This window comes from Zootermopsis nevadensis, unplaced genomic scaffold (assembly GCF_977971745.1).
Source record: "Zootermopsis nevadensis isolate Lab colony 2312 unplaced genomic scaffold, Znev_1.0 Znev_ptg000011l, whole genome shotgun sequence".
NCBI lineage: Eukaryota > Metazoa > Arthropoda > Insecta > Blattodea > Termopsidae > Zootermopsis > Zootermopsis nevadensis.
In genome coordinates, this window is record NW_028259143.1 from 12,847,813 (window position 1) to 12,953,551 (window position 105,739).

At 37.2% G+C, this 105,739-nt stretch overlaps 5 protein-coding genes and 1 pseudogene across 19 annotated transcripts; 1 reads left to right on the top strand and 5 right to left on the bottom strand.

The window, feature by feature from the left end:
- Nucleotides 1–16,489: 16,489 nt before the first annotated feature.
- On the bottom strand, nucleotides 16,490–30,426 carry LOC147874103 (ankyrin repeat and LEM domain-containing protein 2-like). Its single transcript, XM_087347362.1, has 8 exons — nucleotides 29,805–30,426; nucleotides 27,740–28,051; nucleotides 25,940–26,092; nucleotides 24,828–25,048; nucleotides 21,624–21,777; nucleotides 21,048–21,179; nucleotides 20,037–20,122; nucleotides 16,490–18,312 (listed from the first exon to the last, which is right to left on the bottom strand). Exons 1-5 carry the CDS (start codon nucleotides 30,195–30,197, stop codon nucleotides 21,774–21,776), a joined length of 1,083 nt encoding a protein of 360 aa, XP_087203488.1. The 5' UTR covers nucleotides 30,198–30,426; the 3' UTR covers nucleotides 16,490–18,312; nucleotides 20,037–20,122; nucleotides 21,048–21,179; nucleotides 21,624–21,773.
- Nucleotides 30,427–30,689: 263 nt separating this feature from the next.
- On the bottom strand, nucleotides 30,690–36,963 carry LOC147874104 (ankyrin repeat and LEM domain-containing protein 2-like). Its single transcript, XM_087347363.1, has 3 exons — nucleotides 36,528–36,963; nucleotides 35,953–36,084; nucleotides 30,690–35,027 (listed from the first exon to the last, which is right to left on the bottom strand). The coding sequence occupies exons 1-3, from the start codon at nucleotides 36,734–36,736 to the stop codon at nucleotides 34,838–34,840; spliced, it is 531 nt and encodes a 176-aa protein (XP_087203489.1). The 5' UTR covers nucleotides 36,737–36,963; the 3' UTR covers nucleotides 30,690–34,837.
- Nucleotides 36,964–39,409: 2,446 nt separating this feature from the next.
- Nucleotides 39,410–48,344, bottom strand: LOC147874105 (ankyrin repeat and LEM domain-containing protein 2 homolog). Its single transcript, XM_087347361.1, has 7 exons — nucleotides 48,079–48,344; nucleotides 47,047–47,384; nucleotides 44,955–45,266; nucleotides 43,900–44,052; nucleotides 42,773–42,993; nucleotides 40,896–41,992; nucleotides 39,410–39,923 (listed from the first exon to the last, which is right to left on the bottom strand). Exons 1-7 carry the CDS (start codon nucleotides 48,125–48,127, stop codon nucleotides 39,688–39,690), a joined length of 2,406 nt encoding a protein of 801 aa, XP_087203487.1. The 5' UTR covers nucleotides 48,128–48,344; the 3' UTR covers nucleotides 39,410–39,687.
- Nucleotides 48,345–52,960: 4,616 nt separating this feature from the next.
- On the bottom strand, nucleotides 52,961–60,721 carry LOC147874106 (eukaryotic translation initiation factor 4 gamma 1-like). 4 transcript variants are annotated; one of them, XM_087347365.1, is made up of 6 exons: nucleotides 56,932–57,090; nucleotides 56,193–56,330; nucleotides 55,494–55,709; nucleotides 54,831–54,907; nucleotides 54,064–54,217; nucleotides 52,961–53,221 (listed from the first exon to the last, which is right to left on the bottom strand). In XM_087347365.1, the coding sequence occupies exons 3-6, from the start codon at nucleotides 55,668–55,670 to the stop codon at nucleotides 53,087–53,089; spliced, it is 543 nt and encodes a 180-aa protein (XP_087203491.1). In that variant the 5' UTR covers nucleotides 55,671–55,709; nucleotides 56,193–56,330; nucleotides 56,932–57,090; the 3' UTR covers nucleotides 52,961–53,086. The 4 variants fall into 4 exon arrangements, 2 of the variants coding, with proteins under 2 accessions (XP_087203491.1, XP_087203490.1); XR_015534789.1 differs by lacking the exons at nucleotides 52,961–53,221; nucleotides 54,064–54,217; nucleotides 54,831–54,907; nucleotides 55,494–55,709 and adding exons at nucleotides 57,799–57,855; nucleotides 58,998–59,144; nucleotides 59,908–59,983; nucleotides 60,582–60,721 and having other exon boundaries at nucleotides 55,772–56,330; XR_015534788.1 differs by lacking the exons at nucleotides 52,961–53,221; nucleotides 54,064–54,217; nucleotides 54,831–54,907; nucleotides 55,494–55,709 and adding exons at nucleotides 57,799–57,855; nucleotides 58,998–59,144; nucleotides 59,908–59,983; nucleotides 60,582–60,721 and having other exon boundaries at nucleotides 55,772–56,330; nucleotides 56,932–57,093.
- Nucleotides 60,722–63,678: 2,957 nt separating this feature from the next.
- On the top strand, nucleotides 63,679–65,787 carry LOC147874107 (DNA/RNA-binding protein KIN17 pseudogene; annotated as a pseudogene).
- A 3,355-nt stretch (nucleotides 65,788–69,142) lies between these two features.
- LOC110833959 (cyclin-dependent kinase 10) lies at nucleotides 69,143–105,525 on the bottom strand. Of its 12 annotated transcripts, XM_087347378.1 has the most exons (21): nucleotides 105,395–105,524; nucleotides 102,880–102,974; nucleotides 102,229–102,366; nucleotides 101,670–101,807; nucleotides 96,050–96,255; nucleotides 93,965–94,073; nucleotides 92,369–92,477; nucleotides 90,906–91,006; nucleotides 90,295–90,434; nucleotides 88,951–89,022; nucleotides 88,717–88,793; nucleotides 87,445–87,545; nucleotides 84,265–84,441; nucleotides 82,934–83,179; nucleotides 77,759–77,961; nucleotides 76,729–76,806; nucleotides 75,545–75,825; nucleotides 75,254–75,419; nucleotides 74,240–74,376; nucleotides 73,279–73,515; nucleotides 69,143–69,834 (listed from the first exon to the last, which is right to left on the bottom strand). In XM_087347378.1, exons 14-20 carry the CDS (start codon nucleotides 82,996–82,998, stop codon nucleotides 73,315–73,317), a joined length of 1,131 nt encoding a protein of 376 aa, XP_087203504.1. In that variant the 5' UTR covers nucleotides 82,999–83,179; nucleotides 84,265–84,441; nucleotides 87,445–87,545; nucleotides 88,717–88,793; nucleotides 88,951–89,022; nucleotides 90,295–90,434; nucleotides 90,906–91,006; nucleotides 92,369–92,477; nucleotides 93,965–94,073; nucleotides 96,050–96,255; nucleotides 101,670–101,807; nucleotides 102,229–102,366; nucleotides 102,880–102,974; nucleotides 105,395–105,524; the 3' UTR covers nucleotides 69,143–69,834; nucleotides 73,279–73,314. The 12 variants fall into 12 exon arrangements, with proteins under 12 accessions (XP_087203504.1, XP_087203505.1, XP_087203499.1 ...); XM_087347379.1 differs by lacking the exon at nucleotides 82,934–83,179; XM_087347373.1 differs by lacking the exons at nucleotides 82,934–83,179; nucleotides 84,265–84,441 and having other exon boundaries at nucleotides 101,670–101,770; nucleotides 105,395–105,525.
- Nucleotides 105,526–105,739: the final 214 nt, after the last annotated feature.

A 105,739-nucleotide genomic window follows, 5' to 3' on the forward strand; every position in this document is an offset into this window, starting at 1 on the left:
AACGACGCATGTGTCTCGTGACGTCACAGAGGTGGTCAATAATGTTATTATTCAAAACAAGTACTGGATTAATAATAAAAGAAACGATAATACGGTCATGCACATGAATCACATACAGAAAACAGAAATTATCCAGCTTCAATCAGAGAGCTCTTCACATCGAGTTATAACCACGTGAAACACAAGACAGTAGCGTAGGTTTTGTTACTTAATGTTATCATTGGCATTTGTTATCCTGTTCACCAGCAACAAATTATATTAAAAAATATTTAAAAACTATATTACAGGTAAAAGCCACAGAAAATATGCATCAAAGCGAGACCCCAGAGCGTACGCCTGCCTCTTACTGTGTATGGAATATAATTTCGTAGGTAAAAGATAAAATAACAGGATATGGAGGGTCTTTAATGTGGAGCATTATTTTCCATCCGTGAAACTCAATGCGAATAAAGTTTACAGAGACCACTGTAAAATAAGGGGTCAATTCTCAATCGCACAACTAAATTTCTCAACAAATATTCAACCAACAGCATGTAATTTTAGTCTGAACAGTTACGAAAGTTCGTGACCTTTATTCCGAAACAATTTTGTGACCGACAAGTCGCGATACAATGCAACGGACACGCGACTCAAACGCGAATGACACGGCGTGTCATTCCGGAAACAGCCACACGCATCGAAATATTTCCGTGGAACACTGACGGTCGATTTCAAATTTGTTCCACCACATTTCCGTTCGTGAGGAAAAGTAGAAGTAAATGCCTTTGGCCCCAACGAAAATACTTTAATTTTTCTCATTTTCGGCGTTTCGACGAGAAGGTGGCAGACAATATTTAAGCCCCTGTACTAAGGGGCTGTCGGCTGGACTGTTAACTCCACGGTCAACGGTTAAGAATATGCTAGTACAACCCTAACACTGACGTAAGGCGCTGAAGGCTAATTCTCTTCCACAAACGTGCCAGCCGGCGTTATCGTACATCAGTATTTTAAAACATCACGAGATATTTAAATTGCACTTACTCAAAAGCAGCATTAACTAAAATTTAGGAATAGAATCACGGTCAAGAATGACAATACATACAAATTCTCTACTGCTGTGCACATTTCTTTCCTTAGTTCAGGTTCCAACCTGAACAACTCAAAGTAGAAAAAAAATACTGAATTATTAATATTTCGTCACCACACCAAATGACACATCCACTATCAATATTTAAAAATGATTTCTTTGTTATCGACAAAAGTAGTTATTCTTTTGTTTATCGTCTTCGTTGGTCCCATGTCTCCACCTATTTAGTAATCTTCAAGCGGACGGACGCTATTTTTTGCACACCGCGACGTACTTGAAGGGATTAGTGACTTAAAGATACTGTGACGCCTTTGGAAACACTTTGGAACTTTAACGTGTATTTCTAAGTATTTCACTAGCAGTTAAGAAACATGAGCTGGTGAGTGAACATCACATTGTATCCTGCTGCGCTGAAATATTAAATTCTTGACACAGTAATCAATATACAGCAGCACACGAAGACCCGAGAAGGTGTTTTACAAACTTCTGTTGATATCGCAATATAAAGTTATTTCTAGACGAAAGACGCGGAATCCTCACGTCAAATCTGAATGGAAAATATGGGAACACGCAGTAACATACCCACAGGTTATGCCTTAAATCTGAAACCACAGGTAATACAAGGGTTTTGGCACTGTTGTTAAAAATATGTTTAATACAGTGTGTATCCACTAAATTCTGAAGCTTGTCGCTGACTGCTATCAACGCACGGAAGAATTACTTACACATGAACATCTATACGCAGCGCCATCACTGAGAACAGTGACGAAGAGAACACGTGGGCTATAGGTGAAGAAGTATGGGGCGTCTGTGGCATTGAGGGTAAATACTGTTCATAATTACACTAATAAAAATTATATTTTGTTACAGTCGCTCGCAAAATACCGCACTGAAAACACAGATACTGCTTTCTTCAGGAGACGTATTTCCCATACAATTGCAGACGTTTTGGAGAGGAATCTATCTCGTAAATAGAGACAGAGTCAGGCCAATATATACAAAAAAAAACAAATTTAATGCGGGAGTAATTACGAGTAACTTATCAGCCATTTAAAACTTTATCATATAAGAATCATAAATCATGATATAAAGGTAAATATTTATCACAAACGAAAGAACTATTTGTATATATATATATATATATATATATATATACATATATATATTCAGATGAGGTAAAATTTTAAGAAATATATAATGTAAACTAGAATTTATGGGTCAACGGAGATCTACCAACCAATGGCTGGAACACACTGCCTCAGCAAAACGTTAATTATCAGCTTTGGAATAATGTTGCGTACAATAATAATATAATTATGAAATTTCATTTTCCTGTACTGAGCATGCAATATCCGAAGTATTACACGAAGATAAAGCAAAGGTTACATTTAACCAACGTGCTAGTATTTCATATTTGCATTCAATAAGATTATTTATAGATGTTTACCTGTCAAACTTAAAAAAACAAATGGCTGGACGGTGTTCTTCGTTTCCAAACCACGCTCACGTCAGAGCGTCGAATATTTTAGAAAAAAATGGTTTAAAATATCAGTCGTATAACATGAATATATTTTATATTTAAAGCAGATCCAACTGCCGTGGCTATTTGTTATTACCAACAAACTAAATGTGAGTTCCAAACTAACAACTGTACTCGATATTAAAGAAATACACGAATATTAAATATGGAAATATTGGAATATCTTCATTGTGTGATTGGTAACACTAACGAGGCCTCGTCATATTTTAGTTCAAAGCCAGACGGTGATTTCCTGCAAGTGTGGTTCAGTTGTAGTTCTCTCGTGCCAAGTGAGCGTACCGTAAATATGACTGCTCCTGTAGAGGTTTTAACCAAGGACAAGTGACATGTCGCGTCTTTCGTGCCCACAGGAAGTAAAGGGGCAGATACCAATTGGAAACTGCCTGCCGAGTATGGACACAATTGTTTACCTGCCACAATGAATCGAATCGTTGAAAAGCAGCTGAACTAATGTTGTAAGGACGCCCATCAAATATCACAGACATACAAAACATGGTGGGTGATCTAGGAATGGTTGTTGGAAACTGTGTGACCACTTTTGCGGGAAATTCTGAAAGATTTGGCATTAATGTTGCTATTCTCTGGAGCAAATATTACGCGTAGCAACAACAGAATTACACTAGCAGCATGTAATTCCCTGACATTAAATTACACTATGACCGGACCTTAGAAGTGTTGATAATCACACAACGCAAATATTTACTCTTTACATTGGTTAGAGAACTGCCCTCTATACGAGATGGAATATAAACAGGAACAGGGCTTAATCAATCGGGAACAGTTAATGGGATTCTCTCCGCAACAAATAAAACTTTTATGAAGCCATGATTATATCTAGAGCGCTGTGTGGCATAAAGATTTACCAAAATTCAGTTCACTCGTTTTGGGATGTATTAAATGTTGGTCATTCGAATACAGTATATAAAAAGGGAATTACAGCCATGAAGTAAAATAGCGTCACGATTTTGAAATATGTAAGTTCACAATATAAATTAATTTAATAAATATTGAAGTGTTGAATTTACATGATTTTAATCAGAAAATCTCAGAGTCAAGGAGCTTAATTTATTTCATTCGAGAAGTTTACCAGAATACAGACCGCAAACCTTCTTCCAGCAGACTTACCGGTCACTCCAGTTACCGACACGCGTTGCATTCCGAGCATGTTGAAAGGCAGTAATGTAAGAGGGTGCCCTGCCTGTGGACCCCTTCATCTTGCGTATGCGATGAACACTGACGATAGTTTAGTGTGACATTATTCGCTTACACACAAGGTGCATACGAACACAAATATGTGTATGTTGTGTTAAATATGGTTTTAAGTCATAATAAGTAAACGACTTTATTTACTGGAGCGAAATAGCATCATACATTATATGACTTCGAGCTTTGATAGAAATTATGGTGTGGAAGAGATGCAACTGTGGTCTATATTTGGAAATATACTACTAATACAGATGACTATCCTCATACACGGGTTTACGTTCCTGTGATTCAAAGTTTATTAACGTTTGAGAAATCCTTATGCTTCAGTCATTAAGACGACGGCTTCTGAAATGTTGGCAAACTTCTACCAGTCTACACGGCGCTATAAACCAGAAGGCAACCATCTTCATTTTCACCACAGTGATAATCTCAAATCAAACAGGGTACTGTATGTGTAGGAATAGTAGATGAAGAATCACCACTGTAATTCGAGTGAAATATTAATCACGCACAAGTATTTTACAGAAAATATTTTATACTACATAAGAGATTAAAAATATGTGATACCTATGTAAATAAACAAATGTGTATGCAGTCGGATAAGCGAGACACAATGAGAAATGTGAATAAATTAGTAAACTTGATACAGAATTAAATTTAATACGTTCAACACTGAAGCAGCATTCTGGTTCACCAGTTCTATTTCCCTGGAATGGCATTTGTGACAACATAGCTCTACACGAAGATTTCTGTCTTCTGGGTTCTTGCGCTGTGTAGTCTGGCCGATGTTTACCAACGCTTCAGAGATCATACTGCCTCCATCATCAGGGCGATGAGTATGAAGATTTCTGTCTTCTGGGTTCTTGCGCTGTGTAGTCTGGTCGATGTTAACCAACGCTTCGGAGGTCATACTACCTCCATCATCAGGGCGATGAGTATGAAGATTTCTGTCTTCTGGGTTGTTGCGCTGTGTAGTCTGGTCGATGTTTACCAACGTTTCAGAGGTCATACTGCCTCCATCATCAGGGAGGTTAGTATGAAGATTTCTGTCTTCTGGGTTCTTGCGCTGTGTAGTCTGGTCGATGTTAACCAACGCTTCAGAAGTCATACTGCCTCCATCATCAGGGCGATGAGTATGAACATTTCTGTCTTCTGGGTTCTTGCGCTGTGTAGTCTGGTTGATGTTTACCAACGTTTCAGAGGTCATACTGCCTCCATCATCAGGGCGATGAATGTGCCAATTGACAGAAATCTTCATACTCACCGCTGTAAAAACCTCAAATCTTACATAGCTGTGCACTTTTGTGCAATTCCAAATCATTCTTTCGCCACTGCACTAATATTCAGAGCGACAGAGAAGTGAAATGTAACAGCCGCAAACCGCATCTGTGCAGCTAACAACTGATCATTAAATTTTGCGAAATTAATCCAACACATCCAACACGCGTTCTATCATGGTTATCTTGTAGCACTTCGCTGAACAACATAAGAGAAACGAAGACGGATACTGCGTGTACACAAATTTCCTAAGTAATAAAGTACCTTATCTTATAAGAAGAATCTCATGCGCAAGTTGACCTAATAGTAACGATTTATAATTATTTTAGACAGATGCTCGGTTACAAACTACACAGAATGAAGTTTTTATGACGTTTTCCAGTCTGTTCATGTAAATTCCAAAAAAAGTGCCTTCACACAAACAGCTACCAGTGTTTTATCTATTCTAACTCACTAACTATTCAGAGCAACCTTTCCATCTGATTAGACGCTATGTCTGCTACGTTTGTAGTTCAAATGTTGCCACTAAATAACTCAAGATTTCAGCAATAGAATCAATCGCTGTTCCTCCTTTTTTCAATTCAATTCTTTATTATTAGTGTGCTGTATCAACAGCCTGATGGCCAATTACAGATACAGCACAAAGATGAGCTCATGAACACAATAAAAGCATAAAAGATAAAACAAGCAGTATATAATATACATTGTTACAGAGGACGTAAATACACAAGAAAATTGCAACTAAATATATTAGGATATTTGTAAAAGTAATTTAAATCAATTAAGTAAATTGTACTATTATAGAATGTGAAGAAGTGTGACAATTTTCGTCTCGAATATGTACAAATCCCTGCAGACAACATTAGCAGTTGATGCGCATCTAGCAGAAGGACTGTTTTTGATCAAAGGGCTAACACTGAACATAGAAAAATCTCTCAGATTCCGAGCAGGGACGCGGAGACCGACAGCTTCCAGAAGGGAAGGACAGCTGTTTTAACGCAAATACTTGAGCAATCGACAATATTTAGTGTTGTTTTCATGTCGCGTCTTCCTCCACACAGCAGACAAGATAACCCTTTAATTTTATGCAAACATAAATGTTATTATTATTTCTTTCTTCAGAAATTTTCTGTTAATATTCCTCTGGAACCAACGATGTAATCCACCAATCAGTCGTCAAGTGTCTGATTGTAGCGCTTTCCTTAAAATGTGTGATGTTCTTAGTACGGCTAATTACTATTGTTTTGCTGCTGTTCTTATCATCACCATCATAATCATCATCATCATCACAATTATTGGGTTTTATTTGGTGTATCACGCATTCCTTTACCACTCCGACAGCCTCTAGGTTTTCATAAAATCCTCGTTAAGAATTCAAAGGAAATTTACAATTTCGGGTTACACCAGATTCTTTAATGGTGTGTGTAATAATAAATATTAAGACATTTTAGTTAGATTAAATTTCTTAACGCTCCATTTAAGGACGAAGCATGTTAATGCTCTTTTTCTTATTAATTTCTATTTAAAAATAATTTTCTCTTTACTATATATCCTGAATTTTATTGTGTTTTTATTTCAGTGCTTGTCTGTAATCGGCATTCAAGCTGTCGTGAAGTACATTCATGAATGAACTGAATTTTCACACCATATAACAAGGTATCGATTCATGATTCCGAGTAAAATGTCTCTGCGGGTAATTTAATAGCAGACACTGCAAAAAAATATATTTGAAACGACTGACCGTTGAGATTATCATGTTTTGCGCTGTTCTCAAAATGGCTGTTTCGTGTACTGTTCCGCATGTATATCATCTAGGTGTTTTATTTTCAGATATTAACGACATCCTTTCAGCTGAACAATAATTATCCCATAATATTCGCCGTCACATTCCATGTGTACTGGATATCAATCCACACGTCACTGTATAAAATATGTCTTGTTAAAATGTTTTACAATACATGTGACACCACACTACTTCCTTCATTTCTTCTCTTGTCCAAGCCACTCTTGTTTTTCTTGATTGATTTTCTTGTGAGTCTTGGGCTTGATGGCTGTGCGTGTCCATGGTTGGCCTGCGTTGAGTTGCCTCGTTGCCGTAACCAACCTCAGCCCTTGGAGTACCTAGGCGACCAGTACTCCAGATCTTTGTCTTTGCATTCTTCGGTAGTAGCTGCACGGGATTATTTATCGAGGTTTACTCCTCTAGATCCGCCGTGGTCTGTTATATGCCAGGGTCACCTCTCGTCGGATGTGGCTCTTCACCACGCACGGACGGTCTTTAGCAAGGAGAGGCTCTTGGATGCCTAGCATCTTTATTGCGCTTCACTTACTCCTGGCTGGGTGAGGACCAGTGTCCAGCATAGTCAGACTATGATGGTGAAAGGTACTACCTCTCCCCATTACCTTAACCCCTTATTATTATTATTATTATTATTATTATGAATTGTTTAATTGGTCCACAAGCATCCAAAGACTTCAGGCGTGTTGCCGTCATGACTCGGATGCTTGCAGCCCAGATGAAACTGTAGTCACGGCTCGAACCACGAGATGGGCGGCTACAGTGTGTTGGGATCGTGCGCACGTAGTAGTCGGAGCGACCCAAGAAGCACGGCCTTTTGCGTCCGGCTGAGTAATGCTTCAGCGTTACGCTGGCATGCCGGAATGAGCTTGATGTTAGCCAGCAGTGACGACTTGACTCCTCCAAGAACTCCAATTATGAGGACGATTAATTTGACAGTAAATCCTGGATACAGCTGCCTTAGCTCAAACACAAGGTCTTGATACTTGGTCCGTTTTTCAGCCTCCTTCACAACTATGTTGGTTTCAGCCGGGGCCGAAAACTCGATGACATACATGGTGCATCCAGAGGTATCGATGAGAACGATGTCAGGCTTAGTAGCTGTTAACTGCCTGGTAGTGGGGAACGAATAGTTCCAATAAATTTTACATTTGTCGTTCTCAACGACGGACTCAATGTCCCCAGGAGCGTACGGCAAAACGGGTGTCTTATCTTTGCCGTAAAAGTGTCTCAGGTGGTAGTAGAGTATACGTAAAGCAGCATTATGTCGATGAATGTAGGCGCAGCTGGCGTAATGTTTACATGCCGACAAAAGATGCATCAACGTCTCTGGTTGCATTCGGCATGCCCTGCAGACAGTATCCGCTACCCCCACACCCATCACCATTCGGCGGTACACAAGTGTGTTTACAACACCATCTTGGCACGCTAAGATGAAACCCTCGGTTTCAGACTTTAGTCCGGCCGACCGTAGAAAGGCGAGCCCATTTTTTCTACGTTTTCGAAGAAGGCCCCATGCATGGGTTTATCTGCATGTTGTTTGAGCAACAAAGTTTGCTCAGCCTTCTTAACAGTGCCCTTGAATTGATCTGACGTCAGCATCGAGAGGGGCAACTGTCTTCGCCGTCTAACTGAACTGATGTCGAAGTCAAGTCCGAGGTCATTTGCTGCTCTCTTTGCCGCCTGGAATATAAACGCCCCTACACCCGCAGACTCATGCGAACATACGAATGTCAAGAGGGGATCAGAGCTATTAATGATGGAATGAGCTGTACCCAGAACTATCCTGTTGTGAAGATTCTTCAGACCCAAGAGACCTCTACCACCAAGATGACGCGGGAGGTATGTGCGTTGGACAGAAGATTTAGGGTGAAGACTTCGGTGCATGGTCATCATTCTTCTGGTGGCCCTGTCCAGGTTTTTCAACTCGTTAACTGTCCACTTCATTGCTCCAAAAGTATAGAGCAGGATCGGAACAGCAAGGATGTTGGTGGCAGTGACTTTGTTTCTACCAGAGATCTCGGAACTCCAAATCTGTCGTAGGGTGTGTCTATACTTGCTGCACAGAGCCTCTTTGACCTTGGAGACATCTTGGACGTAACTCTCACTCACACCAAGATATGTATAGGACTCTTCGGCTTCAAGATGGTGTATGATGCTTCGGTCCACGAGTTGCACGTCTTCGCCGAAATCCCTATTTCTTCCCCTTTTCAAATGCAGAACTGCACACTTGTCCAATCCAAATTCCATGCCGATATCCTGAGTGTATACTTGCACGGTGTTCAGTGCACTTTGAATGCCACTGTCGCTGGCAGCATAAAGCTTTAAGTCATCCATATAAAAAGGTGTGTGACTTTGTGCCTACGGATGGACGGTGCACCGCACATGTAGCCACGCTCACGTCTTAGCACAACGGAAAGAGGAAGTAGCGAGATGCAGAAAAGAAGAGGGCTCAAGCTGTCACCTTGAAACACTCCGCGGTGGTAGCATACCAACTCGGTTGACAATACACGCTTCCCAGATGTTAGAATAAAACGCGTTTTCCAGAGCGGTAGTAGATTTTCAATGTATCTCACTATGTCAGGTTGGACTTTCAGCACTTTGAGCGAGATGACAATCAGCTCATGAGAAGTTGTGTCAAAAGCTTTTTTGTAGTCCACCCAGGCCATTGACAGGTTGCGCTTATAATGGACCGCATCTTGACAGATGCATCTGTCAAGCAACAGATTGTCCTTGCAACCTGCAATGCCACGTTTCGAACCCCGTTGCTCATGTACCTCTTTCCAGATAGGGTCGATATGGTTCAAGATGGAGGTGAACGCCTTGTATACAATATTAAGACTGGTAATAGGTCGGTAGTTTTCCGGATTAGACAAATCTCCTTTCTTCGGAATAAGAACGGTGCGCCCTTCTGTTAACCAAGGTGGAATGGGCTCTGTACCACACAAAAAAGATGTAAAGATACGAGATAGATGTTTGTGTGTGCTCGTAAAAGTTTTCCACCAAAAATTATTGATGGCATCTATTCCAGGAGCAGAAAAATTCTTTTTGCCAGTAAAGGCACGTTTCACATCTTGTTCGGTGATCACTAGGGGCACATCATCATCCTCTAAATGGCGATCGCAGAACTGCCTAAAGAGGCCAATGGTCTGAGAATCTATGTTCAACGGAAATCTAGTTTCGTAGAGTTTCTTCCAGAATGACTCGACCTGCGTTGCTGTTGGTGGGGTATGAACGACTGGAGTGTTCTTGCTGAAGAGACGGGAAGGGCATACACGAAAGATGGTGTTCTCCTTTACGGCTCTATAACGTTTCACTAACTTCTTCCTGTCCGCGGTTAGTGCCCGTATTTTGTCCAGAGAGTGCTGCTTGATGGTCAGCAGCGTATTCTTGTTCAGTGTGTGATACTTGGCCTTGAGAGACCGGGCGATAAGCCTCAGCTTGGTGGTAAATCTCCGACCAGAGTTTACATACTCAATCACGCAGTGAATTCTGGATACCAGTTGCTAAAGGAGCTTATACAAAATTTGTGTCTGTCTTTGAAGAGCCACATTCTGATTCTGGAAAATCTCTTTATTTCTCTCGGATTTTCCAAGTTCGTTCACTCATCTCCCATGATCCTTAAACCATGTGTCTTAATCCTTCGAAGCACCAATTTAATCTTCAGATTTAATATTCAGTCCGTACCGCAAAGAAAACAGCACTTTACTGTTGCAAGAATCATCCACTTAAAGCTGCTTTGATAAATAATGGCTGTTTAGCTCATAAAATTATTCTGTGCGTAAAATACACAGTTACAGGCTGTTAAATGGGTTTTACTTGCAGATGCCACTGAATGTTTTGTATATGTGCATTTCTCATTTGTTCTGTGATTGTTGCTTACGACACCCACCTCGATCTCCTTCATTTGATTACACTTCATAATATTTAATGAGTACACGTTATGATCATCATTATGAAAATTTCTTCCGCATTAAATCTCTGCTAAGTTTTAGATTCAAATACTTCGCAGATCAAAAGAGAGAAAAATTAGTTATAAGACAATAGTAGCCGTCACCAAATGACATGCTTCAAGATCACGCAAAGAACTCCACCCCGCCCCTTTCTGCGAGGCTCAAAGCCACCAGCATAGCGTTGTCAGCTTTGCTACGCTGAGGGTTCTGAGCTGTCTTCGCTCGCCCGGTCTCCGCAGTCCGTGCTGCAAACGTTACACAATTTTTCTGTGACCTTGAAGCATGCAATTTGGAATACCCTGATCAGGGATCTTAATAATTCGTGAACAGTGGTTACGGTCGTGGAATGTTCCAGTGTATAACTCCACTAATTGACTGCAAACTCTAGGGACCTACAAGAATTCACTCAAACAGCAAATGCTGCCACACTACGCAGCTGTTCTCTTAACTCACACCACATTTTTAGACTAAACTCCCAACACCACAGGGTCAATTAGGTAATTGGATGTTGGCAGACGTCATCAAGGCCTCTGTGGCCCTTTCTAGGGCCGGTATAGAAAGAAATACATTTGTCCTTGTCGGGTAAAGAACTCGGTTCTTACAGCCCAAGGTTTAGTTTTTATACTAACGTAGCCATCGCTTATACGAGAATTTACACTCTTGTAACAAATCACTTACATACTAAGAGACCACGTCGTCTCTTCACTTGATCTCACGAATTAAGCAGCATTTAAGATTTCTACTCCGCCGTTGTGTTTCATAAATCATTATTGCAGATTAAAAAAGTTGTCAGTGGAACCACGGTTCCGAAGAATTTGACGTAAATACGTCTATACGGAAAGGAAGTTTATATATTGGCTTTATTCTAAATATTTCCTTTATACATGCTTTACATTTGCGTAAAGTTTGATTAAGACTTTGCTTATTTAACTTGAATTAGTTACGCTTAAGATGACTCTGTGGTAGCTGAATGTAATGTAAAGTAATGTAATATAAGGTAATGTAATGAAATGTAATGTAATGTTTTATAGGTAACAACAATGCCGAGTAAACAGATGACGTTCCCTAAGTACACTTGTTACACTTTTTCGTTCCACTTTCTTGCCGAATGACCCTTCCTCATAGACGTATTTACGTTAAAAAAATTGGGCGGCGAGATCAAGAAGAACTAAATACGTGGACTAGGCACGAATGAATAGGAAAACCTTAAATGAAAAGACCTAGGCACAGATGGAAGAAACATACAAATATGAAACTGAATCTATTATGGTGTGAGGGTACGAAGTGGATTCACCTGATCTAGGATATGAACCAGTGGTGTACTCTCACGAAAACGGTATTATTGGACCTTCGAGACGCATGAGAGAATGCTTGTGGATGATGCAGGAAGAAGTGGCAATAGTTGGTTTAAGGCACTGGAAATATCCCAGTATTTGCCTGTAGGGAGGTTCGAGCTACACAGAACCTGAGGCCGGACAGTGGGCCAAATACAAAGCAGAGTCACGCGACGGCGACGTTCGACAGGAAGACGCAAATCTCTGCTAACATTCTGCTGCATTGTATACAGAAACTTGGAGTAGGGACAGCCTACGTGGTGCAGTGAGTAGGCTACGAGCTGGACGGTCTGGACTCGATTCCTTGCAGGGATTTTTATCTTCCAGCCCAATTGTGGGGCCCACCCAACCTTCAGTCCCATGGGTACTTGGGGCTGGGGCGCGAAGCTGACCACTCTCTGAGATAAAGTCTTTTCCTCCAATTCCATCATCTTCACGGTGTGATGTTTAATTAAGCACAAAGACATATCGTCATGACTTGTTGGCTTGATGAAGAACAATGCCAATTTTATCAACAAAGACAGTGAAAGAATGTTCGTGCTATAGAATTGCCCTTAACGCGTAAATAACTGGGTTTAATTACGTCCCAAAAGCAATGTTAGTCGTCCAAGCTTAAACACATTTAAGGTATCATATTTACGTTCGTTAATAAGATAGGTTTATGAAGACAACTTCTGTAAAATTTGTACAATTTAAATCATTACATCCGCATTCTAATAGTAAGAAGTTAACAGAGTCAGTGACGAAAACCATCAACATCTCAAATTTATACAATTTTTATTTTGTCACCATTACTTAAAGAACGGAACTGTTTTCGAGGGGGCTTGACCGCGGGTCACTGGACTACAGCCCTACTGACCTCGCGCCCAAGTTCTCGTCCCGCATGTGAACATTATGCTTGTGAACATTATTCTCCCACTTACCGAGACGTGCTACGCAGGTTTCACCAGCCAGAATTAAACGCACCCAACATTATTGGTTTCAAGCCAGAGATTTCTCGGCGTACGCTTGCAATATGGAACGCAAGGCCACTGACATGGGCGAGCAGGAAATGTCTTTATTTGTAGCGTAGGTGTGCGACCCAGGCAAACATCTGAACACACTAAATTGCAAGTAGGACAAAATTATGTCACCGCAGATTCAGGTAGCTGATTTGAATCACGGCCAGATCATCGACTATCCTAATTACGTTTTACGTGATTCTTCTCAGGTCTTCCAGCAAATACCGGGATAGTACCTTGTGGTTAGTCAAGATCGCTTCTTTGCCAGTTCACAGACAATCTTCTCCTTTTATCTGATTCGGCTTTAAGCAGCACCTTTTAGTACAACGAATCTACAAATAAAGCAGAAAAAAGGCCACGCTAAGAAAGATTGTGACGGCAGCTACGTCACAGTTGTTCATTACGACGGTGTGGAAAGTGGGGTTAGGAGAGGGCAGTCACTGACTACATGACATGTAGCGGGACTAAACGCTACTGCACGCTACTTCATATAAAATATCATCCAGGAACTCAGAGCTCGGGCTTTCAGTAAACTACTGCAGAAGTCACTAAGATTTTGACAATTGATTGGAGATCTACTAGAATGACAAAATCGAGACAGGCGGAATTTGAAGCACGCACGATCAGACATCCGTGCAAAACTTTCGTTACATAACCTTAAGGAAAGATACCACTCGGAACGACTAGAGATATATGGGATAATATAAAAATGGATCTCAGAGAAATGGGATGTGAGGGTGTGGAGTGGGTTTGTCTGGCTTAGGACAGGGACTGGTGGCGGGCTCTCGTGAGATGGATACAGAAGCTTTGGTTCCCATAAAAAGACGGGGAATGTCTTGACTGTCAGTTGGTTGATAACTGTAAGTCTCTTGAATATATTTTAAGGAAGCTCAGAGTGTCCGTTGATTTGAACATGGTAAACCCTTTATAATTAGAGCACCTAACTTGAATCGTGGCTGGTCGCTTGAGAATATTCTAACGTTTTTTTACACTTCGGTGAGAACTTCAATTCGTGCGTGGAGACCAACTGTGGTCTTGGAATTTAACTTACATCAACTTAACCGTAACAGAAACAATTCCACTGGCTGCTAATGCTCAAACAAAAAGAAGAAACGGGTCCTGTTACTGAATACCGCTACGGAAGTGATGTACCAATACTCCCAAAGGTGAGAGTTCAACTACCAAAATATTCCCAGGTCCCTCCCGCCACGTAAATAGAGAGAAAAGAAGCACAGGAAAATTCAAAAGTCTCTGTTCTCCTACAGAACACCTGTGAGAACACACGGTTATAAGCCCTGGAATTGGCAGTGGTCAAGGTCACACAGCCAAGTGACACACACACCAAAAACTACATGCGCCATTGAGAGACTTTTGAACATTGATCAATACCAACATCAAGATCGGTAACTCACCTGTTATAAGTTGGCGACACTAGCGGAAAATGACGTCAGTAGATATTACGGTGTATCTATTTTCAGCGATATTGAAACTATTACATTATCTGGCGGTGACAGTTGATATTAATTCAAGGTAGCAGCCACTACCAAGACCTCAGTCGATAACAAAGTTAACCTTCATCTTACCAATCGCCGTGATAGAGGCAGCTAGGACCTCTGAAACGTTGGTAAGCTTCTACCAGACTCACGGAGCTACAGCACAGAAGATAGCCAACTTTAGATTCATCACCATGAAGACCTAAAATCCTACTTCATCAAGCTTGCTCAACCTCTCTTCCTCTGTGCCCCACACAGTAAACCTGATAATGTCTTCTAGGATGTTGCACCATGTAGTCTGGTAGAGATGGACTGCCATTTTAGGGTGATGCCCTGATAAGAGAGGCAGTAAGCACCCACTTCTACCAGACTACACAGTGAAATATCCCAGAAGACGGTCAACTTCATACTCACTACTATGAGAACCTTTGATAAAACCTTTACAAACCTGGTCCCCAGTACTACAGAGGAACTTGCTTTTAAAAATGAGAGTATGTAAACTTGAGAAAGTTCCTCAGCCATTCCTTTAAAAAGCACTATCATAATAATAATAATAATAGTAATAATAATAAGTTGTGAAGGAGGCTGAAAAACGGACCAAGTATCAAGACCTTGTGTTTGAGCTAAGACAGCTGTACCCAGGATTCACTGTCAAATTAATCGTCCTCATAATCAGAGTTCTTGGAGGAGTCAAGTCGTCACTGCTGGCTAACATCAAGCTCATTCCGGCATGCCAGCGTAACGCTGAAGCATTACTCAGCCGGATGCAAAAGGCCGTGCTTCTTGGGTCGCTCCGACTACTGTGTGCGCACGACCCCAACTCACTGTAGCCGCCCATCTCGTGGTTCGAGCCGTGACTACAGTTTCATCTGGGCTGCAAGCATCGGAGTTATGACGGCAACACGCCTGAAGTTTTTGGCTGCTTGTGGACCAATTAAACAATTCATAATAATAATAATAATAATAATAAGGGGTTAAGGTAATGTGGAGAGGTAGTATCTTTCACCATCATAGTCTGACTATGCTGGACACTGGTCCTCACCCAGCCAGGAGTAAGTGAAGCGCAATAAAGATGCTAGGCATCCAAGAGCCTCTCCTTGCTCAAGACCGTCCGTGCGTTGTGAACAGCCACATCCGACTAGAGGTGACCCTGTTATATAACAGAACACAGCAGATCTAGAGGAGTAAACCTCGATAAATAATCCTTTAGTTCAAAGTGTGGACAACCGTGCAGCTACTACCGAAGAATGAAAAGACAAAGATTTGGAGTACAGGTCGCCTAGGTACTCCAAGGGCTGAGGTTGGTTACGGCAACGAAGCAACTCAACGCAGGCCAACCATGGACACGCACAGCCATCAAGCCCAAGACTCACAAGAAAATCAATCAAGAAAAACAAGAGTGGCTTGGACAAGAGAAGAAATGAAGGAAGTAGTTTGGTGTCACATGTATTGTAAAACATTTCATAATACATGTGGCACTTGCTAAAAACAATATGGATCCCGGAAATAGCAGCTGCCCTATGTACCTTAGGGACAAGGTCTGTCTCGGGTACATGGAAGTAAAAACCCCATAAAGTTGTGAAGAGATGGGATAATAATAATAAGAAGAATAAGGGGTTAAGGTAATGGGGAGAGGTAATACCTTTCACCATCATAGTCTGACTATGCTGGACGCTGGGCCTCACCCTGCCCTCATTATTGACTGAATAATAATAACGAACCTTGTTCCGAGATGGTAACACTTCTGGATCTCTCCTCTGAACACATCTGAACTGATTGCTATTTCATATATGACTGGTATAAACATCAATAACACCACGTCAACAATAATGTTATATTAATAATATCTAGACACAACTTCCATAAAATATACTGAGAAAGATGATAAAATTATAAAATTGTAAAAACTATAAATAATTGTAATTTGAGTTTAAAAGTTTATAATTTACACCTGATGACGGTTTGATAAACCGAAACATGTTGTGAATGTTCAGATGTAAATCGAAATGCTCGATATGGAACATAAGATGATATTTTAATCATTTTAATTATCTTATCTTACTATTTTATTGTGATTTGATGGTAAACAAATATAATAATTATTTTAATTAATATCACAATATGACGCAGCTATACTATCTCATAAAATTTTTTGATTACTTTACTCCCTACATTGTTTTGTCCGGAAAAAATGTAAGGTGTTTTAGTTGGGTTTATAAATAAATTATTTATCTCAAAATACTGCTCTACCAAGTCTGTATTGAATAAGGTTACCTTTTGGAGTTCATTCATGTCCCGACCCATATTCAATATTAATGTGTCATCAGCATACATTAATGCTCTGCCTTGTGTTAGATGTGGGATATCATTTACATATAAAATAAAAAGTAATGGACCAAGGACAGAACCTTGAGGAACTCCATATCTAACTGGAAGGCTACTTGACAAGTATTCTTTCATCTGTTTACTCGGCATTATTGTTACCTAGGAAACGTCATCTGTTTACTTAGCATTGTTGTTATCTAGGAAACGTTACATTATATTTCATTACATTACATTAAAATACATTACTTTACACTACATTCATCTACCACAACATTCGTACTGGTTAGTGCAGCAAGTGTTCTCTTTAAAGTATTTATACAATTCTTTGTCTCATTTCTAGCAATGTCATTGGCACCTCCCACAATTACTACATGGTACTGAGAGCCTAATGATGAACAGTGTCTAAAACAGTTCTTCAATACACTTTTTATCTTAGCACTAGGCCTCACTTCACCATACATGGTTTGTTCTGAGCTAGTTGCCTGGCCTGGAGATTCCAGGATCACACTGATGTGTAAGGGTGAAACAGAGACATTGATTTCGCCTACCATTTACTTTCTAATTGTGTTCTCTGTATGTCTTCAATATTGGAGAACTTATCTGTAGCTAGTTTCTTATTTGACTTGTCTTTCAAATTAAAAACAGCTGTTCCAGCAATTTGCAGGACCTCTTTTGTCTCCTCAAGAGTGATGGTGTGTTTTGAAATGTTTCTGTGGTTGGTATTAATGATTGCGTCATAACTGAGAAACAGTACAATTCGAGTTTTATTAAGCTTCTGCTTTGATTTAATATCTTCCTTCCTTGACGCCTTTGAAGTTCTTCTTTTAAAAAGGGTTTTATGAAAGTTATATGTACAGTAGGTTCTTATATTTAAGCGCAACATTTTATATGTGAAGGACGAAGCAATTATGAAACAAACATTTTGTGATCCTGGTAATTCTGAAGAAATGTATTATGGTGTAAATATACCTAGTGACGCTGTCTTAGAATCTGATGCACTGAAAATTGTGAAGAAATACAAGGAAGCGAGGTTTAATTCGTTTAAGACAAGACAGGAGGCTGTGGAATTTGCAGTTCAACGACCTGAAATTGTAGTTCCCTTATCTGTGTTAACAGAAAATTTAGAAACCAGCAGTCCTGTAATAGGCGAAAAACCAAGTCCTTTCAGAGCACCTAAATCACAGGATTTGGTTTGGCTGAGGAAAGTGATAGAATGTGGCGACGCTCATACATTCAGAAATACCATCTGGGATAATCCTCGGTACCTAGTGAGTAGTGGAGATACTCCAGCCATTCTTCAGGTATGCAGGTTGCTTTCCTGTAAGTAGTTTTGAAATGTGTGTGTTAATATTCTATATAGAATTCTTAACTTGGTCATCTCTGATTTTAATGCTCTTTCATACACAAAAAATAAATCAGACTGCCCTACCAAAACATTCTGTGCAATGAAATGGTTTCACAACATTAAGAGTCAGCATCAGAAGCAGGGGATTTTGAAGTTAGGTGTTTCTTTTATTTTTATATGTGTAGTTGGGAGCCACCTATGAATGACTAAATGAAATCCAGGCTCTTGTATGGGTGATTATATACAGAAACCAAAGCTTGTTAAAAATTTTAAGTCCATGGGTTAAAATAGGGTTATGAAAACTGGCATGAGTAATGTTTTTTTTTCCCCTCTGTTATTTGTGTGTTCAAGATATGGGGTTGTTATTTTGTATTTAGATAATTATGTAAAAAACCAATTTAGCTTATGTATATATCACTGAGAACTTAAAACAAAAATTATCTGGTGTTGATATTTCTCCAAGGTTTCGTTAATACATTCAAAAGTATAGGTTAGAATTGCATAAGAAAATAAAGAGAAGAAAAACTTGATTATACTATTGCAAGATTAGAGCATTTGTCAAGAAATCACTGGTATATCTAGTCTAGCAATATGATGTTTCGGTCTTCTCAGCATGAACTGCTATAAAATTAATGAAACTTCACCTATTTCTGTAACAACCACGAGACCCAGCTATAATAATACATTTTTGCAACTGGTTTATCCAGACAGTGAATGAAGATTCGCTGACCCACAAGTATTGTTTTTTACTGACAAAGCCTGGTTTTACTTAATTGGACATATGAACACACAAAATAACTGATTCTGGTGATCAAAATACCCTGGAGTCATTCAAATAGTCAAAAAATTCCCTCATTTCATGGAATCTAATGGGCCATCACTTTTTCATATAATACTTTTGACCAACTTCCACCTATGCCTAATTATATAAAATTTCTAAACTTTAAAATGGAATCATATACTGTACAGTATTTATAATTTCATTATCACTGACATCTCTAAACACTTTATGCAAAGTGTAGAGAAAAAAAGGTTTATATGCACATAAATGAGTAAATAAATTATTTAAATTTGATCTTTTGTCATGTAAATGTGCAGTAATAGTGATTAAATATCACTTATGAATAATAACTGACAATTATGTACAATTCTCTGCTAGCGATATTCTATAATTGCAGGTCATTATTGATAATAATATAATTACAAGAAAAATTATACAGTAAACTGAGACAAAAAAGGTGAATGAATCACTGGGTCCTACGTCCAAGAAGCCTAAAGTTTAATTTGTGAACATATGGAATTATCTCTATTTGAGAAATTTTTTTAAGAAATACTCTTATTGCTGACTTCCTTTACTGATCAATTCTTCTTCTTATTCTTTTAAAAATCTTTTATTCCTTACCTGCATAAAATTTTAACATCTTGTGAAAATATCCCATATGTGCTTCCTACATAATAAACTATCCATTGCATTAAAATGTTCTAATATCTGATAATACAAATTTAACAATCCCATTCTTTATAAGTACAAACATCAGAATTTACTACATCTAGATATAGATAAACATATTTCTAATTATAAAATATAGGCTATTAGAATTTCATAAGTATTTTTCTTTCCAACCGCTCATGACTCAATGGTGAATATGATCCTGTAATTTTGTGCCATGCCTGTGGAGGAGTGGAAGACTGCATACCTTTTTGGTATTGTGAAGAATCTGCGACAGGTGTCTGAAGCATTCTAGTTCTTTCTTTAGGCCTCGAAGGAAGAGGACTGGACCATCTGAAAGTTACAAGACATATAATTAAAATGTTTTACCTTCTTAATGTCCATTGACAAATTCTGTCCACCATTTCCACTTCTTTGTAATTCAACTTTATTTTCCATAGACATTTAGTTTAAAATTTGAAAAACATGTCTTCTTGTTGATGAAAGACTCGGGTTACAAGCCGCGTCAGGTGGCTGAATGGTGAATAGACCATATCTTCTGCCAACGTTTCGAAAACAACCCCTGCTCTGATCCTCAAGGCTGCTGCGTAACAAATCTGAGAACTGAGGATGAGAACAGAGATTTCTCTCACAATGTTGGCAGAAAATATGGTTCATTCACCATTCAGCCATCTGACATGGCTTGTAACCTGAGAGTCTATCATGAAAGCTTCACTTTATACATGTCTTCTTCTTATTATCCATATGCACATATTAGAAACTCTACTCTGACAAAAAGGAGTTTTACAAAACTTTCTGTGTTTATTGAAATACATGAAAAATCTTAAATCAATTTAACAATCACAAACTTCAAAGTGGAACATAACAGAAATATTATTACAGCTAAAACCATTATCTTGTAACCATAATTACACAATTTAACAATCCATTTCCACATGAACATTCCAAACAAGATATTTACTATTTAGTTTGAAAGGGAAAACAGATGAAATACTATGGATGGCTAGGAACGTGTTCATAATTCTTTTTTAATTTAATTAATATTGTGTACAAAGATAATACAAATACAAACAATGGACAACAAATTGAACTTGTACACTTCATACAACATAGAGTACTATGGATTGTCCATGGAAAATGCAGTACATACAAAAATTGAATGTAAAAATTTTCTGGGAACCATAAAAGTTGGAATTATCGTAAATGTAATTTTAATTTATTACTGACTAATTTTATTTACATTAGACACATTACTTACATGGCTCTCACACTTTCAGAGTACAGCAAAACCAAATGTCGCCATCTATAAATGTTAGGATATTCTATAGGGTCTATATTTAAGCCATCCAATGCCTGCATTACAGTGGCATCCAACTTGGTAGGTGAGTCACTAGAAAAAAAAATTATATTTAAATAAGACTATTTTGTGCTCATATATTTAGTATTCTGGGTTGTGATTCTGGGCACTTTTAAGGTGGTTACAGATTTTTCATCATTAGATCTAAATGTTGCTAACCACATATAAGACTACATGGCAGCACAGGCGTTTGAAAATTACAAGATGAGGAAACAACAAAATACAGCTTCTAGCAATCATTACCACTTTAAGTGATTAAAATTTTACTGTCTATAAAAATTAGGTAACAATTAGTGTGTTTGGGTACTTCACTGTCAGATAAAGATTTCATGAATGACGAACTGCTGACCAGGCAAATATGAATTCTATGCAGCTGGCAAAAAAACTTTCCCCAACATTTTGGTTAAATAAATGTAGCAGCAGTAGTGGGTAGACAAATTATTCTACTCTTTGCTTTATGTGACATTCAGTATTTACCCTTGTATAAAAACATCTGGCCATTCGACTGGTGTTAACATTTCAGCGTCATCGCCATCATCATCATCATCATCATCGCAGTATGAATGTACTTCATTTCTGCTGAGTTTTTCAGGTGTTGATGGTGGTGTAAAATATTCATCATCATCATCATCTGGAATACAAAGAAAACTCACATGCATAAGACATGATCTGTTAGAGGCTACCATCTATACATTTCATAAAATTATATGGTCTATGGTCTATAATCATCTTCCAAATTCACACAAAGAACTAATATTAAAACAGAATTTATCAACACATAGCATTTGAAATTACACATGAATGAATATGTTGGTGTGCAAATAAGTTACTTCAAGAAGATTTCTGTCTTCTGGCTTGTTGCGCTGTGTAGTCTGGTCGATGTTAACCAACGTTTCAGAGGTCATACTGCCTCCGTCATCCCCTGATGATGGAGGCAGTATGACCTCTGAAATGTTGGTATCCATCGACCAGACTACACAACAGAACAACCCACACGGCAGAAAGATTCATACTCACAGCTGTGAAAACCTCAAATCTTACAAGTAACTTCAAATTAGCAAACTAGTAATAGAAATACATTCATCAGCCAATACTACATAATAAATAAATATTCTGACCAGTTAAAAGTGTAATATCTTCACTTCTGAGCCCAGTAAAGTCCTGGGTTAGAGGTAATTGCCAGAGTAAACCAAAGAACTCAGAGAAAAACATGTCTCACTGTAACTTTGCGACAATGCCCTGGAAATGAACCCAGGCCTCTGAAGTATGAGGCGCTATGAGCATGATATATCATGAAAAATGTAGGCTACCAAATACACAAGATCATGCACATCATCATAAATACATGGAAATACATTCAAGAGAAGTCTAAAGGTTTTTGATGAAGATGCATCATTAAACTGACACAACAGTGTACATTATCTTTCATCTATAAATTAGAAAAAAATTATAAAACTATACAACCTAACAATTGAATAAAAATTTCCTTGGATATTATCCATCGTCAAGAAGTTTTAGATTTGATATATACAACCTAACAGTTTCACCTAATGATGGAAGCAGAGCTAGCTTCTGAAACATGGGTGTTTTAAATTTACAGATGAAGGAAACTGTCGAATAACACACATCAGTTTAACATCTTCAAGGAACTTCCTTTGCGCTTCGAACTGTATCCAGTTACAGTATTTAATTATGTAGCACACTGCCTTCTTTATTCCTCCCCTGCCAAATCCACAGAGGAGGAGCCCTTTCTTGCTTCAGCACCATACCCCTTAATCTATTCTCTTAACTCTGGATGATCTACAACACGTTTTCCCAACCTGGTATCTGTGCCCTGCCCACATTTTTTAATAATGTACCATGATAAATTAATTTTTCCTGTGTGAAGATTCCTGTCTTCTGGGTTGTTGCTCCATGTAGTCTGGTAGAAGTTTACTAACATTTCAGAGGTGAGATTATGGAGGTAGCAAATACTTCTGAAACACCTGTAAACTTCTACCAGACTATACACAGTGCAACAACCCAGAAGACAGGCATCTTCATACTCACTGCCATATGAAAATAAAATCTCACTAATTTTAAGTGATTAATAAAACCAACATCAACAAATTTATAAATACAATTATTTAATATGTGGAACTGTTGGTGTTAGTATAATTTTCAATAAACTAACATGAAAGTTAAAACTGTTGTCAGTTACAATATGTAGCCCCTAAGTCAATAAGAAAGGATAAATGTAGTTCCAGGGTCTTCAAAGGTTGATAATCCATGCTTTACATCACATGGGCATAGATAGGGAGAAAAATAATGACACTTAGTTTCTCTGTACTATTATAAAATAAGGAAAACATATTTTCTGAGAATATTGACACCACATATATCTGAAATTGTATGGACAGTAACAGGTGTAAACTGAGTTTCATATTACATCAACAAACATGGCAAATTTTATGAAATTATTATATTAAATATTTGCAATATTTCTTGTTATCACTCAACAGCGCCAAATGAAAAATATTCTTTATTTTCAGGATACTGCACTACTATAATTCCAAGGGGGCTTCCATTGAACACCTCTGATGTACTGAAACAAAACTTGGGGAGTTTCTCTTTCCATTGGTACCTATTTTGTGCATCTGAATTTCATTGAACGTATTATTTCTTTCATATCGTGAACATCATTTAGACTAGCCCTGTATTCCACTAAACCAGGGGTTCTCACCCTTTATAGCTGGAATACCACTAATTCTAATTTAACACACTAAATGTACCACTAACCAAATTCGTTCAGGGAAATCTTATTTATGTTAATATTATCTTCTGCTTTTCTTACTTAGTTCGCATACCACAAGTGGTACGTGTACCACAGGTAGAGAAACGCTGCAATATACAATATTCAGTCTCCAGCACTTATATTAGCATAAATTTCCATTTTAAAAAGACATATACACAAAAACACGGATCAGAAATCTTCATGGTCAAAATTTTCTTTGGCCAATAACATCAAGCTACTAACTGAACCTGTTTGAGCAGGACACCATTCTACTACTAAAACAAATATACTAATATTATTTCATGTGAAAATAGTAAAGACATTTTCTTGCATCCCATTACTTTTATATGGAAAAACTGAGGAACACTGTCAACAAAACTGAATGAATAATAAGAGGCAGAGAAACAGCATAAAGTAGAATAAAACACGCATCTAAATACAGAAAGATAAAGTGGAAGGAAAGAATAAATGGCTTTGTAATTTACCATCAACAATGCTTGATATTACTTATGATTGGCTGATGTGTGAGTAGTGGAGTCTGCATTTTCCTGTCAAACAGACTGCCTCGTGAGGTTCTAAATTTTAAAATGTATACATTCAGTAACAGTAACATATCATTTTGCTTCATAATCTAAGCTTCATTTGAAATTACATAAGCACAATATTCGGTTTTAGAGGTTAACTGGGACGTGCAAGGCTAAAGGTTCATATGGGGCACCAAATACTCTTGCCCTTTCTCAGGTCATGATGCATTTATCTTATAATACATAAGAATATAACTGTTTGTTGAGTAAAATAATTTCTATATTTGAAGCTCTGACTTCAAGAACCACTTAGATATGGGCAAACAGTGTCTCACTAAAGCAAAGTGAAAGAAACATAAGCTTGAAGTCGTCCGTATCTCCCACCTGCCAACTCTTTCTAATCCTTTCTCAACATCCAGCAGTCTAAATGCATGACAACTCAGATTTCCTGTATATGCCTGTCTGCAGGCATTCTGGTTTGGAGTCCGAGGCATCTGAGGAGGAGTCTTCCACTTCTTCCCCAACACGATTGCTTTTTCATGATTCATTGGTCCTGCATAAGCCCGGATTTCCATTCTTCCATTAAGTGGATCAGATTTTAATACCTGATGAATAAACAATTTAGAAACATTTTAGAACAAACACTAAATTAATAGAATGACGTCTCCTCTGAAGATGAGCCATGTTTGTATGAAGTTAATTTTCTGCATTTCACAGACTGTGTCTGCCTCCAACACCAGAGACTGACAGGTTGATTTGATTGGTGATTGGGTGGGAGTAGTATAGATATATATGCACTGTCAGCTCATGGAGCCCAGTCTCCTTGATCAAGAATGGACCAAGGGGATAACAGTAGGTGGTGTATGGTGATCACCCTACCTAAAATGCCACAGCCCCTAGATTATTTCCTATAGAACTGAAAACTGAAACACAAAGACAAATAAAAATAACAAGAAATAAATTCAGAAGGCATTCAAAATATAATAAAGTCAAGATACAATTAAATAATGGAAAACAGCTATTAAGCACATAAAAACAGAACATCTACAAAAAAATTCAAAAAAGCTTTAATCAAGGTGTTTTGAGAGGAACACATTTAATCTGTACTCTTCGGTGCTAGGCAATATGATGACGAAAAAAAATTGTGACAAAACATTTCACGTTAAGTAAAAGATTTTACAAACTGTTATATTTGATAGTTTTGGTTACATATGAAGTACACACACAATACATGAGACAGAACATATAAACCTCCTAGCATCCATCAAATAAGCAGTGTGTGGGGTCTAAACATGGTAACAGATGTAACTGTCAACATTCCCGCTAGAACTGAATCTCCAGACATCCTGTGAACACCCTGAATTGTCTCAGCTTCACTTTGCAATTGACACTTTGTCAACTACGTGCTCTGATATGAGAGAATTCTCTGACTAATTTAAATTTCTCGACAGGACCCTGCATAGTGAATACATGTGTAAAAACAATTTATTACCAACCAGAGGGCAAGCAGGAGAGAATGGATCACCAACAGTAGGCTGTACAGAATTATCCTCTGATCTAAGTACAGGAACATAAAACATGTCATCCAGTAAATTTGACAGTTTTTGCCTTAGACTTTCATCTGGAGAGGAAACACGACTGCAGATAACCTGGAAAAAAAGAAGAAGGAGAAATCATGAGTATGGTAAGTAAGATAGAAATAACGTTATGTACATATAACGGGTTACAGGAAGTAGCCACACTATTTTAATTGTTTCAGCTATGTAAAATCCTACATCTCAGCAAGCAGACTGGTCCTCTGGCAGCACTCCACATTTGTATTAGGGAGGTTAGCTAGTTTGAATCTTGACCAGTCTAATGACTATCTGGATTGTCATTTTTCTGTTTGTGAGTCTCTCCAGGAAATTTCATGGAACTGACATAAGCCATGACTGTATATTCCCAGATTCTTATCTATTCACAATTCATAATTATCGTCACATCACATTCAATTATATCAAATTTCTAAACTTTAAAATGGAATCATATACTGTATATATATAATAATTTCATTATCACTGACATCTCTAAACACTTTATGCAAAGTGTAGAGAGAAAAAAAAGGTTTATAAGTACATAAATGAGATCCTTGGTATAACTCTAAAAGAAAGGCCTTCACAAATTCTTACAAACAATATTTTAAAATGTCAATGTGCTAAATACTTTATGATATACTTAATTTAATTTTTTATGAAAATCAATAACACTGGGTGTGAACTAAATTTCTGGGTTATATGATCACTTTTTTAACAAACTGAGAAATATTTTGGACCAACTAACTCCAAGGTAGAGGACTTTTCCTTAAAAATTTCTGTCATTCAAATAGTCAAAAAATTCCCTCATGGGTCCTGATGGGACCTCACTTTTTCATATAATACTTTTGACCAACTTCCACCTATGCCTTGACCTCTTGTCCTACAGTTTCCCAAACAAAACTTTGTACATATTTCCTGATTCTCCCATCATACTACATTCCCAACCAATCACATTCTTCTTAGTTGAAGCACATAGAATATCATAAATATTTTATACAGTAGGGCACCGCTTATACGGCGGGTTAGGGAACAGACCCCCGCCGTAAAGTGAAAATCGCCGATCTTTGCCTTATTTCACTTGTAAATGAATATCAAAGCCTAATAAGATGTTGCCACTATCATATAGTAAGTGCACAATAGCGCTAGGCCTAAGAAAACGATATGAAATTAAAATGAATATCAGAAATACACACATTGTCCTCAGCTTATAGTGATTGGTGAATATGAATTTGAAAATTGAGATGCTTATAGTAGGAAGGATGAAGGAGATGGCGCATCTTCATCATCTGACTCTTCAACGAATCTTATTGGTTTTGGTGTTGGTTCGGAAGCCATAGACATGCCTTGTTCACGAAGTTTAATCATCTCTAACTTGGCATTTAAAGTAAGAGGCTTACGACTCCTCTTTTTATAGCTACTACCCTTAGACACCATTGTAATTACACTGTAATAACACAAAAATATTATATAAATATACAGTTTGTAATAACTGAAAAATTGCCAGAAATACAGAGAGACGCAGAGCGCACAAAAGCTGTAAACAGACTGAAATCAGCGACGAGAAAATGGCGCCGGACACACTTCTCTGACTCAGCTGTTGAGCGCCGTATTAGCGGATCGCCATAAAGCGGAGTGCCGAAAAGCGGGGCCCTACTGTACCAAGTACTCACTCCTGAAGAATACTGTGATGTATATATGATAATGAAAATACATGTTACTTGCATCTCTTGGTGTTTGTCCATATTTATTCCTCGCATGTCTATCACATTGTGGATAAGACACCAATACATCTACAACTGAAAGAGCTCCCAATTTAACTGCAAAATGTATCGGAGTCTCATTGAGGGCCTTATCAGGAGTATTCAGGTAAAGATCCAACAAGATACGAGCTCGGTCCTGACAGTTGGCAGCATCATCATCTCCATACAGCAACTGAATAAATGCAACATTGCTCACTGTCTGTAGAATTAGATCACATATTTGTGCATCACAAGCCTTGGCTGCTACATGCATTGCGTTATACCGTGAGCCTTCCTAAACCTGGAAAAGACAAAGAAACAGTAAATAAATTATTTAAATTTGATCATCTGTCATGTAAATGTGCAGTAATCGAGATTAACGATCACTTATGAATAATAACTGACAATTATGTACAATTCTCTGCTAGCGATATTCTATAGTTGCAGGTCATTATTGATAATGAATAGATTATTCACTTTTACCGTCAGGCACAACAAAGCATAATGATTTATAAGTTTATAGAGTAAATTACAGCTAACGTAAAATAAATAAATAATATATAAATAAAAGACTGTGACACATCTTAGTGTAGTTCCCAGTGGAATTAAGGTTGAAAGTACCCAGAAAAAATGGTAAATCCCCATAAGAGTTGAAATCAAAGAAGAACATAGATGTTCTTCTCTGTTTTACATTTGGATCTCAAGATAAATGTCAAAGAACAACATTGACTTTTATTTTAACAAAAATGCACTGCAAAGCACACTCCAGTTCACACACTGCTGCTTGCTGGGAAAATCTTGAATATTGCTTCCTCAATATTTTCTTTGATTTATTTTATGCACTTTGTCTTTCAAGCTACCCCATAAATAAAAATCACAGTGTGAAGTCTGGGAAACAAGTTGGTCATAAACTTTCATTAATACATTTTTCAACAAACATGTCAGTTACTGTGGCCACAGAGTTATCGGTTGTGTTCACCTTTACTGAATCCTGCTGAAAGTAACCATACTCTTTCTTTTTTTCTGTTAACTTAAGGAAAATCCTTTTCAAAATCTAATTAACATAACTTCCTGAGTGAAGACTATCCATAAAAGAAAAACTGAGACAATTATTCACCATACACTGATTCCACACCAAACACCAACTTCTGGATGTTGAAGTAGAATATCATGAATGACTCCACGGTATTTTGAGCACCAGAATCAGTTATTTTGTGTGTTCATGTGTCCAATTAAGTAAAACCAGGCTTTGTCAGTAAAAAACAATACTTGTGGGTCAGTGAATCTTCATTCATTGTCTGGATAAACCAGTTGCAAAAATGTATTATTATAGCTGGGTCTCATGGTTGTTACAGAAATAGGTGAAGTTTCATTAATTTTATAGCAGTTCTTGCTGAGAAGACCGAAACATCATATTGCTAGACTAGATATACCAGTGATTTCTTGACAAATGCTCTAATCTTGCAATAGTATAATCAAGTTTTTCTTCTCTTTATTTTCTTATGCAATTCTAACCTATACTTTTGAATGTATTAACGAAACCTTGGAGAAATATCAACACCAGATAATTTTTGTTTTAAGTTCTCAGTGATATATACATAAGCTAAATTGGTTTTTTACATAATTATCTAAATACAAAATAACAACCCCATATCTTGAACACACAAATAACAGAGGGGAAAAAAAACATTACTCATGCCAGTTTTCATAACCCTATTTTAACCCATGGACTTAAAATTTTTAACAAGCTTTGGTTTCTGTATATAATCACCCATACAAGAGCCTGGATTTCATTTAGTCATTCATAGGTGGCTCCCAACTACACATATAAAAATAAAAGAAACACCTAACTTCAAAATCCCCTGCTTCTGATGCTGACTCTTAATGTTGTGAAACCATTTCATTGCACAGAATGTTTTGGTAGGGCAGTCTGATTTATTTTTTGTGTATGAAAGAGCATTAAAATCAGAGATGACCGAGTTAAGAATTCTATGTAGAATATTAACACACAAATTTCAAAACTACTTACAAGAAAGCAACCTGCATACCTGAAGAATGGCTGGAGTATCTCCACTACTCACTAGGTACCGAGGATTATCCCAGATGGTAGTTCTGAATGTATGAGCGTCACCACCTTCTATCAGTTTCCTGAGCCAAACCAAATCCTGTGATTTAGGTGCTCTGAAAGGACTTGATTTTTCTCCTATTACAGGATTGCTGGTTTCTGAATTCTCTGATAACACAGATATGGGAACTACAATTTCAGGTCGTTGAACTGCAAATTCCACAGCCTCCTGTCTTGTCTTAAACGATTTAAACCTCGCTTTCTTGTATTTCTTCATAACTTTCAGTGCATCAGATTCTAAGACAGCGTCACTAGGTATATTTACACCATAATACATTTCTTCAGAATTACCAGGATCACAAAATGTTTGTTTCATATTTGCTTCGTCCTTCACATATAAAATGTTGCGTTTAAATATAAGAACCTACTGTACATATAACTTTCATAAAACCCTTCTTAAAACAAGAACTTCAAAGGCGTGGAGGTAGGTAGACCTTAAATCAAAGTAGAAGCTTAATAAAACTGGAATTCAACTGTTCTTCAGTTATGACGCAATTACTAATACCAACCACAGAGACCTACCAACCTCGGGATGATAGACGCCATTTCACGGACTGAAATTTTTTTGGATTATCTGTGGTAGTATATACATCATGCCTGATGAAATCTAAGGTTCTCACGGCTTGAGTGAAATTGGTTCCGTACTTTGGCATTCATATGCTAATGGCGGATTAAGTACAGAAGCTTATAAAAGTGTGAAGGAGTGAATTAATTGCATATATGAGGTTCTCACAGCAGTGAGCAGCATTGTTGGTCTTTGGTTTTAATGCTGTATGGGTTTCTTGGTAAATAATAATAATAATAATAATTCAATTCATTTCATTTATTAGAGTGCTTGGCAACATCCAAAAGAGGCCAATAACAGCCAAGCACTAACAATAAACATAACAATACAAAAACAAAGAAACAATAAACTAAATATATAGATGTACAATATAATAATGATAATATATCAATAAATTAATTTGTTACAAAATAATCAACAAGCAAATGAGCTGAATAATATGCCTAAGTATATAATAATTAAATTAAAAATAGTTAAATATAAATAATACATACAAAATGAAACTTTAGTAAAAAAAAAAAAAGAGAGAGAGAGAGAGAGAGAGGAAATTGGCTAAATAAAATGCCTAAGAAAAATATTCTCCTTGTTAAAAATGTTGATGCGCTGACACTGCATTCGCAGCAGAAGCACACCTAAACAAGGAACTAGCTTTAAGACTACGATAAACAAAAAAACGTGAAGTAGTCTCTAATGGATCTGGAGGTAACGCACAAAGAAACTGAATCCAAAACGGATGGGCAACAAATTTTATCTTTAAATATATTAATGAGAAAGAGAGCATCAAGATGGCTCCTCCGCAGGTGCAGTCAAAGAAAATTTATCCTAACTGAAACGTCTTCATAATTATAGTCACTTAGGCCATTAAAAAATCTGGCATGACATAAAGCAGCAAATTTCCTTTGAATTCTTTCAACTTTGGTAGAATCAGTGGAAGTAATAGAATTCCAAGTAACAGATCCATACTCCAATTTAGACCAAACAAGACTATTGTACAAAACCAATAAGCTATCTAAAGTAGAAAAAAACAAGACGTAATATAAGTAATAAAATTTAGCATTCCATCTAGTCTAGCAATAAGATGTTTCAGTCTTCTTGGCAAGAACTGCTATAAAATTAATGAAACTTCACCTTTTTCTGTAACAACCAGGAGACCCAGCTATAATAATACATTTTTGCAACTGGTTTATCCAGACAATGAATGAAGATTCACTGACCCACAACTATTGTTTTTTACTGACAAAGCCTGGTTTTACTTAATTGGACATATGAACACACAAAATAACTGATTCTGGTGCTCAAAATACCCTGGAGTCATTCTAATAGTCAAAAAATTCCCTCATTTCATGGGCCATCACTTTTTCATATACAGTGAAACCTCTATCCATCGTTCCCGGAACTATCGTTTTCCCGGATGCATCGTCCGTTTTGTTCGGTCCCGAATACATCCCATATAAAATAATGTTACATTTTCCCGCTTCTATCGTTCCTCGAACTATCGTTTTATCGCATCGATCGTTCAAAAATCTTAGTCCCGGCCAACAATTTTCCCGCAATGATCGTTTCTGAGAAATTAAAATGCTGGGTTTTGAGATAAATTAATACCGAAAGACGCATAATGTTTTTGGAATACACAGTAGCTGTAACCTGTTATGTCCCCAACCAGCACAGATCCTTTTGGAATGAGGGGTCAGTGGTGCAGGGGTGATAGTTGGAGTGAATGGCGGTGCTCATTGTCAGAAATTTTACGATTTTAATTAGGCTGCACTCATATTTCGTTCCAGCGATGCCAAATGGCATGTGCACTGTGAATTTATTCACAAATGCTTTTATTACAAGTACAAAGGAAAGGCTGGCGGCACTTTTCATTCTTCTGGTTCATCTCGTTTCCAGTGGTTCAGTGTCTTCTACGGCTACGTTTCGTCGAGTTCGGCAGTAACAGTACTTCCATTCTTCCTGTTATTGTTCCAGTCTATACTTTTGTTGTTGTTCCCGTAAATATTTTGTTATTCCTCTTACTCCTGTTAATTATTTTGTTATTATTCCTGTACCATGTCTCGCCCACTAAAGCAAGTCAGAACTGTTCAAGAAAGATTAAAAATCATAGAAGAAGTGGAGAAGAATCCATTTGAAAAAAGAATCGACATTGCTAAACGCCTTGGATTAGCACCATCTACTTTAAATTCAATAGTTGCAAAGAAGAAAGAAATCCGAAAACAAACTGACAAGTGCGGTAATTCATGCAAAAAAAGGAAATCCGGAAGAAAATCAACTTTCAGTGAGCTAGAAAGTGTCCTCTTCACTTGGTACCAGCAATCGCGGGCCTCAGGAATTCCTGTTGATGGCAACATCTTGCGGGAAAAAGCCAAGACGATAGCCGCAAGACTGAATATTGAAAATTTTGCAGCGTCGAATGGCTGGATTAGTAGGTTTAAAGAACGACATGGTATGGTCTACAAGAAGTTAGCCGGCGAAAGTGCTGCTGTGGATGTGGAAGTAACGGAGCTGTGGCTCGAGAGACTGCCAACACTGCTGGAGGGATATGAGCCGCGGGACATTTATAATGCGGATGAGACCGGACTTTTCTACAACGCCCTCCCGGATAGGACGCTGGCATTGAAAGGTGAATCTTGCCACGGGGGAATACGTGCAAAACACCGAATTACTGTTCTTCTGTGTGTTAACAGTGACGGTAGTGACAAACGGGTTCCGATTGTAGTTGGAAAATCACGAAAACCGCGTTGTTTCAAAAACATGAAAAAACTTCCGGTGAAATATCACGCCAACAAAAAGGCTTGGATGACAACAGACATCTTTACGGCGTTTTTAAGTTCTCTGGATGCCTCCATGGGCGCACAAGGCAGAAAGATTTTGCTGTTTGTTGATAATTGTGCCGCTCATCCGAAGGACACGACATTTCTACGAAATGTGAAAGTCGTGCAGTATCCAGCAAATTGCACGAGCGTCTTGCAACCGCTTGATTTGGGCATCATAAAATCTTTCAAGCAGTTGTATAGAAAGCGCCTTGTGCAAACAGCTGTATGTGCAATGGATGCTGGGAAGGATGTCAACATGAAAATTGACGTGCTACAAACAATTCATTTCACAGTGGCAGCTTGGCGGCATGTCTCCCAACCAACTGTTCTGAATTGTTTTCACAAAGGTGGCTACGGGTGTGAACTTCGCGCAGAAGCAGACTCTAACGTCAGTGTGGATGAGCATGATGGCTTTCACGAAGACTGGAATAGATTTGGCGCCGTGAAAGACGTGGTTAAATTTGGTGACTACGCGGCAGTAGACAGCGAGCTTGCTACATGCGGAGTCGACACGATTGATGAGTTGTGTGACGATCGCGAAGGGGGTGGGAGCGGTGAGGAAGACGACGAATGCGAGCCCGAAGCTGTGCCGAGTTTTGCCGAAGCACACGCTGCATTGGCAAAACAGCCCATAATATTAGCGAACGTGACGAGGAAAACATTTTGAACGTGGAAAGTACTCTGTTTGGTCTAAAACGTAAAGTTTCGACAAACCAGTTGTCCATTAAAGACTTTTTTGGTAAAAAGAAGTAACTTTGAAAGAGAAACATTGTTTTTTTTTTTAAATTTTAATGCTTTCCCGCATCTATCGTTTTCCCGCATCTATCGTTTTTATTTCCCACCCCCGCCGAAAACGATGCATCGAGGTTTCACTGTAATACTTTTGGCATCTTCCACGTATGCCTAATTATATAAAATTTCTAAACTTTAAAATCGAATCATATACTGTACAGTATTTATAATTTCATTATCACTGACATCTCTAAACACTTTATGCAAAGTGTAGAGAAAAAAAGGTTTATATGCACGTAAATGAGTAAATAAATTATTTAAATTTGATCTTTTGTCATGTAAATGTGCAGTAATAGTGATTAAATATCACTTATGAATAATAACTGACAATTATGTACAATTCTCTGCTAGCGATATTCTATAATTGCAGGTCATTATTGATAATAATATAATGACAAGAAAAATTATACAGTAAACTGAGACAAAAAAGGTGAATGAATCACTGGGTCCTACGTCCAAGAAGCCTAAAGTTTAATTTGTGAACATATGGAATTATCTCTATTTGAGAAATTTTTTTTAAGAAATACTCTTATTGCTGACTTCCTTTACTGATCAATTCTTCTTCTTATTCTTTTAAAAATCTTTTATTCCTTACCTGCATAAAATTTTAACATCTTGTGAAAATATCCCATATGTGCTTCCTACATAATAAACTATCCATTGCATTAAAATGTTCTAATATCTGATAATACAAATTTAACAATCCCATTCTTTATAAGTACAAACATCAGAATTTACTACATCTAGATATAGATAAACATATTTCTAATTATAAAATATAGGCTATTAGAATTTCATAAGTATTTTTCTTTCCAACCGCTCATGACTTAATGGTGAATATGATCCTGTAATTTTGTGCCATGCCTGTGGAGGAGTGGAAGACTGCATACCTTTTTGGTATTGTGAAGAATCTGCGACAGGTATCTGAAGCATTCTAGTTCTTTCTTTAGGCCTCGAAGGAAGAGGACTGGACCATCTGAAAGTTACAAGACATATAATTAAAATGTTTTACCTTCTTAATGTCCATTGACAAATTCTGTCCACCATTTCAACTTCTTTGTAATTCAACTTTATTTTCCATAGACATTTAGTTTAAAATTTGAAAAACATGTCTTCTTGATGATGAAAGACTCGGGTTACAAGCCGCGTCAGGTGGCTGAATGGTGAATAGACCATATCTTCTGCCAACGTTTCGAAAACAACCCCTGCTCTCATCCTCAAGGCTGCTGCGTAACAAATCTGAGACCTGAGGATGAGAACAGAGATTTCTCTCACAATGTTGGCAGAAAATATGGTTCATTCACCATTCAGCCATCTGACATGGCTGGTAACCTGAGAGTCTATCATGAAAGCTTCACTTTATACATGTCTTCTTCTTATTATCCATATGCACATATTAGAAACTCTACTCTGACAAAAAGGAGTTTTACAAAACTTTCTGTGTTTATTGAAATACATGAAAAATCTTAAATCAATTTAACAATTACAAACTTCAAAGTGGAACATAACAGAAATATTATTAGAGCTAAAACCATTATCTTGTAACCATAATTACACAATTTAACAATCCATTTCCACATGAACATTCCAAACAAGATATTTACTATTTAGTTTGAAAGGGAAAACAGATGAAATACTATGGATGGCTAGGAACGTGTTCATAATTCTTTTTTAATTTAATTAATATTGTGTACAAAGATAATACAAATACAAACAATGGACAACAAATTGAACTTGTACACTTCATACAACATAGAGTACTATGGATTGTCCATGGAAAATGCAGTACATACAAAAATTGAATGTAAAAATTTTCTGGGAACCATAAAAGTTGGAATTATCGTAAATGTAATTTTAATTTATTACTGACTAATTTTATTTACATTAGACACATTACTTACATGGCTCTCACACTTTCAGAGTACAGCAAAACCAAATGTCGCCATCTATAAATGTTAGGATATTCTATAGGGTCTATATTTAAGCCATCCAATGCCTGCATTACAGTGGCATCCAACTTGGTAGGTGAGTCACTAGAAAAAAAATTATATTTCAATAAGACTATTTTGTGCTCATATATTTAGTATTCTGGGTTGTGATTCTGGGCACTTTTAAGGTGGTTACAGATTTTTCATCATTAGATCTAAATGTTGCTAACCACATATAAGACTACATGGCAGCACAGGCGTTTGAAAATTACAAGATGAGGAAACAACAAAATACAGCTTCTAGCAATCATTACCACTTTAAGTGATTAAAATTTTACCGTCTACAAAAATTAGGTAACAATTAGTGTGTTTGGGTACTTCACTGTCAGATAAAGATTTCATGAATGACGAACTGCTGACCAGGCAAATATGAATTCTATGCAGCTGGCAAAAAAACTTTCCCCAACATTTTGGTTAAATAAATGTAGCAGCAGTAGTGGGTAGACAAATTATTCTACTCTTTGCTTTATGTGACATTCAGTATTTACCCTTGTATAAAAACATCTGGCCATTCGACTGGTGTTAACATTTCAGCGTCATCGCCATCATCATCATCATCATCATCGCAGTATGAATGTACTTCATTTCTGCTGAGTTTTTCAGGTGTTGATGGTGGTGTGAAATATTCATCATCATCATCATCTGGAATACAAAGAAAACTCACATGCATAAGACATGATCTGTTAGAGGCTACCATCTATACATTTCATAAAATTATATGGTCTATGGTCTATAATCATCTTCCAAATTCACACAAAGAACTAATATTAAAACAGAATTTATCAACACATAGCATTTGAAATTACACATGAATGAATATGTTGGTGTGCAAATAAGTTACTTCAAGAAGATTTCTGTCTTCTGGCTTGTTGCGCTGTGTAGTCTGGTCGATGTTAACCAACGTTTCAGAGGTCATACTGCCTCCGTCATCCCCTGATGATGGAGGCAGTATGACCTCTGAAATGTTGGTATCCATCGACCAGACTACACAGCAGAACAACCCACACGGCAGAAAGATTCATACTCACAGCTGTGAAAACCGCAAATCTTACAAGTAACTTCAAATTTGCAAACTAGTAATAGAAATACATTCATCAGCCAATACTACATAATAAATAAATATTCTGACCAGTTAAAAGTGTAATGTCTTCACTTCTGAGTCCAGTAAAGTCCTGGGTCAGAGGTAATTGCCAGAGTAAACCAAAGAACTCAGAGAAATACATGTCTCACTGTTACTTTGCGACAATGCCCTGGAAATGAACCCAGGCCTCTGAAGTATGAGGCGCTACGAGCATGATATATCATGAAAAATGTAGGCTACCAAATACACAAGATCAAGCTCATCATCATAAATACATTCAAGAGAAGTCTAAAGGTTTTTGATGAAGATGCATCATTAAACTGACACAACAGTGTACATTATCTTTCATCTATAAATTAGAAAAAAATTATAAAACTATACAACCTAACAATTGAATAAAAATTTCCTTGGATATTATCCATCGTCAAGAAGTTTTAGATTTGATATATACAACCTAACAGTTTCACCTAATGATGGAAGCAGAGCTAGCTTCTGAAACATGGGTGTTTTAAATTTACAGATGAAGGAAACTGTCGAATAACACACATCAGTTTAACATCTTCAAGGAACTTCCTTTGCGCTTCGAACTGTATCCAGTTACAGTATTTAATTATGTAGCACACTGCCTTCCTTATTCCTCCCCTGCCAAATCCACAGAGGAGGAGCCCTTTCTTGCTTCAGCACCATACCCCTTAATCTATTCTCTTAACTCTGGATGATCTACAACACATTTTCCCAACCTGGTATCTGTGCCCTGCCCACATTTTTTAATAATGTACCATGATAAATTAATTTTTCCTGTGTGAAGATTCCTGTCTTCTGGGTTGTTGCTCCATGTAGTCCGGTTGAAGTTTACTAACATTTCAGAGGTGCGATGATGGAGGTAGCAAATACTTCTGAAACGCTTGTAAACTTCTACCAGACTATACACAGTGAAACAACCCAGAAGACAGGCATCTTCATATTCACTGCCATATGAAAATAAAATCTTACTAATTTTAAGTGATTAATAAAACCAACATCAACAAATTTATAAATACAATTATTTAATATGTGGAACTGTTGGTGTTAGTATAATTTTCAATAAACTGACATGAAAGTTAAAATTGTTGTCAGTTACAATATGTAGCCCCTAAGTCAACAAGAAAGGATAAATGTAGTTCCAGGGTCTTCAAAGGTTGATAATCCATGCTTTACATCACATGGGCATAGATAGGGAGAAAAATAATGACACTTAGTTTCTCTGTACTATTATAAAATAAGGAAAACATATTTTCTGAGAATATTGACACCACATATATCTGAAATTGTATGGACAGTAACAGGTGTAAACTGAGTTTCATATTACATCAACAAACATGGCAAATTTTATGAAATTATTATATTAAATATTTGCAATATTTCTTGTTATCACTCAACAGCGCCAAATGAAAAATATTCTTTATTTTCAGGATACTGCACTACTATAATTCCAAATAAATTTCACAATTTTCTGGTCATAAATTTTGTAGATGGAGATAATTTTCCTGGTTGTTCATGTGTTCAAATCCTTATCTGTAACACGGCTGCAATGTATAAAATTTAAAACATAGAACACAGCACTGGATTTATAACCTTTGCCATTATTTAAATACAGAAATGAATCTTCTCTATAATTAAAGCCTCATGCTTTAGAGGAAACCAAAAATTAATGGAACATCTTTCTGATTTGTGCATGATTTCTATTATTAATTCCCTCCCAAAGTTACGGGATCGATTTTACGTGTTTGTCAGAACCCCTACATTCTGTAAATTACAACTAGTCCCTTCAGGTCTTTATACAGGGCTAGTCTAAATGATGTTCCCGATTTGAAACACATGTTACTCACGTTTAATGAAATTCAGATGCACAAAATTGGTACCGATGGAAAGAGAAACTCTCCAAGTTTATGTTGGTATACTTCGTGGCCGCATAGTAACACTGTTCGCCGCCAGGGGCGATATGACAGAAAATTACTGCCAACGAAGGCAGAGGAGCCTTTTGTGTCCTGGATTTCCACATTCACCGGACCTGACGCCCTGTGATTTTTTTCTGTAGGAGTTCATCAAAGATATTCTTCGTGCCACACTCACTACAGACCTTGCCAGAAGCCATTACAGCAATCGATCATGATATGCTGCAACGTGTCTGGGAGGAACTCGACTACACTTTGGATGTGTGCCGAGTTACCAAGGGGGCTCGCACTGAACACCTGTGATGTACTGAAACAAAACTTGAAGAGTTTCTCTTTCCATTGGTACCAATTTTGTGCATCTGAATTTCATTGAACGTATTATTTCTTTCATATCGTGAACATCACTTAGACTAGCCCTGTATTCCACTAAACCAGGGGTTCTTACCCTTTTTCGCTGGCATGCCACTAATTCTAATTTAACACACTAAATGTACCACTAACCAAATTCGTTCAGGGAAATCTTATTTATGTTAATATTATCTTCTGCTTTCCTTACTTAGTTCGCATACCACCAGTGGTACATGTACCACAGGTTGAGAAACGCTGCAATATACAATATTCAGTCTCCAGCACTTATATTAGCATAAATTTCCATTTTAAAAAGACATGTACATAAAAACACGGATCAGAAATCTTACCTTCTGAAAACTCACCACCTGATGATATGAATGTCATTTTATGTAACTTATTAGTTTCTGAATTATATGTCTGTCTCTTTTTAAAGCTGCTCACTTTCAGATTACAGTGTGTTTCATCAATGGAACCTTCCATCTCACTAATTCTTGTACTATCACACTGCTGGTCAGAATCTAGTGGAAAGTACATAATTAATTAGCTTCATTATTTATTATAATGTACAATATGCTAATAGGATCAACAATAATGAATATGAGGAAGGAGATCAATTGTAACAGTAATTATATTGTCTAAAATCCCCTGAGTGTCACAGAAGAAGAATAGAATGCAATGGTATTTACAGCATTCACAGCACCATCTACAGAAGTAAAATATTGGTACTGCTAAAAATCTCTCTTTAGACATTCTAAACTTTTCAAGGACAAATTGATTCTTCAAACTCCAGTCACTGGAAACCCTAACACTTGGAGGACTTATGTTTTCAAGAAAGAGACCAGTATATGCAACGAGTATAGGCGTGAATGGATAAAAACTTGATTTGTTACAAAGGTCACTCAGTTACATTTGGGAGTGTCAAAGACTTCAACCTACACCAAACGAACTGATTCCAACAAAAAATCTGTAATTCTCCTGCTTCATATTTGGGGCATATGATTTAAATCTTAGCCTGGAGACTAGTTATCCTAAGGATTTTCATGGTTTTACTCAGGTCTTCCCTGCAAATTCTGGCATCAGACCATGTCCACCTTCTTCCATATCCTTTCAATTCATTATTCATTACTCATCTCATCATTTGATGCTAAGTAATCTGAACTACTGACAGTATCATTAAATAAACCACAAATAAATAAATACATACATAAACAATTTTTAGTCACATTCAGCATTTACTTACTTTAGTTCAGAGGTTCAAATAATGAAGAATTATCACTAGATGGAACTGAAATGGTGATGGATATATATTTATTTTCAGTGCTTTGTTAATCCCCGAGTATCACTACATTTTTAAGGTGGAATAAAGGTACCTTACATAAACTAATATAATTTCTACAAATAATAAATAAAATTAAATTCTACAGACCAACACACCATGACATTTATTTTATGCAAACAACGTAACAAATATGCATGTGTCAAAAACTCACCATTATCTTCTACAAATGTAAGTCGTCTTGTAATTCCATCTGATGAAGATTGTGTGTTAGCTTTGTCAGATGTATACCGCACATGATTTCTCTTGAAGGACCAACCTTTCCTAGCATTTCTCATAAAATTATGATTTTGTCTGAAGCATAAGCACTGTGAACCATCAGACCAAATCCTCATACATTCTTCTTCTGTTCGGACATGGATATCTTTCTTAGCACCACTGGTTTTGTCTGTGTCTTTATCATTTTCTTGTATTTCTAAGGCGCAAAGAATATACTCGGCAATACATTTTACCTGATTACGTTCACAATTGGTTTTTCTTTGGTGTTCATCATATGCATGTGCATCACGGTAACATATGCTCACATCATCCTCTTCATCTGAATAAGAACATGACACTGGGGAAACTGTAGATTGAAGACCAGACACGACAAATTCCAATTCATCACTAGTAAGCTCAATAAGCTTTGCTGCTACGATTACGGCTATTCGAGAGTGAACGAGATTAAAATCGACAGATGCGAATCTGGCGTCATCTTTAAAACTGCTGACAAGATCTGGATGAAGCATGTCAGGCACTGAATCACTAACCCGTACACTACGACCAACAAACGCGAGTCTATCAAACATTCGTTTAGCGAACACACAACAAGATTTTTCTACACATAAGAATGGGCTAACACCTGGATTCAACAGAGTTTCATCTTCCATGCCAGCATTTGTATCCACTTTTCGATGACTGTACACATTTGATTTGGTCTTAAACGCATTCTCTACTAGTGGTCTAACTGGACTGGTGTCAGACAGACTGCACGCTTTAAAAGCAAGGCACAGGTTTGACACTGGACTAATCTCATCATCAACTGACTGATTTTCACTATACTCTGTTAAAGATGATACACAACCATTCACTACACATTCTGAACTATCATAACACTCCTTGGTTGAATATGGTTTCTGTGCAGCCTCCTGAAATCTGTTCTTCAGATAAGCCTCAAGTTTCTGAAGCCCATCCTCAGAGGCCAAATTTGTAAATGTATCAAGAAATGGCCAATATTCATTCCAACCAACCCTGAATTCCTCAGCCAGGTCCCTGTAAGAAATCACAGGCACAAAATATATTATACTTTCGGGCAAAGTAAAGCAGATATTTTCTTCCTTTGCATTATGCTTCATGGTCAACATTTTCTTTGGCCAATAACATCAAGCTACTAACTGAAACTGTTTCAGCAGGACACCATTCTACTACTAAAACAAATATACTAATATTATGTCATGTGAAAATAGTAAAGACATTTTCTTGCATCCCATTGCTTTTATATGGAAAAACTGAGGAACACTGTCAACAAAACTGAATGAATAATAAGAGGCAGAGAAACAGCATAAAGTAGAATAAAACACGCACCTAAATACAGAAAGATAAAGTGGAAGGAAAGAATAAATGGCTTTGTAATTTACCATCAACAATGCTTGATATTACTTATGATTGGTTGATGTGTGAGTAGTGGAGTCTGCATTTTCCTGTCAAACAGACTGCCTCGTGAGGTTCTAAATTTTAAAATGTATACATTCAGTAACAGTAACATATCATTTTGCTTCATAATCTAAGCTTCATTTGAAATTACATAAGCACAATATTCGGTTTTAGAGGTTAACTGGGACGTGCAAGGCTAAAGGTTCATATGGGGCACCAAGCCCTTTCTCAGGTCATGATGCATTTATCTTATAATACATAAGAATATAACTGTTTGTTGAGTAAAATAATTTCTATATTTGAAGCTCTGACTTCAAGAACCACTTAGATATGGGCAAACAGTGTCTCACTAAAGCAAAGTGAAAGAAACATAAGCTTGAAGTCGTCCGTATCTCCCACCTGCCAACTCTTTCTAATCCTTTCTCAACATCCAGCAGTCTAAATGCATGACAACTCAGACTTCCTGTATATGCCTGTCTGCAGGCATTCTGGTTTGGAGTCCGAGGCATCCGAGGAGGAGTCTTCCACTTCTTCCGGAACACGATTGCTTTTTCATGATTCATTGGTCCTGCATAAGCCCGGATTTCCATTCTTCCATTAAGTGGATCAGCTTTTAATACCTGATGAATAAACATTTTAGAAACATTTTAGAACAAACAGTAAATTAATAGAATGACGTCTCCTCGGATGATGAGCCATGTTTGTATGAAGTTAATTTTCTGCATTTCACAGACTGTGTCTGCCTCCAACACCAGAGACTGACAGGTTGATTTGATTGGTGATTGGGTGGGTGTAGTATAGATATATATGCACTGTCAGCTCATGGAGCCCAGTCTCCTTGATCAAGAATGGACCAAGGGGATAACAGTAGGTGGTGTATGGTGATCACCCTACCTAAAAGGACACAGTCCCTAGATTATTTCCTATAGAACTGAAAACTGAAACACAAAGACAAATAAAAATAACAAGAAATAAATTCAGAAGGCATTCAAAATATAATAAAGTCAAGATACAATTAAATAATGGAAAACAGCTATTAAGCACATAAAAACAGAACATCTACAAAAAAATTCAAAAAAGCTTTAATCAAGGTGTTTTGAGAGGAACACATTTAATCTGTACTCTTCGGTGCTAGGCAATATGATGAATAACCCATTATCACGGAAAAAAAATTGTGACAAAACATTTCACGTTAAGTAAAACATTTTACAAACTGTTATATTTGATAGTTTTGGTTACATATGAAGTACACACACAATACATGAGACAGAACATATAAACCTCCTAGCATCCATCAAATAAGCAGTGTGTGGGGTCTAAACATGGTAACAGATGTAACTGTCAACATTCCCACTAGAAATGAATCTCCAGACATCCTGTGAACACCCTGAATTGTCTCAGCGTCACTTTGCAATTGACACTTTGTCAACTACGTGCTCTGATATGAGAGAATTCTCTGACTAATTTAAATTTCTCGACAGGACCCTGCATAGTGAATACATGTGTAAAAACAATTTATTACCAACCAGAGGGCAAGCAGGAGAGAATGGATCACCAACAGTAGGCTGTACAGAATTATCCTCTGATCTAAGTACAGGAACATAAAACATGTCATCCAGTAAATTTGACAGTTTTTGCCTTAGACTTTCATCTGGAGAGGAAACACGACTGCAGATAACCTGGAAAAAAAGAAGAAGGAGAAATCATGAGTATGGTAAGTAAGATAGAAATAACGTTATGTACATATAACCACACTATTTTAATTGTTTCAGCTATGTAAAATGCTACATCTCAGCAAGCAGACTGGTCCTCTGGCAGCACTCCACATTTGTATTAGGGAGGTTAGCTAGTTTGAATCTTGACCAGTCTAATCACTATCCGGATTGTCATTTTTCTGTTTGTGAGTCTCTCCAGGCAATTTCATGGAACTGACATAAGCCATGACTGTATATTCCCAGATTCTTATCTATTCACTATTCATAATTATCGTCACATCACATTCAATTATATAAACTTTCTAAACTTCAAAATGGAATCATATACTGTACAGTATTTATAATTCCATTATCCTTGGTAAAACTCTAAAAGAAAGGCCTTCACAAATTCTTACAAACAATATTTTAAAATGTCAATGTGCTAAATACTTTATGATATACTTAATTTAATTTTTTATGAAAATCAATAACACTGGGTGTGAACTAAATTCCTGGGTTATACTATCACTTTTTTAACAAACTGAAAAATATTTTGGACCAACTAACTCCAAGGTAGAGGACTTTTCATTAAAAATTTCTGTCATTCAAATAATCAAAAAATTCCCTCATTTCATGGAATTTGATGGGCCATCACTTTTTCATATAATACTTTTGACCAAATTCCACCTATGCCTTGACCTCGTGTCTTACGGTTTCCCAAACAAAACTCTGTACATATTTCTTGATTCTCCCATCATACTACATTCCTAACCAATCACATTCTTCTTAGTTGAAGCACAAAGAATAACATAAATATTTTATACCAAGTACTCACGCCTGAAGAATACTGTGATGTATATATGATAATGAAAATACATGTTACTTGCATCTCTTGGTGTTTGTCCATATTTATTCCTCGCATGTCTATCACATTGTGGATAAGACACCAATACATCTACAACTGAAAGAGCTCCCAATTTAACTGCAAAATGTATCGGAGTCTCATTGAGGGCCTTATCAGGAGTATTCAGGTAAAGATCCAACAAGATACGAGCTCGGTCCTGACAGTTGGCAGCATCATCATCTCCATACAGCAACTGAATAAATGCAACATTGCTCACTGTCTGTAGAATTAGATCACATATTTGTGCGTCACAAGCCTTGGCTGCTACATGCATTGCGTTATACCGTGAGCCTTCCTAAACCCGGAAAAGACAAAGAAACAGTAAATAAATTATTTAAATTTGATCATCTGTCATGTAAATGTGCAGTAATAATGATTAAATATCACTTATGAATAATAACTGACAATTATGTACAATTCTCTGCTAGCGATATTCTATAATTGCAGGTCATTATTGATAATGAATAGATTATTCACTTTTACCATAATATAAATATTACCAATGATTGTCAGGCAGAACAAAGCATAATGATTTATAAGTTTATACAGTAAATTACAGCTAATGTAGAATAAATAAATAATATATAAATAAAAGACTGTGACACATCTTAGTGTAGTTCCCGGTGCAATTAAGGTTGAAAGTACCCACAAAAAATGGTAAATCCCCATAAGAGTTGAAATCAAAGAAGAACATGGATGTTTTTCTGTTTTACATTTGGATCTCAAGATAAATGTCAAAGAACAACACTGACTTTTATTTTAATAAAAATGCACAGCAAAGCACACTCCAGTTCACACACTGCTGCTTGTTGGGAAAATCTTGAATATTGCTTCCTCAATATTTTCTTTGATTTATTTTATGCACTTTGTCTTTCAAGCTACCCCATAAATAAAAATCACACAGTGTGAGGTCTGGGAAACAAGTTGGTCATAAACTTTCATTAATACATTTTTCACCAAACATGTCAGTTATTGTGGCCACAGAGTTATCGGTTGTGTTCACCTTTACTGAATCCTGCTAAAAGTAACCATACACCTCCTTTTTTTCTGTTAGCTTAAGGAAAATCCTTTTCAAAATCTAATTAACATAGCTTCCTGAGTGAAGACTATCCATAAAAGAAAAACAGAGACAATTATTCACCATACACTGATTCCACACCAAACACCAACTTCTGGATGTTGAAGTAGAATATCATGAATGACTCCACGGTATTTTGAGCACCAGAATCAGTTATTTTGTGTGTTCATGTGTCCAATTAAGTAAAACCAGGCTTTGTCAGTAAAAAACAATACTTGTGGGTCAGTGAATCTTCATTCATTGTCTGGATAAACCAGTTGCAAAAATGTATTATTATAGCTGGGTCTCATGGTTGTTACAGAAATAGGTGAAGTTTCATTAATTTTATAGCAGTTCTTGCTGAGAAGACCGAAACATCATATTGCTAGACTAGATATACCAGTGATTTCTTGACAAATGCTCTAATCTTGCAATAGCATAATCAAGTTTTTCTTCTCTTTATTTTCTTATGCAATTCTAACCTATACTTTTGAATGTATTAACGAAACCTTGGAGAAATATCAACACCAGATAATTTTTGTTTTAAGTTCTCAGTGATATATACATAAGCTAAATTGGTTTTTTACATAATTATCTAAATACAAAATAACAACCCTGTATCTTGAACACACAAATAACAGAGGAAAAAGAAAAAACATTACTCATGCCAGTTTTCATAACCCTTTCTTAACCCATGGACTTAAAATTTTTAACAAACTTTGGTTTCTGTATATAATCACCCATACAAGAGCCTGGATTTCATTTAGTCATTCATAGATGGCTCCCAACTACACATATAAAAATAAAAGAAACACCTAACTTCAAAATCCCCTGCTTCTGATGCTCACTCTTAATGTTGTGAAACCATTTTATTGCACAGAATGTTTTGGTAGGGCAGTCTGATTTATTTTTTGTGTATGAAAAGAGCATTAAAATCAGAGATGGCCGAGTTAAGAATTCTATGTAGAATACTAACACACACATTTCAAAACTATTTACAAGAAAGCAACCTGCATACCTGAAGAATGGCTGGAGTATCTCCACTACTCACTAGGTAACGAGGATTAAACCAGATGGTATTTGTGAATGTATGAGTGTCACCACATTCTATCACTTTCCTCAGCCAAACCAAATCCTGTGATTTAGGTGCTCTGAAAGGACTTGGTTTTTCGCCTATTACAGGACTGCTGGTTTCTAAATTTTCTGTTAACACAGATAAGGGAACTACAATTTCAGGAGCTTGAACTGCAAATTCCACAGCCTCCTGTCTTGTCTTAAACGATTTTAACCTCGCTTCCTTGTTTTTCTTCATAATTTTCAGTGCTTCTGATTTGTCATTATAGACATGCAGAGTGTCTGAAAAATAAAGCAAAAATGTTTATATATACAAATGCTGCATAAATCTGTCAATGGAAATGAGTGGATACTGTATGGAAATTCAACAGACAGTATTTAACTATTTTACATCCAAAAGAAAATAATTAAAATAATGACAGGTATTAAAAGCAGAGGCTCTTGTAGAAAATTTTCTACACTTTCATTTGAAAGTGAATAAATACTCTCCTTACTATCATTTATGGTGAAAAACTTGGACAAATTTCAAATAAATAAAGATGTACACAATCTAAACATAAGATGTAAATATGACCTTCAAATGCCAAATCCTAACCTCACTACATACCAAAAAGGAGTATATTATACAGGTATCAAGTCATTCAATAATCTTCCACATACAATTAAGAGTTTAAATCATGATATAAAAGTAATCAAGTCTGCATTACCTCTTAACCTACTCCTACTCTGTAGATGATTTTACCTCTGTTGACACTTCTTAAGCTTTAGGTATATCTATATGTAAATAAGGTTTTGTTGCAAGATTTGAGGTTTCACAGCGGTGAGTATGAAGATTTCTGTCTTCTGGGTTGTTGTTGTATTTAAAATTCATAAGTCCATATATAAGTTCTGTACTTATATTATTATCCGTGGAATGTAAATACACTATGTCTACAATTCAAAATCTTAAAACTAACTTTCGAATGCACCTACTTACCATCAGATTCTAAGGCAGCGTCTCTAGGTATATTTACACCGTAATACATTTTTTCAAAATTATCAGGATTACAAAATTTTTGTTTCGAAATTGCCGCGTCCTTCACATATAAAACGTTGCGTTTAAATATAAAAACCTACTGTACACATAACTTTCATAAAACCCTTCTTAAAACAAAAACTTCAAAGGAGTCAAGGTAGGAAGACGTTAAATCAAAGCAGAAGCTTAATAAAACTCGAATTCAACTGTCTTTCAGTTACGACGCAATCACTAATACCAACCACAGAGACCTACCAACCTCGGGATGATAGACGCCATTTCACGGACTGTAAAATGCTATTACCTTTGGTAGTATATACATCATGCCTGATGAAATCTAAGGTTCTCACAGTTTGAGTGCAATTGGTTCAGTACTTGGGCATTCATATGCTAATGGCAGATTAAGTACAGGAGCTTATAAAAGTCTGAAGGAGTGAATTAATTGCATATATGAGGTTCTCACAGCAGTGAGCAGCATTGTTGGTCTTGGGTTTTAATGCTGTATGGGTTTGTTGGTAGATGATAATAATAATAATAATTCAGTTCATTTCATTTATTAGAGTGCTTGGCAACAGCCAAAAGAGGCCAATAACAGTCAAGCACTAACAATAAACATAACAATACAAAAACAAAGAAACAATAAACTAAATATATAGATGTACAATATAATAATGATAATATATCAATAAATTAATTTGTTACAAAATAATCAACAAGCAAATGAGCTGAATAATATGCCTAAGTATATAATAATTAAATTAAAAACAGTTAAATATAAATGATACATACAAAATGAAACTTTAGTAAAAAGAAAAAAGAAAAGAAAAGAAAGGGAAGAAAAAAAAGGAAATTGGCTAAATAAAATGCCTAAGAAAAATATTCTCCTTGTTAAAAATGTTGATGCGCTGACACTGCATTCGCAGCAGAAGCACACCTAAACAAGGAACTAGCTTTAAGACTACGATAAACAAAAAAACGTGAAGTAGTCTCTAATGCATCTGGAGGGCACGCGCAAAGAAACTGAATCCAAAACGGATGGGCAGCAAATTTTACCTTTAAATATATTAATGAGAAAGAGAGCATCAAGATGGCTCCTCCGCAGGTGCAGTCAAAGAAAATTTAACCTAACTGAAACGTCTTCATAATTATAGTCACTTAGGACATTACAAAATCTGGCGTGACATAAAGCAGCAAATTTCCTTTGAATTCTTTCAACTTTGGTAGAATCAGTGGAAGTAATAGAATTCCAAGTATGTTACTTGGAATTCTATTACTATCTAAAGTAGAAAAAGAAGACGTAATATACCTAATAAAACCTAGCATTCTAAGGGCTTGTGAACATATGTAATCAATATGTTGGTGAAAATAAAGCTTGCAGTCCATAATAATAATACTTTTTTCCCTGTAGATCAAAAATACATTGATATAGGATATGTCAATCTACATTATCAAAATACAATATAATCCCATTGGAGATACAGCATTATACACATTAGATTATCCGTAGCCAATATTCAAAAATTCTTCATTAAGATAGTCTTCTAGAGAATAGTAACACCCCTTAATAAGAAAGTCCTTCAATTCCTTCTTAAACTGATTGTTATTTCTTATTTGTTTTATTATGGTAGGCAGTTTGTTATAGAAGAAAAAATCTGCTACAGACAGTTTATTATTATAAAGTTCTAACTTATGTACATATTTGTGATAGTCATTATTATTTCTTGTGTTATATGTATGTACTTGTTTGTTTACAGTGCAGACACACTTTTCTTTTGCATATAAAATGGTTTCTTGAATGTATAATGAGTATACTGTTAATATCTTTAAATGCCTAAAATGATGTAAGACTTGAGGTTCTCACAGCGGTGAGTATGAAGATTTCTGTCTTCTGGGTTATTGCGCTGTGTAGTCTGGTCGATGTTAACCAACGTTTCAGAGGTCATACTGCCTCCGTCATCAGGGCGATGACGGAGGCAGTATGACCTCTGAAACGTTGGTTAACATCGACCAGACTACACAGCGCATTAACCCAGAAGACAGAAATCTTCAAAAAAGCCTAAAATGATCTCTGCATGATTCAGTTGGTTTTAAACCTGCTATGTACCTTACTGCCATTTTTTGAAGAGTAAAAATTCGTCGAGTGAGTACTTTAGCACTCTGTCCCCATACGATGATTCCGTAAGACAAAAAGGGATAAATCAAACCATAATACTACATTCTTCTTTCATTTAGATTAAGTATTTTAGAGAGTCTATTGATTATAAATAGGTTACGGCTAATTCTACCACACATTCTTTCAATATGTACTTCCCAACTCAGGGTGCAATCAATCACAACTCCCAGGAAGTTGGTACTTTTTACTTTAACTATTTTCCTATTCCTTATTAAATTTTTTTGATTACTTTCCTCCCTACATTGTTTTGTCCGGAAAAAATGTAATGTGTTTTAGTTGGGTTTATAAATAAATTATTTATCTCAAAATACTGCTCTACCAAGTCTGTACTGAATAAGGTTACCTTTTGGAGTTCATTCATGTCCCGACCCATATTCAATATTGATGTGTCATCAGCATACATTAATGCTCTGCCTTGTGTTAGATGTGGGATATCATTTACATATAAAATAAAAAGTAATGGACCAAGGACAGAACCTTGAGGATCTCTATATCTAACTGGAAGGCTACTTGACAAGTATTCTTTCATTTGATTGTTTGCTACATGTGAGACTTTTACTTGTTGTGTTCTGTTTGTGAGATAGGATTTAATTAGCTTATGTGGTATGCCACAAACTCCATATTGGTATAATTTATCCATGAGGATGTTATGTTCAATACGATCAAATGCTTTTGATAAATATAATAGTACACAATTGCACTTTATTTTATTATTCAGATTTTCAATTATATTTTCAATGATTGCAGCAATTGCATCATTTGAAGATTTATTTTTCCTAAATCCAAACTGAGATTTATTAAGTATATTGTGTTTATCTAAGAAAGAAGTTAGCTGAATAGCTATTACCTTTTCCAGAACCTTTGAAAGGGCTGGAACAAGAGTAATTGGACGACAATTCGCCCCTTTTTTTGTAAACTGGTTTAACAACTGATCTTTTTAATGTACGTAGATGGGAAGATGCCTTCTCTAATTGATGCATTGATCAATTCTAATAGTGGTCTTATCATGTAAGGTACACATTTCTTTAATAAATAGGGAGAGATGTCATCAAGTCCTGCTGATTTTTTATTCTCCAAAGTCTGAATTACTTTAATCAATTCAGTCTCTGTTATTTCTAATAAGACCAATGAATCTTTTATACTTATTGTACTCTTACTACTTTGTATAGGCATCAAATTTTTATCAAGTATGAGTTTACTTACAGTTTCTAAGAAAGTACCATTAAAAATATTACGTATTCTGCGCGGACTTCTAACTGTTTCATTTCCTGCTTGCAGGTGAATATTGGAAGTCAATGCATTATTTAAAGAGCCTCTTTCTATATTTACAAATTTCCACAATACACTAGGAGTGTTATTTGCACTACTTATAATGTGCTGGATGTAGTTTGCTTTTGCATTTTTTATTACATTATATTCCTTTTCATATCTTTTATACTTGTCTCTGTGTTCCTGAATCTTACTTTGAATGTAAAGATCATATAATTTTTTTAATTTTGTTCTTGCTGTAATATCATCATTATTTATCCAAGGAACATTTAAAGCACTTACAATATTTCTTCTAACTTTTGGACAGGCTATATTAAAATAATAGTTAATAATACTAGAGAGAGTATCCCATTTTTTCTCTACATCATTATCCCAGAACACTTCAGTCCAAGTTTCATTTTGTATTAAAGAGCAAAGGCCTAGTACATTGGCTTCTGATACATTCCTGCCCTCTCTACAGCATCTAATTTGTTGTGGTATAGTCATATTAATAGTTATACATTGAGCATAGTGATCTGAAAGTAGGCTGTTTATTACATCAGTTGAATAGTAGTGTGAAGGCATGTTAGTAATGATTTGGTCTAAAATTGTTGCCGTACTTTCAGTTACTCAAGTGGGTATATTTATTGTCATAGTCAGATTAAACCCATTTATAACATCTAGTAACTGTTTGTGGTCACACCCATCTTTTTGAGTATTTATGTTAAAATCACCTACTATTACCTATTATTTTACTTATTTCTTTCCGCTGGATGAGACCATTCCTTCTTGTTTAATGGTGCTCCGTACTCGGTAGAGTCATCTTTCAATCCGTGTATAGTTTTATATATCTGCACTGCTTCTTCGATAGTAATGCAGATAGGATATTCTGTCTTCCTGGTCTTTTCGAAGTGTGCATTTGTCAGTAGTGAGTGACCAGCCCACTGCCTCTGCACAATTTCTACTCAATCCTTATTTTTGTCTGCTATAGCCAACTAGTAGGAATCAGGAGAGACTTGTGTGAGAAATGGCCAGCGAGTTTTGCTTACGAAACATCTCGTTCATTGTTTTTTGTGCCATAAATCTACGGCATGGGACCGCCGGCTTTAGTTCCCTTCCGAAGGAAGTTGTTCTATGGATTTTTATCACCCCTTAAAATTCCATCGACCTCAGCAGTGTTTGAACTCGCGTATCTTGGGTCCAGTGGCGACGACATTAACCACTAGTGCACTGAGGGCGACAAGTTCGTTGAAATATTACTTTGCCAAAATAACAACAGGAAAGTTTATGAACTTGTTTTTTATTTAATATTCTTAAATATATTAATTAGAAACAATTCACAAAACATTAAATAATATAACTATTTAACAAAAAATAAACAATTGAACTATTTTACAAAGAACTAAACTATTTCACTATTTAAATACTGAAGTATTTAACAAAAAAACTAAATAATTTATTTATTTAACAAATGTGAACATTTCAGATATTTGACAAATAAACTGAACAGTCAAATTATTTAAAATCAGTGGCAGTAACCAATCTCATCTAACATCCATTTCTTGGAGCCCAGTTGCTTTGCTGGAGGTCGATGACGCCCTCGATCATAAACTTGATTCTGCTCGAGAGCACCGCCTTCTTATTCAATAGTTCCTTCATTGTATGAAGGAACTCAGACAGATCCTGCAAGAAAACAAAAATTTAAAGTCACATTTCATGGGCAAAATTGACTTCTTACGCTTATAAGCCTACACATAAAACTAGAAAATTCTGCCACTACTCATGTAGTTCACATAGAACTTGCTGTGTGGGAAGGCGCGTGTAAATTTAAATTGAGAGCTGAAGGTTGCCGTCTCGAACAAAACGTAAGTATGTGTCTCATCTAAACTAAGGCATAAACCGAGATTTTTGGTGGCTGAGCCTAGACATGACCCTTCGATCAGATTCCTGCTTTGTCCTGTCATGACTGAGTGAATTCTGACATGATTCAGCAGAGGTGATGAGAGGAAATGTAAAAGTCTAACCCAATACTGAGCAAGATTCCCGTCGCACTAGACGGGGACAAGTTGAAGTCACGGCATGAGGCGTCTTTATATGAAACATGTAAGAGTGTAGAAGAGTATGAGGAAATTCAGAAGAACATGTGACATGTTCTTCTGAATTTCCTCATCCTCACGCGTTCTTTACAATGTGCACTTTCAAGCATCGAATCCACCTTCTGTGACAGTTCCCAATTTGGCCACCACATGGACTGGAAAGACAGATGGACGAGAAGGTGCGACCAGCCCATAATGCCTTCTCACTATGATTTTGTGCAAAGAATGTATAACAATTAAGAAGACTTGCATGTTACAAAATGGAAGCCAGAAAGTCAGTGAGATCAAAGGGACACACTTACTGCTTTTTGCATTGTACCTTCCGTATAAACCTGTGGTCATCATAGAGCCCAAAGGAAGGCAATAAATTACACGGTAGGAGAACTGCAAATTAAAACTAAAAGTATTCCAAAATGAAAACAAACATACTTGGCTCTTGCTCTCGAAATCCTTTCCGACCGTCATCAGTAGTGTGCAGAGGCACTCCAAGGAATGCTCGTCTTCTTTGGAAAGGAGACGTTTAATGCAATGCTGCATAGTGCTTGTGGCGAGCATTTCTGCTTTATACAGCTCGCCAATAAACCTGTAACATAGTGAAGAATATATCACTTGGGTTGAGTTAAGACAATAGTAAAAGTCCAAAGAACAGAAGAGAAACGAGGTTCTTTGCCTCTACAAGTTACAGAAAGATTTGTGCCTTAAAATAATGAGAACTTTTGTTTAAATAGATCAAATTTAATCAGTGTCTTGTGTGTGATATATATTTTTGAGGTGAAATATAATATTTCTGTACGTGGTCCTGTAAAAATCTGTATCTGTTTATAAATATAAAACAGCTGAGACAGAATATTGAAAATTTCAAATTAAATAATTATTTTTATGTAATTTGCATTTGATTCTGTATGGAGGAAAGCCATCAGTGCCATTTCACGATGCAAATACCAAGAAGAAGAAATACCGAGGAAGTGGAGACTTTATGATAGTGTGTGATCATGTAAGCAGCAGCATTATGAAGCACATTTAGAAATTAGTCCTGGATTTTGTGGAACACTTGCATACTGGAGGGCAAGAACCCATTAACATTTCAAATTTCCTCTCAGTGTCTTGTCCTAATTCACAACTCTTAAGTTCACTACTTTCAGAGTCACTGATGAATCAAATGTAGAGCTTCAAAATCAAAGAAAAATGTAAGTTACCTGATGTTTCCTATTGCTTTCATTCGTATCCTTCGCAGTTCCTCGTTAAAACTTTGCTGTAGTTCGTTTTTCTTGGCCTGCAGAAAAAATAAGTAGAGAAGATTAGAAATCGTCTTTTATGATGGTATCTTGTAAGAGCCCTTCTTTAATGCACCGCTTTCAACATATGTAAGTTTGCATTTTAAAGTTTGTGTCCACGATACTCAGCCGGTCAAGAAGCCCCCTGCCTTTATGCCCCCAAAAGAACGTCATGAGCTAATGAGAAATGTCAAGTGCAGCAGGAGTCCATTATTATGAGAGTTTACAACATTTGGAAAAAAATGAGTACATTAAGTGCTCATTATAGGAAGTTAAACTAACCTAAGAAGTTAGGAAAATGTTTTTTCATCTTGAGGTACCATTTATATCATAATAATTTAAATTAAGTTTATGTGCGTTCTACAGTCAGTCTTTATCAATTATGTCTCTTTCTTGTCTTTCAAGAAGTCTTAAAACCTGAACAACATATTGAATAATAATTTTTCAAATGATAGATATTCATCTTCAAGCAAAAAGGGAGGAGACATCTATTCCATTCGATCAAGCAGACGGAGCTATTCCCAATCTGTGGACAGAAGCGTAGTAACATATGACCATAGACAAAGACATTAGAGAAGAACTTACTGGGTCTGCTGTTTCCTGAATCTCTTTCTGTCTGGCTTCTCGATTTATGCCTGATTCAGAATTCTTTTCAAATTCGGCCCGGCATCGACCTAGCAGCAACTTCCTGAAGGTGACCTCTGGTTCAGCATTGTTCCCACGCTCTGCCGGAACTTTTATGCCGGAGAGAACCTTGCACATTCGTGCATAAATCTCAGTGAACTTTGGTTCATCAACAGCCTGCACATAAAAACACACAACATTATCACTTTGCTCTGATGTTATATTTATGAAAAACAACTCTGTTGAGCATACGTTACATAAACTAAATTTATGAAATGATGGCCACCTAAATGAAGCTTCAACAAAAGTAAATCTTTATCCCTTAAACCTGAGAAACTCAAAATCTCAGTCAGATGCAAGACACGTTTCATGACAGCCTTAATTTTCTTGCATAAGATAAACATTTTTAGATGAGAGCAGATAAATTCTAAGCTTGGAGGTGAATTTAAAGAGAGAACAATCAGCTTACTGGTTTTTAAGATTATTATCATAGTGAACAGTAACAATTATAATTTTCACTTGCCCCTAGCGTCTCCAATACTACACTGAGGATAACTTCAATATTTAAGAAATTAAGCTGCAAAGTTACAAAAGAAGGGAATTTCTATCAATATGACGTCTCTGTCTGAATGTATCAGCTGCTAAAGACCGGTGCCTCACCTTTTCAAATACGAGGTCGATGACGCCCTTCAGGCGATCGCTGCTGTCAATTGGCAGAGCCTGGACCTGGGAAACAAGTCTGTCAGACTTCTCAGGCGTGAGATTGTTCAGCAAACTGCGAGCCTTCTGGAACAGCTCCTGCAACATCAAGTTCCCTCTCATCATCTGACAGAACGCAAACACAGAAATAAAGCGAAACATGTTTTACTTCCTTAAAGCCTTCATAGAGATGATTAAAACCTAGAGCCAGTTGCTCTGCATGCGCCGTCCAGCTGCGTTTTGTCTACACCGAAGAAGAAGTCTGTTGTCATGAGAAGCCAATGTCTATTGAGAAATATAATTACAATGCATACTCATTATATGCAATTAAACACTTGGAAAGGTAAACATTGCTTCTAAAATCAAAGAGTAAGCAAAAAGAAAGTTTATTTTTTAGTGTGGCAAAGTTCCAATAAGAAGTGATGAGGAAATTAGGAGGAGACAAATTCCGGAAATGCTTGCAGCTTCTCAGATCGAAATGTCTGATCTTTAAGAGCATCAAGATTAAAATATAGACCTACAATTTTGCCTGTTCCTTAATTTGGTGATGAACTTTCAGTTTCAATAAGCCACCTAGTTAGTTAGAGTAGACGTGTTTCTTAGCGCAGGACTGTTCCTTTCAGCCATCTTGCATTGGGGCAGATACAGCATTATTGACTGTTTCCAGGATTCTGTCCTTAAATGAATGCCAGGAACATACCTGAGTCTGGGCAGCCTGCTCGTTGTTGGTCGCCGGCTTCCTTCACCCAGGTCGCCAGGCGTTTTCACATCTTTGCAGTTTCACGTCATTGAGTTTTATTTCAATGACTGGCCTGGTGCTCTTGGTGTTTGTTGTTTCAGTGGCTGGCCTTGCTGCAGGCTGCTGTGAATGACACCAAAGCAACACAACATTAACCAAAAGTGTTCACTCTTAAATGTTGTTTTGATCACAGTATTACGTACAATTTTTCCATTTTTTGGATTTAATCATGCATTTAATACATTACTCGATGCTTCCTACAGCTCAGATAATAAGAGACCTGTGTGTATAAAGCCCTAAACAGTACATGACTGAAATTAGGCTCCAGGTGTTGTGTTCATCACCTCTCACAAAAAATACAACATTTCTTCTGCTGCAGTTGACATAGAACTGTTCACTTTATTATTTTCTATCACAGTTTCTATGTTCACAACTGCATCATCAGTGAAAGATGATACATCCAAATTATGCTATTGCATCCGTAAAAGCCTTGGGTACCCTCTCTTTTGACAGAGAATACTCGTGTCCGACCCCATCGACATCGCGAGTCACCGAGTAACTGCCTTAAGCTATACTTCGTCCTACAAACTACACTCTGACAGCTACAGATGAAATCCTTCTCCTCCTCCTCAACAAATGATTCAGTCCGAAATGGATTTGACTTCTCACTTTTATTTACACGCCTTAGAAAGCACTTACCTCTTCATTTTTCCAATATCTGACAATTTTCAGTTACTGTTTAGTATTTATGATTTCAAGGAATCGTTCATTAATGCACAGAATAACTCTGAGCCATGCCCCACAATGCAACAGAAAGTTTAAACGTACCTGATTTTTGTCATCCTTCATTGCCTTCAGCTTCTCAATTAGTTGTTGCAGCAAAGTCTGTAACAATCGATAATTATTTTAGATAGTAAAATTCCTCTTTTGACTATATGTTAACAAACAAGAAAGTTTGTCTTTCGAAACTGTTACGAATGTAAAGACGGAAAGAGACGAGAGGGTTTTCCGAAGACCAGAAACCCATGTCTCATGCAGCATAAAGAGTAGTCGGAGACTGTATTTATAAACTCCATCCTGAAATATGTTCATTCAGAACATGAAAATTTAAAGTCCTTATGTGACATTAAAACTGGCAAGATCTCATTACCACAGCCAATACACATCCACAATTAAGAACAGTGTTGCCAGTTAGACGTAATTCCAATAAAATTTTGTAGTGTTTAGGACTCGCAGACTGCGCATTGGGAAACTCTTGTCTAAGTAATAAATGCATGTCAATATGAAGCCAGCGTCTGCTTCGGTGTTCACACAGAAGTGGAGGAATCTAATTGTGGGTACAATCAAACAAAGTTGCTCCTCATCACTAATGTCCGAAATACAAAGAATTTTGTGGTTTTTGAAAAGGAGACATGACCGTACCAAATCAGAACCACGGTCTAAAAAATAATAAGAGAAGATTAATGTGAGGAATGTTTGTAACCAAACAATTCAGTCTGCTGCTTTGCCCTTTCATCTGCTATATATAATTAAGGTTAAGTGACACAGAAATAATTATGGCTCTTTTAATGTAGTGGCGTACAATTTGTCTCACATTTCAAGTGCAGAACGCAGACACACATTGTTTTAGAACAAGATTGTGTGGGCATTAGGTGTAAAGAGTGGCAGCTGATAATGTTGAAAATTATCTCACATTTCGACTAACAATGGAGTTGCCTTCTTCAGGTCAGAGATTGCAACCGAAATGTTTTGTGAAATGGATAATTTCAAACTCTAATGCCTTTCACCTCCTAAGGCTCGAGTTCAAAATATGAGAGCAAACTCTCTTCTTCTTTGGGTACATAAATTAGTCTGCAACTCAGGGCGAAGACAAAATATTGAAGGTAACTAGAACAAAATGCCTAGGAGAATATCTGGATATCTCATGAGACATGCAGGAACATGGTAATGAACAGAATTTCATACTGAGGCAATTTGCAGCCTCTAATCTTTGACTTAGTACTTAAATAGAATGAGAGCAAACATACTTTCTGCTTGCAGCTCCTTGATTTTCTCAGCCTGCAGATTTTTTTCTTTCCATAGCTTTTCCTTCTCTTCCCTCACTGCTCCGAGACTCACTTTCTGTTTCTGTCCTTGCCGGCGCTCGAACAGGACTTGGTTTTTGAGTTCCGTGTCTGTAACAATTCACGACTGCATCAAATGGTCTGTTAAATTCCTCATGTGACGTTATTTCAAGAAACAGTGTCAGGAGTTAAGTATTACTACGAAAAGAAAAGAGTTAGTTTAGTTAAAAAAAATGAACTGTAATAAGAGTTTGTAATTTTGAAATTGCATTTTTCTTGCCCGTGATCAAAGTCCAAATTCAGTTTAAGAGTCACTTCCAGCTGAGGGAACCATTTGTTGGAAAAACCAGTGTCTCTTACGCAATGCATTACTGATTGCTATTTGCAGTGTTTAAAACTGGGATTTGCATGCTGGTCACCGGAAAACATTCTTCTTAACGAAGACGTCGTTAAACAGCCTGGCTCTCATTGAGTCTTCCCGAAAGAGGGATGGGTGTCTACCCTGGGGGACCATCAGACAGACCTCATCCTCGTCACTTGTGACTGAGGCGCAAGGTACAAGATGGCTTCTGACACGTGGACACAAAATTAATCTTGGTCTCAACTCTCAGAGAGCAAAGTAAACGTACATAATTCACTAGAAAATGATTCTTTGAAGTCCAGCAAATTTAAAATGTCTGAGAATGACTATTAAAAAATCAAAATTGTAATGCATGTAACATTTCTTGGTTTTCCTTCTGACAAAATCACTTAAAATAATGAAGAGTTGCTGGAAGTCTGGGGGGCATATCTGAACATCTAGAAAGACGTACATAAACATCATACTGACTGTACTCCACAACTTACTGCATGCACGGAATTAAACCACACTTACTCTCTGCTGCCAGCATCCTGATCCTGTTCATCAAGAAGCAAGTGATCGTCGTGGCTTCTATTTCAGCAGGGTTTACCTGAGGACAGACAAAAAATGAGTCATTTTATAGTCCAAGAATTCTCTGCAACTTCATGAGGTTAATATTTCTTATTGAACTTTTGTCCCAGTCACACACAAAATGCGTGTGCCTTGGCTGTTTGTGCTGCACTGCTATCGATTTTCGTTTCTGCCAGAAAATATTAAGAAGACCTCACTTATAGAAAGAGAAATTAAGGCTGTGTCAGATAACGAGGGCTTCCTTTTAATCAATGATTTATCTTTAAAATTAGCATGTTAGGAAACGTTTCAAAGCTTTAATTGCAATATAAAAGTCAGTTTATGATTAATCTGTAATACAAAACAACGATCCTGAGAAATTAAGCTGTTCACTCAACAATAACTTTCCTCTAGACGAAAAAAATAAGACTGAAAACAACCTTTAACAATGTCTGAATGTGACAAGTGACCCAGTCATAGGTCCCTATCAGCTGTTTAGCTTAGCCGGAATTCAAGTAATTTTGTTGATGATGGCCGACGTGTGTTGCTGCTAGCATTTGAATTCTTAAGAATGACATAAAATCCCTCAAGACAACGAAATAATAATATTAATAATAAGTAGGAAACCCTTGACTCACCCATTGTGAAGAGCTGGAGACCTCCATGTCGCAGGTAGCAAGATTTGAATAACAAATTAAACTGGTTGCAGGAAAGATTTTCACTATATATAGAATTATCTTGTTCTACAAGCTGCTCACACCACCATTCGTTTCGCACTGAGGAGAGCCAACCAACCACTGAGTAGAGTAGTGCCAACCAACCAATGTCAAATTTCGGAAACTATAAGTAAAGTAGATAATAATGCTAACTCACTTTATTGATAGAGCTACCAAAACCGGTTGAACTTCTTTATTTCCCCGAGAGATGGCTCAACGAGTAAGGACCCTCCTCTGTTCATAGTACCAAGAGTACTCCATAGAGTGCATCCGCTACCGCACTTTAATATTGATTTTAGTCGAAAGGTATCGCCTGCGTGAAAGAACGCTCTATGGAACACAGATTTTAAGATCACGAATGAAATGAGGCAGTGAAACCATTTACGTTACTTTTACGAGCTGCATACGAACCTGTCCCTCTGATCCAGTAACCAAATCAGGCATATTTATTCATTAAATCTGCCATGAACAGAGTGCACTGGAAGCCTTTTTAAAAAGTAATTAGATTTGTGTCAGTCCAGCGGAATTCGGCGTACTAATTCACATAGAATTCACAATACTCTCTTTATTAAAATTGACAAAAAAAGAGAAGAGATTCTGGAACGAACTGTGGAATAATATAAGCCACAAAATACAACTATAAAATTCTCAAGTCCAAATTCTAGGCATATATGAAAAATATAATACCCACCTATCATATTAGCCAACATAGACATATGCTTATTTTGCATGCATCGCGTTAAAGAGCAAATGAGCATAAGAACAAGTCATTTGTCTTTTATCTTTGAGTGCGCTTAATCCAGCTTATTTCGTTGCAAATATTTCGTCCCAGTCAGAGGCCGTAGGGGTAAAAACTTTCTAAACTTTCTGTAGGCCTCATCTCCGCCTGGACCAGCTTAATTTCTCGATTTCGCACGCACAGTTCACGCTGAGGCGAAAAATCCAATTGTCGGCAGTTGGTAGTCAGTCCAGTGCTTTAAAAACATTCGTGTGTACAAGAACTTGTCAATGGGGCACATTTACATACATCGTTTATTTTATCCACCAAACCACGTGCTTTATTCAGCCGACGGTCGAATGCGGTAAATTATATTACCACAAAAACGTTTCTGATATTGTACAGCACTTTACTTTTGAGACATCTGGTGGCATCCGTGTTAGTCGACAGTAATACAGAATTAAGCTAGTTTTATGTTTCCAAACAATAAATTTTACGTACAAGGATTTAATGCTCGTGAGCTACTCTTGAGTTACTGAAAATGCGTCGTTAAATAAACCACGAATAAATGAAAAATCATTAACTACTACAACCACACAAATTCAGTACATTAATTTGGAAACACCCGGTAGCTAATGGGCCTAATCATTAAATGTGTATCGTTTAAGACGCCAGTAAAAATTACACCAGAAACCAACATCTTAACAGAGACTCGAACCGAGGACTGTGTATCCGTGTCTGTCACCTTAGACCCCGAAATTTCCTCTCCGAAACTAAAGAACTTTTCATTGACGTCATTCTTTTATCGCGATTGCGTTCCCATCAACAGAAACCATCCTGTCGGGACTCGAACTCAGTGTCGAGGCCTTCCTTTCCGTAATCTCCTCTTCGAAGCAAAAAACTCTGATCCTGGCGCCCTTCTTCTGTCTCGCTTAGTTTCGGAGCGAAAGGAACCGCCCTTGAAGGAAATCGAACTCAGGACACTTTTCCTGTGATCTCTCATTGGTCAAAATGAATAATCGGGATTCGAAGCAAGGAAACACTTTTCCTCGCCCAGGGGCGATGGGTACAACAGTGCCCGGGCCCCTCAAAAATCGTCTTTAAAATTAAACAAGTATAATAAAATACGACGATAATTTTAAACAAGGGCAAATTAAATTACAAAATTTACTTCAAGCCTCTTTTCATCACCTTTAAATTTATTTCCTTTTACACAGAAAGTATTTAATATTAATTATTAACTTCGTATATTTATGATGGAATGTAACCAAATTATAACTTGTAGTAATTAAAATTTGTATTTCTTTAACTACAAATAATGTGTAAATACGAAACGCAGTCGTTCGTATAAAATACGAAAACCTGCGCGAGAAAGATTGGAATTCGTAAAGCACACCTGCGACGGAGACGTGCAACAGTCTCGTATGTCAGGCCATAAGGTTCATTTTTCATTTCTTATGCACGCCTGAATGAACCGAATTGAGCGCCTTTTCACACTGTTGCGCAATACGTGACTTCAGCATTGTATGTGTATAAATAGCAGTTGCCAACCGACTTCCGCCAGTGAGTGAGGAGTCAGTTGGTTGGCAGTGCCGCAACCGAGGGAGTAGAGTGGAGACCCCCACCGGCACAGCCTGGAGAGAGGTAGGGACGATGCTTGCGCTTGCGCAGGCCTCCGCCCTCAGTTAGCTTTTTGGTTGTGTCCAGTGGGACTCGTGTCGAACGAGGGCTGCCAGAGGTCGCCCAAGGCCAACCGAGGGCGACCGATGTTCAGCAGGCCAGCCGAGGCCGTCCCCAAAAGACGGCCAAGTCGGCACAACGAGTGGTTAGACTACTCGGCTACCCTGACTGAGGTTTTCCGTGCTTTTCCTCAGTTGTAAGGCGAATGCCAGGGTATAACTTAATAGGGGCACGGCCCGCCACCCTCCCCCCGATCATGGTGGCCATCAGCTGAAGTGATCTTCCCCCCATGCCGCAGAGGCCTTCAGCCGAAACGGCCCCTCCCTCTCTGGGTTCAAACCCCGGAGATCCAACCAACCAAATTTCTTTGGACAACTTGCCTGACGGGATGACCTCCCATCAGCAGCAACGGATCCCAGTTTGAATGGTCGAGGCTCCCGCCACGACGTAACCCTGTTAGCGATAGCAAAATTTCCGTTTCTTATATTAAGACTTGTTTACCATTTCCAGCAATGCGCCTTGTGCGCAGGAATGGTTTCACCTAGGTAGGGACGATGCTTGCGCTTGCGCAGGCCTCCGCCCTCAGTTAGCTTTTTGGTTGGTTGGTTACTTCCGCCAGTGTGACCCCCACCGGCACAGCCTGGAGAGAGGTAGGGACGATGCTTGCGCTTGCGCAGGCCTCCGCCCTCAGTTAGCTTTTTGGTTGTGTCCAGTGGGACTCGTGTCGAACGAGGGCTGCCAGAGGTCGCCCAAGGGCAACCGAGGGCGACCGATGTTCAGCAGGCCAGCCGAGGCCGTCCCCAAAAGACGGCCAAGTCGGCACAACGAGTGGTTAAACTACTCGGCTACCCTGACTGAGGTTTTCCGTGCTTTTCCTCAGTTGTAAGGCGAATGCCAGGGTATAACTTAATAGGGGCACGGCCCGCCACCCCCACCCCGATCACGGAGGCCATCAGCTGAAGTGATCTTCCCCCCATGCCGCAGCGGCCTTCAGCCGAAACGGCCCCTCCCTCTCTGGGTTCAAACCCCGGAGATCCAACCAACCAAATTCCTTTGGACAACTTGCCTGACGGGATGACCTCCCATCAGCAGCAACGGATCCCAGTTTGAATGGTCGAGGCTCCCGCCACGACGTAACCCTGTTAGCGATAGCAAAATTTCCGTTTCTTATATTAAGACTGTTTACCATTTCCAGCAATGCGCCTTGTGCGCAGGAATGGTTTCACCTAGGTAGGGACGATGCTTGCGCTTGCGCAGGCCTCCGCCCTCAGTTAGCTTTTTTGGTTGGTTGGTTGTACTTCCGCCAGTGTATCAGATGTCAGCTGTGCTGGCATGAGAATGTTTTGAACTTGTACAATCAGCAGGTAATATACACTATTGAAAATTTGTTTTTAGGTGTCAGTTGTTTACCCTAATTCGCAATAGAGCACAAAGCATCAGATATAAATAAGTACAATGGGGAAACACGAAATAACTACCCCGAAGTATATTGCTAATAAGATAAAGGCAAAAGGCCTACAAAAACTAAGATTTTATTGTCAATTGTGCTACAAGCAGTGCCGTGACCAGAACGGCTTCAAATGCCATATGATGTCCGAGTATCATCAGCGGCAACTGCTTTTATTTTGCAATAACGCAAATACATATATTGACGAGTTTTCCAAAGAATTTGAAGATGGTTATTTAGAATTGTTAAAACGTCAGTTTGGAACAAAGCGTGTTCATGCAAATCGTGTGTACCAGGATTATATATCGCAGCGTCACCATTTACATATGAATTCTACACAGTGGGAAACATTGACAGACTTTGTGAAATGGCTTGGAAGGGAAGGGAAGTGTGTGGTGGATGAAAGTGAAAAAGGATGGTATGTACAATACATAGATCGTGATCCTGAAACCATTGCATTGCAACAGGACCTTGTCCGCAAGGAGAAAATGGACAGAGATAATCAGGAGAAAATGATGGCATTTATTGAAAAGCAAATCGAGAAGGGTAAAGAATGTGCCAAGAGTGACTCTCCTGTCTTTACAGAATTTGTGCGGCCAGTTGAGGAAGATAAAATAGTTGTAAATTTGAACTTGGAAGGAAAAAGAATTGAAGGTAATAGAACTCTAGTGTCAAGCAATCCTCTCAAAAACGACTATAATAAAGGAGTATCTTCTTCAGCTGGAAATAAGAACAAAGATTCAAAGGAACATAAAAATAAGGTGGAACGAAGAAAAGCATCAGCCCTTGATGACATTATTAAATATGAAGAGAGCAAGAAGAAACGTACAAATAGAAACGATTTTTGGTTGGTTCAAGGAATTATTGTGAAAGTGGTAGAAAAATCTCTGGGTGACAAATACTACAAAAAGAAGGGTGTTGTGACTCAAGTGTTAAACAAATATGTAGCTATTGTCTCCATGTTGGATAGTAAACAAAAACTGAAACTGGACCAGTTGCACCTACAGACGGTGATACCTGCACTCGGGCGGCCTGTACGCATTGTGAAAGGAGCTTACCGTGGATACAGTGCTACACTTAAGGAATTGGATGAGAGCAAATTCTGTGCAACGATTGAACTTTCATCAGGCCCCTTGAAAGGCAGAATAATTGATAAAGTTGAATATGAAGACATTTGTAAAGTACATAATGTAGATGTATAAATGCCATAGAGTTTCATGTTACATTAAGTGCAACTTCATGAAAGATGTAAGATTTTAGGTTTTTGCAGCAGTGAGTATGAAGATTTCTGTGTTTAGTGTTTGTTAGTTTAATTATTAATTTTTTCTAAAATAGTTATTTCTAAATAGTTAAATTGTTTAGTTTTTGTTAAATAGTTCAATTATTAATTTTTTGTAAAATAGTTCTTTCTAAATAGTTAAATTGTTTAGTTTTTGTTAGTTTAATTATTAATTTTTTCTAAAATAGTTATTTCCAATTAGTTAAATTGTTTAGTTTTTGTTAGTTTAATTATTAATTTTTTGTAAAATAGTTATTTCTAAATAGTTAAATTGTTTAGTTTTTGTTAGTTTAATTATTAATTTTTTGTAAAATAGTTATTTCTAAATAGTTAAATTGTTTAGTTTTTGTTAGTTTAATTATTAATTTTTTGTAAAATAGTTATTTCTAAATAGTTAAATTGTTTAGTGTTTGTTAAATAGTTCAATTATTAATTTTTTGTAAAATAGTTGTTTTTAAATAGTTAAATTGTTCAGTTTTTGTTAAATAGTTGAATTATTAATTTTTTGTAAAATAGTTGTTTCTAAATAGTTAAATTGTTTAGTGTTTGTTAAATAGTTGAATTATTAATTTTTTGTAAAATAGTTGTTTCTAAATAGTTAAATTGTTTAGTGTTTGTTAAATAGTTGAATTATTAATTTTTTGTAAAATAGTTATTTCTAAATAGTTAAATTGTTTAGTGTTTGTTAAATAGTTCAATTATTAATTTTTTGTAAAATAGTTGTTTCTAAATAGTTAAATTGTTTAGTGTTTGTTAAATAGTTAAATTATTAATTTTTTGTAAAATAGTTCTTTTTAAATAGTTAAATTGTTTAGTGTTTGTTAAATAGTTCAATTATTAATTTTTTGTAAAATAGTTGTTTCTAAATAGTTAAATTGTTTAGTGTTTGTTAAATAGTTAAATTATTAATTTTTTGTAAAATAGTTCTTTTTAAATAGTTAAATTGTTTAGTGTTTGTTAAATAGTTAAATTATTAATTTTTTGTAAAATAGTTGTTTCTAAATAGTTAAATTGTTTAGTGTTTGTTAAATAGTTCAATTATTAATTTTTTGTAAAATAGTTGTTTCTAAATAGTTAAATTGTTTAGTGTTTGTTAAATAGTTAAATTATTAATTTTTTGTAAAATAGTTCTTTTTAAATAGTTAAATTGTTTAGTGTTTGTTAAATTATTAATTTTTTGTAAAATAGTTGTTTCTAAATAGTTCAATTATTAATTTTTTGTAAAATAGTTGTTTTTAAATAGTTAAATTGTTCAGTTTTTGTTAAATAGTTGAATTATTAATTTTTTGTAAAATAGTTGTTATTAAATAGTTAAATTCTTTAGATTTTGTTAAACACTTAAATTGTTAAATACTTTCTAATTAAATATGAATTATATATTTAAGGATATTAAATAAAAAACATGTTCATAAAATATTCTGTTGTTATTTTGGCAAAGTAATATTTGAATGAACTTGTCACCCTCAGTGCACTAGTGGTTAATGTGGTCGCTACTGGACCCAAGGTACGCGGGTTCAAACCCGGCCAAGGTCGGTGGATTTTTAAAGGATGATAAAAATCCATAGCACAACTTCCTTTGGAGGGGAATTAAAGCCGGTGGTCCCATGCCTTAGATTTAGGACACGAAAAAACATGAACGAGATGTTTCGTAAGCAAAACTCGCTGGCCACATATCTCCCGATTCCTACAGATGGCTCTAGCAGACAAAAATAAGGACTGAGTAGAAATTGTGCGGAGGCAGTGGGCTGGTCACTCACTACTGGCAAATGCACACTTCGAAAAGACCAGGAAGAGAGAACATTTTAACTTGGTACCACAAAACACGAGTATGTGTACTGAAACAATTAGTAACAATATTCTGATGTGGGGGAACATTTTTTATTCCAACATTCTCAAGGTAACAATTCATCGCTGCTACTTACACTACATGACTGAAACTTCGGGCTCTGAATGCATGTTCTTGTAGGAGATCCCAAACAACCCAAAAGGCTCAAAATTTTAATCACTTTTCGTTTATGTAAGACATGCTTAATTTGGCCCACAGTTTAACAACGAACCCCCCCACATTTGTCATATTACCAGTCAACTTTCGTTCTATGTAGGATTTGAGGTTGTGATGATGCAAGCAATTTTTACTTTTTATTTTATCATACAAGTATCAAAACCTAGCTCAGTGTTCTGCCAACATCTCTCTGGAGTCAGCTTGATTGTTTATGAATATAAACAATTAGTCCTATTTAATGACCGTAATATAAAATAATGATTATCTGGCTTGCCACTTTGAAACGCAAGATCTAAATTCACAACACTAATAAATATTTCACTTACGCTTACAGCATCATCATGGAACTACAAACTAATTATTCCGTGCTGACATTAAAGGCACAAGTTATTTGAATACACAAAATCAAATTAACACGCTCTGGCATTGCATAATGCAAATAAAAATATTAAAAAATTGTGAATATAAGAAAAAGAAAGGTCTTTACCATTCTTTTAAACACAACAATGGTTGACCTCAACATGAACTGAAGAAGAGGTGAACTGTACCAAAATCACTCACAAACTGGAATTATCATAAACACAATTGCAGTGATGTAAGTTTACGTGTTTATAATCAGTGGAAGACCATTTGAAGTTTGTGGAAAATAGATAAAAATGTTATTCAATGTCTTTTAGAAAAACTATTGTCAAGAACAACATTCATGGAGAAACTAAAACATTAAAATATGGGAGACACTACCAACCTATATAAAACCCTAAGAGCGAATGAATATAAGGAAAACAAAATGTACACTGGGAAATTTTGTTTTGCAAAATCTATTTTACCCGTGGTTTACAGCTTGCAAAAATCTAAGAAAATCTGATTTGCTGGCAATGCTTGATGTTTAAAAAAAGTTGAATGTTTTTAATATCAGGGGCCTTTAACAAACTTATGACTTATCAGCTTCACGAAAAGAAAAGAAAAACAATGAATCTTCTGCAAAACATGTACAGTGCACGCTGGTCATTCTTTGTTCAAGTCTCCAAAGAAATTATGAGCTTCTGGAGATCCAACTTACATTTACTAGTTCAGCATTTAATAAAAGTTTGTAAAATTTGAGAAATATTGAAATGGGTCACATGACTTGCATGCTGCCAGATCAAGAACTGCCGTTTAGAGGTCATGAATAATCTGAGTTGCCCCTTTACAGAAATAATTGTACAGAATCTTTCAAACCGCTAGAACATTATGATCCTCTGCTGAATGACCACTGTTTTCAAAGGCACATCACTGGCCATTCAAAATGATTTGTTAAAAGCACTCCATGAAGTGTTGCAAGGTGACATTTCAAGACAAATTCAGGAACCGCCTAATATTGGATGAAACTTTTGACTTTCATTTTGTCGTGAGGTACATTCATGATAGTAACAGGTACTACAGCTAGAATCCTTTCTTTCTGTGTTCACACATTCTTACATTTTGGTTCATATATTACAGACAGAAGGTCTGGGTATAGATTTTATTCACAAAATAAGAGAAATTCAAAGTCACATGCAAAATGAACATGACACACTGTTCTTAATTTTCTGACAAAAACCAGGGAAATGAAGAAGGCAAAACCTGACATAAGAAATTCTGCAGAAGAGAAGTACAGAAAACTTTTCTACAAAATTATTGATAACCAAATCGGTCATCCATCAGCTTGTTTCTGAGGTACAGAAACATGAATTTTGCTGCTACTACATAAGTGAGAAATTTTACATACATAAGTTTAAGGCTCCCTTTCCTGAACAGCATACACAAAAACTGCCCGTGTATTTTTTACATTCTCCTCTTCATTAAAACCTTGAAACCAACAGTAGTCCGAGCTACTGATATTGTTGAAAATAAGCCGTAACACTGAACGGGGCTAATCAACAAATTAAGCACACACCACACAAAATATCATTGCTGGGTAAAAACTCAGAGCACCGAGAAATAAACATCCCAATCTTCTCTGTCATTCCAGCGCATGACGCACGACGGCATGAACGTTGTGTTTTGAGTCACTATATTCACCAACCCATACTAAAAAGAGAACAAAAATATGATCTGAGACTGTTGAAACCATAAGTATTGCAACTGTGCTTGTCGGCATAACTGTAAGTAGTTATACAGGCGGTTGAAATTAACGGATGATTAATTGATTGATTACATAAATCTATATTTACCTTATTATAAACTCAACACATGATATATAGGCCACGAAGGCATACTATGAGCCTGAAGTTCTCTTTTGTAATTTTTATGTTCTTGCATTTGACCTATTTCCAGCGCTCCCTCCGACCCGTAAATTCCGTGCAGATGAAAATCACACGGCATAAAATTTACCACACCAGGTCACGTTATGACAGGTAGATGAAACAGTGGGTCGAAGAGAACTCATCCCAAAAAATGCTAAATCAGGTTGAAGCCTGTAATTTACATAGAAGTCCACGTTACTAGAATAAGTTCAGTGTCTTTCACCGTGAGCTTCGTCACAAATTCCTTCAAAACCTGCATCCTTAGAGATCGCCTACCACAAGATATTCGCTGTACGTGTTTCCATACTTGTTACCCATAATTCCAGTTCCTATTCTGATTCAAATGTTTATTTCCTTTGCAGAATCCAGAAATGGCCGACATTGAATTTGCGTCCTTCATTGAAGAAATAATGATTCTGCCCCTTTAGTTACGTATTTGTAATTAAAAGGTTAAATAGGTTTACTTAAATAGATGAATTCCTTTAGTTAAGTAGTTACTTTGTTTTATTTAAACAGTTAAAAGTACACATATTGTATATTTAAGAATAAAAATAACAAATCGTTCATAATCTTTCGCTGCATGTGTTTCTATACTTGTTACAGTAAATGCATTTCCTGTTGTGATACAAATGTTTATTTCCTTTGCAGAATCCAGGATTGGACGACGTGGTGTTTGCATCGTTAATACAGCACATCATGAATCTGCCCAATTTAGTATAGTTTGAGCATTTTTAGACGAAAAGTTAAATAGTTGAATTGTTTAATGAAAACGTTAAATTGTTTTAGTCAAATATTGTATTTCAATTAAATTGTTTCTAGTTCAATTGTTTATATTTTAGTTAAATAGTTTAATTGTTTTAGTGAAAATTTTAAATTGTATTAGTTAAATAGTGTTTTAATTAAATTGTTTTGAGTTTAATTGATTATATTTTAGTTAAAAACTTTAATTGTTTTAGTGAAATAGTTAAATTGTATTAATTAAATAGTGTTTTAATTAAATTGGTTTTAATTAAATTTTTTGTTAAATTGTTTAATTGTTTTAGTGAAAAAGTTAAATTGTATTAGTTAAATAGTGTTTTTAATTAATTGTTTTGAGTTTAATTGATTATATTTTAGTTAAATACTTTAATTGTTTTAGCGAAAAAGTTAAATTGTATTAGTTAAATAGTGTTTTAATTAAATTGTTTTTAATTATTTTTTAGTTTAATTGTTTATACTTTAGTTAAATTATTTTAGTGAAAAAGTTAAATTGTATTACTTAAATAGTGATTTTAATTAAATTGTTTTGAGTTTGATTATATTTTAGTTACATACCTTAATTGTTTTAGCGAAAAAGTTAAATTGTATTACTTAAATAGTGTTTTAATTAAATTGTTTTTAATTATTTTTTCCAGTTTAATTATTTATATTTTAGTTAAATTGTTTAATTGTTTAGTGAAAAAGTTAAATTGTATTAGTTAAATAGTGATTTTAATTAAATTGTTTTTGATTAATTTTTTCAGTTTAATTGTTTATATTTTAGTTAAATTGTTTAATTGTTTTAGTGAAAAAGTTAAATTGTATTACATAAATAGTGTTTTAATTAAATTGCTTTTAGTTAATTTGTTTTTAGTTTAATTGTCTAGATTTTTTTAAATAGTTTAAGTGTTCCAATTAAATATGAATTGTATATTAAAGAATATTAAATAAAAAGCTGTTTATAAACTTTCCTTTTGTTATTTTAGCAAAGTAATATTTGAACGTGTCGCCATCCGTGGAATAGAGGATAATATGCTCGCCACTGGACCCAAGGTACGCGGGTTCAAACCCGGCCGAGGTCGATAAGAATCCATAGCACAGCTTCCTCTGGAGGGAAAGTAAAGCCGGCGGTGACATGACGTAGATTTACGGCGCGTAAAAGAACCTTACGAGCACGAACGAGATGTTTCTTAAGCAAAATTCAGCCATTAGCAATAATTTTCTGATGAAGGAGAGCATTTTTAGTTTTAAACATTTTCAAGATAACGAACCATCGCTGCTACCCGCACTACATGACTGAACATTCGGCCTCTGAATTTATGTTCTTGTACGACTTCCAAAACCTTCTGCTTATGTAGGACATGCTTAATTTTGCCCAGAGTCCGGTCCTCATCCTTAAAGGTTAGACCTCAGACACGCGTTAGCATTATCCTACATAAATACCAACGTGTCGAAATTTATTTCCCCTGCCCTTCTTAAAAAAGCTTCCTCTATTTGCTGTATGTAAGTAAACGGAACGTTTCTTGCTCCTTCTACATACGAAGTTACATTATCCTCTTTTAATATTTATTTTAAATTATAAGAATTAGATAAAGCGTGTACAAAACGAAGTCACAAATAGTTCTTGTGCCTACACATGACTAAGCTTCATCCACCGGACCATTTTAATGGCGTCTGGTAACTGTGATTCTGCCGAATGTTCTTGATGGTTTAATATGAACAAGTTAAATGAAATTCCTACTTTACACACGCCTGTCCATCTGCGTGTCAGCATCTTTACCCTCTAGGACCTCCAGACGGATTTTGATGAAATGATGTATAAACGGCCCTACGTTGCATGCCACCCAGAATTTACATGTTTGTCGCTTAATCGATAATAAGAACGTGGCGAAACTAGCGCTCATAAATATTTTGACTGGGTGGCAGATGGAAAATTAGGATATTTCACAGAGATAACAAGGATATAAGTGCCACGAATTTAAGTGATATTCTTCAAAATAATTGTCTCTAAATTAATTAGGCGCTATTTAAAACATACACAAGAAGAAATTCCCTTAGGACGATTTAGCGAAAGCGTGTGCATCGTACGGGTAAATTTCGCGAGTGAAAATCCCTCACTGCAACCACCAACAGTCGCAGAATGATTGCACGCAATACATAGTCAGCCATTTTAACAAAATGGAGTGGCCACGAATTCTCAGTCGGTATTGCAGCGGGTAATTAGGTCGACAGTTTCTCCGTTCTTGTCAAAACAATTTCCCGCCTATTACCGAACCGAAGACTCGCTATCTTGTTTGCTATTCTGCGCCAGATGATTCCAAGGAAGACTTTATATTTATTTACGCTCCATTTTAATATTATACCGTAATCTGCGTCTGGCCGTACCAGGCGACTGGTTCTCTTTGCGAGTATAACACCGCCAGCCAATCGCCTGAACACGTGAGTCGAGTATCCTGACACTTCTAGTGCAGACAGACAAGAAAAAACTCACGTAGCCTGACTGCCCTCGAAGCTGCAAACTGCTAAATTATTGTCCCTGTAGGACGTCGACCCTTCCTCTGCCATCCTCCTGGAGTCCATCAACAGCCACTTGGACGAAGAAATTCGAAATGGGGTAACATCGGACAAATGCCGAGTTCGGGTTCGAACCGGGTGTTCTTGGTTGCTTGAGCTCTGGACTGGAATATGTTAGATTGTCAAGGACTCTGCTCCGTGGAGATCGGCCATGCTAGAAAATACAGGGGAGTAAAACGAAACAGCTGGCAGGCACCAGAAATCATGACTGCCTTATTTATGGCAAGAAAAGACCATGGCTTACCTCCTCCATTAGGTAATAAATCTCTTATTGCGGAAGCCAAGGCCTACTCAAAAATTCCTTCCGCTTCTTGTTCTATCCGTTTTCATTGCACGAGTTCTCACTCACTTAAAACAGAAACTGGTATCATGATTCAAGGGAAAAGATTATTAATGTTTAAATATGACAAAGTTAATTGACATAATTACATCTTTTGAATGAAGTGCATGCGAGTATTTAAAGCCTCAGCAAAGCAGTGGTTCGTACACTAGCAAAGAACGCCTGAGAACGCGACACCCAAGAATCTTCTGGCGGCACAAGCCCCTGGGGGTGGGGCAGACGCCAAAGGACGTCAGACAATACGAAGGAACAGTCTTAAATGTCATCCCATTTCAGTATGAGTTTCTTTCAGTGAAGACCTGCAGCATTCATGTTTGAGTAATGTCACACAGGACCACAACAACGTGTTCCCCTAATATTTAAATTATTACATGTTTCAGGAGAGAAAACGATCCATATACAAATAGTGTCAATCCTTGCACTAAGCCTATATTTTCCAGTGTGGCTGAACACCCCCGCAGTCCAAACATGGACACACGCCTGTTGTGATGTGATTACTTTCTTGTTATTTTAGATTTATAGATGGATAGGTTATTACCAGATCAGATATGGCAGGCAGGTGCAAGGAATGTTCTCCAGAGTTGTTGGCATTCTCCTGTGTTGATGCACCTGTAGTTTTGGATGCCTTCAGGTTGCGATGTTGAGGAAATGTTGGCATCAGTTTTGGATCAAAAGCTGCATCAAATTCAGTATATTATCTCAATGCCTTTGGCTATCAAACAGATGTGGTAAAAATATTAGAAGACATAAAGCAAGAATCTATGTTACACTGAGGGTACCTTTGCTTTCTCTTTTAGCCCTCTACCATCAGTAATACTAACGCAGTGCTAGTAACACCTTGTGAGAGGGGAGCAACCACTGAATCTAGGGTCATGACGCGCGCGTGCGCGTGTGGAGGGGCTAAAGCAAACGTTCAGATAATTTTAGACAGTGATATGGGTTTTTGTGGTGCAGTCTTCAAATTTCATACCAACATTTCAGTAGAACATGCTGCCTCCATCTTCTGATGTTTTAGAATGTGAAACTCTATGGCTGTGGAAAATATATATTTTAGTTTTCCATTTGAGAGCAATAATTAGCGAACCCCCTGCAGCCAGACATTTAAAATTTGGCACAGAAACAGATCATTAACACACAAACTCGGAATTAAATAGTTTGGTATGTAAATGATTATAAATATTGTGATTTTCTATATGACAGCTTTAAAATAGTGGAAATCTACACAAGCATAAATTACTCCCAGAAACATATCACTAAATTGTACAATTCCTAATTATAATAGTTGCTGGCATCTCCATATAGAAAATGCGTGTCAGAAAGCTCGCACAATAATTGTTCTATGATATAATATGGATTCTTGCAGTTGATATGAACCAATTAAATTCCCATGATCAGTTGCAACTGTGGGTTGAGGTTTGTTCTTGTCTGATTCAGTGGTAAAGGAGAACATATCCTAAAGTAATATCACAAATACACAGATGTGATGCTACTGTATTTCCTCATAAATGGGCTGAAAGGAAGGATTTTAAACGGAGAAGTACATGTGACTCACGTAAGGGTGCTTCCTTGAAATAAGAACTCTGGAGACACTCTTCAGCAGTAGCTCTTTTCTTGGGGTCATACATGAAGAGAAAATTAAGAAGGCGAAGTCCTGCAGCTGACAGCCACGGGAATCTCTGCTTTAAATTGTTGTATGGCTGCTGTTTCAATGTGAAGCTCTAACAAAAGACAAGAACCACGTAAACCACTACAGAATGTAGCTATTTCCAGAGAAACATTTTCTCATATGATCTTCTTCAGTTCAAGATTAATTTAATGAAATATTAGTACTGGCACTCATTACCTGAAGAGCTGGAAGTGAAGAGAACTCTGGCCAAATAGCGTCAGAAGGAGTCCCTAAAAGATCAACGATCAGTTCCAACTGGCCGAGTTCAGAGCGTCCTGGTAACAGTGGACGGTGTCCCAAGAGTTCTCCCAATATACAGCCAGCAGCCCACATATCAACAGAAGTTGTTTGGGTATGTGCCTGTAGTAGGAGTTCAGGAGCCCTGTACCACAAAGTCACTACTCGAGGTGTCATTGGACGCAAAGGTAGACCAAACCAGCGTGCCAAACCAAAATCAGCTAAAAGGAGAAAAGCATGAACCTTAGAAACATGTATGCACTTTGTTTGGTTTTTCAATGTGTGTACATCTTATTGTGAGAAGTATAAAAGGTGTCTGAGCAGAAACATACTACAGTCAGTGGGATGAATCTGATGTATGATAAAACCAGTCAGCCAAAATGTGTACAAGAAACATTGCAATATCAATATTGATGGTTTTTAGAATTATACTTCCTCTGATTTTGCCTATAAAAGTGCTTCAATTCATCTTTGTTAGAAATTTATGATGACAGATCTAAAATAAAATTTCCAAGGATAAATCAGGAGTAATCCATGTGCGTGAACACAGGTACGAACACATATGCATACATGCACATGCACACACAAATCTCTTTCTCCTCCCTGTTCCCACTTTTCTTATACATGATGTCTCTTTACACCACTGCACAGCAGGCCATCTGCTGCTATAAAAGCCTCATTTGGAAAATGACAAAACCTCACTGTTTGGAGAAACTGTGTCATCACACTTTCCTGTGCATGAAGCATGTGTGAAGCAGCATGATCAAGGAGAACTTGCCCTTTGATTGTAGCAGACAACTCTGTAATCGTAAGTACATCCTTTGGAGGACATCGGTGTGTTACGTTTCAAGGCTCTTAAATGACGAGTGGGAAGAGACATTATATGTAGGATGAGATATCTTTCCTTTTGCTTGTAACCCAATCAGCTACATTGTTAACTTTCCCTCTATAAATAAGGATAATGCTTGATTTCTGAATAAAAATCTATCTTGATTTGTTTCAGTGAAGACTTCCATGTGTTTCTTATTTTACATGCTCCTTCATGGCTCATATAACAAGTTTCACCGATTCTCATCAATATTGACTGCAAATGCATGTTAATGCAGTCAGTAGAATTTACTCACAAAGATTTGCAGTTTTTCTTCGTTCCATCCTTTCACTGCGTAAATTGGAATATATCTCCAGATGTTTACTGTATGATGCTGAAAGTAATTCAGATTGTCAAAATTCTGGTGGTTTCTTTCCTTAAACATTCAGAAACAGTTTTCTCTTTTCCCCCCCCCTTGCTTTTCTCCCATCTTTTGAATGTATTTAATAACACCATGACACTCATCAGCACATGAAGGACCTCTGCACTTTGCAGCAAAACCAAAAACAAACACACTACTATGCATACTGCTATAAATTAGCTGTACAAACGTGAAAACAATGCACTGTGGAGGATAAAACAACAGTTTTAAGGCACAGCAATTACATTAAGCATTTAACTTGTTGAAGAACTTGAGTGAAGTTTGTTGAAATATAATTTGGATAAATGGTAAATTCACAATATTATGTGTGAGGGCTAATAAATTATAATAAAATTTGGAGTGGCAAGAACCTGCATTTTACTCATATTTTTATGCAAAATTTTGTATATGTATCAGAGTTTCTGAGGGGGAGACTTGGGAGTGTCTTACAAATGGGTTAGGTGCCCATCTGTATACCCATGAGTTACATCTTGCAGATGATCATCAATGTCGCCATTTCTTGCTCTGGGCACTTCTTTATTGAAGTTGTTCTGGTCTGAGGCCAGTTCATCCAGAGGGCCAACAGCTGGAGTTTCTGTACTTTCCTTTCTTACGTGAAGACAGAACAAGATCCAGCTTCCGAAACGTATTTTATTTATATTTGTAATTTAGACAATGGACAAAGTAAATAAAAAAAATCACATATTATAATGCACCATGATCAGAAACCTTTAGACTTCAACTATAATTTTAGTTCATCAGTGAAAAAGATCAAGATTATTGATTACATCACAGAGCCAGTATTTGAAGCTGCATTCCCTTCTCTAGCGAGAGTGTATCATCAGTCAGATATATGATTTCTTTCTTCTGTACATGACAGACACATTAGACTGCCTACTTTCGTTTTGGAGTATTTCTACAGTACCTATTTTGACACATCCCTTGTCTGTCATAAGTAAGTTGGACACTTTCAGGTCTCGATGAACAATGAAGTTGCGATGGAGGTAGCGCAGACCACGTAGCACCTGCAGCATGATACATTTCACTTGGGACTCTGAGAATGGTGCCTGCATGTTATCAAGAAGACTGGCTAAGTCCTGTTCACAGTACTCCATCGCCAAGAAAATACTGCAACACAAAATATGCGATTTCTTTGTTCACCTGTAATTCAAGAACATTTCATAATCAAATTCCTGATGTGGGATTTTCTCCAGGCAGTCAGTAGGTTCTGCATTTACTTGCTTAATTCACACATTGCATAAATTATGCATCCATAGTTTGTTGTGTAATAAAGAAAAAACAAACTCCCAAGTATTTCACACACTTCATTTAATATACTGAAGATGGCAGTTAAGAAACGTTTCATCAGAAAAATTGCCAATACATGATGTTTGACTGATGGTGGACTGTTAGTTGTGTGGGTCAAATCGAGTAGCATAGCATGCACCTGCTTCTGCCATGGGTTCAGTAGCCCAGGATTTCCCTGTGGCATCATCCAGAAAGTTGAGCTACACATGCACATATTAACCATGTGTAACTTGGTTAAGCACCCTTATGGTGATTTTAGACTTAGTGCAAGAATGTGTTGCTTGTGGTACTATATTTTTTCATTTCTAGTGAAAATTATTTTTTAGTTTGGTGATATATCACCAGCAACTGCAAACTATGTGTAAATATTCTCAAATATTCATGAAAATCAAAGGACTAACCATTCAACAACAAATGACTCTCAAATAAAATCCAAAGATTTTGAAGATGAGACTGGATTTTCACTAATTTTTCATTAGACTGAGGAAACAGAACAGGTAACTATAAATTATAAAACTTCACAAACACCAATACAACTCCACCAACTTTAACCTGCTATAAAGCACAATAATTGAAGACAGGGAGAATAAAAATGTCACTTAAAATTATTTATTGTCTGGACTTTTTCCATCGTCCTTGTTAAAAAGAAGAAACCACAACGTTTCCAAAATATCGTGGTTTCTTCTTTTTCGAAGGATGATGGAAAAAATCCAGACAATGAATAATTTTAAGTGTAATCCACTATCGTAAGAACCCCACAGAATTGAATAACAATTTCACTATCTGCATTACAGTGTCATCATTATGCTTACCATAAAAGCATCCAAAAAGACTACTATCATATAATGGTCTAAGATCAAGGCCTGTACAAAGCAATTAAAGTGTACTGAGATTGAAGACCATATACAGATAATTCAATGTTTCACACCAAGGTCAAAGTTTAAAAGTAAAGCAATGCCTAAGATTTAAGTTCCCTTGTGATATTCATGCGCAATTTCAAGAAATGGGATGGATGGATGGATACACACAGCTCTCAGGATTGGGTCTGGAAAGTTTGGGGAAACATCCACAGGCATTGCCTTGAATAGGACAGTGTCTGTGAGAATTTAGGGGATGATACAAATATGTGCTTGCACAAACGAATACTGATCCAACAGTCAGTCATTGTAGTCCACCACCTTGTCTGCAATTTCCAAGAAAAATGTGTCATTCCCTGCACTCTTTCAAACTTTGATTAGTAATAATATAATAACAGTATAGTAATATGATTTTAACACTGATTCATATTTATATTATAGTTTAGTCGGTTAATTTGACATGGAAATCAACAGAAAAGGGCATGAAAAGCTGTGTTTAGCAATAAAATCATTGTCATGACTGATGGATGCTCTGTGGTGCCAAAATGAAAACTTATTTATACAAGCAACAGGATGTAATACTGGCATGGAACGTTAATATGAAAAGAATGGAGCAACCTTTTATTTCAGGGCTGGTTTTAAACTTCTGTTGCACCTACGCCCAACATTCACTTAAGTCATACCCATGCAGAAAACAACAATTTACAGTAATTTTAAATATATTTCCAGTGTTTGTGGGTTCAAGTTTTCTAACAGAAAAGGTGTTGTGTTACACAAAAAGGGAAATTTTGATTAAGACCAATCCCCCCCCATGGTAATGGTCTTCCAAGGCTTGGACCTTGTGGGGCAAGTGGAAAAGCTGATCCTGCTTTTATTACCACATCTCACAAGGGAATGGTTAGGTTGGTCATGCCAAAACCTCACCTGAAATTTTGCTCATCTACAGAGCCCATCTAGTAATGATTGTACACAAAATTTCAGCTGCTGATGCGCTGTGCAAGGGTGCGAAAACATTGCTCAAATTTGGTATGTATATTTAAAATTTGCGCCACCGCGCATGCGCGTGACAACAGCGCGGCATTCACTGGTAGGTTGCAGCGGAGGGTGTGGGCCAGGCGCTGGTGAGAAGGCAGTGATAGATTAGTCTTCGCGGAGCTAGAAGCTTAACTATTGTTGTTTGCGCATAGTAGAGGAGGTGTTTTAGTGACGTGATTACCAGATCTTGCACTGCAATGTGGAACGCTGTCAACGTTTTGCTACTTGCAATGCAGGTCTATGCAGGATGCAAGCCAAGTTTGCAAACTAGAGAAATGTGCAAATAAACCTTTAATTCGATGTTTGTGGTGCAAACTGAATATATGCTTCACATTTCTGTCACATTTATAGTGCATAATTTTGTACATTATTTCTTCGTACGCATTCTGCGAGCTCTGCTTGATTCCTAATATAAAATATACTGGAGAAATACCCGTCAAATATAGCAACAACAATAATCTTTTGAAACCCATTCCCATTCATTGCACATTACACCCCAGACTCGATGAAATTTTATAAAGTTAATTCCATCAATTTTCCCTTCCCCGTCGCAAAAAGAAAATCCCGTTCCTGTTAACAAAGACTGAACTCAAATGCAAGCGCAGTGCTGGTGGAGTTAAAACTGTATCTGCAATTTCGTAGTTCAGTGTAGGGTTCAAAGAAAGAATAACGAGGAGAGTTGATGGCGTAAGTGGAAGGTGGTGAGGAAGTGAAATGTTATTGTTTGGAAGGGGATTCTTTTTCTTTTTTCTGTCTCTTGGCACCACTCGACTCTGCATCAGACTCACTGGGTCGCTTGTCCAGTGTGATTTGTTTTTGTCTACGTTTTAAAATGTTTCGAAAGTGACACATGGCATTATAACTGAAAATGTTTATGCTGCGGTTTGCTACTGCTTTATCGGGGTGATATCGTTCCACAAAACTTTGCACCTCACCCCATTTTGCACAAATTTCACGGATCAAAGAAGTAGGAACATCCTCCCTTCCTTCCTCTTCCTCTGAAGACATTTCCTTCGCAATCGCCTTTTGTAGCTGCTTCTGTAGTTGTTCCAGTTCTTCTGTGCTGAGTTCATCTTTGTGGTCCTCTAATAACTCCTCCACATCTTCATTGTTAACTTCCAAGCCCAAGTTTTTGTCTACAGACACAATATCATCAATAACAGCAGAATCTTCATTGTCAAAGCCCTCAAAGTCTCTGAATGCAACACATTCTGGCCACAATTTCCTCCAGGCTGAATTCATGGTCCTGTAAGTCACTTGCTGCCAGGCTTTGTCAACGAGAGTTAAGCAATGAAGAATCTTAAAATGGTGTTTCCGAAAGTCTCTGAGTGTTAATTCTGTGTCAGAGGTTACCTTAAAACATCTTTGAAAAAGTGCCTTAGTATAGAGCTTCTTAAAGTTTGAAATGACCTGCTGATCCATGGGCTGTATTAGAGGAGTCGTGTTAGGAGGCAGGAACTTCACTGTGATAAAATCTAACTCCTCCTTCAACTCGCCTGCCAAGCCAGGAGGGTGAGCAGGTGCATTATCCATCACAAGAAGGCACTTCAGTGGCAAATTGTTTTCTTGCAAGTATTTCTCCACACTTGGGGCACAGACTTCATGAATCCACTCAATAAAACATTGCCTAGTTACCCAAGCCTTACTATTAGCCCTCCACATAACTGGCAATTTACTTTTTATCACATAGTTTTTCTTAAACACCCTCGGATTCTCCGAGTGGTACACGAGTAATGGCTTGATCTTGAAGTCCCCACTTGCATTTCCACATAGCAAAAGAGTCAGTCTGTCCTTCATTGGTTTGTGTCCCAGTAATGCTTTCTCCTCCTCTTGGGTGATGTATGTCCTCCTTGGCATTTTTTTCCAGAACAGACCGGTTTCGTCACAGTTAAACACTGGCTGGGGAATGAATCCATTAGCCTTTACATAGTCACTAAAATCTTGCACAAATTCCTCAGCAGCTTTTTGGTTCACATTCGCAGCCTCCCCATGCCTAACCACACTATGTATGCCACTTCTTTTCTTAAATTTATCATACCATCCTCTGCTAGCTTTGAAAACATCAGTATCACCACTTGTGCCAGGATATTTTTTTACCAGGTCATCATGCAATCACCTTGCTTTTTCACAAATCATACCCTCAGATACACTGTTGCCAGCTAACATATTGTCGTTTATCCAAATTAGCAGCAATTTCTCCACTTCTTCAATAGTATGAGATCTTTGTTTAGTAATAACTGTCATTCCTCTTGCAACATCGGCTTTCTTCATTGTCTCTCTATTTTTAAGAATAGTACAGATCGTTGATTTTGCCATCCCAAACTGAGTAGCAAGATCATAGACACGAACACCATTTTCATGTTTGGCTATGATTTCTTTCTTAACACCTATCATGATATGGTAAAGCTGCATCATATTGTGATATAATAAATATATATTGTTTAAATCTTGATGTAACTCCTCTACAACTTTCATTTCTGGCTGATACAAAAACAACAAAAAACGTTCAGCCACACTAAAGTCATAATGAGCATGATGTACATATACAGAACAACATCGAATATGTTATTAAAATGGAGTAAAATCTGGAAAAGAACATTGTTTAATATCTGATAAACATCTTATAAAAATGTACGCTAAAATAATATATAGAAATTGTATTTAAGAAATTGTATTTAAGTTATTATTGATTTGAATTTTTATATAATTATATACACCTGAAGATAGTTATTTTAGGAACTGAAACATGTCGTGAAAAATGATGGTCTAATGTAAATCGAATATTTCGATAAAGAACATCATTTAATATTTTAAATATTTTAAATCTTAATTATTGTAATAATTTAATATTTAACAAGAATTTGTTGTGATCAGACGGACAAGATTAAAACAATATATACCTATCATGATATTGGTATTTTTTTCTTTTCACTTTGCTGCTATCATTGTCTTTCTTTGGCCCCATGCTGGATCATTCTTCCACGAATACTGCCAACGCTGATGCTCCCAGCTTATCGCTCCACGATGTTGACGGCTTGCGTGTTCGTAACTCAAGACACATCCGAGACGCTTTGTGTTCGGAAAATTTGTTTGTAAACTGAATTGTTCATGATCCGAGGCGTTCGTGAACCGAGGTTTGACTGTAACTGTAAACATTTCCCTGAGAAGTACTGAAGCCTAAGTACATGAATCTGTCCAACTTACAACAAAAGGGGTGTCCAAGATATAGGGTATAGTGGACATGTAAAATTATAGGATATTCGCCAGTTAAAAATTAAGTGTCCAATACGAGGTGCGATCGGAAAGTTTCCAGACTGTGTCAATAGAGGGCGAACCGGATGTAGTACGACCTTCTGCCGCTAGGGGGTGCGGCCTACATTCATAGTGAATCAGTGTGCCAGCCGGCATCATCGAATTAGCATTTGTTTCTTAGTTACGGGGGTTTTGGTAGTGCATTACACCGACCCTCCTGCGATTTCGGAATGGCGTGTGCATCAAATTTTGCCAAAGACTCGCCAAAACGGCTACGGAAACGTATGAAATGCTAAAGCAAGCATTTGGGGAGTCCGCAATGGGTCGTCCACAAACTTTTGTGTGGCATTCACGTTTTAAAAATGGCCGAACCTCTGTTGATGATGACGAGCGTTCTGGACGACCATCTTCGAGCACAACGCCCGAAAATGTTACGAAGATTCGGCAGGGTATTCACGAAGATCGACGTCGTACCATCAACGACTTGTGCGACATTGTTGGGATAGGCTATGGGACCTGTCAGCTGATTCTAAAGGAAGAACAACACATGCGACGCATCGCAGCCAAGTTTGTGCCAAGGTCCCTGTCTGAGGACCAGAAGCAGAATCGACTTCTCGTTTGTCAGGAGCTCAAAGATCTTCCAAGAACCGACCCCAACTTCCTTTCTAAGCTCCGTGACTTCTTCCTCTTCCCAAAGATGAAAATTCAGCTAAAGGGAAGGAGATTTGAGACGATAGAAGAGATTCAGGCAGAATCGCAGATGGTGCTTGACAGGCTGACAAAGAAAGATTTCCAGGGATGCTTCCAGGCTTGGCAGCGGCGCTGGGATCGTTGTGTTCGCTCCCAGGGGAACTACTTCGAGGGTGATGGATGAATTTAATACCTGAGATAAGTGTACGGGTTTTTATACGCGCAGTCTGGAAACCTTCCGATCGCACCTCGTATGTCATATTTTACGTTATTGTCCAAAGCTACAAACGTGTTTGAGAAGATGGTCTGACACTTCTGTAACTTCTGCATCGTTTAGTTTCTTGAGGTCAAGTCTTGCCGTTTAAAGACGCTGATAGCAAGTGAGAGCTGACTTATGAGATCTTCCTCAAATATCCTTATACTCTGCTTAGACGTGTCATAATGTACGCTCCGATGTCCGGTTTTCCTGTAAGACAGCCAAAGGATCCACGTACATTGCTCGAACGTCAGACGATACCTGTTTTTTTATAAACAAAGGAATGTGGGCAACAATATATCACAGAACACCAACTGCCGTATTAAATGTCACCTGGTTATGTGTTGGCAATGTTCAAGACGGAATTAAATAATAGATGGTAATTTAAATTCTTTAATACTCACGTTAACAGTTTTGTTTGGCCGTGCAACGTGGGAAAATAAAACTTTAGCTTATCCTAAACTAAATCATTTTAAATCAATGAGAGGTGAAGTAAATTATGAATGAAGGTTGCAAAATGAGTATGACCTAGTCAGTGCTGGTAGCTCTCCTGTTAGGGCGGGGACCTCAACAAGACGGCGAAATCCGTACAGAACTTAATTCGGAAACTTCTCCGAAAGCATCCACTTGCAAGACCTAGTCGGAGACGAGAATCTTGCCAAAATGCAGTGCGTGGTCCGTTGTCATTATCGGCTTTAACCTTCCAGTTCTGCTACCAGAATGTTAACTGCCCAGTTGCCTAAATTATAAAACTAAGCTTTTTAAATTAGGATTAATGTTCAAGGCATCTGGAATTAGCTGAGGAACATGTTAATCCAGTTTGTCGTGAGAAAATATTTGTTTGTTCTTAGTGGGTTCTTTACTCAGTAAGGATCTAGTCCAGGGGTGGAGAACCTGCGGCCTTAAGGCCACATATGGCCTTCTAGATCCTTAAGTGCGGCCTTTTGACTGAATCAAAATTTTACATAACAAATCCTTTTATCTTGATTAATACATTTTTCAAGATGCCCTTAAGGTCACAAATAATGGATGCCCATCTAGCACAGTAGTATTCAACCTTTTTTGTTCGCGTACCCCCAGATATATTTTCTCTTCAACTTTGTACCCCCAAAGTTGTTTTTGTATAATTCAAGTTATACATAGTACATAATCTACATCTAAAATAAATTAAATAAATTACATTACTCATTATTCAGTGTTTATCATAAAAAAAATTTTTTTTTAAATTTCGCGTACCCCCGGGGGCACGCGTACCTCAGGTTGAATACCATTGATCTAGAGGATCAACTGAAACTGCGGACCTCCATGCTGCAACCAAACATTCAAATGCTTTCCAACAAAAGGCAGACACAACAAAGTCATTAAAAGATTAGTTAACTTTAAAATTAACAAATAGTTTTCATTTTTTGAAATTATTATTAGATTTTGACAAAATAATGCAGGGCAGACAGTCTGTGTGTGTCCGCCGGGCAGAGAACGAGTCGACAAGGGAGAGCTTGGAGACAGATAGTTCTTAATTTTTTGGTTTGATGTAGCTAGTCATAACCCCGACCGGAGCCTGAGCCTTGGAAGTTTGTTCTCTTTTCAATTTATATATATATTTTTGTAAATACATGTTGGTAATTTGGGAGTGGTTTTATTTGTATTTGGGTTAATCCTTGTGATAATCCTACGCCGTACCACCTCCAGGCCTCTGGGATAAATTGGATTCCGTTAACAAGAGCCGGAATGGCTGACAAACTTTAATGGTATGGAACAGCGTGCTTATTGCAGACTGAAGCCTGGCAAAGCAGACACAAGTGCACCTCAGTTTAAAAGACCCTTCAATTATCAAGCGAGCATGTACAAGGATCATGAAATGAAGTCTTCTGTGTAAATACAAACTGTGCTCTTTGTAAGTGTTTTGCAATGTCGCATTTACTGGGACGGAAGTTTCAAGTTGTCTGCTCATGTATTGTGAGGTTTCTTCTGAAATTCTGACCTCCCAGCAAGTTTTGCAGTGTCTTCCTAAGCCTGTTAATATATTTTATTATGTAACTACTGCCAATGCTTCCAGAATTATTGCACATGAGATGTTTCATTAGGAGGAGCCATTCCCAGAGGGGCACAGGGCCTGGGTAAAGAAGTCTATGTGGGTCCATTTCATAAGATCGACATCTGTAAGTTTTACTTTACTTAAACTGTACATGTATTCCTGTCTCTATCCTATGATTACAATTAAACTAATATGCTCTGTGTTTATTTTCTATCTATAGGGCGCTTAATTTGGCACTCAGCATGAAATATATCATGCTTCATAATGTCAAAATGTGGGGTTCTGAACACTCACCCCACCTTACGGATAGCCCGCTGCTGGGAACGTAAACCACATTTTTATTTACTGATGTTCAAAAAAATTATATCTAGAAACATTAAAACTGCACACTGGGTTATATTATTAATACAGTAAGGTCCCAATTATCTGACCTTCAGTTATCCAACATTCCATTTTATCAAAGTGCCATCTCAGAATGTTTCATTTTATGAGCTGCCAACTAAGTACGTAGCAGAATAAATCACACTTCCTGACCAAGCCCCTTCTACATTTTGTGAAATCAGTTTCTTCAGAGTGCCTTCATAACTGGCTTCTGGATTGACATTTTTAATTATCTGATCATCCTTACATCCTGCTTAGATTTGATAATGAGAACTCTAATGTATTAGATCCATGAACAAGGAAATTCACTACGAGATTTGGCACTCATGGTAGGAAGTGTTCGAGCACAATCACATCTGTTTTCAGAATTACACTGCAAAAGAAGATTTAATTCATTTCTCACCCATTAGAAAGATACATCTCAAATTTTATTCCAAAGAATGTTTCTCATTTTTGAAACTTTTATGATAAATGGCTATTTTAATTTAGGTTTCCAGATTAGCAAATATTGTTCTCCTACAATAAAATCTTAGTTCTTTCGCTTTGGGAATCATTTCCTTCCCTGTCCCTCACATTGTTTATTCCCTTATAAACATAATTACTTATTTCCTGTTGGCCATCAGGTAGTTTTCTGCCTGGATTTTGTAAATGCACCTACTTCAGTGGCATTAAAACAGACAATATATATTAACTGAGTCTTTGTTAGGGACAAACTAATTTGTTTAGAACTTGTTTAAAAAACTTGCTGTTCAAAGGGAACATGGATATCCAATCTGTTTCCAGATGCCAAGACTCACTCAAATATCATCTGCTGGTTGATTTCTCCTTCTGCTTCAAAAGGCGTAGCTCTTGACAGCATCTCGTGCGTCAAAACCGCACGGCTCCACCAATCAGTTGCCTGCAAGAATTCAAATTAGGACAACAGCTGAAATGAGTCATTTTTATTTTTTGCATCCAATTTTAAGTGGGACATTTCTAAGTACAAACAGTAGCTTTCTTCATAAATCAATATATCACATAGTAATTGTAGCCAGACATAAACCATGCTGAGTTTTCTATGGTTTTCCTTTTAAATCTTATTTGTAACTTAAAAGTCACTTTCTTAACTTTACTTTTCAATTACTATTACAAAATCATTCTGTATTTACATTTGACATTGATGCCCTCAGCAAATGAGTCCGCATTATTAACAAATATAATGAAAATCTGATCCCAGGTTCTTCACTGTGGTCGGACAGACAGCAAACTAAAGCCTTGTATCGACTGCGCGCGGCTGCCTCGCGAGGCAATGTTCGTTGCTTTGCCTCGCAAAGTCGATACCATGTTGCCACGCGTAGCAGAACGAACACTGCCGCGCTCGAACTTGGCTCGCGTCGAGCCAAATCTGAGCGGTTCTTTGTCCCGCGGCAAAGGGATTTCACGGTGTTGTATTCATGGTGATCTTGCGAGAACTGACGAACAGCGTCGATCGTAGCCGAACACTGCTGCCGCGCTCGATGCTGGTAACCACGAGCACAATGAGCGAACGAACGAGTTTGCCGCGCACGAACAGGTGCGCGAGGCAGCCGCGCGCAGTCGATACAAGGCTTAACACAAACAAAAGAGCTAACAGGGGTATTTTTTAGAATTTGAGTTGTTGACGTGCTATGATTGATGACTCTGGTATGTACTTATTTCATTGCTGCAAGCTTAATCACATTTCTTATCAAAAGAAGTTGTTGCAAATTTTGTGTACTTTAATACAAGAGGTGAATATCACACTATATTTAACATTTAAATTTCAGTTTGTGTCTTAGATATTAATATCTTCCTCTATGTTTTGAAGAATAATGGAGCCAACATAAACAATTACAGCTAATTTTTCTTGCAACAGGAGACGAAGAATCAGGAAGTGTTATTGAGTACTTCAGAGTATCTCCAGTGCTTGTGTTTCAAATTCCACTTTCTTACAAATATGCATTAGCTATTCCATCCAGGCAGACGACTGCACCAGATCCAGAAACCACTGGTGGTTCAGTTAAATTAAACTGTATCATTATTGCTACATCCTTATGGAATGGAATAATTACCATTCTGTGCCCTGTCCCCTCATCGCTTTAGGGGCCAATTACTGTAGTGGACCACAGCAGGACTACATTAGTTTACCCTGCTGACAAAACAACATTTTACATAAGTTAAAGGATAGGACTTAAAAAACAGATGCTACTCACTAGCTGTGGTACTAGAAGCAGAACACTGAGGATTGCTAGCACTCAAAGATTGTCAACAGAAGCAGTTCAAAGCTAGTTCAGTTCATCACTTACCCTAACAAACCTTTTTCTCTAACATCCAGCCTACATGCAGAAGATTAGGCAAAGTGGGGGGAATCACATCACCTAAAAGAAAAATTTAATTTTTTGGCTTTATGAACATTGTTTACAAAAGCTAAATGGTAAATCTTAGAGAGTAATGGTAATTTTTGGTATTTTAATGTGTAAGTAAAAAACAAAACCACAAAATACGCGCAACTAGGAACTTGCATTTATTACGCACAGAGAAAAAGAAAAATATGCTAGCTCTGATAACATGGGGAACTCACAGCATGTTTCCCAGATAAAATCACCTACAGAAACTGCTTAATAGACCACACGCAGGGCTGAAAGAAGACTTTATGTCAACACACTGCCTGGTACATGGCCAATGCAGCACCAGAAAATATCATTACCTCCACCGTAGTAACAAAACGCATTATTTATTCCCGCCTGAACCCAGCACGTTACAAGACTCCAGATCCAGGATAGACATATATATTTGTACTTTCAAATCTTATCAGTTGTATTATGAATAACTAACACTCAGTTACACTTACCGTGCAATCTGCTAACTTTAAAACTTAGAAGATATGCGCCTACATGAAATATTTCTTCTACATAAACAAACAACGCCAACACAGCCGCCATAATAAATCTAGACTGTTTGTAAGCTCTCAATAGAGATGTCAGTGCGAACAGAACGCGCTCAATTCAAATCTTTTTTTAGCCTTTATCTACTTTCACCCACAGGTGTCCAGGTACACATTCATTCATTTAATCCTACTAGACATTTGGTAGGACTCCTTGGACGAATGATCAGCCCGTCACAAGGCCTCTACCTACACAGGACAGCACAACACAGAAAGACGCAGACAAACATCCATGCCTTGAGTGGGATTCGAACCCATGGTCCTAGTGCCCAAGCGCACAAGGTCTAAGCCTCAGACTGCGTGGCCTCTGCGGAATTCAAATCATTTGAAAGATAATTACGGTGGCGGCATTGCCTCAGGCGGCGTGATATTTTATGGAATGTACTGAGAGGGTCTTTCTAAAATACTGATGAGACAACAACAGTATGTTATGCACCTTATTACTAAATGTTATACTGCGATGTTGCTATGTACTCAGTGTTAAGCATATGACATCTGTTACACACAAGTTGTTCTGCTTGGGATGTACATCACAATTTTTGCTGACTAAAGATTTAATGAATCAAACTGTCTAGAAACAGCGTCAATAATCTCAAACTGAGTGGACCATCCCACTGTAGTTGACCTTCTTAGCCACAGTTTAGAACTAAAACATGTACATATAGCCTATTTTTATGTGATAACAGATAAGGTTAAAAGAACTCACGTCAAAAATAGATTTTCTGAGTTCCATGTTTCCCCCCACCTAAGCAAATTCTTGGATCCTTCTGCAACATTCTTCTCATAACATCAACTTCAATGTCCGAGAACAAAGACAGGATGTCTGGTATGTGACTCAATGTTTTGCTGCGAGAGAAAGGTTCATTCTTGTATTTGCCATAAAAAAAGTACTCGATAAACTTGCATTCACAATTAATATTTATAACGCCTTTCAAAGTTGCCATAAGTGGTGTGGTCAATGTCTGATTTGCATGCAAATCTCTGAGATAGGTCATGCAAGAGATAAGGAGGATGGTCAATGTTAAACATTTTATGCTTTCAGCTTTTGGAGCCCTTCCTTCTCTGTGCCTTACATTCAGTTGCTGTCCAGCACAAACTTCCTTCGTTAAAGATTGTGGCCATCGTTGAAACTGCGTTTTGTTTTCTGCCTAAGGTTAATTTTCCAAAGGTATCAGGCACGTACACAAAATTTATTCCCATTAAAACAGACAGTCATCTGTTAACCATAAACTAATTTCAACAGAAATGAGTTCAAAGGAAAATGATGTTCACAGGGAACAGATACATCAGATCTCTGTTCCCATGCTAAATACTTACCAACAAAGTACTGTATCATTTTGATGTTCATCATATTCAAAGGGCCTGCACCCGATCACCATTTCAAATGCCATTACGCCGGCACTCCACCAGCCCACTTCCTGTAACAATTAATATTATGGGTAACAGCTGCAATCAGACACTTTCATTACATTGCACACTTGTACATTTTCCACAAGGCTCTCCAAAAAACAGAAACTTTATGGTTAGAATAAACTAATTGTTCGTTTCTTGCCTCCAGGTTAACATGGAACATTTCTAAGTCTGATAATGATTTTTTCTTCTTTTATCTATTTCATTTAGTTATCTGTCTGATTCTTGGTCAGCCACAGATTGGGGTGAATTTTCTTATGATTTTCTTTGAGTGCTCAGTCAGAACCTTAAAAAAACACTTTACTAAACACTGTTTACAATTGACATTATACAGTTACACTATCACTTATTTTACATAAATGACATTAGAACGCAAGTGAGGAAAATTATCATATGCCATTAAACCCCATTCAGTGATTATTAAAATGCTACAGGGCAAAGCTAACAGGAGCATTTTTCTATTTTTCTGTCGAGAAAGCACCTACAAATGTTCCATGTTTGTTCCGAACTGCTGTGCCTCCATCAATACTGTTTACTGCAACAAGTTTTCGCAAATATTTATGTTTATTTCAGTTCAAGAACAGCTTATACACAGAGTGTGCACATGAAATGTATGCCATTTTAATGCTAGTGAATCATTATGCAGCGGAATATAAACTAAATTAATTTGAGAATGTTATATGATGAAGTTTATAACTCATGCTGATTTAGTTTCCATATCTTTCCACAAGATGCACCACACTCGCAGCTGTTAAGATGACATCTTAAGCAGAGGAATTCCTCACGCCTGTTTTAAAGAAGTGTGACCTATTGACATGCTGTTGGAACAAGACAGAATGCCTCCACATTTTCACAACTAACTGATAGACAATTAAATCGCAAGTTTTAAGAGAATTTTATTGACAAGGCTGGGCCTGTGACTTGGCCACGCTGTGTGCAGGAACTTCCTCCCCTGAAAGCATTCTTCTGGGGGTACATGAGGATGCTATCCATGTGCTAACAGTGACATCCACTTTGCCAGAACTTGGTAGGAGAATTGGCTAAAGTCACCCTAGACCTCCTTATAGAGTGGACTGAATCTGAATATAATTATGTTATCTGCCAGGCCACTTACAGCACCCTCATTGAACATCTGAAATTTAGGTCAAATTCACAGGCCTTGTGATATCTTTTAGTTACACACACTGTGAAAATGTGTGGTCAAATATCAGGCACCTGATGCCTGTCAACTCTTTACAGGTCTCATACTTTGACACCCCTCAAATAAAGGGCACTGCCTGATGGACAGCGGCCCACATAGCACTTACATTTACAGCCTATGTGTCCTTGTACGCACACTGAACAAAAGATAAGGTGGATATAATATTTACCTCTTCAGCTGACAAACTGTTTGCACAAACCATAATCTGTGACAGCAATGCGGCCCTGAAGATCTACCAATATATTGTCTGGTTTTAGGTCTCGGTGTATGACTCTTAGCTGAAAGAAACAAATTAACAAATAAATTCCTTGTACTGAGGGGATAAAATATGGTATATCTTGCAGTCTTACTGTGGTAATGAGATGCAGTTTCAATATTTTTCTTTTCTGCTACATATCACCCAAACTAAGCTGTCACTGTTACTGATTAAATTAAATACCACTGACCCCAACCAATCTGAACTGTAGCTGTGGCTTGAACCGTGATTATGAGTGAGGATCTACCATGTTGCTTATGTGTAGAGGGCTGGCATGAAGGTGTTTGACACACTAAAAAATACTTCAGCTTTACCACCACACCCGCACAATATAATCTACTTTCAATTTTAGTATTGTACACTAGTGTGAGTACGACTGCACATTTTTATTTGAGATTTTGTTTATATGATAAGAAACGAGAATAGTGAATACAGTGAAACCTCGATGCATCGTTTTCGGCGGGGGTGGGAAATAAAAATGATGAATGCGGGAAAACGATAGATGCGGGAAAGCATTAAAAATTTTAAAAAAAAACAATGTTTCTCTTTCAAAGTTACTTCTTTTTACCAAAAAAGTCTTTAATGGACAACTGGTTTGTCGAAACTTTACGTTTTAGACCAAACAGAGCACTTTCCACGTTCAAAATGTTTTCCTCGTCACGTTCACTAATATTAAGCGCATAAAAGAACGACTTCATGTTTGCCAATGCTTCGGCAAAACTCGGCACAGCTTCGGGCTCGCATTCGTCGTCTTCCTCTTCCTCACCACTCCAACCCCCTTTGCGGACAATAACAGGAAGAATGGAAATACTATTACTGCCGAACTCAACGAAACGTAGCTGTAGAAGACCCTGAACCACTGGAAACGAGATGAACCAGAAGAATGAAAAAGTTTCGCTCGCCTTTCCTTTGTACTTATAATAAAAGCATTTGTGAAGAAATTCACACTGCACATGCCATCTGGCATCGCTGGAACGAAATATGAGTGCACCCTAATTAAAATCGTAAAATTTCTGACAATGAGCACCGCCATTCACTCCAACTATCACCCCTGCACCGCTGACCCCTCATTCCAAAAGAATCTGTGCTGGTTGGGCGACATAACAGGTTACCGCTACTGCGTATTCCAAAAACATTGTGCGTCTTTCGGTATTAATTTATCTCAAAACCCAGCATTTTAAATTCTCAGAAACGATCATTGAGGGAAAATTGTGGGCCGGGACTAAGATTTTTGAACGATCGATGCAATAAAACGATAGTTCGAGGAACGATAGAAGCGGGAAAATGTAACATTATTTTATATGGGATGTATTCGGGACCGAAAAAAACGGACGATGCATCCGGGAAAACGATAGTTCCGGGAACGATGGATAGAGGTTTCACTGTATATGACGTATTGAATGAAACCAAAAAATTCTGTAGCTACACAATCAATCAAGTACCTTCAGGCTTTAAACTGACTTGTTATATATTTTATTGCACAGAACTGCAGTTGCACTGTTTGCCTACCTTATGCAGATACTCCACAGCGTCGATGATTTCTGCCAGGTACAATCACCAACTGTAAACACTCCTCCTAACTCCAATAGTTGGGACAGGTCTCCACCTGCATAATATTCTGGAAAAATAATAACGAAACTTAGTTCTCTGTCGTATACTCAGTTAGAAAACAGTGTTTGCCAAATGATGCTCCGCACAAGACTGAAGTTGCAAAATGACTCCAACACAAAATTCTGTCAAGACTTCGGCAAAGTTGCTTCTGAAACACTAGAAATGATGCATTAGGTTCACAGTGATTATTCCCCACATTGTTTTACTATGTTTAAATGGCATTCGAGATCCAAAGACGGAAGAAAATGACTACGGTGAAAGTCTTTCAACTGCACATGTCTCCCCCCCCCCCCCAAATTGAAGCAAGTGGACAATTCATGTGTCAGAACAAGTGCAAGAATGGTGACAAAAGTGCAGGATCTTCAAAGACATGGAAATTGCCATGGAGTTTTAAGAGATTTTTGAACATGCGTCGAGTTACTCAGCACAAGACGCCTTGGATGCAAAGTGAGTGGATGACAATCTGCAGTGATCTCACAATGACATCTGGTAACATCTTTTGCTCCCTCTGTCCATCACTGTCATGGACGAGACTTTTCATCTCTTTCACTAACAAACAAAGCATGATCCACGACTTGCAGTTCGCCTCATTCACGGTGATAAAAAAGTTACAGTGATATCAGAAGTCTGAGTTTTGTGGTCCTGTGCACTACAAATTCATTCCAGATGCAACTCTGAACAAAGAAAGATCAAACAGAAGTTGCACCAGCTGCAGGAGGGGACCAGTGACTGGTGATATAAATCTGCTGCACGATAACACAACCCAGAATTCCTGTGCAAAAATCGCTCGCTGAACACAATACTGTCGTGTTATCACATCAACTTAATCGCATGATCTCTCACCATCCGATGTCTCTTTCCTCGAGAGAAAAACATTTGAGAGGCCATCGTTTCAACAGCAGGCAAGAAGTTATTGCTGCAACTCAAGATGCTCTGTGTGACATCCAGCCACAGTAATTCCAGAACTGCTTCCGGCAACTGTACCAAAGGCGGCAAGAGCGTGTTCCAGCTGAGGGAGAGTTGTCTGAGAGCAGCTGCGTCTAGGTCGAGACCATAAATTTTTGACTGCATTACAAAGTATTCTTCTGTAAATTTTTAATGTAAACTGGTCTGGCAATTCCTTTACACGAGACCTCTGATGGTCTGTTTTCTATTAAAAATTTTCTCCTGACTCAATATACCAATGGGTCCTGACTTGTGTTACCGGGTTAATCACGTTGACAGATATTTTGTCATGTTGTAGTGATATATTATTTTTCTTTTGTGTTATTCTGTTTACAGATGTAACCTTGTCTGACGTACTACAATTTTCTGCACTGTCCTCAACAATACTTTGTAAGTTTAATAATTCCTCAAAGTATTCCATCCAAGTCTAAAGATACACATCTTTCTATCCACACCAACTTCTCTTTGTCTAATGGACATTTTAATTCAGATTTTTATTCATATTATTCCTCATTACTGCATAATTTTTTTGTTTCTTTTGTAAGCTTTCCTTAAATTCATCACATATTTTTTCCATTTTCTTTATTTCTCAAACTTAATCACACATTCAATTGCTTTTAGACAACATTCCTGTGCACAAAAAATACACCATGTCACCCTGAACAAAAACCCAATAATTATCACTGTTTTGTAAGTGTTTAAAAAGAAAACCATATTTAATTTAGTACCAGATGCACCATTTCTCTTAAATCTTTGCCTTTAAAATTTACGTGTTTGTCAGATTTATTGAAAAACATGTCTCACCATGACCATGCGGTACTGAAATAAAAATGAAGCATACAACATGACATGTAGCTAGGATGGGTGACACAAGAAATGCTTACAGAACTGTGGTAAAGAAATGTGATGAACAAAGGTAACTTGTATGACCAACAGATGGAATGTTATGAAGCCCATGCAGATGTTCATTAATTACAAATACCATTAATGTTCCTAGATACATCAAGAGCTGGTGTAATCTGTAACGGGTGTACTTACAGGGCTGAACTACTCCACAGATGTTGGGTACACATTCCTTTACTCGAGGAAAATAGCAAAACAGGATCAGCCTGTGTCCTGCATCACCAGATACTGCATAATATCATTCCACATTGAATGGTCTCTGTGATGGCTGTCGGAACAGCTGGTTCTGCCCATCTAACTGGTTCACCACCAGCTTTATGCTCCCGACTGCGTGCGGACATCTACACAAGCAACCCCACTCAACATATTTTAGGAACAGAGTAATGAAAGCAAACAAACAAACAAAACATACATCATTCATTTATAAAAATTAGAGATTAAATTGTTTATTTAGGGTTTATTAAATTATATTTCCAACAATCAGATTATACAGCACTGAATAATAGATAAGTGAATAAGTAATTGGAAAGAATGTGGAAGGAAGTGGGTGTGGCCTAATTTAAGGTACTATCCTGGAATTTGTTCACAGGGTCTGAGGAAAATCAAAAGAAACTTCAATCAGGATAGTCAGTCCTTGGGCCAAGATTTGAACCTGGTACAGTAGTAGCAGTAAATTCCTGTATTCCACATCTATTAAAATTGAAAGGCAAAGGGATCAGAGGAGTAGGAGGAGACGGCAGATGAAGAAGCACACACTGCCCATTCTATAAATATTATTTCCTGGTGGCAAGACTTTGTAGCTTGCTTTCTCACTTCCTGGGTTAGTAAGTGTTGGGATTACATAGTACATGCATTTGTTTTCCTTGTACCTGCAAGACAGTGACATAGGCAAAACATTCAGTTTCATCCCAGATACAGTAACAATCAAAGTGTCCTAACCACCTCACCATTAATTTTTTGACATAATAAATATGTTTGATAAAGTATGGGACAATGGGAGGAGAATAAAGTGATGGAACGAATTTTTCATTAATTTGTCATGAAGAAAGACACGATGATGAATTGGCAGGTAAAAGTAAAGCAATCCCCATACAGGCCAATGATGGCAATTAGGGCGGAAATTCTCAACCTCGACACTAGGAGGGCATGAGTACTTAGTGTCACACTCTAGCCACACTTTACCCCCAGGAAAGAACCACATTGGCCACTGGGGATGAGGCTGGGTGGGTCCTAGAGACAGTCTGTATGTAGAGGCTAGAAGAACATCCTCTGCCCCTCTTGCGGATTGAACTCTGATCTTCTGGCCAGTAACCAGTCACTATACTCACTGAGCTAGCTGACTCACAATGAATTTGCAGGTACTGGTAGCCTTCGATTTGCATCGGTCCAATTTGCGCCGATTTTGAAACCAGAAAGTCAACAAGTGAAAAAAATATATTTTACTATTATTTATAACGTTTTACAATGTTTCTCGTACTGCTTCTCATACTAAATCGTAATTATTACATCGCTGATTTTGAATAAAAATTATAAATACAGTCATCTCTGCAATTATGTATATTTCGTTAACGCGAATTTGCTCCAATGAGATCGATGAATCGGTAAAAGCTGTTTGTGAAATGCAAACTTTTGCATATGCGAGTTTGCTCTTGTGCTACAGCCAAGAGGAACCTTATGGCATCCATGAGGCCTTATCGTGAAATTTTGAAAAAAAAGAAAGAAAGAAAGAAGAAATCACGACGGTCCACACTACATGCCTTCTTTAAAAAACATGACGATCCTCAACCAGGGACTTCGTCAGAGAACTAACGCCGCTTCATCACGCCATCGCCGATTGTAAGTGTATAAAATATATTTTTTAAATTCCCTTTATTTTATTTATGTTATTTCAGAGGTTTAAACGTAACCATGTGTATGATCTCCTTTTGCTGAATGAATCAATTCCTAAAGCAAAATTAAGAGAATATTTCAAAATCTGAAGATGTGATTAAGGGTAGGGTTATCACTAGGGTTCGAATGTTCATGTCATGTATATTTTTATTGGGGCTTCCATTTTTATTCTAAACTGAAATTAAACACTAATTGAGTGATTCTCATCACAATTAGACTGTATTATTTTGCATATAAATACCTATTTAGGTCATTTTTATGTTTTTGGTCATAATTATAGTTAAATGCATATTTTGGTTATATTTTGAGGACAAAATGCATATTTTGGGTATACAATTCTTACTTGTAACTACACTTCTCAGGCATTTACAGTGAATCCTTCAGTTAGTTAAGATGCCGAAAGTGAAGTGTTCTGAAAGTGTGAAGGTAAGAGGTTTTGTTAAAGATTTTGGAGAGGAATATTTTAGTTCTGATGGAACAATTGTGTTCTATAAACTTTGTGAAGTTAAAGTTACAGCTGGTAAGCGATTTAGTGTGCAACAACATTGTGATATGGCAAAACATAAAACTAATTTGAGCCAACAAACCAGTCGTCAAAGCAAGCAACGACCTTTGTTCGATAACACTGCAATAACTTCACCATCAAATAAAACGTCATAATTTTCAAAGGACCTGTGTGAAATGATGGTGTCTGCCAACATACTAATGAACAAAGTGAAAAATGAGCAGTTTAAAGCTTTATTGGAGAAATACACGACTCAGTTAATTCCAGACGAATCAACACTGTGTATAAAACTATGTACCTGACTGTTATTCTAAAGAGAATTACATGGGTGACAATAAAATTTGGGTTTCGATTGATGAAACAACAGATGTCTGCGGCAGATATGGAGCAAATGTCGTTATTGGCACGCTCTTTGCTGACCGTCCTGGTGTCATATTCCTTCTTGATACAGTAAACCACTCCTCTATCTCTGTACTTTTCAATAACGCCATGAAACTCTTGAGGATAGGTGACGTTAAGCGAGAAAATATCCTCTTCTTTGTAACAGACGCTGCACCATATATGGTAAAAGATTTCAAGGGCCTCAAAATGCGTTATTCAAAAATGGTCCATTTAACATGTCTCGCTCGTGCCTTGCACAGAGTTGCCAAAGAAATTAGACGTTATATTGAAGTCGACAAGTTGATCTCGAACGTTAAGCAAATGTTCGTTAAAACTCCACTGAGGGTGCAGAAATTCAAACAACTCGCACCTTCACTGCCTCTTCCTCCTCAGTCGGTACTCACTCGATGGGGTACCTGGCTCAATGCTGCTGAGTACTGCTGCGAAAACTATGCAGTTATTGAAGAAATTGTTAACAGTTTTGATAGCAGTGAGGCATTTTCTATCAAAATTGTTAAAGAACTATTTCCCAGTAGTTTGTCAGGAAGTCTGGCTTATATAAAATCTAACTATGGAGGTATAGCAACTACAATTTCTCGCCTAAAGGAAGTTTGCGCAGATCTACATGAAAGTTTGGAGCTGATAAAGGATGTAGAGTGAGAGATGGGGCGAGTAGGAGGCAAAATAGGTGATGCTGTGAAATCAAAACTTAATACATTGCTGTGTCGAAATGATGGTTATGCAACATTGTACAAAATAAGTGACATCTAAAGTGGATATGAAGCTACACTGGGAGAAGATGAACCAGCGTTAAACAGCAATGATTTAAACATCTTCAAATATCCTCCGGTGATATCGTGCGATGTCGAAAGGAGCTTCTCAAGTTACAAGACCATACTGAGCGACAATCAAAGAAGATTTTTATTCGAGACCTTGAAAATGCACATCATTATATATTGTAATGCTGCTGAGAAAGAAAAATGAAGAAATGTACGTAATATTTTGAATTTTTTTTATTCATATATATGTAATTAATGAGTTTGATAAGCATGAAAGGCTCTTCTTTTAAATTTATTTTCTTTTTATAGGCGCACATATTCTCAACATCTGATTCTGATCCAAACTGAGGTATTTACAACTTAGAGCGACTGAGGTTTTTGACTGAAATTGCTAGGAAATCAAGTAATGTAATAGTTGTACATGAATATGTAAATAAATAACATGATTGAAACACAAAACGCTTTTTTTTTTAATTTTAGCGAATCATTTTTCATAACAAATTAGGTCATATTTTGCCTTTTTTGAGTCATATTTAGCTATTTTCTGGGGCATATTTGCATGCATATTTTAGGTCATGAACATCCGAATCCTAGTTATTACTATTAAGGAATGGGAAATGTAAATGAAGTTCTGTGCCTTTATAAATGAGACATAATGATTATAATGTAATAGAGGACTGGTATCTTCTGTTCTGTTGTATGCAGATATTGCCCTCCTGCAAAGCTAATGGAGATTAAGTGATAAGATTATTTTATGATGATCAGGTCAAATGAAGAACAAGATGGATAAAGCATCATGTATGAGGCTGTCATGGCATATGTGAAAGTGCTGATATCGTGTTTGAATACAGAAGTTGAGGGAAATTAAAGACATTTTAAATTGGGCTAATTGACATTTGGGGGGGGGGGGGGGGGGCTTAGGTGTAGCTCCTACTGATTACTGACCTCAACATTAGATGGGGGTGAGTGGTCAGCATCATGCCCTGCTCACAGGGGAAAAAAGCCCAAGAACCAATTGGATAGAAGGCTGGGTGGGCCTCAAAACCAATCTGGATGCAGAGACTAGGAGATAAAAACTTTGCCCATTCAAATCCTGTGTGTTTGTGGAGCAAATACGGCAGTAGTAGTGAAGCGGTGAAGAGTTACCCAAATGGGTGTTTTTGTCCTAGTGGAAAAATAAGTAACAGGTAGGATCGACAGATTAATATAAAATTTTGTGCAAACTTAGGCAAAAAAGTGAGTGAAACTGCAGATGTTGACAGAGGCTTACAGTGCTGATGCCATGACAATGTAGAGTGTCTGCAAGTGACATAAAAGACTCAAGGAGGTCAGGTGAAGACGATCCCTGTCTGTCATTTCCTTCTCTTTTGATCACAAAAGAACTGTTCACTTTGAGTTTGTTGAAAAAGGTCAAGTAGCAAACCAGCGTTATTTTGAAATACTGGCAAAGTTAAGCATCGTGACAATTCCCCTGCTAATGATGCACTTGCTATTTACAAGTTTTTGGCCAGAAATTGATGTTGAAACTGGACCATCCACCATTCACCACATTTGGCTATTCCCAAAACTGAACACTCCTTTGAAGGGCCACAGACTTTCAGGGACATGCAATGACCATCCTGAAAAGCATTCTTAAAAAGGAATGTCAGAAACGTTTCCAGCAGAGGATACCCCCGTTCACAAAGTGTATTGGTATGCAGGAAGACTGCTTCAAAAATGACAGCAACAGTTATTGTGCACAGATTTTACAAGGCAGCAGGAAAAATTTATTGTCACACCTCATGAAACAAACACAAATGCCATATGTTCAAGTTTGAAAAATGGAAATTATATTCTGAACTTCACAGGAAAAAATCTGTACCTCAGAGGATAGCCATTCCATTGTTATTCCAAAGATATTTGAAACTATTTTATTGGATCATAAATTGGTGATTTCAGAGAATGAAGTTAATGCTATGCACTACTAATAAATCTCATTCTAAGGGTTTTAAGACAAAATAGGCTTATATTTTAGTTATGACCATTTAGTCTAAGGTAGAAAATTAAATTATCCTGTCAACTCATTAACTAACACAACAGCAGAAGAATATTAAATATTGCAAATTAAATTATATTAACTGCAAGAACTAAACTGTTATTTCAATTAATTTTTGTACAAAACAAGACCTTACTAAGTAAATTATCAACTTTTCAACTTTACCTGGTGTGGCCAGGAATTTCATTTTGAGACGGAATGCACACTTTCAAAGTTCATAATGATGAACATTACATTGGCACAGCGCTTCTGCAAACTCACACAGGCTGCAAACCACAGCAACAACCTCGTATTCAGTACATTCTGAAAATTCAATGCAAAGTAAAATATCTGCAAAGAGGACACAAACCTAGGTCCCTGTGAACAATAAAATAGTGTCTTACTGCCAGATTACGAAGTTCCTATATTCACAGTGGGAAAGTAAAACCTCATGTTTCCTGGTACTTTGTAACAGTAAATCTATTACAGGATGCGAGGCGGAATTAAATTTATCATGATACCTGACGTGCACTTTCTTCTTTGTCTGTGCTACAGTGACGCATCTATGAACCACAGACTAGAAATATAATAAAATTAACTTTAATCTGTCTTACATACTCACAAGTGAGAGAATTTGTAGCCCTGTAGACTGGTTCCAAAACAAAAGTGCATGTACCAACAAATGAAAATGTCACATTAATGTCTTCCCTTGACATGTAAAAAAGGGGAGGATTAGAATTATTACCCATGTGAAGCAACTTCGCATCATCAACTTGCACCAGATCTGCCTTTTTCATGCCTGATGTTCCTTGTGCTGAGATGGTGTGTGCGGATGATCTACGTTCGTAAACAACAGGATTCTTCTCATGTACCTTGGCTGAAACTGACAGCCAAAGATGTGATTACAAGTTTTCCATAGGATAACAGAATAAAGTTTATACTAAGCAAACTGCACACTGGAAACAACAGAACATGAACATATAGAAATTGGTTTCACGTAAGTTATATTTCATTCCTTACTCTAATTTTGATGAATGCAACTTTGAATGAAATCACAGTCCAGGAATTCGCAGACTTTAGCCTGCTAATGTGTTTTGTGAGGAACACATTAATTTTCAACCTGCATGGCAGTAAAATAGTTCAAACATAACATTTACGCAATTCTTTGTGAATTGTTAATAAGAATAAGCCAATGTCAACATAATCTGAGCAAACACAGCAAAACCAAATCTAACTAGTAACCAACACTGTTTATAATAGTGCCAAAAAAACACATATTTAAGCCATCAATGCATGACATAAAGGATTCACATTATTTACATCACTTTGTTTAGATCTAATATGAAATCACATTAAACAGCTTGCTCATTCAAGTTCCATGTAACTCAAAACTCACCTACAAGCATGTGACAGCTATGTTCAGATTGTGACCAACTCATTTCCTGGCAGTTGGCTTCCTGCTGCTGGTCTGGTATGCTGTCATAGTGGATTCTGCATTTAGGGAGACACACTGTATGAGATCTCAGACAAGATTATGTGATAATGCATCTCATAACTACTACAATACCCACACTCCATATACAGCTGATATGTGTAGTTGATAATGGCCTTGTATCACTTCAAAAAGAGATTTGTCTGACAAAATAACAGAATAGGAACCGAACATAAGTGAAAGGAAACAATTACGGACTGGCAAGTAAGTTACCTAATCCACAAATTTATGAAGTTATCATACCAAGCTTCCAGGACTTCCTTAATCCCACTAATAATACCACAGAAGTACATAACTTGCACTTCTCTTAAAAATTACTTATTTCCTCTTATTTACAGTAAACTGGTTTTGGTAATAAAAAGGTATTTAATCTCATTCTGTAGTTTCTTATATTTCTTGTACTATTCCTTGTAGCAATTTTCGGTCTGCCACTATACTTGGAGCCAATTATACAAGCGTTCGCTGGCTCTTCTACTTTAACAACACTGCCATTCATCTCAATCAGATTACAACAGTTATTGCACAGATTACTTTCGAAAGTAATTTTCACAAACAACATTAATTTTTTTGGCACTTGAAGCGTTCTGATTTTATTCCAAAAGACATTTTAAAAATAAGTTTCACGAATTTGTATCAACACATAACCTCACCTTACTTCACAGATAAAAAAAGTCAAAACACTCCAGTTTAATGTCTGTGAATTGTAAAATGCAAAGACCAATAAACAGTTGGTAACCTTCTAGCAGACCACACCGCCTTCTTATGTTGAAATAATTGAACTGAAAGTAGTGACTGAGTAAGAGAGTGGAAGTGATTGGGTGAGTCAGTGAATTTCTTTGCCCTATCTTCAAATATTGTAAAATGAAGGTTTGAACTCGGGACATCCTGATTACAACACAGTGAATAAGTAGCGATGCACGTTAGTTTACTTTGACAGCAAAGCTACACAGCCCAACGGGTTCCTCGTCTTCCTTTGGGATTTCGATTAACGTTCTAACATACTTCCCACCATTCTTATGACTTTAGCATTTTGTGGAGATTCCTGCAGCGAAGAAATGAGGAGTTTTACTCCAACTTTCATTTTCTGAGAAAAACTGCGTCTTTTTCAGTATGATGTGATCGATTTAGGTTATATTCAAAAAGGGGCTACAGCTAATCGATATGGGCAAAAATGCATACGTCCATGGCACATTTAACAGATATTCATCAATTTTTGGGGAGATGAATCAAGAGGACTACGCGAATTTGCTTGGAAATAGTGTAAGCCGGCGTAGCTTTCAGTACAGTGACTAGCTACGGGCTGGACGACCGGGGTTCGATCCCCGACGGGGCAGAGGATGTTTCCTCTAGCATGTGTCCAGACCGGTTCTGGATCCCACCCAGCCTCCTATCCAATGGGTACCGGGGTCCTTTCCCGGGGGTAAAGCGCGGCCAGGGCGTGAAGACTCACGGACTCACTACTATTTTTGCCTTCGCCTTGTTCCCACATTTCACATATTTCAAGCCTTCAGTGCGGTAGCCAGTAATTATGAAGTCTTAGGTCGCTCAACTTGGAATCTCAGGTTCAAATCCAGCACAGGGCATTAGGCATTAACTTTTGCCGCCCCCCCCCCCCCCGCTTTCTGTCTCGTGGTGTTTAGAACGTCTAGCGATGGTTTGAACTGATCTACCCACCGATTTCGAAGGCGTCAAAAATATCCACTGGTCCGACGTGGTAGTAGTTCTAAATTTATAATTAGAAAGGGACCTTCAGTTCTTACGCCAAATAATTAGCATCTGTGAGTATAATAAGGCAGGATTTTAATGGAAGCGGCTGTTTAATTTAGCTCGTAATAACTCGTGACCCAGCATAGCTGTCTTACAGGTCCTTCTCAGTGTTTCCTCAAACGACACAAAAGACCGCAATTTTATCATTTGCAACACAAATATTCAGATTGGATCGAAAATCTACTACTCACATTTCACTGCGAAAACGACTGTGAATAACGTCTGTATTTAAAGCATTGCATCATTTGTGAAGTTTCTGGAGTATCTAATGAGCAATCACAGGATGACATCAATGACGACTTAAAACAGAATGTGAAATGAAGATACTGCTGACTGTTTATAGGCATTCGAAGCGAGGAGCTCAGGAAAAAGAAGGAAACAATCCGAGAGAATATCAAATTTTCTGACAGAGATTTTCAACCAGATCATCTTCCGCAAATTAATGTAAATTCTCGAAAGCCGAGTCAATATTACATTACTTTATAATGAAAAATTAATTGTGGTGATTAACATTCCTGATTAATACTCAAAATGCCTCCTTTAGAGTCTCGAAAGTAAAGCATACTATTATGAGTGAGGCGTTCGTGGTTTACCTCAGTCCTAAGAATGCTAGAGCAATAAACTGAAACAGGTCTAAGTTACGACCGCTTACCTCGACATCCCTTAACGGTATAGGCAGATGATGTCCGTCCGTGGCGTAACAGCCCTCTGAGAGCCAAAGCCGACTAGCTGGCTGCTGGCCTCACGTTCACATGCCTAAGCATCCAACCAGATATAGGCTGCAGTTTAAGTAGTATTTATTGTTAAATAACTTAACAAGCTGTCAAGAATACGGCATGAGTTAGCTGTGGAATCTTTATAGCTGAAATCCGGTCAAACTCATTCTGCGTTCCGATACAATATTGAAGAAGTGTGTAGTGGCTACAAGAAGTCTGTCCACACTTAAGCGGATCAGAAACTTAAAAACTGAAAGCAAGGAATATAACAAACAACATAA

Coding starts and splice junctions, on each gene's coding strand:
- LOC147874103 (XM_087347362.1), bottom strand. CDS start 30,197: ATGAAACAAACATTTTGTGATCCTGGTAATTCTGAAGAAATGTATTAT. Junction 28,052..29,804: donor ATACTCCAGCCATTCTTCAG/GTATGCAGGTTG, acceptor TTCCAGGTTTAG/GAAGGCTCACGGTATAACGC. Junction 26,093..27,739: donor ATGGACAAACACCAAGAGAT/GCAAGTAACATG, acceptor CTTTTTTTCCAG/GTTATCTGCAGTCGTGTTTC.
- LOC147874104 (XM_087347363.1), bottom strand. CDS start 36,736: ATGGTAGCCTCTAACAGATCATGTCTTATGCATGTGAGTTTTCTTTGT. Junction 36,085..36,527: donor CCAGATGTTTTTATACAAGG/GTAAATACTGAA, acceptor TTTTTTTTCTAG/TGACTCACCTACCAAGTTGG. Junction 35,028..35,952: donor TCTGAAAGTGTGAGAGCCAT/GTAAGTAATGTG, acceptor TGTAACTTTCAG/ATGGTCCAGTCCTCTTCCTT.
- LOC147874105 (XM_087347361.1), bottom strand. CDS start 48,127: ATGTATTACGGTGTAAATATACCTAGAGACGCTGCCTTAGAATCTGAT. Junction 45,267..47,046: donor ATACTCCAGCCATTCTTCAG/GTATGCAGGTTG, acceptor TTCCGGGTTTAG/GAAGGCTCACGGTATAACGC. Junction 42,994..43,899: donor TCTCTCCTGCTTGCCCTCTG/GTTGGTAATAAA, acceptor TTTATTCATCAG/GTATTAAAAGCTGATCCACT.
- LOC147874106 (XM_087347364.1), bottom strand. CDS start 55,670: ATGTGCAAGGTTCTCTCCGGCATAAAAGTTCCGGCAGAGCGTGGGAAC. Junction 54,908..55,493: donor TTCAGGAAACAGCAGACCCA/GTAAGTTCTTCT, acceptor TTTTTTCTGCAG/GCCAAGAAAAACGAACTACA. Junction 54,218..54,830: donor AAAGCAATAGGAAACATCAG/GTAACTTACATT, acceptor ACTATGTTACAG/GTTTATTGGCGAGCTGTATA.
- LOC110833959 (XM_087347373.1), bottom strand. Junction 76,807..77,758: donor CAAGGGATGTGTCAAAATAG/GTACTGTAGAAA, acceptor AATTACTTTCAG/CATCATACAGTAAACATCTG. Junction 75,420..75,544: donor CTTCACTTCCAGCTCTTCAG/GTAATGAGTGCC, acceptor GTCTTTTGTTAG/AGCTTCACATTGAAACAGCA.